At 34.1% G+C, this 142940-nt stretch overlaps 1 protein-coding gene, 1 long non-coding RNA gene and 1 pseudogene across 2 annotated transcripts; 1 reads left to right on the top strand and 2 right to left on the bottom strand.

The window, feature by feature from the left end:
- Window positions 1-24346: 24346 nt before the first annotated feature.
- Window positions 24347-65748, top strand: LOC120117006 (annotated as a pseudogene).
- A 21071-nt stretch (window positions 65749-86819) lies between these two features.
- On the bottom strand, window positions 86820-112729 carry LOC120117100 (coniferyl alcohol acyltransferase-like). Its single transcript, XM_039137437.1, has 3 exons — window positions 112307-112729; window positions 99685-99935; window positions 86820-87597 (listed from the first exon to the last, which is right to left on the bottom strand). The coding sequence occupies exons 1-3, from the start codon at window positions 112727-112729 to the stop codon at window positions 86892-86894; spliced, it is 1380 nt and encodes a 459-aa protein (XP_038993368.1). The 3' UTR covers window positions 86820-86891.
- LOC120117102 lies at window positions 87605-89047 on the bottom strand. The gene is made up of 3 exons (XR_005515602.1): window positions 88641-89047; window positions 88290-88486; window positions 87605-87815 (listed from the first exon to the last, which is right to left on the bottom strand). It is a non-coding gene; the product is annotated as an uncharacterized LOC120117102 (long non-coding RNA).
- Window positions 112730-142940: the final 30211 nt, after the last annotated feature.

Here is a 142940-nt window from a genome sequence, read left to right on the forward strand (position 1 = left end):
GATGCCCCAAGTTGTGTCTTAGAAGAAGGCTCATATTCAAATGAACAACTCAATGCCTTGGGTTTTAATGGCATAAAAATGTCAATTTTGAGTCTAAAAAGACAATGGTGTGACTTTATTTGACTCAAAGAAAGGTATGAGTGTATCAAAAGATAAAGGCAATGTTCAAAAGTTTCAAAGGGAGGTAATGTCAAAATTTGGTCTTTTTGGTAATGACCATGAGTTATTTTGGGTAAAGAATCAAGGTATTTTATTTTGGGGTTTGAGACAGGATAAGAAAGGTCTAATCTTACCATATGTCAAAAATCTATAATTCTTGAAGAGTTAAAAGAATCCTTAATTCATTTAATATTCGAAGAACTAAAGATTAAAATTTGTTCAATTGCTCCACCTTAGAAAGTAACATTTCAATCGTTTAAAATATTAAGCAAACATGAAAGATCAAAGACGTGTTCAAACAAAACAATCCTCTAAGTGCAAATGATATATGCAATGTCCCCTTTTTCGGCTGTCCATGCCCCTGAATCCATTAGGTTTTGGATCTCGCGCTTCAGAGGAATGTATGGATCATCCTATGTGGCAACTGCAAACATCTTCAACATCGTAGCCCTTAGGATATGTGGACTCTTTTTCTCAGATCATCATGGCAAGCTTAGTCGTACAACTAGCTGATCGGGCTCATTTGTTGTGATTTCAGTTTTTTTCTTTTGATGTTACAATCTTGCTTTCATGTGGTGTCATGTGGTTAAAACCACTTCATCGAATTCTCCATGAAGAAATTTCATGTTTATGAAAATGCTTAAAAAATGAAATGTAGATGCAAAATGAAAAAATGTATGAAATGTTCGAGGCATTGATCCAAAAACATGTATGTTATTATAAATAATCTTTATTGGGACAAAAGTGTTTTATCTTTTAAGAGACATAAAAAAAAATCAAATGTACGTGCGGACTAAATCATCTAGACCCCGAACAGCTTCTAGTAGATTGACAAGTCTTTTTGCCTTCATCTGCCACTGATTGAATTCCTCATCGAACGACTCCGGCTTCCCTTGCTAGGCCGTGAAGATGACGGGCTGCCTTCTGTACTTGATCTAGGAAATCTCGGATGACTGCGTCTCTAGGTTTTACCCTTTGTTGTGCTTGCTCCAAACGGAAACGCCACTGTAAACCCTCATCGAATGGTACTATCTGAAGCTCGACTGCTTGCTTCTTGAATCCATTCACAATAACTTCTAACTCGGCTATTGCTTTGCCATCTCTCTCATGTTGTTTTTCTAGGCCAACCATCTAGATTCTCAAGCATTGGTTTTGTTGCTGACTGTCTGCTAAGCGTCTCTGAGCAGTTTTCAACTCTTCCTTCCAAGCTCTTTCATCAGACCCCACAAACTTTCCTTTCAGGCTATGAACTTCGTCTTTTCAGTATTTAGAGGTTACTTTCAACTTGGAGTTATCCTTAACTTTATCTTTATACCCCTTTCTCAAATCTTCGAGCTCAAAACGAACTCTTTTCAGTTCTCTTTCCAGTTTGTCTGCTCTATCTTTATGAGAGTCGGTATCTAGCTTCCATTGATAACGTTCAGCTTCAAGTTCCTTAATCCTCTACTTCAGCTCGTTATTCACAGCTTCAAGTTCCTCCATGGTCCGGGTGTCTTCACAGTATGGCACCAGGATGTTATTATTCTTTCTCAATCTTTGCCACTCTATATAATCCGGAGTAAGCATATCTCTAGTAGCCACGACATCCATCCGGGATACTTTCTTCCATGACTCGGCTGCTTCTTTGATCATCTTCTTATAACTGTCACCGCTATACATAAACTCTGATTTAATTATTCCGTATGTTACGGGGACAAACTGACGTGCCCCATACTGTCTCAGTGCCAATAACGGAGCATACCCAACTGCACCCCAAAGTCCAAGCAAGGTTATAGTAACAGAATCCCCACACCGGAAAATAACATCACCGAGGAACAACCAGGGGGCTCTCCAAGTAATATCCCGATCCTGAAGATGTGTAAAAACTTTCATCCACTTTTCCTTTGAAGCACCTTCATGCCATTTCATTGTGATGAACTCTCCCAAAGGTGAATATGGGGTGCTAAATCTGCGGTAGGCAACCCCGTTAGTCTTCCAGAAGTGGCTGTGAATCCAGACTTGAAGGAGCTGAACACATCCAACGAACCTTCCTCCGCCAGATCTTCGATAATGGTTGAGAGATCGAAAGGTTTCAGCTAAGATGGCTGGTGCTGGGTTAACCCATTTCGGAAGTTGCTCGAACTATTCCACCACGGCTACGTCAATACAACCCAAAGCCTTCGGAAAGATAATCAACCCGTACAGACCTAGTGCAAAAAGGTCTATAGTCTTTCACTCATCAGGGTGGTTCTTCATTAATTTTCTTATGTGGATCCACTCAATTCCTTCCCCACTGCCTTTGCGCTTAGTCCGGTCAATTACCCATTTTTCGTCAACCCCAACAACTTTGGCTAGTGCATTCTTGAAAGGTTGGCTCTTGATGTGTTTAAGGTAGGCATTTTCTAATATGATACTTTCACAGTGCAACAGTGTAGTGTACTCTTCAATGGTGGGCACCATGTCCTCCCGATTAAAAGTGAATCAACTATATCCTGGGTTCCAGAATTGAACCAGGGCTCTGATTAAAGGCTCATCAGTCTTAACTAGAGTAAAAGCGCAATGTCACCGTACCGTTGGCTGAACTTCTATTTCCGATCATTCTTCCAACTGTCCCAGATGTCTCGAAGCTCTTGCACATTATTCTGTTTTAGGCTGATAGAGGCGTAGCTAACCAGCTCTGACACATAGCTCCCTTGAAGACTATCTCCCTTTTCCTTCTGAGTCTTGTCGGACCATAGTCGTACCTCAGGGTTTTTAATCTCTTGCATTACAACACCTTTGTCCATTTGTTCAGATTATTTTGTGTATAACAAACACCTTTTTAGGGATCAATGGAATCTTGTTATGATACAAATGCTAAGAAAACAAACACAAAGGCAAACAAGTCAGTAAAATGAAAATACATAAATAAATAAGAAATGACGAAAGAAAAATAAGAAGAGTAAGAAGGAAAAAAACATGGTTAGGGTAAAAATGTCATAGGGTTTGAAATGGGGTTTTGGGGTAGGCTCTATTTCTCCATAGTCTCCCGGTTTAAGTTCTAAAAAAGGTACCCGAGTTCTTCTTGCCGGTGCCCCCTTGGGCTTACCAGACCCTTAGTCCTAAACCATCACAGGCTTGTGTGGACTAAGTTAAACTCGAGAGGACACATTCCCTTATGCCCATACGGAGAATAAATTCACACGAAGACATAAGGTATATGAATCCCGAATGCTACTTGCTAGGCCCATACGGTGAATAAATTCACACGAAGGCGTCACTTTCACCCCCACTTAAAACGGGTTTGGAGCTCGGGTTTAGAGCCTTAGATGAAAAAATCTTTAAGGGCTGAAATCATGAGAAAACGATTAGTGCAACTATTTACCCGAAAATATAATCAAAAGTAAGTAAAAAAGGATCGAAATATTACCTTAAAATTTAAACTTACCCTTTTCGTTAAAAAGAAACCTGAAAATTACCTTAGCTTGACTCACTTATCTGTCTCTAGCGGAGTCTCCAAGCTGTCGTAACCGTCTTTCGGTTAGGCCTCGAATTGGGCTTCGACTTGAAATAATTGGGTTGAGAGTCGCCACCGACCACTTTAAAACGAATTTAGGTGGGTCAGACACCATCTTACCTGATCTGCGTTTTTACCAGAAATGTATCGAGTTCGAGAGTCGATTACGGTCAAGGAAGGATTAGCACCCTTGAACCACCCTTTCGGTACCAATTAATTTGCCGGTTGTCTTAAATTAAGAAAATTGTAATTTAAAATTAAAAGGTAAAAATACGATCACAATTACTTACCTTAGATAGTTTTAAAGGTGTGGTCTTAAGAAGGTCAAAAAATCATGTTAGATAAAATGGTAAGAAATAAATAAATAAATTAAATTAAAATGAAGAAAAAACAAATTAAATAAAAGATAAGATAAAGAAAATAAAGATAAAATAGTAAGTAAAAAAAATAAAAAATAAAGAAAAAGAAGAAAAATATATATAAATAAAACAAATAAATAAAATAATAATAAAAAAGTAAAAATAATATATATATATATATAATAAATAAAAAAATAAAAAATAGTAAATATATATATATATATATATATAAATAAATTAATAAAACTGATAATAAAAATAATATATATATATATATATATATAATCTAAAAAAATAAAAATATATACTAAAGTAAAAAAGAAAATGCATAAAATGTAAAAAACTATTACATGAAAAAAAAGAAAAGAAAAATAACAAAACAATTAAATAAAATGAGTAACAAGGGAAATGTGCGTATAAATAAAGTTAAATAAATAAAATAATAATAATTAAAACGTAAATGTAAGAGACCGAATCAAAAGTAATAAAGATGTTACCTTTTATTTCTTTTTAGAATCGTTTACGATAGCTTTGCCTTTATATTTTCCGTGCTTTCCTCTGTATTTTGTATGCAAATTATGTGTTACAAATGGGGAGGATTACATGTATTTATAGTGAAAAAAACTAACTATTTTTAGAATACTATTAACAATATAATCCTATTAACAATAGAATCCTTATGCAACTAGACTCCTTGCTCGATTGTTGCACGTTTATTGGTGTGGTTGTTGCTTTAAAAGATATGGTGGTGGAAGAGTCCTCCTAGGAGAGAAACTCTTGCTAGTTCTATCTTTTAAGAAAATAACTGTCTACATGTTGTTGATAAAATTATAAGATTAAATATTAAATAGTCATAATTAGAAAATTATGAAAACAAATGAATCTATTTATAAATAATGTAGATTAACTTTTAAAAAAATTAGACTTATTTTTTATGATGAATTGTATTTGAATAATCAGGTATGATATTTATTTTATACATGATTGATGTGAATACACATGACTCCTCTAACATCAAGAATTGAAGATAAGGCCGTCAATAATTGACTTGTGGAAAACGTTTTTGTTGATCGGATAAAGGGATATTTTTAAGCCACAAATTCAGAGAAAGTGTAGCTCCAACTGGATCAGATATATTACAAAAGGAAAAAGTTCCTTTGTGTGCTTGTCTGCTCCAAACATCTTCGGGAAAGGAGTTTCCTGCAAGTAAAGTTCCTTGTGAAGAATAACGTTGTCATATGAGATTATATTAATAGTGGTGAATCGTGATAGTAATTTCAATAGCGGTAATAACAAACTGTTATTCCCTTTGTTCTTTCATTTCGACAAGATTAAAATAAAATCTAACGGTTCGTTGCGATAATTGAAATTAGACAACAAGCTATATGAAGCTTTTGTATTTTTCATTCAATGTAACTCCTAAACTTAGAAAAAATCAATATGATCTTTTGACTAATATTTCCATCGTTGACCGTCATGATGCAGATATGACACTACGTGGTGGTCCAAGGTGGTTTGTGACGTGATTGATGGGTTAAATTGATTTTTATTGAGTTTAAGGGTCAAATTGATTTTTTTTTTTAAAGTTTAGAGGCTTATTTGATTTTTTTAAAATATTTTAAATTTAAAATAGAAAAATATTAAAAAAAGTTAGTTATTATAAAATATAAAAATTAAAAATTAAACCTGATTTTTAATTCTATAAATCTATACTTTTTAATCCTACATAAATTTTATTTTATATATATTTATCTTAAATTATCTTAAATTCTAAGTGTCTTTCTAATTTTATTTTACTAAAATTTTATAAAATTAAATGAAATAAATGTTATAAAGTCTTATAAAAAAAACTTTAAACCTACGAAATTAAAATTTATTTACCAATTATCATAAAATTGTATAATTTAAAATCATATAAAAAAAATAATAATTATACATTTAAGAAGAGCATTTTAGTGAATATAAAATGGCATGTATACTTTGCCTAAAAAAATTTGACCTACCAGCCAATTTTTCTTAGATTTAACTCTATAAAGTAAAGGTGGATATAGACTCCATGTGTTGGAGGTTTTTTGTCACCCTCAATTTTTCTTTTTTTAAATTTTTTTAAGGAATAACAAATTTATCTCTACAAAATAAAAATAAAACTCACAGTAAAATTGACACGTGCGAATATAACAATATAATTATACTACTAAATAAAATAAAACTCAAATTAAAATTTGTCTTTAAATTCAATAAATCATTTAATAATAACATTTTCAATCACTCTATTTAATGTATGTATATTTTTTTAAATTTTCTAGTAATTTAATTTTTATTTTTAATAGTTTATATTTAATTTTTTGTTTGTATATTTGTATGTTTTAAATTTTAAAATATTTTTAAAAAATTAAATTAACCCCTAAACTTTGAAAAAAATCAATTTGGCCCTTACACTCAATAAAAAATCAATTTAATCCATTTATTACGTCATCAATCATGTCACGAGCCACTGTAGACTGCAACATTAGCATCGTAAATTACTATATCTGCATTGCAGCGGTTAACGATGATAACTATTAGTCAAAGGACCACATTAAGTTATTTTTTTAACGTCTGCAAGCTCCCATAATTTGTCCGCTAGAGTTACGAATAATGATCCCTGACCATGAAATTTTTTCTGATTGTATGAAGTGAGCGTCAAAATTAACTTTAATCCTCGCTTCCTCCGGAGGATGCCACCGTGTTGTTCCTGCCCTAGGTGGAGGCTGGATCCGGAGCTGAGCCAGCTCAAATTCTTTACATTGGGCTCGAATGCAGGTAACAGTTTCGTAGACATTAAGGTGGTACCCCTCATGGTAGTGTTTGTTTCTAGCATACCAAATCGCCCATATCGTTACTAATATTTCTCCATGTTTCGCAGAGTAGTAGTTTGCAAACATCCATTGCATCCAATCATAACATGCCCATTGCACGTTTAAAATTGGTAATTGATACTGTAATAGCTTCCAAACTTCAAACGCATAAGCACATTCATATGCAAGATGTAATGTAGATTCTGGCAGTACACGACACACAGGGCAAATAGGGTCCGGGCTTTGTCGTTTCAAGTAGAGATTCTGACGAGTAGGTACGAAGTTATTAGCAAATTTCCAACCTCGAATTCTTATCTTCGGCTGGCATGGACTAGCCCATAATCTTTTGTAAAATCGCATATCAACATGTTATAGTTTAGACATTAGAAGAGGATACCCACTTCTAAAGCTGTAAAGCCCCGATTTTTCTCCATTCCATTCCAGTCTATCAACTCCATCAAATCTTGAAATAGGTATGTTCAAAATTTTAGATGCATCATCCTCAATAAAGTGATTGCGCACCATTGAGTCCTTCCACCGAAATGTTTCGTTATCAATCAAGTCTGAAACCCATAAAATCGACTTAATTGATGTACTCATAACTCGATGGGGGATATATTAGTAGCCAAAAATCGTTCCACAGAGAGATGGAACTACCCGAGCCTACCTTCCACCGTAGACCTTTTTTTTAGGAGACCACATGCACTCCATATGCTGCGCCACATATATGAAGGTTTAGATCCAAGAGATGCATGTAAGAAATCAGTAGAGGGATAATACGTAGATCGCAACAATTGACTAACCAGAGACGATGGATGCATCAGTGATCTTCAACCTTGTTTTGCCAAAAGTGCAACATTGAATTTTGCCAAATCTGGAAAGCCTAGGCCGCCATAATCCTTCAAGTTAATGCTTCCCAAGAGCACCAATGTATGCCCCTCTTATGATCTAATTTTTACCACCAAAATTAAGCCTGATTCCTTCAAGTTCGGAACAGAGACTCTTTGGAAGTAGGAAGCAATTCATGACAAATAAGGGTAAAGCTTGCAAGACAGACTTGATAAACACCTATTTTCCTCGCTGAGATAAGAACCGATTGCTTCAGGAATGTACGCGTGCCAAGAACTTTTCTTTTAGATACATGAACTCTTTCTTTTTGTCACGACTAGTGAGCACGGGGAGCCCCCTGTACTTTTCTGGGCACAAGGTATGACGACTTCCAGAATGAGACGTACATCATCTCTATACTCATCAATAATATTAGAACTAAAGAATAGTCCATATTTGTCGAAGTTCACTACTTGGCCCGAACTCTTTCCATATTTGAAAAGAATATTCTTCAACACCATTGCAACTCTAGGATTTGCTTCTCCAAAAATAAGACAATCATCAACAAATAAGAGATGAGTGATAATTGGGGCATACCTATTAATTTTGACTCCCTTCAGCCAACCTCTTTCTGACTCTCACCGAATAAGAGAGGAGAGCCCCTCGATGGAAAGAAGAAAAAGATAGGGGCTTAATGGATCCCTTTGCCTTAGACCCCTTTGCGGGTAAAAGGTTTCACCGGCTTTTCCATTTATAATGATCGCATAAGATACCGATCATACACATGATTTCAACAAATCAATCCATTGTGAGGCAAAGCCTATGCGCTCCATGACAGCCCAAATAGATGACCATTCCACACGGTCATATGCCTTACTCATGTCTAGTTTCAAGGAAAAGTAACATTATCTTCGTCAACGCTTATATAAAAGAGTGAAATATTTCATAGGCCGTTATAATATTATCGGTGATAAGTCTCCCTGGAACAAAAGCACTTTGAGTTTCCTCCACACAGTCACTTAGTAAGCTTTGCATGCGATTGACAAGCATCTTTGAAACAATCTTGAATAATACATTACAAAGGCTGATTGGACTTTAGTTAGTCATTCTAGTCGGAGATTGATTTTTCAGGATTAACACAATGTGAGTTTTATTGATGGCAGACATTTGATATTGGCCCTTAAGTAGGCCAAGACAAAACTCTAAAATGGATGAGCCAATAATGTGCGAAAATTTCTGATAAAAGACAACGCCCAACCCATCTACTCCCGATGCCTTCAATGGCCCCATCGCTTTAACCGCATTAGAGATTTCCTCAAAGGTGAAATCCTTCATCAACCCCTCATTCATCTCACGTGATATATATGGATTAATTCCTTCCAAGATTTCATTCTCAATCATATTACCGTTTGATGAAAAAAAGGTCCTAAAAGTAATTTCTTACACATTCCTCAAGGGCAACATCACCCTCAAAGTTATCTCTCATATCGGATTCCAAAGTCATCATTTTTTTTTTTGCGTGCAGACACAAATCGGTGGCAAAAAGATGTGTTCTTATTACCATTTCGAAGTTAATTAGATCGAGCATGTTGTTACAATTATTATTATCACTAATATTATTTTTATCCACTACTATATTTGTTGACACTCGTTTTCGGCTGAGTTGTTATTATTATTTTTATCATCATCATTATTATTATCACTAATATTATTTTTATTATTTTCAGGTTACAAAAGAAGCCCAAATACATTACAAGAGATTTGCTTTACAAATGTCCCATTACAAGAGTTAACCACCCAAAAAAGGATCCAAGCCCGCTGCAATTACCCACCCGGTTCAAGCCCAAAATAAGACAAGGCCCTCTTGCGAGCCCAGACCTTCTAGGATTTTTCGCTCAAGCTTGACGCCGCTCAGCATCAACTGTTGGATCTATGAAGGATCCAACGGTCCACACGCATCTGCATCTAGGGTTTTGTAACCCTTCCCAGTTCCTTCTCCTCTAAGCCACACGATATAGACCCATACAACGGTCCAGATCATCGATGTGAATTTAGGGTTTCCCAAACCCTCAACAACAACCGCCATCGCCAGTAAAATGAACTGTCCGATGTGTGCGTGACATGCACGCGCCGACCCTTCAACATCCCCATCGCGTGAGCCGTCGTTGATGAACCCTACAATCGTCGTTGTCATCAAATCCGACCATACAATTTACCAAATCCAACCAAATCAATCAACACCAAATCAAATAAAAACACATTAAAATATGGGTCAAATACAAAAAAATCCGGGATTTCACCTACTCAAATATAGGAAAATCATCCCCCTACAAAAAAAGACTTATGATTTCACCCAGAAAACACCCATAAATCGGGCATGCAATAAAAGGAGAAGGGGGATTTGAACCAAAAAGAGAAAAAAAGAAGCTTTCGAAAAAACCCCACCACTTTCAAACAAAGGACCCTTTAAAAATAAGAAAAATAACAGATAAAAGAGACTACCCTTATTCTTGGCCGAAACCGTGATCTCCATTGAGCCAAAGACTTCAACCTTCGAACATAACCACTAGAACTATTTTAGATCTAGGGTGGAGGGCTGTGCTTTAGTGGATTTAGGCTTAATTTTCTGTTTGAGGGAAATGAGGGGTTTCGTTTAGGGCTAACTTGTGTCCCTCGATTGGCACTGACCCACGATGGCCATAGTGGGTTGCCATGGAAACGGGGAGGAAGTTTGGGAGAACTCTCTCCTTTTTATTTCTTTATGAAATGGTTGAAGGAATAAAATGAAATAGGGTTGTAAAGAAACCTTTAAAAAGGGTTATATATCAGCATCCATGCGATGTTGTTTTGGCCAAGGGGAGACCGAGCACTTGGTTTAGGGGATAATGGCGTGTCTGGTCCTCATGTTTTGTAATCTCACTGATTGATCATTGGATGAAATTTTATGAGATTTTGTTTCGGGCATTAATTCTTCTACATTTATATTTAAGTCACAAATCCTATATGTTATGATATTTTTGTTGATGTTTGACTTTGACCATAATGTTTACGACTCTTTTATTTTGGTCACTGTTTTGTATTGATACCTTTAGGTAGAATTATCGTTTATCCTCCCAAATTTATGGTTTATCTTATTTTAGTCCTTAATATTATTTATGGTTTTTTTTATTTCTAGTACCTTTATTAATTAATATCTTCTGTTTTTACCCTGATTATTGTTGGTATTACTGTTTGGTCTTTTGAGTCACTGTTAATATCATTTTGGTCCTTTGAATTTCCATGTATGCTTAGTTTCCTTTGTTTGTTTTCTGATCTGTGATGACTCCTTGTTTTTTTTATTTCCGTCCTTTATATATACATATTCGTACATGTGGATAACATTATATGTATATTATGGTTGTATATTTTATGTGGAATAAATGTATTTTATATACTGTATTACACGCATGTATTTCACCATGTTACATTTATTAATTATTTTTATGTAGCCTTTTTATGTACCTAATAAGCATATATATATATATATATATATATATATATATACATATGTAAATTAAATAGATGATATTAGCCACAATATTACTAAAAATATATTGTATTCTTTATATTTTTTATTATGTGTATACCTACATTTTTTACATATCTAATTTTTTTTATACTTCTTTATTTATTAATATTTTATTCGAACATTTTCAAGAACAATCGACGTAGAATGGGTGTGAAAAGCACCACCTTACGAACGTAGTGCGACTCGATACGATATTCAAATGAAATGTGAACTTGAAATAATTCGAGTTTTTTTATAAAGATGATAATTAATTAATTTTCATTTTAATTTAAAGGGTGCAATATATATTTCTTTAAATAGTAATTTATTTTATACAATTATCAACATTCCATTTATATTCGATTGTTCTTTTTTTCTTGACATTGGAGAGGGGAACATTTCTCGTGTAAAGGAGAAATAAATGGGATAGCCTCCCATTAGAGGATGTGCAAACCCCATGATTTCTTTTCAAACTAAAGAATATTCCCTAATTAAAAACAAATTATTCAATGTTCAATAAAAGGATCACAGTTTAAATATTTATTTGTATTTACGACGTCCACCATTTACGACAATGTGTAAGTGGCTAGGTACCAATTTTGGGCGCTGTGGGGGTGCTAATCCTTCCCCACGCGTAATCGACTCAAAAATCCTAAAAAATAAATTTTTGGTAAACGCATACCAACTTTTGTTTTTTAAATGATTTTACTTCATATATTATTTTAAAAGACGTTTTTAAGTACTCGACCTACCTAACCTAAAGGTCGATGGAGACTCCTAATCAATTTAATCAAATTAATTCAAAAATACAATTTCTTAATAAAGTCATAATTATTTTTTAAAATATAAAAAAATTTCAAAAAATGGTTATGATAACTTGGCGACTCCGCTGGGAAGCACTTTAGAGAGTCAAGCTGTAAGTCGCTTATATATTATTGTAGTGGTAGAAATTATAAGTTTGAGTCTATAGTTAGCTTATGATTCATTTATTGAAGTTTTGTCTAATTTCTTTATTGTTTAAATTGTCATACTAATGTTTTAATTTTTGTTTTCAGATGTGTCAAAGTTTATATTGAGAGTTTCTCTTTTCCATTTTTTTAGTCAAATGTTTGTATGTTTCTCTTTTCACACACATCACGTGCATTTACATGACTTAAGCTCTATACCCAAGCTATTTCCTAAGTAAGTAGGGTGAAAGCTATATTCTCGTAAGAATTTATTCATCGTATGAGTCTTAGCAAATAACCCCTGGGGCACACATGCCTTGTATCCTCGTAGGAATTTATTCCTCGTATGAGTATAAGGAAGTGAACCCCTTGAATTGAACTCGATCTATTTATTCCTGTAATGGGTTTGAATTGAGGGTTTGGTAGCCAAAGGGGGCACCAACAACATTTTAGGTCCACTCATGAAGGCACCGACGAGGTAAAAGAATCTAAAATTAGTCTTCTAACTCATAGCTATGAAAATTTCAGGATGAAACCGAATGAAGATATCAAAGATATGACGGATAGATTTTCCACGATTGTCAATGGTCTCAAATCATATGGAGAGATCATTCCAAATGAAAAGCTTGTGAGGAAGTTGGTTTACTCATTTTCAAAATCGTGGCAATCAAAGAAGATGACAATCATCGAGGCTAAGAACTTAAAGTCCTTAACCCTTGAAGAACTAATCGGTTCACTCCTCACTCATGAAATGATGCTTCAAGATGAGGTAGACCTCGATAAGATTGATGAGACACCAAAGAAGAATGAGAAGAAGAAGAAGAACATTGGAGTTTCTCTCAAATCCATAAAAGATGAGAGTGATTCGAATGAAGATGACGATGACGAGGAAATGACATTATTTGCCAAACAGTTCAGAAAATTAATGAGGCCCAACCGAGGAAGAAAATTCAAACGAAATGAAGGCTTCAAAACTGAACCAAAGGAGAATGACACGATCATTTGCTACGAATGCAAAAAGCCGGGGCATGTCAAATACGATTGTCCTCAATTGAAGAAAAAGGGTCATCCAAGAAGAAGCACAAGGCTCATGTGGCTACATGGAGCGATGAAGAAGGCTCCGATGAAGAGGAACAAGAAGTAGCAAACTTGTGCTTGATGGCATTCGGGAAAAATTCTAAGGCAACCTCTAACTCATTCGATTCGGATGAATTATCTTATGAAGAGTTATTAGAGGATTATAATGGGTTGGCTTCGGATTATAAGACTTTATTTTCAAAATACAAAAATGATATTTCAAAATTAAAGAGTGAAAATAGTCTTATGTCCAAAACCAACAATGATCTTGAAAGTAAAATAAAATATTTGCAAATTAAACTAGAAGAGTTTGAAAAGAAAAATTTTGATTTGCAAAATTTAGTTTCAAAGGTCAATGATGATCATCAAAAGAAAATTGATGATGTTAAAGCTTCTTTTGATAAAGTTGGAACAAAACGTTTTGAAAATGAAGAAAATTCAAAATCCAACTTTGTTAGAAAAAAATTTAAAAACTACAATCATAGAGGCCCCCAAAGAACCTCTAATGAAAAAATCGTTAGAAGTATATGGGTTCCTAAAGAACTCATTACTAATAAAGATAAGGATATCCTACACAAATGGAGAACCTTGAAATATTGAGGACTCATTTGAGTTTTGGGATTGATATTTGTTGCATACATGTGTTTTAAAATTGCAGATTACTCTTTTCATTCTGATTATCTTGCGTCACTTGTCACAAACGTTCTAGACCTTCCTCTAGTCGATCTAGCCAACCACCAAACCAACCTCAAAATCCACCTCCTGTCCAACAAATTCCTAATCCCAATCCCGATGATCCTAATATGACCATTCATAATTCATGCTTCAATGACCCCAGTCGTAGAAAAAATATTTTCTTTAGGTATTCTCAATACTTTGAGTCTTACAAAATCTGGGAAAAACAAATTCCATCTCTTCAAGCCATGTTAGACATCAATTTTTGACATCTTCCTACCCTACGAGAGTGGAAATTTGATAAACTATTTTAATTTGAATCAATAGTTTATCATCAACTCGTTCATATATTCTACTCTAATGCTGTTTTCATTCAAAACCAAGCTAAAATCGCAACCATAGGAATTCAATCCTATCTTCTAGGACAATTCTTTTATATTGACCCGGAATACATAGCCAACGCATTAGGATTAGATAATACATGCTTAGACAATGAAAAACAAATGGTAGGTTCTCAGTATAAACGAAGGGATAATGCGAGTGTTTTAGATCTCCATGATCGTTTTGTTAGAGTATGCCCAAAGACCAATCATATGATGATTGTAATAATACTTTTATTTACCGATTTTATTGAATAAAGGCATTACCGCTATTATTTTCAGTTATATATATGTGTTTAATATAAACTGGAAGATAATAAAGTCCATATAATGACATAATTGTTATTATTAAAAGATCCCTAGTCAAGTATTATTATGGGCATGGACAATAATAATACGCTTAAGACTAATATGTTATTGATTGATGACAACGAGTTGTCATTGACATAGAGATGTCAGAATTGATACATGATTATATTGTTAGAGAACAATGTATTGGATTGACCCACCATGAGCATATGTCTTGGATTATTATGTGACAGTCATAACATTGCTCATGGTGATGACTATATGTATGATCCTCAGACTTGAGATCAATACTATCCCAACATATATTGTTGTATGTTTTGATGCAGCTAAACAATCTCTGTAACTGGTTGCTCTATAAAGACTGTTATTGAATATATCTCAATATATGTAGTGGGTGTGTATGATTAAGATAGGATATGTCCTTCCTACATAATAGGAAATATATCACAGGCCACTTGATTGAGTAAGACTAGAAATGCATGGCCATGCTCGAATAAGTTGATATGAGAAATCATAAACTATTCGTTAATTAAAGTCTACTCTAGAAATCAAGAAACAATAGATGGGTTATACAAGTGTGACTATTCCAAGACTTGTGCCTATTCTAGATATAAAGGACATAAGGATATAATACATAAAAGAGTTAATCACCAAGATGATATATCGAATCATATTTTCTTGTAACTTAGGTGACAATGATATATTTCTAGATGTCACTCATTGCATTTTATCTAAATTTTTAATTTTCTGACTGCCGGAGGTCTTCCACGGAAGTTACTCTCAACCTGGCGTTGGGGGTAGCCTACTACCCTACCTCCCCCTTACCCCATACATATGGGAATTGGGTTTTGTTGTTGTTGTTGTTGTTGTTGTACTCATTGTATGTAATATTAGAATTGTTCTAATAATTACTTCTAATGCTACAAGAACCTACAAGGTCATACCCTAAGATTGAAACGAGCAAAGATGTACAATTTGTTGTACGTTACTAAAATATATCTAGAGTTAATTAAGTATATATTTTAATAATCCCGAATATTTAATTTCAATTAATTAAATATAGATTTAATTAATTTGAAATAATAAAATCCTTGATATGATTAGGGTAACTTGGATATAAAAGGATTATTAAATTCTAATTAATTAAATATAGATTTAACTAATTTGAAATAATAAAACCCTAATATGACTAGGGTAACTTGGCTATAAAAGGGTGTGTTAGGTCTATCAGCCGTTTTGAGCAAGAACACACACGAAACTTTCAGCCACTTTCTCTCAAAACTGTTTTGGGAGAAAACAAAATTGCTCTTAATCGGGTGAACTGAGTAGAGGCCAAGACGTGATTTCGTGGAGGCTTACGATTCGAACCGATCTACACCACCAGAATTCACTGTTTTCCTTGCTGTTTTTCAAGGAACCCGCTGTAAGTATTCGCATCTTTTCTTCCTGATTTTAGTTTTTCGTACTTGGATCGCTGGTGAGACCGTCGAGTTTTGTTTCCGCTGTGCCATGGGGTGCACCAACGGTCCCAACAGTGGTATCAGAGCCACTTGTACGATCTGGATTTGGGTTAAATTTTTTTTTGATGCGATATGTATGAGATGCATGTTCTAGATCTATCGATTTTGGTAAATATATTGATATTATTGTTCGAATCGATAATCACAACGATTTATATATTAATTTATTAAAATGTTTTTCAATCGATTTGTTGATGGATTATCTATGGGAGTGCGATAGCAGATCGCGTTTGAAAGTGGAACAATGGTTGTTCCGATGCAGAAAACCTTCGGGATTGAAAATTCCAAAAGCACGATTCTGTTGATAATTGTTATCAAATCGTGAAGTTTTTCCATGGAAACAGAAGTACTGTTTTTCAAAAAAATCCCACCGCCCCTTGACCCCGCAAAGGGCTTCGCCCATTGACCCTCATTAGCAGTACAAATTGAAGGCCCATATTAATATTTTTAACAATCAAATATATATGATATGTTTGTTTTGCACGGTGTTTGATATGCATGGTTATAGCCCTTGTTCAATTTACAATGGTTATTTTGAAATACGGTCTGCGAGCCGTGCCTTTCTATATCTCTGTTATATTTATCTTCTCATCTTACTCATTCGTATGTAAAACGAGTTTCTTTTAAAATTGTAATCCTATGAAAAATCACAAGGAGCAGAAGAATGGCGAGAAGATGCATAGAGAGCAGTCTTAGGCTTTAGAGTTCTTGGTTCTCCCATTGGCTTGGGATGGGCCACCTTAGTCATTGTTTTGGGCTATAACCATTGCATCTTATTTATTGCTATATTTGTTATGTATGCAATGCATCAAATGATAAAATAAGAATAAATATTGACGAGATCAATAAGGGCCTAATATGAAAACGAACAATGATGATATAATTACGCAAATCCCTCTTTATAATCTAAGTTAACTTAACCGTCCAATATTTACCCTCGTTAAGGCTTTGATCGATATTTTGTCGGCTTTGCCAAAGCAATGGCACATAAATATATCTTGGTTAAACGCGAAGAATAAGTAAGTGATATTCACCAGTTGAAATATTGGTAATAACTTAGCTAGGTTATTCTAATAGGATTAGAAACCTAGAGGTTAAATATTTGGATAAGTCATGAGATGACTTGAACAAAAGTTGTTCACCAAAATGAGGAGTTACATAAAATATAAGTAGTAATGTGTTACTTACCTAAATAATCACTATCCTAAAAGAAAAGCCAAAGCTGATTTAGGAAATTGATGTAATATGGATCCTCACCCACTAGAAAAATTTTCGTTGATTTTTTTCGAAATTAAAACAGAGAGGGTTTTTAATTTTGAATAAAATAGTGGGAGTAATTTGTAAATAAAGTCCTATTTATCAATTTTAATTCAGTAAATTTACTTACTTTAATATTTCCATTGTTGTAGATTTAATGGCAAACAACACTTTATCACTGCGATCACTCCTTGAGAAGGATAAACTTAATGGCATAAACTTCCTTGACTGTCATAATTTGAGAATTGTTCTCAAAAAGGAAAGGAAGGAATATGTCATTGAGGAACCTGTTCCTGATGAACCGGCAGCTAATGCTTCCAAAGCTGACAAAGACAAATTCAAGAAACATATGGATGATATGTTAGATGTTGGATGTCTAATGCTTGACACCATGACTCCTGAGCTTCAGAAGCAACATGAGGACATGGTTGCATATGAGATGATTCAAAATCAAAGAAATATATGAAGGGCAAGCATGTCAAGAGAGGTATGAGACCTCTAAAGCTCTATTTCAATGCAAAATGGCAGAGGGAACTCCTGTAGGAGCTCATGTCATCAAGATGATGGGCTACATCCAAACGTTGGAAAAATTGGGATTTCCTCTCAAAGATGAATTGGCTACTGATGTTATCATGCAATCGTTGCCATATAGCTTTAGCCAATTTGTCCTTAATTTCAACATGAATGAAATTAACAAGACTTTGCCACAGTTACTTGGCATGTTACGAACTGCTGAAAGTAACATGAAAAAGGTTGGACCTAAGCCCATTCTGATGGTCCACAAGGACAAAGTAAAGGGAAAGAAAAAGATAGTGGCAAAGTCTAAGGGCAATGGTAAGACCAAACCAAAAGGGAAAAATGCATTGAAACCCAAAGGGGGAGTTAGCAAAGAATGAAAATGTTTCCATTACGATAAGGTCGGACACTGGAAGAGAAACTGCCCTGTTTACCTTGAAGAGGTCAAGAAGGCAAAGGCAAACGGAACATTTGTTTCAGGTATTTATGTTATTGATGTTAATTTGTCAACATCTACTTCTTGAGTACTGGATACCGGTTGTGGTTCTCATATTTGTACTTCTGTACAGGGACTGCAAAAGAGAAAGAATCTGGCTAAAGGAGATGTGGACCTACGAGTGGGAAATGGAGCAAGAGTTGCTGCATTAGCTATAGGGACATATGTTTTATCGTTGCCTAGTGGACTTGATTTAAATTTAGGGGATTGTTATTATGTGCCTAGTTTAACTAAGAACATTATTTCTATTTCTTGTTTGGATAAGATTGGTTTTAAGATTATTATTAAGAATAATTGTTGTTCTTTTTATCTCGATAGTGTTTTTTATGGTTTGGCACAATTGGTTAATGGTCTCTATATTTTGGATCAAGAAAACACCATTTATAACATAAATACTAAGAGATCAAAAACAAATGACTTAAATCAAACTTATCTTTGGCATTGTCGTTTAGGCCATATAAGTGAGAAACGCATATCAAAACTCTATAAAGATGGATTCTTAGATTCATTTGTTTTCGAACAATATGATGTATGCGAATCTTGCTTGTTGGGAAAAATGACTAAAGCTCCTTTTAATAGTAAAGGTGAGCGAGCAAGTGATTTATTGGGGTTAATAAATAGTGATGTATGTGGACCAATGAATACATAAGCCAGAGGTGGATTCCATTATTTCATTACTTTTACCGATGACTTCAGTCGGTATGGGTATATTTATCTTATGTGCCATAAATCTGAAGCCCTTGAAAAGTTTATGGAATTTAAAAATGAAGTACAAAATCAACTAGGCAAGAGTATTAAGGCACTTCGATCAGATCGAGGTGGAGAATACTTAAGCATAGAGTTTGATGAACTCCTAAATGAATGTGGGATTGTCTCACAGCTTACACCACCTGGTACACCACAATGGAATGGAGTTTCTGAAAGAAGGAATCGAACACTGTTAGACATGGTTCGATCGATGATGAGTCATAGTGATCTTTCGACTTTTTTTGGGGACATGCACTTGGCTTTCACACTAAATCGTGTTCCATCTAAATCGGTTCAAAAGACACCATACGAGATATGGACCGGGAAACGTCCTAGTATGTCTTTCATGAAGATTTGGGGTTGTGAAGCTTATATAAAACATCAGATGTCTACAAATCTTGAACCTAAATCTCATAAGTGTATATTTGTTGGATATCCTAAAGAAACTAAGGGATATTATTTCTTCAACCCTAACGAGAACAAAGTATTTTTTGCTCGAACAGGAGTTTTTCTCGAAAGAGAATTTTTCTCAAAGAAAGGGAAGGGTAGAAATATTGAACTTGGAGAAGTTCAAGAGCAACAGATAAATGAACCTGAAGTTGAGCATGTTTCACAAGTTGTTGAGGAGCATTCAACAGATTTAGAAACACAATCACTGCGTAGATCCATAAGAGAACATCGTGCACCTGAGAGATTTGGATTTCTCGTTATGACAAATGGAGATGTTCTTCTTATGGATCAAGATGAGCCCAGGACTTATCAAGAGGCAGTGTCTAGCCCAGACTCTGAGAAATGGCTTGAAGCCATGAGATCTGAGATGGATTCCATGTCAGTAAACCAAGTATGGACTTTGGTTGAACCACCTGAAGGGGTCAAACCTATAGGGTGTAAATGGGGTTTCAAGAAGAAAACTGACATAGATGGTAATGTACAAACATACAAGGGGCGATTAGTCGCTAAAGGTTTTTGACAAATTCATGGTGTAGACTATGACGAAACATTCTCCCCTGTAGCTATGTTTATGTCTATCCGGATCTTTCTCGCAATAGCTGCATTCCATGATTATGAAATTTGGCAAATGGACGTCAAAACCGCTTTCCTTAATGGAAAACTTGAAGAGGATGTGTATATGACACAACCAGAAGGTTTTGTCTTTCAAGGAAATACAAGGAAGGTTTGTAAGCTACAGAGGTCTATTTATGGACTAAAGCAAGCTTCTCGAAGCTGCAAATCTTCGTTTCAATGATGCAATCAAAGAGTTTGGTTTTATCAGAAATGAGGATGAGCCTTGTGTTTATAAGAAGGCTAGTGGGAGCATTGTTTCTTTCCTAATCTTGTATGTAGACGACATACTCATCATAGGAAATGATATACCTACTTTACAGTCTGTTAAGACTTGGTTAAGTTATTGTTTTTCTATGAAAGATTTAGGTGATGCAGCGTATATCTTAGGAGTTAAGATCTATAGAGATAGATCAAGACGACTTCTAGGTCTAAGTCAAAGTACATATATAGACAAAGTGCTGAAAAGGTTCAGTATGGAAGAATCCAAGAAATGATTTTTGCCTATGAGACATGGCATTTCTCTTTCGAAGGAAATGTGTCATTCAACCCCACAAGAAAGAGAACAGATGAATACGATTCCATATGCTTCGGCTATTGGTTCTATCATGTATGCCATGATATGTACTCGACTAGATGTATCGTATACGTTAAGCATGACAAGTCGGTATCAAGTGAACCCTGGTGAAAATCATTGGGTTGCAGTTAAAAATATCCTTAAGTACTTAAGAAGAACTAAGGATAAAATTCTTGTCTATGGAGGAGAGGAAGAGCTCTGTATAAAAGGTTATACTGATGCCAGCTTCCAAACTGATAAGGATGACTCACGATCGCAATCAGGTTTTGTGTTTTGTCTTAATGGAGGTGCTGTGAGCTGGAAAAGTTCAAAGCAAGACACAGTAGCTGATTCTACAACAGAGGCTGAATACATTGCAGCTAGTGAAGCAGCAAAAGATGCTGTTTGGATCAAGAAATTTATAATGGAATTAGGGGTTGTTCCCAACATATCAGATGCTGTAGAACTCTGTTGTGACAATAATGGAGCCATTGCACAAGAAAAGGAACCCAGATCTCATCAACGATCCAAACATATTCTTAGGTGCTTTCATCTCATTCGAGAGATCATTGATCGAGGAGATGTGGAAATATGTAGAGTACACACGGATGACAACATTGCTGATCCCTTGACGAAGCCTCTTACACAGCAGAGGCATGATCGTCACACTGAGTCACTCGGTATTAGATATGTGAGTGATTGGTCTTAGTGCTAGTGGGAGATTATTAGAGTATGCCCAAAGACCAATCATATGATGATTGTAATAATACTTTTATTTACCGATTTTATTGAATAAAGGCATTGCCGCTATTATTTTCAGTTATATATATGTGTTTAACATAAACTGGAAGATAATAAAGTCCATATAATGACATAATTGTTATTATTAAAAGATCTCTAGTCAAGAATTATTATGGGCATGGACAATAATAATACGCTTAAGACTAACATGTTATTGATTGATGACAACGAGTTGTCATTGACATAGAGATGTCAGAATTGATACATGATTATATTGTTAGAGAACAATGTATTGGATTGACCCACCATGAGCATATGTCTTGGATTATTATGTGATAGTCATAACATTGCTCATGGTGATGAATATATGTATGGTCCTCAGACTTGAGATCAATACTATCCCAACATATATTGTTGTATGTTTTGATGCAGCTAAACAAGCTCCGTAACTGGTTACTCTATAAAGACTGTTATTGAATATATCTAAATATATGTAGTGGGTGTGTATGATTAAGATAAGATATGTCCTTCCTACATAATAGGAAATATATCACATGCCACTTGATTGAGTAAGACTAGAAATGCATGGCCATGCTTGAATAAGTTGATATGAGATATCATAAACTATTCGTTAATTAAAGTCTACTCTAGAAATCAAGAAACAATAGATGGGTTATACAAGTATGACTATTCCAAGACTTGTGCCGATTCTAGATAAAAATGACATAAGGATATAATACATAAAAGAGTTAATCACCAAGATGATATGTCGAATCATATTTTCTTGTAACTTAGGTGACAATGATATATTGCTAGATGTCACTCATTGTATGTAATATTAGAATTGTTCTAATAATTACTTATAATGTTACAAGAACCTACAGGGTCACACCCTAAGATTGAAACGAGTAAAGATGTACAATTTGTTGTACGTTACTAAAATTTATCTAGAGTTAATTAAGTATATATTTTAATAATCCTGAATATTTAATTTCAATTAATTAAATATAGATTTAATTAATTTGAAATAATAAAATCTATGATATGATTAGGGTAACTTGGATATAAAAGGATTATTAAATTCTAATTAATTAAATATAGATTTAATTAATTTGAAATAATAAAACCCTAATATGACTAGGGTAACTTGGCTATAAAAGGGTGTGTTAGGTCTAGCAGCCGTTTTGAGTAAGAACACACACAAAACTTTCAGCCACTTTCTCTCAAAACTGTTTTGGGGGAAAACAAAATTGCTCTCAATCGGGTGAACTGAGTAGAGGCCAAGACGTGATTTCGTGGAGGCTTACGATTCGAAACGATCTACACCATCATAATTCAATGCTTTCCTTGCTGTTTTTCAAGGAACCCGCTGTAAGTATTCGCATCTTTTCTTTCCGATTTCAGTTTTTCGTACTTGGATCGCTGGTGAGACCGTCGAGTTTTGTTTCCGTTGCACCATGGGGTACACCGATGGTCCCAACACGTTTCCTTCATCTAATGATCTCTTGGTGATTTTGACCATACGGAGGCAGATACTTCACTCTTCGAGCCTTATATCTCTTTTGGTTACATTGTATCCAAAATAATCTTAAAATAAACATACTTCAGATTATCTTTGCTGAAATTATCGAAACCGTAAATCTTGCTCATAATAAGAAACTCTGTTCATCTCTAGTTTACTGTTGTATTCTGAGAAATGTTTTTTCTAAAGCTGAGCTTAGAGTTGGTCTTGATGCCACTTTTCCACTCAAAAATCAAATCAATCACTTTTCTTTAACAAAATCAGGATGGAAATTAAATGAAGAAACTGGTATATGGGTTCGTACCACTGAGCAATCTCCGGAAGCTGACGAAGCCGAAGATGAGTCGGAGGAGCATGAGGAACAAGCACAACAAGAAGATCAAGTGCCTCCATACATCCGATCATTTATGGAGAATCTTGATATGAGGTTTGCATCCATCGAATCACATCTGACTGCTACCAACGAAACAATGAATCATCGTTTCGACACTTTGGACTAGAGGGTCGATGTACTTTCACGTGATGTGGCCAACATTTGGACACACTTATCTCCTCCTATTCCACCGATGAACGATTAGGCCCTATTTTTTTCTTAGCTTTGACCTTATTGTGCTCAATTGTATTATTCTTGAGTATTTTTCTTTGTTCCAGAATTGTACAAACACATTTGCCTTGTGACGTTTTTCATTAAGTTTGCAAATTTGTAATCTTCTCTTTGAGAAAGAGTGTTCTCAAGAATTGGGGTATATTCTTGAGGGAGTTGTAAGGTTATCTCTTTGGCCTAAAAAAAAGAACAAATTAGTGAATTTATTGAAAAATCCTTAGTGTAGATAGCTAAGGTAGTGGACGTAGACTTTATTTGAGAAAATCGAACCACTCTAAATCGTTGTGCAATTACTTTTAATTTTCTACAAAAGCTTCCACCAAATTTTTGATTGCCAATTCACCCCCCTCTTGGTCAATTCCATAGATCGATTAACTCAACACCACTGATGCCCTTACATTGATGTGGACGGGGAAACCCTGGAATGTTTATTTCGTTCACTAGAGTTTGTCAATGCCACCTTTATGGCTGAAAGGGGTAAGATTTCCAAGCCTACACTCTCAGAATACACCAAGATGGCAATCAAGCAGACTTTGGGGAGAGATGTAAGGATATAAAGAGGGTTTAAGAGCTATGTACAAGAAAAAATCAACCCTATTTTACATGTTTCCAAGATAGATCAATTTTGGTATGGATATCAGCCCAGTCATAAACAAAGAATGTAAGAAATTCAGAAGTACCAAGAAAGAATAAAGGTAAGATTGACTGGGGGAAGAAATTCAATAGGAACCAATGGTTTTTCCACCTCTTTACAATACATTTAGGTATGGTGCTTATGTGTTTGAGGGAGAAGCAATGATGGCCTTACCTGATTTGCAGAAAGTTCTTAAAGACTTGAGTATCAATGACATAACAACGGATAACGCTGAGGATATTGATAGATCTGGAATCCGTCCATTATTGTCGATGTTCGTGCTTAAGAACTGGGCTGCTGAAGAACTACCTATGGTTTTCAAATCTCTTTCAGAGTAATACTCAAACTTTCCCTATTTGACTATACCCGGGGCAATAGGTGATTTTTTGTAAGGGTTGAAGAACTGTTTTTATTTATATTTTAATGAAAAATGCAATTTTCCTTTCTGGCAAACATTTCTTCCTTTCACTTCTTTCATTTATATATAATATATTTGTTTCTACGTTCTATGTCAGATATTTTTCCTCTCGTATATATATATTTTCCCTCTTTTCCTTTCAGGTATTTGGATGTTAATGATATGGATAATGATGATTATGACCCAGAGATCGATTTTGAGCAGCTCAAATGTTTAGGGGAAAACGATGAATATGACAACGAAAAAGAGTGCAACTTACCTTTCGAGTTATTAGGAATGGTGGAAAAAGACAAGCAAATATTACCCCACGAAGAGAAAATTGAAGTTTTGAACTTGGGTACAAAAGAAGAAAAAAATGAAGTTAAAATTTACATAACACTTTCTTCTGAAGTAAGACAAAGTTTGATAAACTTACTTTAGGAATACATAGACGTGTTTGCACTGTAATACCAAGACATGCCTGGACTAGACACGAATATGGTAGTCCATAAATTACTAATCAAGCCAGAATGAAAACTCGTACAATAAAAACTATGGAGGATGAGGCATGAAATGCTCTTTAAGATAAAATAATAAGTCAATAAGCAATTTGATGCTGGTTTTCTTCAAGTAGCCAAGTATCCAAAGTGGGTAGCTAACATAGTGCCAATGTTTAAGAAAGATGGAAAAGTACGCATGTGTGTTGACTATAGAGACCTCAACAAAGCAAGCCCTAAAGACAATTTCCCATTGCCACACATAAGTAATCTGGTGGATAATACAACCGAGAATTCTTTTTTCTCATTCATGGATAGTTTCTCAGGGTACAACCAGATCAAGATACATCCAAATGACATGGAGAAGACCATATTCATCACAATGTGGGGAACATTTTATTACAGGGTGATGCCCTTCGTATTAAAAAAATGTTGGGGCAACATATCAAAGAGCTATGGCGATCTTGTTTCATGACATGATGCATAAGGAGGTTGAAGTTTATGTCGATGACATGATTGTCAAAGCATGAACTGAAGGTGAACATATCAAGAATCCAAGGAAACTGTTCCAATGACTGAGAAAGTTTCAATAGAAACTGAATCCAAACAAGTGCACATTCGGTGTGACATCTGGAAAGCTGTTGGGCTTTGTTGTTAGTAGAAAAAATATTGAAGTTGATCAATACAAAGTCAAAGCCATCCAGAATTTACCTCCCCTATGTACACAAAAGGAAGTCTAAATGTTTATGGGTAGATTAAATTACATCACTTGGTTTATATATCAATTAATAGATAAATGTGATATGATTTTCCATCTTCTTCGAAAGAATAATTTTGTGGCATGGGATGATGATTGTCAACTCGCATTCGAGAAAATAAAGTAGTATTTATCTAACACTATTATTTTAATGTCTCTCATCTCAGGAAAACCTATGTTTCTCTATATGTCCATCTTTGAGAATGCGATGGGATATGTCTTGGGACAACATGATGAGACTGGAAGGAATGAAAGAGTTATTTACTACCTTAGTAAAAAGTTTACTGATTGCGAGGCTATATATCGACCAATTGAAAAAGTTTGTTGCGCTCTAGTCTGGGCTACACGAAGACTCATGGAATACATGCTATACTATACCACTTGGTTAATTTCCAAGTTGGATCCACTAAAATTCATGATGGGTGTACACGCTCTCTAGAAGGTTAGCCCGATGAAATATGATATTATCAGAATTTGATATTGAGTATTTGAGTCAAAATACTATAAAGGGAAAATTCATATATGACTTCCTAGCAAGTAGAGTTTATGAAAACTATGAACCATTGGACTTCGATTTCCTAGATCAAGACTTGATGACCATATCCTTAGAAGAAGCAAGTACTTCTACATGTGATTCCTAGAAAATACACTTCGATGGTGCATCAAATACGTTAGGGCACGATATTGGGGCTATTTTGGTCTCACCCAAAGGAAACCATTACTCGTTCACTAGCATATTGAACTTTGATTGCACTAACAACATGACAGAATATAAAGCTTGTATTTTAGGGATTTGAGCTGCAATTGGACAAAACATAAAAACTTAGAGGGTGTATGGGGATTCTACCTTAGTGTTTTATTAGCTCCGAGGAGAATGGGAAACAAAAGATATCAAATCAGTGGGGTACAAAAAGCTCTTTTGGATCTACTTAAAGAGTTTGATGAAGTCACTTTTCATTATGTACCCAAAGAAGAGAATCAGATGGCAGATGCCTTAGCCACCTTGGTAGCATCATTCAAGGCTGGTGGAGAATCCGACATGATGCCAATCGACATGTAATCATAGGAGTACCCAGCTCATTACTATCATATCGAAGAATGAAAAGACGAAAACCCATGGTATCACAAAATTCTGTAATACAATAAAATTCAAAGCTATCCAGAAGAAGCTACTAAAAATAATAAAATAAAAAATAAAAAAATGGCAACAAGATATGTTTTTGATGGAGAAATCCTATACAAGAAGAGTCATGATCAAGTCTTGTTAAGGTGTGTGTGGATGCAGAAGAGATAAAATTCATCTTGGAATAGGTACATACGGAGTGTGTGGAACTCATGCAAATGGACATATGATGGCAAGACAAATCATGAGGTCCAGATATTTCTGGTCCACATTGGAGAGTGACTACATCAACTATGCCAAACAATGTCATAAGTGCTAAGTCTGTGGAGATAAAATAAATGTCTCGCCTCATCATCTTCATTTGATTATGGCTCCATGGCATTTCTCTATGTGGGGCATGGATGTTAAAGTCATCGCACAAGGAAATCAAGCGAATGGTGGCAACGCGCATAAAAGCCACGCACTAACCAAGTTTGAAAACCAGCCAAGCAAATCGGTATTGAACCTTCCCAAGATTTTCGGTCAACACGAACAACAAACTGACCCGAGTAAATCACTGACAAAGGAAACAACCCCTTAATGATAGAAAAAGCCCTATCGAGAGGCTATATAAATACCATGATGGAACAACACAAGGACACCACGAAAATTGATCGAGCAACAAAGAAAAACCCAATAATATACATAGAAATATAAACAAGAGAAACCAAAAAGCGTCGAAGCATCAACAAACATCAAAACACAAAAAAATGAAACATTGAATCCAAAAACCATTCAGTATAACACAAAAAAATCATTAAAAAAATCAAGCTTCAGTCTCGATTTTGCTAGGAATAAAGACCGCAGGGAAACCAAAAATTCATCGTCGAACAAAGGTAAAATCGAAACTTTGTTTAAGATCTACGCCGTTTGGGGCTTATTTTGGGAGTTTGGGGTCTGGTTTCGACCTTGGAGTGTTGAGAGCTTTCGAAAGAGGTAGGTTTTTAGGTTTTCAGCCATCGAAGGCGGTGGTCAGAGCAATGGTGTCTCACCAAGGATGGTGGCCGGCCATAGGTCGGTTGTGTTAAGTTGAGAGCATTTGAGAGTGTTTTTTTTAGAGAAATGGATTAAAATGTTTTTTTTGTATTTTAGGTTATTTATAAGGAGTGCTATTGTGTAATTATGAAATATTTCAATTATTTCCACAGTCCCAACAGTTTTTATATGTAATTCATTTTGGTTACCTTTTTAATTTTTCCCTTGAATTTTTAATTAATTCAATTTAATCCCTATTTATATTTTTTATATATTACAAATTAACCCATAACTTTTTATTTTTCCTTGCAGCTTTTAATTAGCATCAATTTGGCCCTTAATTTTTAATTTTTTCCAATTTAATCCTCATTTTTTTTATTGTTTAACATTAATTTGATTTTTGAGTGTCAATTTTAAATTCGTAAAAGGTAAGTAATTTGGATCGAACCATTAAATATTAATTTAACATCTAATTTTCATAATTAAGATAACCAAGAAATCAAATTGGTACCGAAAGGGCAGTACAAGGGTATTAATCCTTCCTTGGCTATAATCAACTCCCAAATTCGATTAATTCCTTATAAAACGTAGATAAAAAAATGGTAAGTTAAGGTGTTCAATCAACCTAATTCATACTGATAGGTGGCGGCTCCAACACATCAATTTAAGTCAGAACCTAATTCTAGGACCACCCGAATGACGGTTACGACAACTACCATGCCCTGTCATCCGCGTCTGCTCAATGCAATCCCTGCATCACACTACGAAAACATCTTCTGCCACCAAATCCCAGCAGCTCCCATCCTCAGCAGGTCACCAAACAAAACAAAAAAAATGAATTTTGCTTTAATGTAACATGGGTTATAAAAAACCTAAAATAGTGAATTGTAAGGGGGTTTTACCTCCCATATTTTTTGAGATATATACAATGAAAAAAAGGTATCATTTTTCCTTTTTTTAATAGAAAAACATTAGCAAGATAAGAAAAATAGGGGGTTAAACCTTACTTTAGGGGGTTTGGCCTTATCGTCAGGTTTAGTTGGTGTTATTGTCGGCATCAAGAGACCATAGAGGTTGAGAAGTTGGAGTGTTCGAGGACCTTTTTGATTTTTTGAGTCTTGCATGTCGGTTTTTTTTTGTTTAGGAAATTAGAAAAAGAAAGATGAGGGGTTTGGTTCCAATGACCACCATTTGTGGTGGTCGACGATGTCCTTGTGGGTTTGTAGTTTCGGCCATGGGAGAATATAGTGATAAGAGGAAGTTGGTTTAGGTCTTTAGGTGGTCTTTTGGTTTCTTGGTAGAACCTATTGGTGGTTGGGGTGTGAAATGGCCACCAAATCGGCGATTGATGTTGGTGGCTTTCCCTTTGAGGAATAGCCGCCGCTCGTGCGAAATAGAGAGGGAGAGAGTTGAGAGAAATGAGGTTTTGGGGGTTTAGTTTAGGTTTAGTTTTCTTGATTAATAAACTAGGTTAGATATAAATTTAGGGTTTATTTCCCTTTTAGCCCTTCCAGTTTAGGCTTGTATTTGCATATTGGTCACTGTTTTAAGCCATTTTGGTTTTATTTCAAATTTGCAAGTCCTGTTTGTGTTGTTGCTCCATTCTTATCCTGTTAGGTGATTATTACAGTTTTAAAATGATAAAATCTTGTTTTAGTCCCCCAAGTGTTACTGTATTTTTCCATTTTAGTCACTGAATTTTATTTATTTTGATTTTCATATATTAATTTCATTATTTTACATTTTGGTCACCTATTTACATTTATTTATTTTAATTTTGATGTAATGCCTTTGTTTATTTATATTTTGACTCTTTTATTTACATTTTGTTTATTTTAATTTTGATACACTGTTCTGCTTATTTACAATATGGTAACTTGTTATGCTTCTTTCATTATTTCAAATGAACTACTAACTTTTATTTTATTTCATATTAACCACTTTTATATTTCTTTATTCATTACTATTATTCGAATCTACCTTGTGGTAACCCGATTCGGGGTATGCTCTATATTACTATGGTTCAGACTTTATTAACTTTTAACCACTGACAGCTAATTTGTTATTTATTTATTTTATTTGGTAAAATATACGTTTGTCAATATTTTCTTTATGTCTCTGTCTCGAATTTTTTTCATGTCTTGAATATTTTTAAGAACACTGGTCGTAGAATGGCTTGAAAAGCACTACTTGATCGGAGTAGTGCTATCCGACATGACATTCTAACAAAAAAGTGAACTCAAAATAAGTCGAGTTTATTTTAATAAAAATGATAATTAATAAAAATGATAATTAATTCATTTCTATTTTAATTCAAATGATGGAATGCATGTTTCCTTATGTAGTAAGTTATTTTATGCAATTATTGATATTCAGTTTATATTCAATTTGTGCGTTGTTGACAATGTTGGGGAGGGGGATATTTCTCATAGAAATGAGAAATATATGAGATAGTATTCCCATTGGAGGATGTACAAATCCCGTGATTTCTTCTCAATATAAGGAATGTTCCCTAATAATTAATTCGAAATAAATTAATTAATGTTCAATAAAGGGATCACACCTTAAATATTGATTTGATTTTTTTTTAATTTCCACTATTACGAAAACGTATAAGTGACTATGTACCAATTTTGGTCGCGGTGGGAGTGGCTACCCTTCCTTACTTGTAATCAACTCCTGAACCTAAAAGGAATCTTTGACAAGCGCAAATAAGCTTTTTGTCTTAAAAATGATTTTTCTTAAAATTGTTCAAAATACATTTTTAGGTGTTTGAACTACCTAACCCAAAGGTCGATGGTGACTCCAAATCAATTTAATCAAAATAAACCCAAAAATTCAATTTTTCCAAATAAGTCGTAAATTCAAGGTTTTTATCAAAAACTTATTCGTTCGTCAAAAAAGACATTACGACAGCTTGGCGACTCAGCTGGGGACACTTTAGAAAGTCATGTTGTAAGTCGCTTATACATTATCATAGTGGTGACGATTACAAGTTTGAGTCTATAGTTAGCTTATGATTCTTTTATTGAATTTTACATTACTTTTTTTATGTAAATAGTTATACTAATGTTCAAATTTATGTTTTCAGCTTCACCAAAATTTCTCTAGAAAGTACTCATTTTATTTTTTGTTATTTTGTTTGGCGGAAGGTTTGTATGTTCCTCCTCACACACTTCATAAGTATTTACATGACATAAGCTCTACACCTAAGCTCTGTCCCAATTAAGTAAGGGTGAACGCTTTGCTCTCGTAAGAATTTATTTTTCGTATGAGCCTTAGCAAATAACCTCTGGGGTACACGTGCCTTATACATTCGTAGGGATTTATTCCTCGTATGGTTATAAGGAAGTGAATCCCCTTGAATTGAACTCGATCCGTTTAAGCCTATAATGTGTGTGGATTGAGGGATTGGCAGCCCAATGGGTTACTGACAACAAGGACAATTCTAGTACATTTCCTTGTTAGAGCTGAAACTATACATATAATGAACCATAGAATGGTCACCTTAGGTAAAACCGTATTGAACCTCTTTCTGTCAATAGGTACCAAAATAAATGTACATAAGGGAAGAACGACCTTGAACCTCCACCTTTTACTTTAAATTCAAAGAATAATTTTTTTGAATGAAAGCATGCGAACTAGATACCATGCGGTTAAGATAAATTTCTTAAAAATAAAGCATGTTAGGTAGAAAGCATGTATGGGTAGGATTGTTATTTAATAAAAGCATGCTCGGGTAGATACCATGATGGGGTAGGTGTTATATTGTTGAGTTAATCGATTGACAGAATAGACCAAGAGGGGGTGAATTGGCAATAAAAATTTTGGTGGAAGCTTTTGCAGAAAATTGAAAATATTTGCACAGCAATTTAGAGTGGTTCGACTTTCTCAACAAAAGTTTACGTCCACTACCTTAGCTATCCACACTAAGGATTTTCCACAAATTCACTAATTTTCTTTCTTTTGAGGGCAAAGAGTAACCTTACAACTCCCTCAAGAATTATACCACAAATTCTTGAGAACACTCTCTCCCAAAGAGAACAATACAAATTTTGCAAACTTACATGAAAATCCTCACAAGGAAAGATGTTTGCACAATTCTAAAACAAAGAAAGAACACTCAAGAATAATAAAATTGAGCACAACAAGTTTTCTTGAAAGAAAAAATGAATATTGAATGAAATAGGTTTGAAAATGCTCAAACTTGAGGTTTGATGCTTTCTCTTTGATTCTCTCTTGATTCTTGTTTCTTGTTATTGATCAATGGCTCCAAAGCTTGTTTAAATACTCATTCAATTGATTCTGAATGTTGGGGATGATTAGTGGAGTCAATAGAGTCGTTTATGTGTGAAAACAATTAATAAAACAACTTGGAGCGTGGGGGGAATCGGTACCCCTTCATAGGGAATCGATTCCTGCAGTGTAAAATTTAAATATTTCGACCGTTATGAGATGGGGGAATCAGTACCCTAAGAGTAATCTATTATTTCTTGGAGCCAAAACCATTCAGGGGGGTATCGGTTCCCCTTTGGGGGGAATCGGTTCCCTCTGGGTAATATGCCTTCTTTGTTATGAAATTTATTAAGAAAGATTTTTGGCTCTATTACGGCTCGAAATACTTTGCAAAATTGTTTAAAAGATTAAAACATACTTTTACACTTGAGTAAGGATTGAAATTGTTATTTGAAAAACTTAGAGTAATATTTTGATATTCGAATAGTTAAATCGAATATACTTAGAAAATCATTTGTAAAATCTTAAAATTTATTTAACTTAATTTGATATATCGAAACATCAAAAATGTTTTCAACAATCTCCCCCTTTTTGATATAACAAAACATTTTAGTAATTTTAAGATTTTCTAATTAAAAATCATTTTTGAAATCAAGTTTGAAAATTTACTCTCCCTTACTCTAACACTTCTTCCCCTTTTTGTTAAATAAAAAAGAAGACCTTAAAACAATGTTTATAAAAACTTAGCCAATTGATTTTTTAAAAAAAATATAGCTTAAGCTGCTAAGAACACAAGCAAGAGAAACATTAGCCATTAGTTTTATTAAGAATATTCATAATCAAATGTGAAATGGTAAAATTGGTCATATATCTAAAATGATGTAAATGATGCGCAAAATGAAATTTAAGCCAAACCAAATAAATATAAATAAGTTCAAATATCTAAAAAAAAATTTAAACATCCACAAATTCAAACATCCATAAGCATCAAAATGTTAAAGCAATAAGTTCGAAGTTATATCTAATAAAGCTAAGCAAGAAACAAGGTCTAATCGTCCATCGGTGGATCAGGAGGAGATAAACGTGTCCAAATGTTGGCCACATCATGTGAAAGTGCGTTGACTATCTCGTCCAAAGTGTCGAAGCGACGATTCATCATTTCGTTGTTAGCAGACAAATGTGATTCGATGGATGCAAACCTCATATCAAGATTCTCCATAAATGATTGGAAGTATGTAGGCACTTGATCTTCTTGATTTGCTTGTTCCTCGTGCTGTTCCGGCTCATCGTCGGCTTCGTCAATATCGCGTGACGAACTAGCTCCGAGAGTGTGCTCACTGGTACGAACCCATTGACCAGTTTCTTCACTTATCTTCTTTCCCGATTTTGTTAAGGAAAAAAGATTGATTTGATTTTTGAGTGGAAAAGAGGCATCAAGGCCAACCCTAAGCTCAGCTTTAGAAAACAGATTACTCAGAATACAATCGTAAACTAGAGATGAACAGAGTTTCTTATTAGGAACTAGGTTTACGGTTTCAACAATTTTGGCAAAGATAATCTGAGGTAGGTTTATTTTAAGATTATTTTGGATACAATGTAGCCAAAAAAGATCCAAGGCTCGAAGAGTGGAGTATCTACCTCCGGATGGTCGAAACCACCAAGAGATCATTAGATGAAGGAAACGATCATGGAGATCTAATACACTCGCACTATCCATTCTTTTATAAAGAGAACCTACCGTTTGTTTTTCGTTTTCTAAGACGTAATTATCTAATCCTAACACGTTGGCTATGTATTTCGGGTCAATATAAAAGAATTTTCCAAGAAGATAGGATCGAATTCCTATGGTTGCGGTTTTAGCCTGGTTTTGAATGCAAACAGAATTAGAATAGAAGATTCGAACTAGTTGATGATAAACTATTGGTTTAAGTTCAAATAGTTTATCAAATTTCCACTCTCGTAGGGTAGAAAGATATTGAAAATTTATGTCTAACATAGCTTGAAGAGATGGGATTATTTCTTCCTGAATTTTGTAGGATTCAAAATATTGAGAATACCTAAAGAATAGATTTTGTCTACAACATGGTTCATTGAATCACGAATTACGAATGGTCATATTTGGATAATCAGGATTAGGATTAGGAAACTGTTGGATATGAGGTGGATTTGGATGTGGGTTTGGTGGTTGGTTTGATTGACTAGAGGATGACCTAGGGCGGTTTTTAGACATGACTTAAGGGAATCGGAATAGAAAGAGTAACATGCAATTTTAAACACATGTATGCAATATAATCAATCCCAAAACTCAATTGAGTCCGCAATATTACAAGGTTCTCTAAACCAAATCCTATTGGGCAAAGTTTTGAAAACTATTTGAAAAATTATGTTTGAAGATCATAATATGAATAGTTCTTATGAAAACAACATAATTGAATAAAAAACATCAATTAAAACAACATTTTTTTCGATTTTTTATTTCAAAATTTAAAGATAATTTTGAAAAAATGAGTGTTTTTGATGAATTTGGTTGTAAAATTTAGTTTCTAAACACTAAACAATCAATGCCCGATATAATGTTCATCCTATAACTAATCAAAACTAGTCCTAAGTTCAAAAATTAATAAAATAGTGGTTTTAGAGATATTACCTTGAGAAATTTGGATTTTGTGAGAATGTGATGATTTTTGCACTAGTTTGATGATTGCAATAGGTTTAGAAGTTGAAAACTGAGTGAAATCCGACTTGAAACCATAGTTTTTAGATAATGTAGAGATAGGGTGAGAGAAGAGAGGTGGCGAGAGATAAGAGAGAAATGGTTTTTGAGAAAATAGGATATTTTGGGCGTTTAATATCCAGACATTGTGGGGGTATCGATTCCCTACAGGGAGGAATCAGTTCCAATTTAAAGGGGGAATCGGTTCCCTTTCAAGGGGGTATTGATTCCTCCTGCCATAAAAAAAATAAAAATCTGTAATTTAAACACTCAAAATGCTAAATTAATTTGTTCTAGTGGTATTGGCAACTCATATTAAGAAGGTTAACTATGTTCAAACAATTAATTCTATTCTTAAACATAATTTGAACATATAATTTTTTTTTCACAAAGAATCATAAACTCCCCCGAACTAATAGCAAAGAATGCAATCAAAATAGTTATTATTAAAAGCATTTTTCATTTATCCTTAAAAGTGCTAAAATTAATTTAAACACTAAATGAAGATAGATAAGCTAAACCTAATTCTCTCATAAGTGTCTAAAATCTTTCTTTGTCAAAAGGTTTTGTAAAAATATCTGCTAATTGATGCAAAGTATCAACAAATTCTAGAACTACATCTTCCTTAGCGACATGGTCTCTAATGAAGTGATGTCTAATTTCAATGTGTTTAGTTCTAGAGTGTTGGATGGGATTTTTAGTGAGACAAATAACACTAGTATTGTTACACTTGATAGGTATCGTACCTACTTCAATTCCATAATCAAAAAGTTGTTGTTTCATCCATAAAACTTGTGCACAACAACTACCCACTGAAATGTATTCCGCTTCAGTGGTAGATACTGCAACACAATTTTGTTTCTTTGAAAACCAAGAAATCAACATATTTCTTAGGAATTGGCAAGTACCGGATGTGCTTTTCCTACCTATTTTGCATCCTCCATAATCCGCATCAGAGAAAGCATGCAAGCTAAAAGTAGAGTATCTAGGATACCAAAGTCCTAAACTAGGAGTGTCCTTAAGGTATCTAAAGATCCTCTTAACGGCTAGTAAATGTGATTCCTTAGGGCATGATTGAAATCTAGCACATAAGAAAACACTAAACATAATGTCCGGTATACTTGCGCTTAGATAAAGAAAAGAACCAATCATTGACCTATATAATTTAATATCCACACATTTACCTCCTTCATCTATGTCAAGCTTTGTAGAAGTGCTCATTGGAGTGGAATATGGTTTCCCATTTTCCAATCCAAACATCTTAAGCATATCCTAGACGTATTTAGCTTGATTGATGAAGATGTCATCTTTTCTTTTCTTGATTTGGAATCCCAAGAAATATGAGAGCTCCCCCATCATGCTCATCTCGAATTCACTATGCATTAACTTAGAAAATTCTTGGCAAAGAACATCATTAGTAGAACCAAATATTATGTCATCAACATAAATTTGAACTACTAATAAATTTTTACATTTTCCCTTTAAAAATAATGTAGTGTCAACATTCCCTTTTAAAAAACATTTTTCAATTAAAAATTTTGACAATCTTTCATACCAAGCTCTAGGTGCTTGTTTTATACCATAAAGTGCTTTTGTCAATTTAAAAACATGGTTTGGAAATTCTAAATCTTCAAAACCAGGAGGTTATTCCACATACACTTCTTCTTTTATAAAACCCTATAAAAATGCACTTTTAACATCCATTTGATATATTTTAAATTCATTGAAACATGCAAATGCTAATAACATTCTAATTGCTTCCATCCTAGCTACAGGAGCGTATGTTTCATCATAGTATATGCCTTCTTCTTAAGTATACCCTTGAGCAACAAGTCTAGCCTTGTTTCTCACTATATTACCACTTTCATCAAGCTTATTCCTAAATACCCATCTAGTACCTACAGTAGATTTATTACTAGGCCTTTTAACTAATGTCCATACTCTACTTCTCTCAAATTGATTTAACTCTTCTTGCATAGCCATAACCCAATGTTCATCATTTAATGTTTATTTAACATTCTTAGGCTCTATGCATGAAATAAATGCAACATAATTACATATATTTCTAAGAGAATATCGAGTTGTTACCCCTTTAGATGGATCACCTATTATTTCACCATCCTTGACATAGTTGTATTCCCTTGGGTAAGAGACTTCCCTTTCTTCAATAGTCGGATTCTCGAGAGGATCTTGAGTTTCCTCATCTTTCATTTCTTCATTTGATGATGGTTCTCCAATGTCATGTGTAACATCATTTGTGTTTATAATACCTACATCATCATTCACACAAGAATCCTTCCTTGGAAGGGGATTGTCATCGAAAACAACATGTATAGACTCTTCTACAACTAAAGTTATTTTATTAAATACTCGATAAGCTTTAGAATTTAAGGAATAACCCAGAAAAATGCCTTCATCACTTTTAGCATCAAATTTGCCAATGTTTTGTTTACCGTTGTTTAAAGCAAAACATTTACATCCAAAAGGATGAAAATAGCTAATGTTAGGATTTTTATTTTTAAAAATTTCATATGGAGTTTTATTTAAAATTGGCCTAATCATTACTCGATTTACAACATAACAAGCAGTATTTGTGGCTTCCGGCCAAAAATATTTTGGCAAGTTGTTTTCACAAAGCATGGTTCTAGCAATTTATTCTAAAGTTCTATTTTTCCTCTCAACAACTCCATTTTGTTGAGGGGTCTAGGTGCTGAAAAATTATGGCTAATACCATTAGAATTACAAAATTCAGTAAATCCAAGATTTTCAAATTCAGTTCCATGATCACTCCTAACACTAGTTATAGAGTAACCTTTTTCGTTTTGGATTACTTTTGAAAATGTGATGAATTTTTCTAATGCTTCATCTTTAGCAACTAGGCATAAATTAGTCATATCTATAGAATCTAATTGCACCATGTATATGTTTCCTATTCTATGACCAACAAGCATAATCCGATTTGATGCAATGTCAATAACTTTTCAACCAATATTTTCAAACATGACATTAAATCCCTTATCCCATAATTGACTAATACTCAAAAGATTATGCTTTAATCCATTCACATATAAAACATTTTTAATTTGTATGAAAGAGGTATTACCTATTGTACCTATACCTTCAATGCGACCTTTTGAATTATCACCAAAAGTCATCTCTCCTCCATTTTTGGCGTTAAGCTCTATAAACCGGCTCTTGTCTCCGATCATGTGTCTTGAGCATCCACTATCAAGGTACCATGAATTTGAATTTGTTTCTCTTGCCTTGTAGTAATGCTCATTTTCCTACAAATATAGATTAATTTTTTTATTTTTGGTACCCAAATCCTTTTGGGTCCATACTCATTAGTTTCTAAAATCCTAGTACCCTTAGGTATCCATTTGTGTAAGATATCCTTATCTTTAATAGTAATGAGTTCTTTAGGAACCCATATACTTCTAACGATTTTTCCATTTAAGGCTCATTGAGGACTTCTATGATTGTAGTTTCTAAAACGTTTTCTATAAAAGTTGGATTTTGAATTTTCTCCTTTTTCAAAACGTTTTGATCCAACTTTATCAAAAGAAACTTTAAGATCATCAATTTTCTTTTCATGATCATCATTGACTCTTGAAAGTAAATTATGCAAATCAATATTTTTCTTTTCAAATTCATTTAATTTGATTTACAATTCTTTGATCTTACTTTCAAGATCATTGTTGGTCTTGGACATAAGACTATTTTCGTTTTTCAATTTTGAAATATCATTTTTGAATTTTGAAAATAAAGTCTTATAATCCGAAGCCAAACCATTATAATCCTTTAATAACTCATCATATGATAAATCATCTGAATCAAATGAGTTAGAGGTTACCTTAGAGCTATCCCCGATGGCCATCAAGCACAAGTTTGCAACTTCTTGTTCCTTTTCATCAGAACCTTCCTCATCGCTCCATGTAGCCACATGAGCCTTGTGCTTCTTCTTGGATGGACCCTTTTTCTTCAATTGAGGGCAATCATATTTAACATGCCCCAGTTTTTTGTATTCATAGCAAATAATGGGGTCCTTCTCATTTGGTTCAATTTTGAAGCCTTCATTTCGTTTGAATTTTCTTCCTCGGTTGGGCCTCATTAATTTTCTGAACCGTTTGGAAAATAATGCCATTTACTCGTCATCATCATCTTCATCCGAATCACTCTCATCTTTTGTGGATTTGAGAGTAACTCCAACGTTCTTCTTCTTCCCCTTCTTCTTTGGTGTCTTATCAATCTTATCGAGGTCTATCTCATCTTGAAGCATCATTTCATGAGTGAGGAGTGAACCGATTAGTTCTTCAAGGGTTAAGGACTTTAAGTTCTTAGCCTCGATGATTGTCGTCTTCTTTTATTGCCACGATTTTAGAAGTGAGTAAACCAACTTCCTCACAAGCTTTTCATTTGGAATGATTTCTCCATATGATTTGAGACCATTGAAAATCGTGGAAAATCTATCCGTCATAGCTTTGATATCTTCATCCGGTTTCATCATGAAATTTTCATAGCTATGGGTTAGAAGACTAATTTTAGATTCTTTTTCCTTGTCGGTGCCTTCATGAGTGACTTGTAGTTTATACCATATTTTTTTGGCGGTTGTACAAGATGAAAATCTTCCATATTCATATGGTCCAAGAGCACAAAAAATAATATGGATGGCTTTGGAGTTGAGCTGGAACATTCTTGTCTCTCCTTCACTCCACAAGCTCGGGTGAGTGGAAGGTTTGATGTATCCATCTTCTATGGCATTCCATACTCCCATGTCACTTTCTTGAATGAATTAAATCATTATATTCTTTCAATAAGCATAGTTAGCTCCATTGAAGAAAGGAGGCTTGTTGACGGGCATTGAATCAAGAACGAAATCAAAATTTGATGCGTCGGCCATTGATGACTTGAATATCGATGTAACTCTTCCCGAATCGACTCAAGAGGCGATTAAACCTTCAAATGAGCGAGGCTCTGATACCAATTGTTGAGTTAATCGATTAACAAAATAGGTCAAGAGGGGTGAATTGGCAATAAAATTTTTGGTGGAAGCTTTTGCAGAAAATTGAAAATATTTGCACAACAATTTAGAGTGGTTCAACTTTCTCAACCAAAGTCTACGTCCACTACCTTAGCTATCCACACTAAGGATTTTCCACAAATTCACTAATTTTTCTTTCTTTTGAGGACAAAGAGTAACCTTAAGCTCCCTCAATAATTATACCCCAAATTCTTGATAACACTCTCTCCCAAAGAGAATAATACAAATTTTGCAAACTTACAAGAAAAGCCTCACAAGGAAAGATGTTTGCACAATTCTATAACAAAGAAAGAACACTTAAGAATAATACAATTGAGCACAACAAGTTTTCTTGAAAGTAAAAATGAATATTGAATAAAATAGGCTTGAAAATGCTCAAACTTGAGGTTTGATGCTTTCTCTTTGATTCTCTCTTGATTCTTGTTTCTTGTTGTTGATCAATGGCTCCAAAGCTTGTTTAAATACTCCTTCAATTGATTTTGAAAGTTAAGGATGATTAGTGGAGTCAATAGAACCGTTTAAGTGTGAAAACAATTAATAAAACAACTTGGAGCGTGGGGAAAACGGTACCCCTTCATAGGGAATTGATTCCTGCAGTGTAAAATTTAAATATTTCGACCGTTATGAGATGGGGGGAATCGGTACCCTAAGAGTAATCTGTTATTTCTCGGAGCTAAAACCATTTAGGGGGTATCAGTTCCCCTTTGGGGGGAATCGGTTCCCTCTGGGCAATCTGCCTTCTTTGTTCTGAAATTTATTAAGAAAGATTTTTGGCTCGATTACGGCTCGAAATACTTTGCAAAATTGTTTAAAAGATTAAAACACACTTTTTACACTTGAGTTAGGATTGAAATTGTAATTTTAAAAACTTAGAGTAATATTTTGATATTCGAATAGTTGTATCGAATATACTTAGAAAATCATTTGTAAAATGTTAAAATTCATTTAACTTAATTTGTTATCGGAACATCAAAATGTTTTCAACATATATTCATCTTTAAATATCATTTTTTTATCTTTATCGATTATCTCACATATACTAACTCATTTCTTCTTATTTTTGTCTCATTTATCACCTTTTTGCATTGCATAATCATGACATAATGGAAAGGTGTTGATCCGCAATTGACTACCAAATAGAAATGTTTCATAAAGGAAAAAAATTTCAATCAAATAGTCGTATATACAGACGTGCGTTGATGGCTAAAGGAAGTCCAGAGAGAAAAATATAAAACATCAATATACTTTAGACCAAGAAAGAGCATGTTTGTAAAGATGGGCTATATTGTAATAGTGAAGACTTTTGTCTCTAATGAAACTTGTTTTATGATATTCATCTTTGGGATCAACACTTTTTGCATTTACATTCGCATCTTTGCATTCTGCATGGCATTTATTTAGACATTTTTTACATGCATTAATCATGGATACATGGATTTATTTCGTGGAGGACTCTGAGGAGTTGTTTCTAACTGTGCAACTTTATTCCCACAGTGCTAATAATGGAAGAAAATTTTGAGAAACTAAAGAATAAAATTAGAAGAGAATTTGCAAAAGGATGCAAATAGATTGAGAAGTTAAAATGCAGCAAGCGCAAAAGGCCACTATGGATCGCATCTTGTAAAATCAAGACAACCTGGTTGACCAAATTGTAGCTAAATTAAATGGGATCAACCAAGAAACAGACAAATAGAAGATTTCTTGACCATGGAAACCTCTAACTGTGTGATGGGACAGATTAATCCACAACTACTCATTTCACCCGAGAGGCTTCCAAGCCACCAAGTTGGCTTCTCCACCATTAAGACTCAAACAACTGTGTTAGATCCTCAGGATAACCCTACTGATCACAACATGTCTTATCCTGATGAGATGGAAAAAACCAAGAATGAGATCCCTAAGAACTTAAAAAATTGGTGCAAAGAGACATTCAAAAGAACGAGAGGATAAAGCTCTTATAATGAAATGGATGCAAGCGAACTAGTCTTGGTTCCTGACTTGGTGCTCCAGGCCAAATTCAAAATGCCTGATTTTGAAAAATACAATGGAACTAGTTTCCTCACTACCCATATCACGATGTTTATTCGAATGATAATTGGATACACCAACAATAACCAGATGATGGTTCATTGCTTTCAAGATAATTTGAATGGACCTACTTTTAAGTGGTATAATCAACTGAGTCGTATTCAAATCCGTTCCAAGAACGATTTGGCTCATGCTCTTTTGGGTTAATACATGTACATGACTGATATGGCCCCTGATTTAACAACGTTGTAAAATATAGAAATTAAGCGTAATGAGGGCTTTCCACAATATGCACAATGATGGAGGGATGTTGCATCTCAAGTGCATCCACTATTAGTTGAAAGTGAGTTCATCACTTTATTCATCAATACATTAAAACCTCTATATATTAACAACATGTTAGGGGTTACCACTAAGAGTTTCTCTGACATCATCATGTGTGGAGAAATGATTGAAAGAGCTGTCAAGAATGCCAAGATAAAAGGCACTAGCAGTACAGAAATTGAGAAAAGAGTTAAGATTAACACAGTGGGATATTATCTAGCTAATAAGGGGACCAAACCTCATAAGGTATTCCGTGAAATGACTCCCATCAATCCAATTCCAATGACATATGAGGAATTACTCCCAACGCTAGTTGAAAAGAACCTTGTGACTCCAGTTCAATCCAAACCAAAAGAGGCCTCATATCCTGAAGGCCATGATGTTAACGCCGTATGTAGCTACCATATTGGGAGCTCGGGGCACACCCCTAAGAATTGTGAGGCATTGAAGTACAAGGTCCAAAATCTGATTGATTCAGGGGCATGGACATTCGATGTGTAATGGGCATTCTGATCAGGAGTGCGCTACGACATCCATCAGAAATTTTTGTTGCACTCACATCAAAAGCATTTCATCTTGTTTGAACTTGTATTTCTTTCTTCCTTCCTATGATTAAATGTTTGTAAGTCATTTGAAATTTGAATATTTTAAATAAAATATTACCTTATGAGGTTTTGGGCAATGAGAAAATTTTAATCTTGAAATTCTTTGAATATCAACATAATTAAAAGCTCTTTAATAATTGAGGTTATAAATATTTGACAAATCACAAGTTTGAACCTTTACAAAACAATGACAATTAATCCTAATCTAAAAGCTACACCCGAATATCACACCCTTCTTTTACTACGACCAAGATAACCATATACTACTACAAAGAGACAATAAAAGGGCTTGGCATTCAGATATGTGTTAGGAGCAGAAAAAATGGGGCATCTCATGTGTATTATCTTGCAAAGCTGATTAGATTATACTTTTGTGAATGATGTTAGATGATGATCATGATCTTCACAGATTGAATAGTTGGGTAGATGAATTTGGAATAGTTGGGTAGATGAATTTAGTTTAGGGTAGTTGCATGGAAATTGAAATCTAAAGATGAAATTCTCTGAGTTTTAACGACATTTAGACTATAACAGATTCTTCTCAACGAGTTTAAGAAATCTTGAATCTTGATACCCAGAAAATTAATAAAATATTTTTTAAGGTAAATGCAATAAAGCTAGAGCTATTTTGCTAAAGCAATTGCTTAAAGAGGTAACTCAAAAGCCCTTGCTTTATGAATATATTATATTCAAAATTGTGACATTCATCATATACCTGGCAGTTCAGTGTTTCCTGCAATTTGGCTGTCCAGTCAAAGACTTTGTGACAAGATGAATCCCTCAGCTATGCAAAAATAATGGCAAACTAAATCATAGTTAAAAAAAATTCAAGGAAACAAAAAAAGTTCAAGGTTTGAATTAATAAGGAGTATTGGTGGATGATGGACTAAGGAAGTTGAGAAACATCTATTATAGTCAACTTCACACAAGCACGCATGAATTATGTTTTTATACTGATATTTTTGCATCGCCTTTACTAAAGGAGTCTATGAAACTTGAACAAATGAAAGATTTTAGAGAAATAGAAATATTCTAAAACGTCTAGTAATTAACTATGCTAGTTGTGTCATTTTGTCCGCATCTGATCAAAATTCCAAGAAAAGAAAGAAGAGTGTGTCATAATGTTCACAATGACCACCGAGAAAAGAAAAAGGATGAATCGATGTAACAACCTCAAATTTTAGGTAGCTAACCTCAAAACCAACCTATCAATCCTAACATTTTTCAAAGTTTTGTAACTATGAAAGATTAAAAGAGCAGTTGATTCTTTTGATATTCAATGAACTCATGTTTTGTGATTTACTTCAATTGTGAGCCCAAAGATGGGACATTATTTTAGTTTCTTCAATAATAAAAAATCAAATATTTTTTTAAAAATTCTTCATCAATTTTTCTTCAAAGAAAGAAAAACATTTTCTAACAAGATAATCTCTTTGGAAATATATCTTGGAATTCAACAAATATCTCTCAGACAAAGGAGTTCATGATCGAAGTTGGGGCAAGGAAAGCCGAAATATTTGGGGGCAAAACTTTGATAGGGCAAGATGAACAAATTGTCACAGGTGAAAGATTTCAAGAGTACACTCTGGTAGAAAATGAAGACAATTGAATCAGGAAAAGAATGAAAATTGTTGCGTCCATTCCTGACTATTGATCAAGAAAATATGTATCAACATAAACATACACGTTATATGAATTTGCACATTTGCATCATACATTCATCATCGCATGCAATAAAAATTTGTTTCCCCCCTCACGAGGATGCCTTTATAATATTTTTTGAGAAACTAATTTTGTCTTTCTCAAGATTTTTCATTTAATAACATCAATCTAGTGTTTCTTAAGACTGTTTTTCTTGAAATCCTTATTTCATTTTTCTTAGAGGCCATTTTTCTAACAAGGACATCATCTAATTTTCCTTTCTCGTGATCATTTTCTCCTCTCATGAGGACAAATTCAAAAAGCCATTTTTATTAAAATAAAAAAATCAAATCAAATACATGAAATAAACTTCATCTTGTAATCCATAAAAATATCCAAGATAGTCATTCATAAATGCATCATTTTTATAGATCTTTCTAGAAAGAAAATTTTAGTGATGACTAGACGTCCTCAAGATGAAGGAACAATGATGTTCACATATTTGATGTGCTAAAGTGAACGATCAAATATTTTAAAGGCAACTAGATCTTCTCAACATGAAGGAGAAGATTGTATGTCTCCCTTGAGACGGTTTCCCTTAAAACATAAACCTTTGAGATTATTTCTCTTGAAAAAAATTTATCTCACTTGAGACAGTTTCTCTTGAATCATAAACCTTTGAGATTGTTTCTCTCGAAACAAAGTTTCGACTCGTTTAAGACAATTTCTCTTGAAACATAAACCTTTGAGATTGTTTCTCTCGAAACAAAGTTTCGTCTCGCTTGAGACAGTTTCCCTTGAAGCCCAAATTTTGGAGTTGTTTCACTTGAAACAAAATTGATCTCTCTTGAGATTGTTTTCCTAAAAAAATATTGTCTCGCTTGAAATAGTTTTCACTTAAAATGCAAATTTTGAAAGTGATTCACTCGAAACAAAAGTTTATCTTACCTAAGAGGGCTTCTCTTGAAACAAATTTCTTTCAACTCATTTATTTTCACTCAAATGTCGAATATTTGACATGAATTCAAAGTCAGAAAAGGCTTCGTTTCACAATGTTGTGTCAAAGAAGAAGATTTCAACAAAAAATTAATCCACATCTTTATTTTTGAAATTCAATTCCATCACAGAAGGAGGTAGATCAACATTGTCATTCTTGCTAGACTTCATCACAGAATGAGTTGAATCATCATAATCGAAGGAAGAAGAAGTTTGTTGAGTTAATCGATCGATGGAATGGCCAAGAGGGGGGTGAATCGGTAATTAAAAATTTAGTGGAAGCTTTTGCAGAAAATTGAAAGTAATTGCACAGCGATTTAGAGTGGTTCGACTTTCTCAAACAAAGTCTACGTCCACTACCTTAGCTATCCACACTAAGGATTTTCCAACAAATTCACTAATTTTTCTTTTTTTTTGAGGCCAAAGAGATAACCTTACAACTCCCTCAAGAATATAACCCAATTCTTGAGAACACTCTTTCTCAAAGAGAAGGTTACAAATTTGCAAAACTTAATGAAAAACCTCACAAGGCAAATATGTTTGCACAATTCTAGAACAAAGAAAGAACACTCAAGAATACAATTGAGCACAATGAGTGTTCTTGAAAGCAAAAATGAATATTGAATGAAATAGGCTTGAAAGTGCTCAAACTTGAGATTTGATGCTTTCTCTTTGATTCTCTCTTGATTCTTGTCGATTGTTGTTTATTGTTGTTGATCAATGGCTTCTAAGCTTGTTTAAATACTCCTTCAATTGATTCTGAATGTTGGGGATGATTAGTGGAGTCAATGGAGCCGTTTAAGTGTGAAAATAATTAATAAAATCAGTTGGGAGCGTGTGTGCATCGATGCATAATCAAGGTATATCGATGCATCAAGTGTAAAATTAAAATATTTCGACTATTGGAACACTTAGTGCATCGGTGCACTAAGGGTGCATCGATGTGTGAAATGCATTCGATGTTTCAAACAAGCCTGAGTGCATCGATGCATGGTTTGTGCATCAGTGCATAAAATTAATTCGATGTTTTAATAATACATTGAGTTCATCGATGCATGGTATGTGCATCGATACATAAAAGCTATTCGATGTTCAATTAAAACAAGGGTGCATCGATGCATTGATTTATGCATCGGTACACTTACCTGAAAAATTGATTTTAGGCTCGTTTTTTGTTCGAAATACTTTGTGAAAATTGTTTCAAAAATATTTTAAGTATAAAACACAACTTTACACTTTTGTAAGGATTGAAATTTAACTTTGAAAGACTTGGAGTAATATTTTGATATTCGAATAATTATATCGAATATACTTGAAAAATCTTAAAATTTGTTTGTCTTAATTTATTATATCGAAACATCAAAATGTTTTCAACAATCTCCCCCTTTTTGATATAACAAAATACTTGAGTAATTTTAAGATAAAAAATCTTTTGAAATCAAATTTCGAAAATACTCCCCCTTACTATATTCTCCCCCTTTTTGTTAAATCAAAAAGACTCTAAAACGTTTTTAAACAAGGTTTTGAAAACTTTAGCCAATTGAATTAGAAAAATTAAAGCTCTAAGCTGCTAAGATCACGATCAAGAGAAAGATTAGCCATTAGTTTCATAAAACAATATTCATAATAAAAAATGTGAAATGGTAAAAATTGGTCATATGCTAAATGATGCAACAATCTAATAAACCAAAATAAGTCCAAAACCAGATATTTATAAATGTAAGTACAAGCATTCAAGAAACCAAAACATAAATCCAAACAAATAATCATCCAAAATAAAAACAATCCATGAACAACAAAATGTTTATCAATCCAAGTTCTAAAACCAAGAAGGCATGGCAAGTAAAGCTCTACTCCATTGGAGGGTTGGGAGGAGGAGGATAATGTGCTCGCACTTCAAGAGTGAAAGCATCCATACGTTCACGCATCTCCCGTTGAAACTCAGTCAGTTGAGATTCCATGGAGGCAAACCTGAGATCAAATGACTCCGTAAATGTTCAAAAATATAGAGGCATTTGTCCCTTATACTGTGCCGGTTCCGGTGCTGGAGGATCATCGTCGGGTATTTCTTCGTTAATATCTTGCATAAGCTGTTGAAGTTCGAGATCATCGTCAGTAGCCGGTGCTGGAGGAGGAGGAGGAGCACGTGAAGAACTGGCTCCCTGAGTTTGCTTATTGGGTCGATAAACCCATTGGCCAGTTTCCTCATCCTGTTTCCAGACAGTTTTCTTTAAGGAAGTGAGATTGATTTGGTTTTGAAAAGGGATGAGATTGTCAATAGAAACTCTAAGACCGAGTTTGATAAAAAGATTACTAAGTAGACACCCATAAATCTCTGACAAGAAGAGTGGAGTGCCTACCTCCGGATGGTCTAAACCACCAAGAGATAATCAAATGAAGGAATCGATCGTGATGAGACCATAAAGTACTAACACTAGCATTGGGAAGATAGGGATATGCCACAATCTCTTTCTCATTATATAAACCATCATCATCTAGCCCAAAGTGAGTAGCGATCGTTTCAGAATCAATATAAATGTATTGTCCTAAAAGATATGATCTAATTCCTATGGTACCACTTTGACGTGCATTTTGAACACAAACTGCATTAGAGTAGAAAATGTGGACTAACTGATGATAGACAATTGGTTTAAGGTGAAAAAATTTATCAAACTTCCAAGACCTAAGAGTTGGTAGGTATTCAAAGTTGATATCTACCATGGCTTGAACAGAGGGAATACGTTCTTCTCAGATTTTGTATGTTCGGAAGGAATCCATGTACCTATGGTAGAGTTCTTCTCTATGACGACCAGGCATATTAAAACAGGAGTTTAGAATGGTCATATTGGGATCGTTTGGATTTGGAGGTTGAGGAGGAATAGGATTAGGAGATCGGTTAGAATGACTCGAAGAGGACCTAGGTCGTTTTGGATTAGACATGGTTTAAGGAATAGAATGGGATAGGTAACCTGCAATTTGAAAGACATGTATGAAATATAATCAATCCCAAAACACAATTGAGTCTGTAATAATTCAAGGTTCTCTAAACCGAATCCTAATGGGCAAGATTTTGAAAACTATTTGAAAATAATATCATAATACATATAGTTTTCATAAAAAACAACACAATTAAATAAAAAACATTAATATTTTTCGAAACTAATATTTTTTTTAATTTCAAATTTTAAAGAACATTTTTGAAAAATTGTTTGTTTTTGACTAAATTGATTGTAAAAAAAATAGTTTAGTATCATAATATAATCAATGCCCGATATAATATTCATTCTAGAACTAATCTAAACTAGTTCTAAAATCAAAATTTGATAAAATAGGGGTTTTTAGAAAAATACCTTGAAAATCTCGGATTGAGAGGAATATGATGATGTTTTGCACGATTTAATGATGTTAGCAGGATTGGAGTTGAAATGTGAAGAATTCTAATAAAAAAACGTTGGTTTTGGAACAATTTTGAGAGTGAGTTGAGGGAGAGGAGCGGTGGCAGAGAGTTTAAGAGGTTAAGGGTTTGAGAAAATGAATAAGATTAGGCATTTAAACCCAAAACCCAACGGATGCATCGATGCATGGCATTGTGCACCGATGTACATTCAAGGAGTGCATCGGTGCATCTTCATGATGTATCGATGCACATTCATAGGGATGCATCGATGCACCTTCATAGTGTATCGATGCATTATGCACGAAAATGTCAAAAATCCGTTTTAAACACTTAAAATGCTGAATAATTTAGCTCTAGTGGTATTGACAACTCATATATTGAAAATTAATCATGTTCAATCAATCAATTTTATTCTTAAATACATTTGAACATATAATTAATTTTCACCAAAGATCATAAACTCTCCCTAACTATTAGCATGGAATGCATTAAAAAATGTTTATTTTATAAGCATTTTCAAGTCTAATTTAAAAGTGCTAAAATTATTTTAAACACTAAGTAAAGATAGGTCAGTTAAATCTAATTCTCTCCTAAGTGTCCAAAATCTTTCTTTGTCTAAAGGTTTTGTAAAGATATCTGCTAATTGGTGCAAAGTATCAACAAATTCTAGAACTACATCTTTCTTAGTGACATGGTCTCTAATGAAGTGATGTCTAATTTCAATGTGCTTAGTTCAAGAGTGTTGGATGAGATTTTTAGTGAGACAAATAGCACTAGTATTGTCACACTTGATAGGAATGGTACCTACTTCAATTCCATAATCAAAAAGTTGTTGTTTCATCCATAAAACTTGTGCACAACAACTACCGGCTGAAATGTATTCCGCTTTAGTGGTAGATAATGCAACATAATTTTGTTTCTTTGAAAACCAAGAAATCAACATATTTCCAATGAATTGGCAAGTACCGGAGGTGCTTTTCCTATCTAATTTTCATCCTCCATAATCCACATCAGAAAAGGCATGCAAGCTAAAGCTAGAGTCTCTAGGATACCAAAGTCCTAAACTAGGAGTGTCCTTAAGGTATCTAAAGATTCTCTTAATGGCTAGTAAATGTGATTCCTTAGGGCATGATTGAAATCTAGCACATAAGCAAACACTAAACATAATGTCTGATCTAATTGCAATTAGATAAAGCAAAGAGCCAATCATTGACCTATACAATTTAACATCCACACATTTACCTCATTCATCTTTGTCAAGCTTTGTTGATGAGCTCATTGGAGTGGCATGAGGCTTCCTGTTTTCCAGTCCAAACTTCTTGAGCATATCTTTGACGTACTTAGCTTGATTGATGAAGATGCCATCTTTTCTTTGCTTGATTTGGAGTCCCAAGAAAAATGAGAGCTCCCCCATCATGCTCATCTCAAATTCACTTTGCATTAGCTTAGAAAACTCTTAGCAAAGAACATCATTAGTATAACCAAATATTATATCATCAACATAAATTTGAACTACTAAAAAATCTTTACCTTTGTGCTTTAAAAACAATGTAGTGTCAACCTTCCCTTTTGAAAAACCTTTTTCAATTAAAAAATTTGACAATCTTTCATACCAAGCTCTAGGAGCTTGTTTTAAACCATAAAGCACTTTTTTCAATTTAAGAACATGATTTGGAAATTTTGAATCTTCAAAACCAAGAGGTTGTTCCACATACACTTCTTTTATAAAACCATTTAAAAAATCCACTTTTAACATCCATTTGAAATAATTTGAATTCATTGAAACATGCAAATGCTAATAACATTCTAATTACTTCCATCTTAGCTATGGGAGCATATGTTGCATCATAGTATATGCCTTCTTCTTGAGTATAGCCTTGAGCAACAAGTTTAGCCTTGTTTCTCACTATATTACCACTTTCATCAAGCTTATTCCTAAATACACATCTAGTACCTATAGTAGATTTATTACTAGGCCTTTCAACTAATGTCCATACTTTAATTCTCTCAAATTGATTTAACTCTTCTTGCATAGCCATAATCCAATATTCATCATTTAATGATTCTTTAATATTCTTAGGCTCTATGCATGAGATAAATGCAACATAATTACAAATATTTCTAAGAGAAGATCGAGTTGTTACCCTTTTGGATGGATCACCTATTATTTCACCATTCTTGACATAGTTGTATTCCCTTGGGTAAGAGACTTCCCTTTCTTCAATGGTTGGATTCTCAAGAGGATCTTGAGTTTCCTCAATTTTTGTTTCTTCCTTTGATGATGGTTCTGCAACGTCATGTCCAACGTCATTTATGTTTATAATCCCTACATCATCATTCACATAAGAATCCTTCCTCGGAAGGGGATTATCATCGAAAACAACATGTATAGACTCTTCTACAACTAAATTTCTTTTATTAAATACTCGATAAGCTTTAGAATTTAAGGAATAACCCAGAAAAATTCTTCATTACTTTTAGCATCAAATTTTCCAAGATTGTCTTTACCGTTGTTTAAAACAAAACATTTACATCCAAAAGGATGAAAGTAGATAATGTTAGGCTTTTTATTTTTAAAAATTTCATATGGAGTTTTCTTCAAAATAGGCCTAATCATTACTCGATTAATAACATAACAAGTGGTATTTGTGGCTTCCGCCCAAAAATATTTTGGCAAATTATTTTCACAAAGCATGGTTCTAGCCATTTCTTCTAAAGTTCAAATTTTCCTCTCAACAACTCCATTTTGTTGAGGGGTTCTAGGTGCTGAAAAATTATGGCTAATACCATTAGAATTACAAAATTCAGTAAATCCAAGATTTTCAAATTCAGTTCCATGATCACTCCTAACACTAGTAATAGAGTAACCTTTTTCTTTTTTGATTACTTTTGAAAACGTGATGAATTTTTCTAATGCTTCATCTTTAGTACTTAAAAATAGAACCCAAGTATATCTAGAATAGTCATATACTAATACAAATTCATATTTTTTCCACCCAAGCTAGTAGTCCTAGATGGCCCAAAAAGATCTAAATAGATCAATTGTAATACTCTACTAGTGGTTACGTCATTAATGGATTTAAAAGAACCTTGTTTTTTTTCCTTTAGCACAAGCATCACTGATTTTATCATTATCAAATTTCAGTTTAGGCAGCCCTCTTACTAAGTGTCCTTGAATTAACCATTGCAAAACACTCATGCTAGTATGTTTTAGTCTCCTATGTCATAACCAACTATCATGCTCATCCTTAACAACTAGGCATAAATTAGTCATATCTATAGAATCTAAATGCCCCATGTAAATGTTTATTATTCTATGACCAACAAGCATAACCTGATTAGATGCAATGTCAATGACTTTACAACCATTAATATTAAACATGACATTAAATCTCTTATCGCATAATTGACTAATACTCAATAGATTATGCTTTAATCCATTCACATATAAAACATTCTTAATTTGTATGGAAGAGGTATTACCTATAATGTCTATATCTTCAATTTGACCTTTTGAGTTATCACCAAAGGTTACCTCTCTTCCATTTTTGGTGTTGAGCTCTCTATGAACCGACTTTTGTCTCCGGTAATGTGTCTTGAGCATTCACTATCAAGGTACTATGAGTTTTAATTTGTTTCCTGTGCCTTGTAGCAATGCTCCTTTTCCTACAAACATAGATTAATTTTTGATTTTTGGTACCCAAATTATTTTGGGTTCATATTCATTAGTTTCCAAAATCCTAGTCCCCTTAGGTATACATTTGTGTAGGATATCCTTATCTTTAGTAGTAATGAGTTCTTTAGGAACCCATATACTTCTAACGAATTTTCCATTAGAGATTCTTCGGGGACCTCTATGACTGTAGTTTTTAAAACTTTTTCTAACAAAGTTGGATTTTGAATTTTCTCCATTTTCAAAACATTTTGTTCCAACTTTATCAAAAGAAGATTTAAGATCATCAATTTTCTTTTGATGATCATTATTGACCTTTGAAAGTAAATTTTGCAAATCAAAATTTTTCTTTTCAAACTCTTCTAGTTTGATTTGCAAATTTTTTATTTTACTTCCAAGATCATTGTTGGTCTTGGATATGAGATTATTTTCATTTTTTAATTTCGAAATATCATTTTTATACTTTAAAATAATTTCTCATAATCCGAAGCCAACCCAATATATTCCTCTAATAGCTCATCAAACGAATAATCTTCAAAATTAAATGAGCTAGAGGTTACCTGAGAATCTTCCCCGAATGCCATCAAGCACAAGTTTGCTACTTCTTGTTCCTCTTCATCGGAACCTTCTTCATCGCTCCATGTAGCCACATGAGCCTTGTGTTTCTTCTTGGATTAACCCTTTTTCTTTAATTGAGGGCAATCGTATTTAACATGCCCCGGCTTTTTACATTGGTAGCAAATGATCGGGTCCTTCTCCTTTGGTTCAATTTTGAAGCCTTCATTTCATTTGAATTTTCTTCCTCGGTTGGGTCTCATTAAATTTCTGAACCGTTTGGAAAATAATGCCATTTCCTCGTCGTCGTCATCTTCATCCGAATCACTCTCATCTTTTGTGGATTTGAGAGCAACTCCAATGTTCTTCTTCCTCTCCTTCTCCTTTGGTGTCTCATCAGTCTTATCAAGGTCTACCTCATCTTGAAGCATCATTTCATGAGTGAGGAGTGAACCGATTAGTTCTTCAAGGGTTAAGGACTTTAAGTTCTTAGCCTCGATGATAGTTGTATTCTTTGATTGCCACGATTTTGGAAGTGAGTAAACCAACTTCATATGATTTGAGGCCATTGACAATCGTGGAAAATCTATCTGTCATAGCTTTGATGTCTTCATCCGGTTTCATCCTGAAATTTTCATAGCTATGAGTTAGAAGACTAATTTTAGATTCTTTTACCTCGTCAATGCTTTCATGAGTGACTTGTAGTTTTTCCCATATTTCTTTGGCGGTTGTAAAAGATGAAACTCTTTCATATTCATCTGGTCCAAGAGCACAAAAAATAATATGGATGGCTTTGGAGTTGAGCTGGAACATTCTTGTTTTTCCTTCACTCCACAATCTTGGATTAGTGGAAGGTTTGATGTATCCGTCTTCTATAATATTCCATGCTCCCATGTCACTTGCTTTAATGAAATACATCATCATATTCTTCCAATAAGCATAATTAGCTCCATTGAAGAAATGAGCTTGTTAACGGGCAATGAATCAAGACCGAAGTCAGAGTTTGAAGTGGAGGCCATTGATGCTTGATTATCAATGTAACTCTTCCCGGATCTACTCAAGAGGCGATTAAATCTTCAAATGAGTCAAGCTCTGATACCAATTATTGAGTTAATCGATCGATGGAATTGGCCAAGAGGGGGTGAATTGGTAATTAAAAATTTGGTGGAAGCTTTTGCAGAAAATTGAAAGTAATTGCACGGCGATTTAGAGTGGTTTGACTTTCTCAAAAAAAGTCTACGTCCACTACCTTAGCTATCCACACTAAGGATTTTCCAACAAATTCACTAATTTGTTCTTTTTTTAGGCCAAAGAGATAACCTTACAACTCCCTCAAGAATATACCCCAATTCTTGAGAACACTATTTCTCAAAGAGAAGATTACAAATTTGCAAACTTAATGAAAAACCTCACAAGGAAAATGTGTTTGTACAGTTCTAGAACAAAGAAAGAACACTCAAGAATAATACAATTTAGCACAATGAGTGTTCTTGAAAGCAAAAATGAATATTGAATGAAATAGGCTTGAAAGTGCTCAAACTTGAGGTTTGATGCTTTCTCTTTGATTCTCTCTTGATTCTTGTTTATTGTTATTTCTTGTTGTTGATCAATGGCTTCTAAGCTTGTTTAAATACTCCTTCAATTGATTCTGAACGTTGGGGATGATTAGTGGAGTTAATGGAGTAGTTTAAGTGTGAAAACAATTAATAAAATCAGTTGGGAGCGTGTCTGCATTGATGCATAGTCAAGATGTATCGATGCATCAAGTGTAAAATTCAAATATTTCGACCGTTGGAACACTTAGTGCATTGGTGCACTAAGGGTGCATCGATGCGTGAAATGCATTCGATGTTTCAAACAATCCTGAGTGCATCGATGCATGGTTTGTGCATCGGTGCATAAAATCAATTCGATGTTTTAATAATACATGGAGTGCATCGATGCATGGTATGTGCATCGGTACATAAAAGTTATTCGATGTTCAATTAAAACAATGGTGCATCGATGCATTGATTTATGCATCGGTAAACTTACCTAAAAAATTGATTTTAGGCTCGTTTTTGGTTCGAAATACTTTATGAAAATTGTTTCAAAAATATTTTAAGTATAAAACACAACTTTACTCTTTAGTAAAGATTGAAATTGAACTTTGAAAGGCTTGGAGTAATATTTTGATATTTGAATAATTATATCGAATATACTTGAAAAATATTTTGTAAAATCTTAAAATTTATTTGTCTTAATTTGTTATATCGAAACATCAAAATGTTTTCAACCAAGTTCATAATGAGAAGAACTTGGAGCTCAAAGATATTAGATAACCAAGCTGAATAAATTTGGTTTTTTTTGTCTTTGCCCTATTCTGTTTCACAGTAATGAGCAAAGACAGACAGTTGTAATCACCAATTTTTACCCAAAAATAAATATATTAGTTAGTATTATTAAAATACAAAAAGTAAGAAAGAAGTCAAAAACCACCATGCCCTGTCATCCACGTCAGCTCCACGCTATCCCTCCATCACACCACTCCAACAGTTGCTGCCACCAAATCCCAGCAGCTCCCATCCTCAACATGTCACCAAACAAAAAAACAAAGAAAATGAATTTTGCTTTCATGTATTATGGATTATAAAAATCCCAAAAAGATAATTGTAAGAAGGTTCTTCCCTCTTATATTTTTTGATTTTTTTAACAACAAAGCAGTAGCAAGATAAGAAAAATAGGGGTTAAATGTTACCTTAGAGCCTTGCATGTCATTTTTTGGGGCTTTGTTTAGGAATTTAGAAAAAAAAGATGAGGGTTTGATTCCAACAACCATCATTCGTGGTGGTCGACAATGTCCTTATGGGTTTGTAGTTTCGACCATGGAAGAATATAATGGTAAAAGAAAGTTGGTTTAGGTCTTTAGGTGGTCTTTTGGTTTCTTGGTAGAGCTTAGTGGTGGTTGGGGTGGGAAATTGCCATCAAATTGACGACCGACAATTATGGCTTTCTCTTTGAGGAATAACAACCCCTCGTACAAAATGAAGAGGGAGAGAGTTGAGAAAAATAGGGTGTTAGGGGTTTAGTTTAGATTTAGTTTTTTTAGATTAATAAATCAGGTTAGATATGAATTTAAGATTTATTTCCCTTTTTTCGTCTCCAATTTATGCGTGTACACTACAGCAAAAGTGTTCTGTAATGGCATTTTCAGCAGCGTTTGGAGAGTAAACGCCATAATATTTTAGGATATAGCGGCGTTTGTATTGCAAACGCCACAAAATAATACTTTAGCAGCATTTTTACAAAAAACGTCGCAATTGAGTTGTAATTTTGCGGCGTTTATGGCACAAACGCCGGTATAGATTTATTTATAGTCGCGTTTTCTAATAAAACGCCGCAAAAAACTGGTAATTTATCGGTGTTTTTAAATAAATGCCGCAAAAGAGTAGATATTAGTGGCATTTTTAGATAAACGCCGTAAAAGTTTTGGATATGGTGGCGTTTTTGCAACAAACGCTTCTATAAAACAACAATATAGTGGCGTGTTTTGATAAACACCGCGTATACATCTATTATAGTGGCGTTTTTATTAAAAACGATGCCACATGGTAAATATATGGTCTCCTTCCCGATCCCTAAAATCATTTCAGCACTGCTATCTTGAAAAGGGATTTCTCTGGTACAAGAACGGAACTCACACAATTCCAAGCGACATGGTATTCTGTCTTCTCCGGCGACAAAATCGGGTCTCTCATCGACGAACAATTATCTCATGGTTACATGGTTTGATCCCTTCTCTCACTACTGAATTTTTTCAGTTATTGTTTTTGGTATTCTGAAAATGGGGATAACCTTAAAAGATAACGTAATTGAAAAAATAATAGCTTTCCCATATTTATACATAGTGTTTTAATGGTTTACTGGTTGGGAGCATTGTTTTTCCGTTTTCGAATAGAAAAATAATAGCTTTTGAAAACGTGAACAAATGGTTGTGGTAAAAAGAGCAGGTTTTGCCTTGAGTAAGAGAAATTATCGTCGGAATATCCATGTGGCGTATTTGCTCTGACGATGGATCAAATTATCGTTGGGAGGCTATCAGTCCAAACTTGTCGACCAAACTCGATGATGACCCGAATGGAACTCCGAACTTGCCTTCCATGGCTGATCTCCTAATTGAAGGTAATAATCGCTTAAAGTTTATGCCGCTATATTTGTATTTTATACTCTAAAATTTCATAGAGCGCACATATGTAGGATGTTCGAAGCTTATTCAGAATGATAATAAAGGAGTGGATAAATACCCGATGTTTACAACTGAATTTGGTAGCTCTGTGGCGTTGAAAGAATCTTCAATTGCAAAAGCAAGAGCTATCCTCAATGAAGACGACGTTGGCTCTACTGTTACTCCCAGTAAACGTTTCTAGCATCTATTTAATTTTTTTCCAACAAGTCATTTAGTTCCCAAGCCACCTACAATCAAGTTTCATACTATAGGTGGAAGTTCGTTATCTGTTTCAAGTGAAGCACTGAAGCGCGCAAGGATTCTTCTTGGTGAACCGGATGTAGGGGATTTATTTGGTGAAATGGATGAAGAGTTTCTCCATATAGAGTTTACCCGGAGGAAAAACTTAGTGATGCGTCATCAAACAAGGAAAACAGCTTTCCTACGTCCTTTTCCCACGAAGGAGCAATGAAGACTAAATTATAGTGAACAATATGGTGAAGACTGTTTATGCATAACTTTAATGTTTCTAAATTTTAATGTCTTTTGTTGTTAAGTATTTTTTTGCATAACATCTGGCTTAATAAAATGTATGCTTGTTGTTAATTAGGTAAAAGTAAATGATAGTAAAGTTAGTTTATGTAGAGCATAAAAGGAATAATTAAAATGAAGCAAACTTATATAAATTAAGGTAATTAGCGGCGTTTGTTGATAAAAAACGCCGCTGAATCCATAACTTTTTGCGGCGTTTGTACAAAAATGTCACAATAGGGTAAAATTTATAGTGGCGTTTTATCAACAAACGTCGTAAAATATTTGTAATTTAGGGGCGTTTTTTAGACAAACGCCTTTACATAGTTGTACTGTAGCGTCGTTTGAGTACAAACGCCGCAGTAAAATCTAGAGTGGAGTTTTAATTGTACAAAGTGGTTGTTATAGCGGCGTTTGAATATAAACGCCGCAATAGAGTCATAAATTAGAGGCGTTTTTAAACACAAACGCTGCTATAGATTGTACTTTAGCGGCGTTTTTATAAAAACACCGCAATAGATTCGTTCATAGTGGCGTTTTTCTAACAAACGCTGCAATAGATGTAATCTTTAGTGGCATTATTTCGACAAACGCCGCAAAATACTTTTACGTTAGCACGTTTACGCCGCGACAAATATATTCTTTACGGGCGTTTTTAAACATAAACACCGCAAAATTTAACGTTTACCCCAAACGAACCGTTTTGCTCTGACTTAGTTTTGTATCAAACCAATTAGCCGATCCCTAACACCCCCAAAATCTCTCCCCATTTGTTCGACCATCCACGATACCCACCCAGAGGTTATCCTGTCGATCCCTAACTTCCCTACTGATGTGCTCCATTTTTTCTTTCATTCAAAAATAGTTGGTCTATTTTTTCACCGCAGAAGCATCTCTGAAGCCCTAAGCGCTTGAATTTCAACTTCAATCCTTCCTAGGTACCGTTGAAGCTACTCTTCTGAACTTGTATTTGTTCGGTACAGTAGAGTTTCCTGCGCGTTTTTTAGATCTTTCAGTAATTATTATATCGAGAACCCAAGAATGCTTCTCTAACTCTCTTGTTTGAATTTTAGTTTTGTAGGGGTTGGAGTTTAGAACATTCATCAATTAAGCGAATTTTCTTTTTTGATTCAGGCACCAGAGACTTCCTGGCAGCACGATATGTATTCAGATAAGGGATCTGCTTTCCAGGGACAAGCAGGTCGGGCCCCCGCTATTTAAAATAGAACGAAACTCTACATCTCAAATTTAGATTACGGTGTTTCCAACGACGACGTTAAGGTATTTTTAGTTTTAAAAAAAATTCTCTACTATTTTCTAATTGTATTCTTAGTTTAAGATTTACTGTTCTGTCTCGATCTGTTATTATTTTAACGGTGGTATTCATTCAATTTTTGTTTAATATATGCTCACGTTCATGATGATTCTCTGGCTTAGCTGTTTGAAAATTTGTTGAAATATTCATAGTAATTATAAACCTTAGCAGTGAATAGTAGAACATGTAGAAACTTTCTGATAAAGACCGATATTGTGTTTTTTTAATCATTTTTTGTCTGCATACAGGAATTATTTTCTCAGGTTGGTGACCTGAAACGGTTTACAATCCATTACGATAGGAGTGGAAGATCGAAGGTATCTAATCGAGTTTGGCATAAACTGGGCCTTCCGATGAATTTTTTTGTAACATGCAGTAGTTTAGAACAAAAAAGCTCTTTTTCTTAGGGAACAGCAGAAGTTATCTTCTCTCACCGAACGGATGATTTGGCTACAGTCAAGAGATACAACAATGTTCAGCTCGATGGGAAGCCAATGAAAATTTAGATTGTTGGAACAAATATTTCTACTCCTCCTGCACCTCCAGCTTGTAATGACACTGTTGGAAATTCAAACGGAGCCCCTAAGGTATGCCTAATCATATATTTGTTTAACTCCTTGTTTTCTTCAAAAGTTTAGGTTATGTTATTTGTCTCCTTGATGTTTTTATGTTTTACACTTGCAGAGTGCATACACGTTTTGTCTATATTTTTCAGTTAGGTTGTGTGTTGAACATTTCTAGAGTTGCATTAAATCTACATGAGATGTTAATTTTAATGTTAATTATTGGTTGAACTTTCTCCTTATTATCAATTTATTTGAAATTTAAGTATGATAGCTGGAAAAATAATTGAATGTTTGTCTGTTATGATGTATGTTCAGACATGCATCTTAGGTGATTGTGCTTTGTATTCTATATTTTTAATTAACAGTACATGCTACAATTCATATTTTCATGTGCTTGTTACCTTTCCTTTATAACAAATTGGTATAGCACTGATATGTATGTTATCATGTAAATGGATCTGTGTGGGAATGTGTTTCATGTCATTTGTTTCTCTTATTAGTCAATGAGTTTTGTAGGGGTTAGAGTTTAGAACATTCATTCATGCCCTTTGGTACTTGCTAGCATTTTTTTTGGGGGGGGGGGTTGGCATCTTGCGCATTATCTACAGGATTGTTATTCATTACGTTAAGTTTGCTTAGTGTCATTGAAACCTTTTTTTTAGAATAATTTGGTTCATATTACTTTTATGACAAAAAAACAGTCGGTGTTAAGGTAACGATTCTTTCCCTGAAAACATTGGAAGGGTTCTCTAAGCCGCGCAAAATGTGGTTAGGATCCTATCTTTTTTCAGTATATTCATCATTACAAGTTCATTTTAGTGTTTCAGAATCAAATGTCACGATATACCATTGGTTACTTGGATGATTAGATAGAAAATTATCGTAAGCCAGTTTCATGTGCACGAAACAGCTAGGATGTTAAAAAAACCCACCTTATTTAGTCCATGTTAATTGCAACAATAGCCCAGGAGCCAAAATTAACCTACGCAAATATCCATATATCGGTGTGCGACATTGTTTCCCCCAACTTATGTTTCAATGGGTGTTCAATTGTTCTTCGACCATCATAGAGTAATCAACTATGGTTCCACTCTGGTTAAGGTGCTGGTTGATGAGGTGTTCATAGTTTGTTCTATGAACCATGGTTTTGGCGGTTGGTCCTCCTCATAGAGTAATCAAGTTTGTTTTCATTGTAAAGGGCTATAAGTATTGTGTTTGTTTGTTATTTTATTACCATTATTATTTTAATGTTTAATCTGATGACTAAGGGAGAGATATGTTTGGTTTGATAAGATTTTTTGAACCTTCCATGATAATTTGATTCGATTCATTTTTGTAAATTAAATCAAGTGTAGTTTACCTTAATTTTGTTTATCTAATCAGTTTTAATTTTAATAAACTGGTCTCCTCGTCAACTTCAATCTCGATCAGTAAATGTATAAGAATCAATGTGACAATATTTTTTTAATGTTTGGAGTTAATGATATGTTCCTAGTTTTTTAACTAACACTTTTGTCTCTTCGTAGGTGCTAATTGATTTGAGCATCTCGAATTTTATTCGTTTATGAGGAACTCATTTGTTAAGAAACAAAGGTAATCTTCTATCCGTTATACTTTTGGGTTACTATTTTTCTATTTTTCTTGAACCTTTCTGACATGGAACAAAGGTAATGAACTACGTTGTAAGTTCTTCATGACTCTATCTTTACCATTGAAACATGGGTTTGTTTAGATATAAATGCTTGATTTCGATGAAACATCTGTGAAAATGATTAGTTCTATACTATGCAGTTTTATATATTCACCCTTATATTTTTTATAAAATAACATAGATACACTTGTTCCCATACAATTTTAGCAATTTAAAATTTCATAATGTAGGAGTGATTATTTCTATATTCATCTTAATATTATTATGCACTAAATAGGAAGTTCAAAGCTTATGTTTAGGTTCTATTGGTTCTGTATAATATTAGCATTTAACATTTGTAATTGAAACTCCAGAAAGACGAAATGGAGTCGAAAACTTGGATGGATTTCTCAAGGGTTAGCGTCGAATATCGAAATGGAGTCAAAAACTTTCTAAATTTTGCTTTTTTTGAATGCAAGCCAAGAGAATATGATTCTTTGCCCTTGTATGCAGTGTGTTAACATTAATTGGCACACTCTTAAAGTTGTGTACGAGCATCTAGTTGTTTTTGGATTTGTTCGGGGTATAGAAAATGGATCTTTCATGGAGAGTTTGTTTCAGATAGATTTGTTTCCACGAGTTATTCAATTTATCCTGCTCCTTCTCACCATCCAACTTTTAGAGAAGATGACATGAAAGGGATGTTACGAGATGCATTTAATATGCACAATTATCAGCCGTATATTACAGAAAATGTTTGTCAGAATGATGTTAATGATTTCGTTGAGATGGGAAGAATTGGATGTGATGAAGAGCCAAATGGAGAAGCGGCAAAGTTTAACAAGTTGCTGAATGAAATGAATGAACAACTTTATGACGGATCAAAATTTTCAAAGCTTTCTTTCTGCATTCGTCTTTTCCACTTAAAATGCCTGGGAGGGTGGACTGGTAACTCCTTTACGCAATTGTTGGAGTTACTAGGAGAAGTGTTTCCTTTCGCAAAAATCCCTCAATCATGCAAAGATATGAAGAAAATGATAAAAGATTTGGGTCTTGGATATGACAAAATTCATAGTTGTCCTAATGATTGTATGTTGTATTGGGGTGATCGAAAAAATCAGGAGTCTTGTCATGTATGCAGAAAATCTCGATGGATGACAAGGGAGGCAGAAAATGTTTCTGATGATGAAGGTGAAGCACGATCAAGAAATAAACCGATCAAGATTCTGCGATATTTTCCTCTCATACCTAGGCTACAAAGATTGTTTATGTCCTCCAAGACTGCTGAGTCTATGAGGTGGCATCATGATGGCAGAACCGATGATGGATTATTATGACATCCTGCGGATTCTTTAGCTTGGAAGTCATTTAACAACATGTATCTAAGTTTTGCGAGAGATCCTCGAAATGTCAGGCTCGGTCTTACAACTGGTGGGTTTAATCCATTCAAAATCATGAGTACTTCGTATAGTACTTGGCCTGTTGTACTTGTTCCATACAATTTGCCTCCTTGGATTTGCATGAAACAATCATCTTTCATCTTATCCATGATAATCCCCGGCGATAAAGGCCCCGGAAATGATATTGATATTTACATGCAGCCGCTAATTGCATAGTTGAAACAATTATGGGAAGGGGTCGAAACGTACGATGTGTTGAGAAAAGAGAACTTTAATTTACGCGCGTCTTTATTATGGACAATTAATGATTTTCCTGCGTATGCAAATTTATCTGGTTGGAATACCAAAGGTCGTTATGCTTGTCCTTGTTGTGCTGCACAAATATGTTCGAAGTGGTTGGTTAATGGAAAGAAGTTTTCTTATATGGGACATCGTCGGTGGTTACCTGGTAATCATAGATTTAGAACTCAAAAGAATATGTTTGATGGCGATGAAGAGTTTCAAAATGCTCCTGACCAAACAACCGTCTCTGAAATATTCAGAATGTTGAAGAATATCAATTTTACTTATGGAAAGATGAATCAACCAAGTAGTACACGATCAAAGAAAAAGGCAAAGCAGGTCAATGAACAGGTTGAAGTTGACGAACAAACTGATGATGAGTCTGATGAAGAGGATGATCCAAATGAGGTAGACTTGTGGAAAAAGAGGAGTATATTCTTCGAGTTGAATTATTAGAAAAAGCAGATTTTGAGACATAATCTTGATGTAATGCATATTGAGAAGAATGTTTGTGAGAATATTATCGGGACCATTCTGAATGATGGCAGAAAATCTAAAGATAATCTTAAGAGTCGACTTGACTTAGTGAAGATGGGAATTCAGCATGATCTTCATCCGCAATTACATCCAAATGGAAGAAATTTCTTGCCGCCTTCTATTTTTTCTCTTTCAAAGAAAGAAAAAGAAGTGTTTTGCACGGTGTTAAAGGATATAAAGGTACCATATGGGTATGCATCAAACATTTCTCGATGTGTCAGTGTTAAAGATCGAAGACTTTATGGTTTCAAGTCACATGATTATCACTTATTAATGCAAGATTTACTGCCAGTAGTTGTTCGCGGTTGCATGTCTAGTAAGGTGACGTCTTGTATCATTGAACTTTCTAATATAATGAAATCCATCTGTGGGAAAGCTCTAATGGTTGAAGAACTTGATAAACTACAAGATCGAGTCGCCTTGACTTTATGTAACTTGGAGAAGATATTTCCGCCTTCATTCTTCACAATTATGGTGCATCTGCTAATTCATCTTCCTCACCAAGCAAGAGTTGGTGGACCAGTTTTCTATCGATGGATGTACCCTATAGAGAGGTGTTAATTGAATTACACGTTTCAAATTACTACTGATTATACCTTTAAATAAAATGTATTTACGTAGTATGTTGTTTTTTGTATAGGTTCTTGGGCAAGTTGAAGTCTTATTGTCGTAATAAATGTTATTCGGAAGGATCAATTGCTGAAGGGTATTTGGCAGAGGAATGTTTGACATTTTGCTCTAGATATTTGGAAGATGTTGAAACAAGATGGAATAGACCAAATAGAAATGATGTGTTAAGTACTGATGACTTACCTCAACATTATTTGTTTAGAAGTTACGGTCAACCATTAGGGAAAGTTGAAATTGCACACTTAGATGACACGTCTTGGGTACAAGCACACATATATGTTTTTTTCCATCATGATTCAATAGATCCCTTTCACACGTAAGTCTTTCGGACCCAATCCTAATGAAATCTCTTAATCTTTTCTATTTATCAATTTTTAATGATATAATATACTTTATAGTGAGTTTAAAGAAGTCTTGAGATCTCGTGCACGCTCCCGAAGATTAAATCAACGAGACCTACATAAGTTATTCACAGAAACTTTTCGTGAATGGTTAGGCCAGACGGTAAGCAACTAAATCTTACGGAATACTTATAAATAATATATATCTTGTTTTTTCAATGCAAATTGATTCACCATTAATGTGTAATAGGTTTGGAGTGGGAGAGAAGTTAGTGAAGATGTTAAATGGCTTTCTCAAGGTCCGAATAGAATAGTTAAAAGATATAATGCCTTCCTCATTAATGGGTTCAGGTTCCACACGAAATCTCATGAAAGATTAAGGAGGACACAAAATTGTGGAGTCGTAGTTACTTCGTCAACTACAAGTTATGCTACTGTAAGGGACAATAATCCGCAGGACGGAGAGGACGATTATTATGGAAATCTTACGGACATTATTGAGTTAGATTATTATGGAAAACGAAAGGTTGTGTTGTTTCGGTGTGACTGGGTTGATGTAAACATATGCATAAAAACAGATAAATTCGGGTTTACAATGGTGAATTTCTCTCGATTAATTCACACGGGTCAACGTTTGATGGATGAACCATATGTATTTTCTTCTCAAGTGAAACAAGTATTTTATTGTCACGATCCAATGGATGACGGTTCGTATGTTGTGCTCTGAAATACTCCTAGAGACTTGATAGACATCGGGGATGGAAGTAGAGATGACATTGAAACAAGATCAGAATGTTTACCTCTACTACCACAAAACTTAGATGAAACTATCACTAATACAACACAATTTCAATGGGTTCGAGAGGATGTTGATGAAGATATTTATGACACCTGACATTACATAAGAATATCGTATGATTTTATATCTTCATTTATTTATTTATAATGTTATAACCTTTAACATGTTGTCTTTCAATATTTTCATTAATTATTTCATTTTTTTAATACACATGTTTGTTTATTACAGATATCATGCCGAGGAGAAAAATAACTGATTTGCGGGTCGTTCGAGCTTCTGAAGACCATGAAGAAAGAAATAACGAGGAATCAAATGCACCTGAGTCTTTCAAAGTTCTTGAAACTGTTGAAGAAGAAGTAGAAATTCAAGGTAATCTTCGAAACTTTATTTACTACTTTGTTCATTTTCAAAACTGACATTTAATAATTTCTTATATAGTTGAAAATGCTGGAACGCGCAAGACTCGAGGACGTACAACTTTAAAGGAATTATATCAACTTCCTCCTGGGCATCGTGTCAAAGTTTCAAGAAACGATGTCGGTCAACCTATTGGCCCAAAATCACGTCTTCTAGCAGGTTACTTAGGCATAGTTGGACGTAATGCGAATATGTTACCGATCAATTATGAGTCGTGGCGTGAAATGCCTAATAGTAACAAAAATCAGGCGTTGAATTTTGTTAAGGTAATAATGTCATTATTATTATATACTCTATAGAAATTCAATACTAATGTATGCTTACGGTGCACACTTATTGTCTGTATAGGAGAAATTTTCTTTAGAGGTCTCTGACGATTATGTTAAGCAAGCGTTAGGGAAGAGATTGAGGGACCACAAGAGCTCCTTAAAGAAGAAATGCTTGAAGAATGATCTCAGCCTTGAAGAGAAGTTGCAAACAGTCCCACCAGGAATGCTCAGGTACCAAGATGCAGTCAGATTTTGGAGTTCACAAAAAGGACAAGTATAATGTATTTTTCAGAAATAATTGTAACGAATTGTAAATCATCATTAAAAGTGGTTGTTTGACATTGTAGGACCGAGAGCATGTTGGTGTTGCTAGCAGGCAATAACAAAAGTTTACGCATACGGCTGGATCGAAGAGGTTTGCTTGTCTAGCTCATGAGGAGGTATTATAGATTATTGAAACAGTTTTTTGTATTCCATGTACATACTAACTCATAGTAATTATATTATGGTACATTGTACGAAAATACATCTGGTTCTAAAGTTTGTCGAATCCAACTATTCGACATGACACATACGAAGAAGGATGGCACTCCTATGACTGCTGACGCTGCAGAAATTATGGTACGTTTATTGGGTAGATGTTTTAAATTTACCTGACTTTATTTATATTTGTACAATGACATTTTTTATTTTAATTAATTATTCACTTTATTATTAGGAAAAATTGAGGGAGAAAAAGGCGGATTATCATGCTACTGCTTCGAGTCCAGGTATAGTTAATGACGATGACATTGAAAAACAAGCTATTAATGACGTTTTGGGTCCTGAAATATATGGTTGGGTGCGCTTTCAAGGATCATTCGTTACTCCCACCAAATATTTTGGATCCAGTTCATCACAGTACATGTCATCACAGTCTCGATCTTCCCAATTAGAAGTTAGTCGTTTAAAAGAAAAGTTGGCTGAGATGGATCAACAAATGGCTAACATGAAAGCAGAAAATGAAGCAAGGGAAGTAGAGAGAGCAGTAGCGGAAGCACAGAGAGAGGCAGCAGCAGCATAGAGAGAAACAGTATATCAGTAGAGATGTGAAGAATTTGAAAAATGACTCAATGATATGGTGCTGATGATACAAAAAATGCAACCTCACAATCCACCATCGTAGTCTCATTTATGTTATGAGCATTCTGTTAATGTTATTGAACCGTGTTTAACTGTACTTATATTACGTTAATGAAAACTTTTATTTATTATATTGGATTAGATGTTGCTTGTTATGGATATATAGTTTAATGTTATTGCTGTTTTTGTTTGTTGGATAATGGAACAGGTTGAAATAACAGATTTGGGGTAATCGAACATAATTTTTAAATTGGTTAAATTCTGTGTTATTTAGCGGCGTTTGTATCCTAAAAACACCGCTATATACCGGTCTTTTAGCGGTGTTTGTATACTAAAAACACCGCTATATAGGATACTTTAGCGGCGTTTGTATGAAAAAACGCCGGGAAATCTCAACACATATTGCGGCGTGTGTGGAAAAAACGCCGCTAAATCTCAACAATTATTACGGCGTTTGCGATAAAAACGCTGCTAAATATAAACAACTACTGCGGCGTTTGTGGGAAAAACGCCGCTAAACATCAACACCTATTACAGCATTTGTAAGAAAAACGCCGCTAAAAATCAACACCCTATGGCGGCGTTTTTCTTACAAACGCCGCAATAGGTGTTGATGTTTAGCGGCATTTTGTGAACAAACGCCGCTATATATCGTCACCTATTGCGGCGTTTTTTGTGCATAAACGCCGCGAACTTTAGCGGCGCTATTTTCACCGGCACTTTTTGCGGCGTTTGTTATAACGCCACATGTGTTTTTAGCGGCGCTTATAAACGCCGCTATAGGTAAAAAACATTGCAAAAAGCCATTTTTGTTGTAATGGTATTTGCATATTGGTCACTATTTTAGGCCATTCTTGTTTTATTTCAAATTAGCATGTCCTTTTGTGTTGTTGTTCCATTCTTATTATGTTAGGTGATTATTATGGTTTTAAAAATGATAAATCATGTTTTATTCCCCCAAGTGTTGTCATGTTTTTCCATATTAGTCACTAAATTTTCTTTTTTTTTATTATTTTGATTTTCACATATTAAGTTCATTATTTTACATTTTGGTCACCTGTTTACATTTTATTTATTTTAATTTTGATGTGATGTTTTTGTTTATTTATATTTTGACCCTTTTATTTACATTTTTTATTTTAATTTTTATACATTGTTATGCGTATTTACAATATGGTCACTTGTTATGCTTCTTTCATTATTTCGAATGAATTACTAACTTTTATTTTATTGCATATGAACCACTATTATATTTGCTTATTCATTACTATTATTTGAATCTACCTTGTGGTGACCCGATCCGAGGTACGATCTAAATTATTATGTTTCAGACTTTATTAACTTTTAACCACTATCCGCTAATTTATTATTTATTTATTTTATTTAGTAAAATATCCATTTGTCAATATTTTCTTTATGTCCCTGTCTTGAATAATTTCATGTCTCGAATATTTTTTAAGAACATTGGTCGTAGAATAGGCGTGAAAAGCACTACTTGATTGAAGTAGTGCGATCCGACACGACATTCTAACAAAAAGTGAACTCGAAATAAGTCGAGTTTATTTTTATAAAAATGATAATTAATTCATTTATATTTTAATTCAAATAATGCAATGCATGTCTCTTTAAGTAATAAGTTATTTTATGCCATCACTAATATTCAATTTATATTCAATTTGTGCTTTGTTAACAATGTTGGGGGAGGGGATATTTCTCATATAAATGAGAAATAGATGAGATAGTCTTCCCATTGGATGATGTGCAAATCCGTTATTTCTTCTCAAATATAAAGAATGTTCCCTAATAATTAATTCGAAATAAATTACATAGTGTTCAATAAAGGGATCACACCTTAAATATTGATTTGAATTTTTAGTTTCCATTATTACGACAACGTATAAGCGACTAGGTACTAATTTTGGTCGCGGTAGGGGTCTTACCGTTCCCCACACGTAATCGACTCTCGAACCTAAAAGGAAAATTTGACAAGCGCAAAATCAGTTTTTTGTCTTAAAAAATGATTTTTCTTAAAATTGTTTAAAAGACGTTTTTAGGTGTTCGACCTACCTAACCTAAAGGTCGATGGCGACTTCAAATCAATTTAATCAAAATAAACACAAAAAATCAAAAAAATTTCAAATAAATCGTAAATTTGAGGTTTTCATTGAAAACTTATTCATTCGTCAAAAAATACGTTATGACAGAAATATTTAAAATATATAGGAATTTAAAAATTTTAGGGCGGACGACATCTTCATCTACCTCTCAAGGTCCATCCCGGATTCAATCCATTAATTATAAAGGGAATAAACACCAGATGTTTTATTAATCAAAAGAAACAATTTAGCTTTGGATTATACCAATTATAGTATATATTAGTACTATCCCAATGAAGCTTATTTAATTTCCATCTATGCACCTTTAATAATAATAAATAAATTAAAACCTACCATCTATGCACCTATTCAAACTTTCTTGTGAACATCATCAAATTTAGTAATTTATTACTTTTAAAAAAAGGATAAACTACACGGGTAACCACTCAACTATTGTCCATTTTCATTTTTATCTACCAATGTTTCGGTTTCATCAATAAGACCATTCAATTATTTAAATACTTCAATCAAACCACTAGTCGTTAATATTTAACGGAAATGATGATGTGACAATTAATAAAATTGACATAATTATATATTTGGTCTTTAATATTTATATATTCTATTAATTTAATCTTAATTTTAATTTAATTCAAAAACTTAACCAGTTCAATAAAAAGGTATTATTTCATCACCTGTCTAAAGGGAAAACAAATCATAAAAATATACTATAGATTGAACCTATGACCAATACTTATTTTAGGCACACTTTAATCACTAGGCTACAACCCATATTTGTTATAAGTTGGCAAAATTATTTATATATCTTGGCCAATAAGGAGATATGGAAACAACTAAATCATTGAAACAAATCTAATAAATAAATTATATTTTTACATATATTTAGTTGTATTTAATAAAATATTTAAAATAAAAATGATTTTAAATTTTTTTAATTTTTATATAAATTTAATTTTTTTTTTCTTTTCATAATTATTTTTCAATAAATGATATATGAATTATATTAAAAAATAAATTTTTTAGTCATTTAAAGAATCCAAAGTCATAATGTGAATTCTTAGGGTTTTGCTCTGTATTATTCTCTCCGCCGTTTTGTAGTTTCTAGGGTTTTGCCCTTTGTCCTTTTTTAATCATACAAAAGCGATTTTCCCTGCAAATTTACCATTCGTTTTATTAATATGGGTGATTTGAATTAGCACTTGGAGGAGGATGAGGAGGATACGATTATCACATTGGAGAGCGGTGAAAGGACTCTTCTATCTAGTTTGATTTATGCTTAGTTGGAACGTTCTTAACTGCCAGCAATATTAATTTTCAAGCGATCCACACAATGATGGCGAATGTTTGGCACCCGGTTAGAGGCATCTCAATAACAGAACTGGAGGGAGGGCGATATTTGTTTCGGCTTTACCATACCAGGTTTCAAATAGAAGACCAAAAATGTGATAGTGGCTGTGATTTTGTGGTAGCACCGCCGTTCGAAACCAGTATTGATGATTTTTATGATGGGTAACGGATTCACAACAATAACGGTATGTCGCGACCGTAATTTAGCGTTTAACGGTAAATAGCATCGATAACAGGACGTTATTCCCGTTATTCAACCATGACTTCAAAAAAAAAGAACGTCAAAAATAAGGGAGGAGACAAGGAATCAACAATCGGAGAAAAATGAAACCCCTTCCTGAGAAGAGGAAGAAACCCTTGAGAAGAGTAAGAATGAAAATGAGACAAAAATTGGGAGTTGAGAACGAAGAATATGAACTTGTGAAAGTGAGAAGAACCAGAAGAGAGGTAAAGAGAAGAAGAGGCAGCCATAAATGATATAATCTTTCTTTCTCGTTATAAATGCAGAGCTCTCTTACTCTTCTCAAGGGTTTCTTTTTAATTAGGGTAAACTACATAAATCATCACTTAGCTTTCTACTCTCTACTATTTTACTCAATGAACTTTAAAATTTTTCAATTTACTTATTAAACTTTCAGATTGCTACAATTTTGGTCACTCCTTAACATTATAATTCTAATTATTATGTTTTAGGGTAAATTATACGAAATTTAAAAAAATTCACGATCGCAAAACCTACAGTGATCGCAATGGTATCTGCTATATCTACAACCACGATAAACGCGACGCGACCAAAAACATGACCGCGAACGCTATTTAAATCCCTGTACCATACAATAGATATTGACTGAATAGTAAACGATGGTCCCTGGTACTTCAATTCACTTACTGGTGATGCACAGGTTGGTGGAAGGTGAGAGCCCATTAAACGTTCTGCTACACTCAGTAGACTTTTGGATTCGAATAATTGATCTACCAATTGGCTTTGTTTCAGTGGTAGTTGTAAAACAGTTGGGCAACTTCATTGGAAAATTCCTTATCTACGACATCACGATTGTTTCGCTGGGATACAGATGTTGTGCGAGAGCTTAAGTCAGGGTTGATGTTTGTTACCCATAGAAGCGTAGGAAACCCTAATGGCGCTCATGTGTATGTGTCGTTTGAATATGAGAAACTGTGGTTATTTTGTTTTATATGCGGAAAGCTTGAGCATGGTGAAGGGTTTTGTCCCCTTCAAATATTACATGACAAGAAAGAATGGACTTTCCAATAGGATGTTTCCTTACGAGCACCACCACGTCAACTGGGATAACCCAATGACTAAAGCAGATGGGGTGAAGTGTCCTCGGTATGCTTCTGCTGGCATGTTGGAGATTGGTAAGGCATCAGTGAGCGGAGCAATTACAACTTTATCTTTATCAATAGGTTTGAAAAATCAGACCAGCCGATCGCAATAAAACTCTTAAGTTGGAATGTCTGGGGTTTAGAGAGACATCGGGCAGTTCGTCCCCGTGGTGGTTTTTCTGATGGAAACAAAATTATCGAGTTCTAAAATGGTAAGAGTTCATAGACACTGTGGGTTCTGAAATAGGATTGAAGTTGATTCTGTTGGAAGCTGTGGAGGTCTCAGTTTGGCTTGGAAGGATTGTTATACAGTGAGTTTACGCTCATATTCCCAGTCTCATATTGATGTCCTTATTTCCAATGATTCAGAAGGACTATGCTGGAGGTGCACTGGTTTCTATAGGGTTCCAGAGGAAGCTGGAATATTGTAGTTTTGAAATTTATTACGACAATTGGATGATTGTCCTGATGTCCCTTAGTTTTTTTTTTTTTTTTTTTGGAGATTTTAAAGATTATGTTTTCGTATGAAAAGTCGGCTGGGAGAACCCAAAATAAGCACCAGATGATGGAATTTCGTTCGGCTTTGAGTGAGTGTAGACTGGAGGATGTGGGTTACACGGGTACGTGGTATACTTGGGAAAGGGGAGGAGGTCTGAAACTAATATTCGTGAACGCCTAGACCGGGGTGTCACAAATTCTGCTTGCAGGAATCCATTTCCACACTTTGACCTATAGCATCTTATCCACTAGATATACAAAATAAACCATAAATAATATTCGGGACTAAAAATAAGATAAACCATAAATTTTGAAGGATAAACGATAATTCTACCTAAAGGTATCCACACAAAACAGTGACCAAAATAAAATAGTCATAAACATTATGGCTAGAGTCAAACATCAATGAAAATATCATAACATATAGGATTTGTGACTTAAATATAAATATAGAGGAATTGATGCCCAAAAAAAAAATCTCATAAAATTTCATTCAATGACAAATCAGTTAGATTACAAAACACGAGGACCAAACACACCATTTTCCCCTAAACCAGGAACTCAGTCTCCCCTTAGCTAAAATGACACCGCATGGATGATGATATATATAACCCATTTTAAGGGTTTCTTTGAAACCCTATTTCATTTTATCCCTTCAACCATTTCTTAAAGAAATAAAAGGGAGAAAGTTCTCCCAAACTTCCTCCCCACTGCCACGGCGACCCACTCCAGCCATCGTGGATCGGCGCCAATAGAGGGACAAGTTAGCCCCAAACAAAACCCCTTCTCGCCCTCAAACTGAAAATTAAGCCTAAATCCACTAAAACACATTCCTCCACCCTAGATCTAATATAGTTCGACTGGTTACCTTCGAAGGTTGAAGTCTTTGGCTCGATGGAGATCATGATTTCGGCTAAGAACAAGTGTAGTCTCTTTCCTCTGTTCTTTTTCTTATTTTCGAAAAGGTCCTTTATTCGAAAGTGGTGGATTTTTCTTCGAAAGCTTTTTTTCTGTTTTTGGTTCCAATCCTCATTCTCCTTTTTTTACATGCCCGATTTATGAGTGTTTTCGGGTGAAATCATAAGTCCTTTTTGTAGAGGATGATTTTCCTATATTCAAGTAGGTGAAATCCCCGATTTTTTGGGATTTAACCCATATTTTAATGGGTTTTTTATTTGATTTGGTGTTGACTGATTTGGTTGCATTTAGTTTACCGTTTAGCTAGATTTGATGACAACAATAACTATGGAGGCTCATACGACGGGGATGTTGAAGGGTCAGTGCGTGCATCTCACGCACCTATTGGACGGTTCATCTTGTTGGTTGCGGTGACTGTTGTTGAGGGTTTAGGAAACCCTAAATTTATATCACTGATCTAAACCATTGGATGGGTCCAGATCATGTGGCTTAGAAGAGGCGGTGTTGGAATGGGTTACAAAACCCTAGATGCAAATGCGTATGGACCATTGGATCCTTCACAGATCCAACGGCTGATGCTGAGTGGCATCAAGCTTGAGCGAAAAAACCCTAGCAGGTCTGGGCTCGCAAGAGGGCTTGTTTTTGTCTTATTTTGGGCTTGAACCAGGTGGGTAGTTGCAGCGGCTTAGATCATTTTTTGGGCTATTGGTTAACCCTTGTAATGGGCCATTTGTGAAGCAAAGCTCTTGTAATGTATTTCGGCTTCTTTTTGTAACCTAAAATTAATAAAAAATAATATTAGTAATAATAATAATGATGATGATGATAATAATAATAAAAAAAGCGGGTGTCAACAACTATCCCTCTTTTCCCATTCTTTGTATTAACAAGAATAGGGCAAAGATAAAAAGACAACACATTTTCGTTCGAATTTATCTTTCATTCTAAAATTCGATGATGATTCTTATCTCAATGAGACATTTTCAACATTTTGTTTCAAGAGAAACAATTTCAAACGATACAATTGTTGTTTGTTGACGACATTGTTCCTTCATGATGAGGATGGCTAGCCCATTTGAATGACTGCTTCTTTGATTGTAGAAGTCAAATTTGAAGACCATGTTTGTAACACTCCAACTCATATCCAACCTGGATACAAGTCCTAGATGTCACATTGACATTTCAAAACCTTTATTCTTGCAAAATAATAGAACATTTGAACTCTTTCTAAGAAAATACGATAATATATTATTGAATCATGTTTGTTATAACCAATTTAAGAAAATATATGTTTTTATGAACAGTAAAATATGGTATGAACAGTCAACAGTACCGTATGAACAGTAATGAATAGTACCATGAACAGCGAAAATTTCAAATATCAATTGTGAATCGATGCACTGCTACAGTAACTTCGGCAAAATACGTATAAATTCATAAAAATTTGAGTTTTCATTCGTATAAAAATTCCATTTACATATACACATTTAAAACATTGCAAAACTCTATCATATGATTTTACAAACCGATTAGAATATATAGGATTTAAACCGTTACTTACATGCCAACCACTATCCTTATTACAAAATACACACTATACGTTTATTTTTGATCTGATCTTTGGAAAGGAGAACTGACCTGTCTTACATGCCTTTTATCAATCTTCCTTTTCTCAGAACCTATGTGTAAACCAATCACACGTTAAGTCGTTGACTTAATAAGGCATGAAAACATATGATATTACTCTACTCATATTAATGCATAAATAATTAATATTATCATATCATATAAAAGCATATACCATTTACAATACTTATCAGTACTCATATTATTGTCACTAATTCATTTATATCATGTAAGCATATACTGAACCTTTATATACTCACCATCGGGCATCCATGTTATTTTACAACAGAGCACACATAGTATCGTATCAAGTTATTTATTGTCTTTAAGGTATGTGAGTGCATTGAGGTTGTGAACCACTATGATGTTACCACAGCTCGTATAAATGTCCCAATGACCTATCCAGAGGTCATAAAGAACCTCGACAACTGTCCATAGGTCCCGAAGAACCTAGGTAAAGTGTCCATATGTTCCTTAGAACATAGGTATATTGTCCATATGTCCCGAAAGACATAGGTAATTCTGTCCATATGTTTCATAGAACATAGGTATACTGTCCATATGTCTCGAAAGACATAGGTAATTCTGTCCATATGTTACGTAGAACATAGGTATACTGTCCATATGTCTCGAAAGACATAGGTAATTCTGTCCATATGTTACGTAGAACATAGGTATACTGTCCATATGTCCCGAAAGACATAGGTAATTCTATCCATATATTCCGTAGAACATAGGTATAATGTCCATATGTCCCGAAAGACATAGGTAATTCTGTCCATATGTTCCGTAGAACATAGGTATACTGTCCATATGTCCCGAAAGACATAGGTAATTATGTCCATATGTTCCATAGAACATAGGTAATTCTTCGACTCTTGGCATGCCAACTATACCACTAGCTCTCATATTACATAACATGGGCATTATCATTTATAACATTTCATATCACTTGTTATTTCTCTTGTCACATACCACATGTATGTGTAAGCATATATTTCATATTACATGTAATCACGTAAATCATTTCATATGGCTTATATCATTTCTCATTTGTTCATGTACATATGTCATTTCTTATTCACATATGTTCATATATATACATCACATAGCACGTAGAATGACATCTAAACTTATACATGTACTCATATACATACTTTCATATAGTCCATATATCACTGCCATATAACTTCTCTCACAATTTTACATAATCACTTATATAACATTAAATATATATTATTTTCATGTATTTACTTTCACATAACTCATCACATAGGGATGTATTCTCATATTTTATTCTCATATATTCACATATTCATATCATTTCATTATTCTTATTATTATTCTTATCACATAGCTTATTTTATTTCTCATGTTCTCATGTAAGCACATATATCATGTCTTATTTACTTATATTCACATATTCATATCATCTATCTTTTAATCCCATATTTCTCCTTTTCTGTCACATATCATATGCGCATATAATCACATAGTTTACTTTCATGTAATTCATGTCACTTATGTTCACATAGCTTATATCACTTTGAATGGTTTCACATAAACATATATATAAATCACATAGCACCTATAAGCTCATATATTTCATAGTTCTTTCACGTAGCTCACTATCATATTTTCATATTATATATCTTATAATAGATTCTTATATCATCTCTTGTTTCCTTTCTACCTATTCACAATCACACTATCATATACTCATGCAAATCATGTCACACCTACAATAACATAAGTATAATTTAAATTGCACTCACCTTAGCCTTGCTTTGATTTAATCCTAATTCTTTGATTATTCCGGAACTTGCTTAGGCTCAAAATCTACATAAACATAATTTCTGAGACAATTATCAAATGCCTAAACCTTATAACTTGGTATTAAAAATTTAGGCTAATTTAATGAATCAAATTCCATTTTTCCTTTAGGGGTGTATCGATGCACTATAGGTGCATCGGTACAAAAAATAGCTTCGAAATTTCCATGCATCGATGCCTACCTATGTGCATCGATACACATTGAATAATTTCTGGAAATTTACCCTTGATGCATCGGTACATGTTAAATGTGTACCGATGCACACTAGTCCATAATTCCCATTTATGCACGTAAATTACTTCCTTCTAATTTATTTGTGCCATATTTTAACCCCTTTCATATTCTTAACTCACATACACATGCTTAAACTCATTTATATCCATTTGTCTCATCTTTAATCTCAAAATTCCATCTTTCCTATGGAAATCAATAATCATACCAAATTTTCAAGATACTCTAAATCCAATTCTATCACTTCATATCTCTTAATTAAGTTGATGACAAGTCAAATTTAGTTTCAAATTCAACTTATCAACTTTTTTCCAAGAATTCACTTAAAAGCCCATTTTCTTTAATCTTTCATAACTTCTTCATCTTTTGATTTTAAGACAACTTAAGCTTTCCTTAAGCTTAGTTATCATCTAATAATCAAAACTCAACCATAAAATCAACAAATAATTAACTAACAAAGGAACTCACCTTTGCCTTGGAGCCTCACGTTGGAGAAAGAAGAAGATAAGTTTAGAAACTTATCTCTTCAAACATGCATCACATGGGTATTATAATACCCACTAATTATTATTTAATTATTTTCCTTGTTAAATGACTCATTTGCCCTTTGACTCCTTTAATATTTACTAATAATTTTCAGGAAATATCTCTACATAAATCATTGAATTATTCAACTATTATACTTTTATCCCCAATTTCTTAAATTTTATAATTTAGTCACTAACCCGTAGTTTGGGATGTTACAGTGTTGCTCTCCTTCTTCTAAAGGATGCTAAATCTAGTGACGATCTCACTCTTTCCTCTGAATGACATTGCTTTTTCTTGTTGAGTAAATTTGATTGTCTGTAGATAATTTAATGTTGGAAACAATAATGCTCATCCACATTAAAAAGATCTAGCCGCTTTCAGGTAAAATGTTTGTTGAAGATGATGTTGTTCCTTCTCACTGAGGAAGTCAGGTCAATTTGGAAATAATGAGGTGTCGAAGACAACACTGCTCATCCATGTTGAAGAGTTCTAGTTGTTTTCATATGACGATATTCCTTTTCGTTGAGAAAGTTGAGTCAATATGGAAAATTTAAAGATAACATGGTTCCTTTGCGTTGAGGAAGTCTGATTGTTTGAGGATAACACTGCTCCATCGCGTTGAGGAGATCTGGTCTATGGATGACATTGTTCATTCATATTGAGGACGTCTAGCTGTATTTGGAGATTTGGAGATAACACGATTCATTCGTGGTGAAGAAATCTGATTGTCTGAGGATGACACTGCTTCTTTGCATTGAGAATATCTAGTCGGTGGATAACATTGTTCCTTCGTGTTGAGGACATCTAGCCTTATTTGGAGATTTAGAGACAACATTGTTCCTTCGTGTTGATGAAATCTGATTGTCTGATGATGACACTACTCCTTTTCATTGAGGGGATCTAGTCTTAGTTGCCAATGATTTACTTGAAATGAAATTTTCTTCTTCAACATGGAATTGTGAAACGAACTCTTTGCTAAATTTGAATTCCTATCAAATATTCTACATTTGAGTGAAAATAAATGAGTGGAAATAAATTTGTTTCAAGAGAAGCTATCTCAAGTGAGATAAAATTTTGTTTCGAGGGAAACAATTTCAAAATTTACATTTCAAGGGAAAATTGTCTCAAGTGAGACGATACATGTTTTTAAGAAAACGATCTCAATTGATATCAATTTTGTTTCAATAAAAATTATCTCAAACGAGACAAAACTTTGTTTTGAAAGAACCAATCTCAAAGCTGACAAACAGTCTGTTCTTGCATGTTGAGGAGATCTAGTTACCTTTAGAAGATATGATAGTTTACTTTCAGTCAAATTTGTGAATGACATGACTCTTTCATGTTGAGGATGTCTAGTCATCACCAAACTTTTCTTTCCTGAAAGATCTATATAAAAAATGATGCATTTATGGATGACTATCTTGGATGCTTTTATGGATTCCAAGATAAAGTTTATTTCATGTATTGGATTTGATTTTTATTTTAATAAAAATGACTTTTTAAATTTGTCCTCATGAGAGGAGAAAATAATCTTGAGAAAAGAAAATTAGATAATGTCCTCGTGAGAGGAGAAAAATGGCCATTTTAAAAAAAAATGAAATAAGGATTTCAGGGAAAACAATCTTAAGAAAGACTAGATTGTTGTTCTTAGACGAACCATCTTGAGAAATACGAATTAGTTTCTCAAAATAGATTATAAAAGCATCCTTACGAGAAGGAGAAAACCTTTTTTATTGCAATGTGATGATAAATGTATGATGCAAAGGTGCAAATTCATGTGACGTATATGTTTATTTTGATGTATGTTTTCTTGATCTGTGATAGAAATGATTACATGAGCAATCTTCATTCTATCCTTTATTCGGTTATCTTATCTCTTTGTTTGCATCACCATGCATCCCTGGAATTCTTAACTCGTGTCAATTTTTTATTGCCCCAACAAATTTTTTCCCCTAATAAAATTTGGTTTACTATGTCCGAACTTGTGCAGAAATCCAACAGAGCTTTCATCATTGCTTTTAAAAAGAGAGTCCATCATTTCAAAATTTGGAGATTATGTACATGTTGTTATCTTATGACGAAGAATCAATAGCCACTGTCTAGATCTATCCACTGCAGTAATTGATGGGACATCCACGTCCCTGACAAGCCCCACGATACAACCATGCAAACTCTGCAGGGTTCTTAACTCTTTCATTGACCAAAAAAATCACAATTTTGTCAGGAAAAAGGCAAAGAATGAACTATGGAGCTCCAAGAAGTTCAAGTTGGGCTTCCTTGATTATTTCTTCAAAGTCTTACAATAGGATAGTAGTGTTTTCTCTGATTAGGCTCTTAACTCACCTTGAATAGAGGATCTATCTTAATTGAATCCCGAATGAGGATATTTGTATCAAATCGTGTTGAGAAGTTAACGAAAACTCATTGTTTAATTGGCTCCACCAGTTTCTTGCTGTTAAAATTTCATTCCCCATTATGTGGAAAGAAAACTTCATCGATTATAATCTTGGCATGGGCATAGCATGGTCGTCCACTTGGGTGAAATTGAAATTTAGAAGCCCCACAAGATTGAGTCATTGGTTCAGTATCATAATTACTGATACACAAAACATTCATCATTTCTCGTGGCTTCTGCCAACATTAATGCATGACAAATCATCAACATGATATGATTGTATGTTGTGATGGTTGAAAAAAAGTCATATATAGTAAGCTCCACTATCTCAATCTTCACACATTTCTATCTTATTGAAAATAAATATCTGCTCAATTCAATGATCTTGTACTCCTGAATTATATGAGGCTTCAAAAATTCTCAACATTTATCATTTCTTTCTCCAACACTGATTCTAAGCATGAGCTCTGTGTCTAAGAGACACGTGTCAACTACCAAGATCTACTCTAGAGAGATTGTCTTGTTTGAAAATATTTTTCTTCTTCTTTTATTTTCAAAATTTGAAAAAGATCAACTAAAAGAATTTTGAAAAATGTTTAATCAAAAATTTTGAAAAAAAAATATTGCCCTTTTCTAGGTTTCACAATTGAGACAAATCAGAAAAACAAGAGTTCATTGGATATCAAAGAATTAATTACTCTCTTAATCCTTAAAACTTATAGCTCTTTGACAGTGTCAAGATTAGGGATTGGTTTCAAGCTAGCTTCCTATTTTCTAGGGTTTCAACCATCAAGTCCTTTTTATTGTCCCTACTCTTTTAAACGTTGTGCATGCCCCTCATTTTTGGCTTGGCATTTAATTGGGTGCAAACAAAATGTCGCAACTAGCATAATCAATTGGTAAACCTTTTAGAACACTTCTATTTCAGTTCTCTGAAATCTTCCCTTTGTTCAAGCTTCGTAAACTCCTCTAACAAATGTAGTACAAAAATATCGGTCTAAAAATGAAATTTCTGGGTGCTCATGTAAAATTGACTATAACAGGTGTTTCTCAACTCTCTTAGTCCATTTTCACTGAAACTCCTTATTTAGTAAATTCGATTTAATTTTTCATTGTTTGGCTAGCTGAATTCAGTTTTTTATACATATATATTTTATAATTGTCTTTATTTGGCTAGCTAAATTTATTCATAAAGTCTGGGCGTTTAACTAATTGCTCTAAAGGGATAGCTCAAGCTTTATTGTATACATATATAATTACATTCTGGATATACGGATTTAATTTCTTAAGCTTTTCAAGAAGAACCTGTTATAGTCAAGGTGTTGTTAAAAGTCAAAATATCTCATCCTTAGAGTTCAATTTCCCAACAACTGACCTAAACTACATTCACCTACTCAAATATTCCATCTGTGAAGATCATGATCATCATTGAACGTCATCAACAAAAGTAGAAACCAATCAACTTTGTAATCTCATTTTTCCCTATTTTGTCCACATCCATACATACCTGAATGTTAAGCCCTTAATTGTCTCTTCATGCGAGGAAAAGGCTAGCTTGGTCTCTGCAAGAGAATAATATATATTCTGGTGTATCTTCTGGAGTAAGATTAAGTTTTCTTGTTTTACGAGGGTTCAAATCTTCTCACTTGCCCAAAAGTCATAATATTAATTCTCAAGAGAGCTTTTAATTCATATGATATTAAAAGAACTACAAGATTAAAACTCGTTCAATTATTCATAACCTTAGTAGGTAACATAAGTTCCATCATCAAATGGCTTAACAAAATTTGTATGCAAATATTAAAGACATAACAAAAACGAGTTCAAACAAAACAATGTTCTTAATGCAAGTGCAAGAAAGCTTCATGGTAGATGCAATGACTTCTCGATCCATATCAGAATACCCATCATTCTTTGAATTTCCATGCCCTGGAATCAATCAGATTTTGAACCTTTCGCTTCAATGCCCCACAATTCTTAGTGGAATGCCCTGAACTTCCTATATGATAGCTACATACGACATTGACATCGTAGCCCTGAAGACATGGGGACTCTTTTGGCTTGGACTGAATGTGAGTCACAAGATTCTTCTCAACCAGCATTGGAAGTAATTCCTCATAGGTCATTATAATTGGATCAAATTGAATCTTTTCTCGGATCATCCTATAAGGCTCAACCCTACGACCAGCTGAATAGGCTCCCACCGTACAGGTTTCAGTTTCTTCATCTAATTGTTCAAATCTTGCTTCTATTCTTAATATGGTATCACATTATTAGGACTATTGTTATTGAATCCTCCACGAATTAATTTCATGTTTTTATGAATGATGCATGTGAAAACGCTTAAATAAATGCAGTGTAGAATGTAAATATACAAGATAGTATTCATATCACAAGATAGTCCATTTTACAGACATGTTTTCACTTAGACGCTGGGTCTGAAATAGGTCGATGCTTCATCATTGAAAATTATGTCCCTCAATTAATGCCCCTACCGTGTTGAAGTCATGAGTCACTCCTTGGTGATTAGAGATGGAACGATCATAGATAAGACTCTACTACTGGATTACTTCTCGGATTAATGAATCATCTTTCCAGTATCAAATGTTGCATGATCTTCAAGCAAGTTTCTTATTTATACTCTCTGAACTTCTTTTAGCCCTCGGTGCATTTCTATGTTAGCGAATACTTGATTGAAAACTTTTATCTCTCCTTGTGAAAATTTTCACTTAAATATCCCCTTGCGGATCAACACTTTCGCATTATGTCATGTCGACGAAATGCAAAAAAATGTGAAAATGACACAAAAAATAAGAGAAATGAGTTAGTACATGAAAGATAATCAATACAGATAAAAGTGTTATTCAGAGATGAATATAACACCTACCTTATCCTGCTATCTACCCAAGCATGCTTTTATTAAACAACAATCCTATCTAGACATGCTTTCTACCCAAAATGATTTATTTCAAGAAATTAATCATATTCGTATGGTATCTAGTTCACATGCTTTTAAAAGAGTAAATCTATTCTACAAATTCGAAAATAAATAAATAAAAAAGGTTAGAGTAGGTTTCTCTTTCATGTACATTTATTTTGGCACCTACTAACGGACAGAGGTTTAGTATAGCTAGGGTGATCGTATGAGTCTTAGCAAATGTTACCCGGTTGGGCTCTGTTTCTGGACTGGATTTGGTTGGACTTGGACCTAAAATTGGATCTGAAATAATTAATTAAATAATATAATATAATAATACTATAATAAATAATATATAAAAATAATATTATATACTATATATATTGTAATATAAATATATATTTACTATAATATAACTAATATAATATATACATAAAATATATAATATATATTAATATATATATATATATATATATATAAATATATATATTACATACCATATAATATATATACCATATAATATACTATATATAATAATATTCCATATAATATAATATATATAATATACTATTATATAATAATATACCATAATATACTATATAATATATTATATAATATATATAACATATAATATATTATATAATAATATACTAAATATACTATATAATAATATACTAAATGTGTTCGGACTAAAATATGTGTATACAGTGGTGTTAGACTTTTTTTCTTGCTTTTTGTATTTTAATAATACTAAAATAATATATGTATTTTGGGTAAAAATTGGTGATTACAATTTTTTTGTATTTCTATGAAAAATATGTTTTCGTCCTTCTTAACTTTTATAAACTTGTCCCTACCTAAAATTTTATAAGTTAACCCTTAACATGAAATTATGTGCATAATGAAATTCAACTCTAATTTCAAAGAAATAAAAATAAAACAAAATAAACTCTAAATCGTTAGTTACATTGCAAACCTATTTATATAAAATAACCCAACAATTTGAGCAAAAACTGATGTTTTGAGTAGCTGATGATTGACAAATACCAAAATGACAATTATTCTTTTCAAGGAGTTACAAATTTAATTATAGATGCAATCATAAGCAATATTTTTCGTAATTATAATTTGAATAAAATATAACGAGTTGAATTAAAAGAAATTTGAATAGAATCTATATATAAAACGAAATAACAAATATGAATAATATACAACAACCAACATATATAAAACAATTCAAAGTGTATAATGATATTAAATAAGTAGAAATTTAAGATGTGAGAGAAAGTTTTATAACATCAATTACTAGTTGTGAAAAAGGAAGTGGCAGGTAGCTAAATTTCTTGAACTATAGGATTTCTTGTTGAAATTATTTATTTCACTAGATAGTAATGCGTATGGTACATCATGAAAACTGACCCTCCACTAATTAACAAACCCTGGTTTTGTTTATATGTAATGTACACATTTGGTGAACTAATTCGTAGTAAAAATATTAATACCTTCGTATTGCATTTTCCGGTTTGGTGAAGCTAACGCATGAAGGTTGATGAAGTCAATGTGTACACTTTTCCAAAAGTCGGGTGCCCTAGTTTTTATATTTTATTTTTAAATCGCTTAGAGGAAAAAGAAGGGGTAAATACTGTATTATATATGTTCACATCAAACTACTTTTAATGGTTTAGTTTTGAATTTTGATGGATACATGTCATACGTATAAATCAATATTTAATATAGTGTTGAGTGTATATAATTTGCCGATAAATTATATATTAAATATAAATGAATAAACGGTTGATGAAGTCAAAAAAATTATATATTTAAAACAATATTTGATTAATTCAGTTTAATTTATTGTTATAAAATTAGTTTTGTTGATTAATTTGGTCGTTGGTAAATTTTTGAATTTTAAAATTGGTATATATATATATATATATATCATATTTTAAATATAAAAATCATATATTAAACTCAATTGATTAATTTTTTAAATTGATCAGTTTTTTTTAAGATAGAGATTTATTGATTAAGAATAGGGGGTCGAACACGACACAAACGTTAACAATAATCTCGTTAAAAAATCTCCTTAATCCTAATAGGAGAAAAATGGCTTTATGTTAATTTCATTATGTCAGTTTAGGATAAAAAAACAATTTATTTAATTTTATAGGTTATAATATATTCAATTAAATAAATATGAAAATGAAAAAAAAAAACCCTATTTTTCTCCCCATATGTGAGTGGCATATATAGAGAGGTTAAGATTCATTTACACTTACTACGAAACTTTTAGTTTTATACATTTTTAGGATCGTTAGATGAGTTAAAATAGACTATCGAGATTATCTCATTATTTTTTTCAATGAATATCTTTTAATTCCTTACCTTTGAACTCAACCATCTATTTCACTCATCTAACTATTCTAAAAAAAATATAAAATTAAAAGTTTTGCATTAGATGTATAGGGATCATGTTCCTATATATATTGAAAATGAATATATAACCGCGTGATTGGAACATAGGGTAAGCCTTGAACAGAGGACAATTTTTTATAGGATGATACCTTATCTAATGAGCCAGCCAATTTGTAACGTCTAATTGTTTAAGACAATTGTTTTGTTGGCCAACAACTCCATTGTCATCCCTAATCAAACCTTAGTAAGCATCATGGTTAGGTTTATTCAATTATGGAAACTAATTAATTATATTTCTTTTATGCAATTTTGAATGTTTTCATTTTCATTCTTCTTTAATTTTCTTGTCCTCTTACATTTTACTTGTTTTTTTTAGTCAAATTAGTCTTCGGTTAATAATTAAATTAGCCAGTATTATTCAATTTGAATCATCAGGAAAAATAACTACATTATCTTTGTTTCTTTTTAAAAATATATATTACAATTTCTCAAAATGGAAAAAAAATATGTTACGTATTTTTTAAAAATATAAATCATGTATGAATTAATTATTTCTGAAAACATGACTTTTTCATAAAACAAATTGTAGTATAAATTATTAAACTTGCTTAACATAAAATTTCAGGTTTTATTATCATCGTTTTAAAATGATTAAAACATGTTACCTGATTTATAAAACAAACAAATATGCACTCGCGCCAATTTCATTTGTTTTTTAATAATAAATAAATAAATATGCAACACAATTGGGCTAAACCCAATTAAAGAATCCAAAGCAAACCCCTGCAATTCTAATCTCTAAGTATTCAATCCACTATTTCCAAGAGAAATTTGAACTCTTTTAAAAGCCCGACTTTTTAATGGACTTGGATAAGTAGTCCAAATGATTTTAGTCAAATTAATTTCATGTCAGTTATGATGATTAAAATTTTTAATTAATTAAGAATTTATTGAGTGATGTTATTGGTAAAAGAAAATTTATTTTCTTAGAAGATCTGAATTCAAACAATTACGTCGGTAGAGTGCATACGCTGTTAATGATTAAAAAAATTAAACCTCAATTGAAGAGGTGACGTCAAATCCAAAAAAGAAAATCACATTACAAAAGTAGAGAAAAACATCCTAAATGAGAGAAAAAAATCAATTATTCACGATCAATTTAAAACTAATAACCTTTTTTAAAAACCGACACAATAGAGAGAAAAATTTGAAAAAGTATTAAACTCAAAAGATTCACTATTACATTTTTATTGTATAAAAATAATAACCTCATATATTCACAAAACTGAATACAACTTGTATCAAGACTAAGTCACTCCTTGTCACACACTTATACAGGACAAGCAAACAAATAGGAGCACATGAGGTATTGGAATATATAATTAGCTCCATTGGATTGACTTTTCTTCTTCTTTGCTTACCCAACAGGAAACCTAGAGATGAAGGTAATCAAACGTTGAGGGACTGAACACATGTGCAGCCTCTTTTTCTATTTGCTCCAATTGGCCTTTCAATAGCAGCATGTACACCACCCAATCACCATCTCTCACTGTACTAGGCATCGGCATAACGTACCCACAAAGACCACCCCATGGGAAATTGTATGACCCAAAAGCAGGGCAACACCATCCGAAATCCACCTTTGAAACCGGGAACCGCAGCCCCGACGACACAACCAATGCCGGTCCATCATCCTTTACAACATTGTATACCCTTGTCATCGCTGGCTCGGGGCGGTGAGCTTCGACCCAATCGATCACTCCTAGAAAATGTTCCTTTTTCGTCGCGGGTTTTAGAAACTCGTGAACTTGTTTTGCCACCGAACATAAAGGTTTTTCAGTTAGTTCACCGATTGTTTGGGATCCGTACGGGATGGATAGCACATTTCCAAAGTGGGATCTCATGATATTGGCCTTGTCTGGATCTCCTTCGCCTAACCTTGTTCTTCCATCCACAACAATCCCCAATTTTGATATCTTTCTTCTATCTTTATCGGCGGTGTAAGTTGCCACCGTCTTCCATAAATACGCACTAAATGACTTGAGTCTGCTCCTTTTGTCGCCGTTGGAGGAGGCAAGTGATTGAAGCTCATTGAGTTGGTCGGCATTAACGTAATAGATCCGACTTATGAGATGATCAATGTTCACACTCGTTTTTTCGTCCTAAATATTATTAATATTATTATTATTATTATTATTATTATATATTATTATTATTAATATAATTGTTTTTGTTACAGGTTACAAGACCCGGATCCAGACCCGGTTACAAGACCCGACCCGATAGCAGCAACTTCACCACAGTCACCCATGCCACCCACGAGCGTCTATGCTGACCCAACTTGTGCCAACCAAGACCTGCAAACAAGAAATCAAAATATCATCAGCATAACCAAATTCAAAAGAAAAAGAAAGCAATTTAATCCTGAAAATTTTGGGATTTCACTTTACCTGCTCCCATCAAAACTTCACCAAACACAAGGAAATTAACAGAAGATGACAAGAAGATTCGGTGAAGAAGAGGAGATAAAATTGGGGTCTCTCGACCAGAAAAAGAGGAGGGGAGACCAAAAACAAAAAGAACAAGGGGGTCTGGTTTTTTTTAAAAAGTTGTAATACAAAGTGAGGGCCTCTCTTTTCTTTCGAATTGACACAGGAAATCAATGTAAAAAAGAAAAGTGTAATCCTATCATTCGAACGAAAAAGAGAAGACAATACAAGAAAGGTTCATTTGAAATTTCTACTTTCATTTTTTTCATGTGTATTTGTGTGTTCATGTTTGTATTCATTTCGAAACTAAAAAAAACAATTTTAAAAAGAGGATCAAGTTACCTTAGGAGATACGCGCGCCGAGGGAGCCTCGTCGACTCCATATCGTAGTCATTAGCGTTGGGGATCTCTTGGAGGGCTTGCATGTGTCATTGGGCTCGGTCATTAAAAACAGTAACAAGGAGGGGAATGTAACGGGGTGATGAGTAAAGGGAGAGCTCTCGTATTTCTTTTCGAAATCAACAGCACCAATCTGTTTCCTTTCATTTTTACACCAACAATACAAGCAACACATCATTCCCTAGTTTTTTTTATTAACAACCCAACTGTACAAAACGAATCATTTTCCAAGTAAAGAATCTTTTTAAGGTTTCGAAATTAAAAGAGTAAATAGGTTAGGGATTTTCGGGTTACCTTGTTCATGTGTATCAACGACGGAGTCTTCGTCGGAGGAAGACCTTGGCAGCGTCGATTGAAGGATAGGTGGTCAGATCGTGGGTTGAGGCTTGTATTTTCCGATTGGTGGTCGTTTAGGCAGTGATGTTGAAGCTTTGTGGTTCTCGGTTGTGAGATAGGTAGAAGATGAGGGAGCTTTGTTTGAGAGGGTCACTGGTTAAACTGTGGTCGACCATGGGGGCCTTTTAGAGTTATCTACGCTGTAGGTGGCGGCCTTGGATACTCTGGTTTAGATGGCAGCTTCCGGCGTAGGTTCGATGGTTGAGCGATTGGGGCTGTTTGGGAAAAGGTCTCTCTTTTCCCTTTTGTTTTATGAGCGTGAAAAAGAAGATAGGGAGAGAATAGAGAGGGGTTGAGCGGCAGAGGAGTTTAGCTTAGGTTAAGTGTTAGTTTAGGTTTTATATTAAGATTTCTGGGTAAATTAACTTTCAGTCATTGAAACTTTAGGGTAATTTGTTTTCGTGCCCTTGTTCCTTTGTCGTTTATTTGCATATTAGTCACTGGTAAGGACTGATTTTTAATTTAACATTTTGTGTTTGTCTTGGTTTAATTATTTTCCAAATTTATATTTTAGGTATAATGTTTTGAGTTATTTAGTTTCAGGTCATCGTGTTTTTATTATAATTCATCTTAGTCCCTAATTTAATTTGCATGTTTACTAGAGTGAGTTGTATTTCCATGTTTGAATATATATTATATTAGGTACTTTTATTTTATTTTTATTATATTAGGTATGATTGTTTTTAATGATCCCTATATTTTTGCTTAAAATATTAATTTTGTATTAGGTAAATGTCTATAGTAATCCTTTAATATATTATATTTATATTGGGTTAATAATTGGTTGTTAAATACGTGGCATATTCATATATATAATACATATGTTTTTTTATCAAGATATGGCATATATATATATATATATCCTTTTGTAAACAAATATAGTATGAATGCTTTCTTTATTAAAGAATTTACCCTATAATGTTGTTCAATGTTTTGTTTTCTTTCCATGTTAATATAATATATATATATATATATATATATATATATATATATATATTGTAACACCCCAACCCGTACCCGACTCGAATACGAGTCCGAGGTGTCACTTTGACTTTTCAAACTTTGACTCTTAAAGAAAAACCCCGGGAATTTAAAACTTTGTTTAAAACAAAATACGTTAATTTACATAAAAGATACCATAAAATACAAACTCGATCAGAGTGCTCATAATTAACGACTTATTGCATGCCAACACTCTATACACAATAAAATAACTATTTTGTTGATTACTTCTGATCTGATCTTCTAGTAATAATACTGTCCTTGCTACTTCTATTCTTGCTCTTCTTGTTTCTTGGTACATACGTGTAAATCACTTACATGCTAAGTCATAAACTTAGTGAGGCAATAAATAAACATGTAACAGTAGATTCATGAATACACATTCTTACCATTTGATCATGATATTTCAATATGCATGTATATATTTCATATGGCATATATAACCAAGTCATGCACACATGAAACTTACCTTTTTGCATCACTTTCACTTTAATTTATATTTCAATTGCCCATATATATTGCTATTGAGAACAAAGGTATGTGAGTACATTGAGGTTGTGCACTAATGCTGTCACCACAGCTCGTATAAATTCCCTCATGGGCACCAAACATTTGTTCAGTATTCGTCCCAAAGGCCTGCTATATATGTCCTGTAGGACCACTACGTCCTGAAGGACTACAATACCCTCGACTCTTGCCATGCCAACTATACATATAGCTCTCGTATCATATACTATGGGCATTTATGATGAATACATTTCTAATCACTTGTTTTTTCTTTTCTGTCACATACCACATGTATGTGGAACCATGTATTTCATATCATATCACATAGCTTATCTCATTTCACATTGGTCATGTCTAATAGCATATATCACATATGCATATAATCATGTATATCATATTATATATCTTATGTTTTATGCTCTTATGTCTATGCATATCATGTAACATATATAATAACCTATACCCATTTCATGTATTCATGCACATATAAGAATCACAAATCAAATAATATTTTAGGAGTCACTTCTTACCATAGTAACTCCATCACTAGCTCATCGCAAGCCAATGTCCGTTCAATAATATAAGTACAATTAAAATTGCACTCACCTTAGCCTTATTTGCTTTGATTTGATCCTAATCCTTTGATTATTCCGGAACTTGTTTAGACTCAATATCTACATAAATATAACATTTCAAAACAACTATCAGAAGCCTAAACCTTAAACTTGATATTAACAACTTAAACCAAATTAAAAAACCAAATTCCATTTTTCATTTAGGGGGAATCGATACCCCCTAAACATACTGGAATTTTTCGTTCAAGAGGGGGAATCGATTCTCATTCATAGGGTATCAGTTCCCTCTACCCAGAAATTGTATTTTAAGCCCGAAAATCATCAATTCTTCATTCAATTCTTCTATTTTAAACCCCTACCATGTCATTAAACTCAACTACCATTACTTAAACCAACTTATATCCATGAAAATCATCTATAACTTAAAAATCCTATCCTTCATATGTAATTCAAGAATCATACTCAAATTTCAATATGTTCTAAATACAATTCTAACACTTCATATTCCTTAATTAACATGATGACAAGTCAAATTTAACTTCAAATTCAACTTATCAGCTCTTTTCCATAATTTCATATAAAATCCTGTTTCCTTTAATCTTTTATAACTTCTTCATCTTTTGATCATAAGACAACTTAAGCTTTCCTTAAGCTTAGTTATCATCTAATGATCAAAACCTAACCTTTAATTTAACAAACAACTAACAAATCAGAAAACTATTACCTTTGCCGTGGCTCTCTCGTATGAAGGAAGAAGAAGAAGAATTCTCTGGATATTACTTCTTTCTTCTTATCCTTTTACCCACGTATATATCCCCAACATATCACATTTTAATTCATTTAATGGTTAAATGATCATTTTGCCCTTTAATTCCTTTAATAATTACTAATAACTTTCAGGAAATATTTCCAAACAAATCATTGGACTATATAAATTCCTACTTAAATCACCAAACTCTGAAGTTTTACGATTTAGTCACTAACCCGTATTTTGGGATGTTGCAAATCTCTCCCCCTTAAAAAAATTCGTCATCAAATTTTCATTGTACAAAGAGATGGGGATATTGAATCTTCATGTCCTCTTCATGTTCCCACGTCGCTTCTTCCACCTTGTGATTTCTCCACAACACTTTGACTAATGGAATAGTCTTGTTCCTTAATTGTTTAACTTCATAGGCTAAAATTCGGATCGATTCTTCCTTATATGTCAAATCCGATTGCACTTCTATTTCTTCTGGTGATATAATATGGGAGGGATCATATCGATACTTACGAAGCATTGAAACATGGAAAACATTGTGAATTTTCTCCATATCAGGTGGCAAAGCTAATTGATATGCCACTGGTCCCACTCTCTTAACGATTTCATATGGTCCAATAAACCGAGGACTCAATTTTCCTTTACGTCCAAATCTCAATACTTTCTTCCACAGAGACACTTTCAAGAACACTTTATCTCCGATTTGAAACTCAATTTCTTTCCTTTTTAAATCAGTATATGATTTATGTATATCAGATGAAGCTTTCAGATTATTCTGAATTACTTGAACTTTCTCTTCCATTTATTGAATCAACTTAGGACCAATAACTTCTCGATCCTTAAGTTCATACCAATTCAAGGGTGTACGACATATTCTCCCATATAAAGCTTCATAAGGAGCCATTTTGATGCTTGACTGATAACTATTGTTGTACGCAAATTCAGCAAGTGGCATATATTTTTCCCATGATCCTTTAAATTCGATAACACAAGCTCTTAACATATCCTCCAGAATTTGAATAGTTCGTTCAGACTGACCATCTGTCTGAGGATGAAACGTTGTGCTAAAGTTCAGTTGTGTGCCCAATGCTCCATATAAAAACTTCCAAAATCGTGACGTGAATCTAGGATCCCGATCAGAAACTATGGAAACAGGTACACCATGTAACCGTATAATCTCTCTAATATACAACTCAGCATATTTATCCATAGAGAAATCAGCTCGTATCGGAATGAAATAAGCTGACTTAGTCAACCTGTCTACAATCACCCATATTGAATCTCTTTTGTTCGAAGTTAAAGGCAACCCCATCACAAAATCCATAGTTACATTCTCCCATTTCCATTGAGGAATTGAAATTGATTGTAACAGTCCCGACAGAACCTGATGCTCAGCCTTAACTTGCTGACAAGTCAAACACTTAGATACGAATTTTGTAATGTCTTTCTTCATTCCCCGCCACCAATATCGACTCTTGAGGTCCATATACATTTTGTTTCCTCCTGGATGCATCGTTAATGGACTACAATGAGCTTCCATTAATAAATCATTCTTTAATTCATTAACATCTGGAATCACTAGCCTCCCTTGATAATATAGGTTCTCATCAGTTTTCATCTCATAATCTGTACACTCTCCATTCTTTATTTGCTGCAACTTCTTTGAACACTTTTCATCTTTAGCTTGCAATTCTTTAATTCGATCTAACCATGATGGTTTAATAGTCAATTTCGCACAAATTTCACCATCTCCGCCTAATGATAGTTTAGCATCCATAGCTCGTAAGGCTGCAAACGTCTTTCGGCTTAAGGCATCTGCTACCACATTTGCCTTTCCGGGATGAAAATCAATCACAACATCATAATCCTTGAGAAATTCCACCCATCTTCTCTGTCTTAAATTTAACTCTTTCTGAGTCATCAAGTACTTTAAACTTTTGTGATTCGTATACAAGTAGCATTTTTCACCATACATGTAATGACGCAAGATCTTTAAAGCGAACACTACTGCAACCATCTTCAGATCGTGTGTCGGATAATTCTTCTCATGCGGTTTTAATTGTCTCGAAGCATAGGCCGCCACCTTGCTTTCTTGCATTAATACACATCCCAAGCCATTATGAGACGCATCACTATACACTACAAAGTCCTTGCCAGACTCAGGTTAGACTAACACTGGAGCTTCTGTCAAAATCTTCTTTAACTTTTCAAAACTCTCTTGGCATTCTTGAGTCCAAGTAAATTTTACTTCCTTTCTCAACAGCTTAGTTAGGGGTAATGCTATTATTGAAAAGTTTTTAATGAACCTTCGATAATAACCAGCTAACCCCAGAAAACTTCAAACTTCTCACACATTCTTTGGAACTTCCCACTCCATAATAGCTTTAATCTTTTGAGGATCCACTTGAACTCCTTCTGCAGAAATTACATGTCCAAGAAATGCCACATCATTCAACCAGAATTCACATTTAGAGAATTTAGCATAAAGCTTATTGTCTCGTAAATTCTGCAAGACAATCCTCAAATGAGAACTATGCTCTTCCTCTGATTTTGAATATATTAAAATATCATCAATGAAAACACCACGAACTAATCCAAACAGGGTTGAAAAATTCTGTTCATTAAATCCATGAAAGCAGTTGGTGCATTCATAACTCCAAACAGCATTACGATAAACTCATAGTGACCATATCTTGTTCTAAACGCCGTCTTCGGAACATCTTTCTCTTGAATCTTTAATTGATGATAACCCGAATGTAGATCAATTTTTGAGAACACTGAAACTCCATTTAATTGATCAAATAAGTCATTGATTCGAGGAAGTGAATATTTATTCTTGATAGTCACTTTATTGAGTTGTCTGTAGTCGATACAGAGTCGTATCGATTCATCTTTCTTCTTAACAAACAAAACTGGAGTTCCCCAAGGTGATACACTTGGTCTAATAAAACCTTTGTCCAGTAATTCCTGTAATTGAATCTTTAATTCTTGCAACTCTTTTGGAGCCATTATGTATGGTGCCATTGCAATGGGCGCTGTTCCCGGCATTATCTCAATCTGAAATTCTACCTCTCTGTCCGGAGGTAAACCTGACAATTCTGCAAGAAATACATAAGAGAACTCTCTCACGATAGGAATTTCTTCAATCTCTTTGTCTTTGGCTCTTACATCCACCACACTAGCAATGAGCCCTTGACATCCTTGTAATAATAACTTCATTTTCGTCATCACTGAGATTACATTTGCCAATGGATTCCACCCTTCACTAAACACCACGATTTCTACCTCTTCCGAACTTCTCAACGTTACTCTTTTCAGTCTACAGTCAACATTAGCATAATAAAGATATAACCAATCCATTCCCAATATCACTTTCAAATTCTTCAAAAGGTAATTCCATCAAATTAGAAGGGAATTCAATTCCCTGAATTCGTATGGGACACCCTCGACTCACCATATTTACCCGAGCACTGTGCCCTAACGGATTCGTCACTATCACCTCATTGTTAGTAGCTTCTAATTGAATGTTCAATTCTCTCACTAACTTACTAGTAATGTATGAATATGTAGACCACGTATCAATCAATACCATAACATGTTTATCAAACAACAGAAAGGTACCTGTTATAATCTCTGGATCATCCCGATCTTCATTAGTCCTGAGATTATACACTCGAGCAGTGGAACGTATCTCTTGTTGAGCAGAGGACTCTGACTGACTTCTTCCTCTACCTCTACCTCTACCTCTACATCTTCCCCTTTGGCCTGTAGAAATAGACCTCTCTGGCTATGCAGATTCATCGACTACCCTAGGACAATCCCGAACAAAATGTCCGGTGTCCCCACATCTAAAGCAAGCTCCAGAAATCATTCTACATATCCCGGAATGATTTCTTCCATAATGTGGGCATTGTCGGACTTGGCTCTGGTTAAATCTTCCAGCTCCAGATCCCACTGATTGAGTTTGTCTGCCTCTCATCGGATTTGATCCTCTAGCTGAGGATACCACTGACTTCGATCTAGCTTGAGGTCGAGAACCAGCATCTCTACCTCTTTTTTACGGTGCGGAAGTCGAAGAAGCATCCGTTCTCTTGACTGTTTGAGTCCTTGAATTTTCAAATCTCTCGTTCTGAGCTCTTTCCAGAGCTTTAGCACGGTTGACTACTTCTTGAAATGAAGATAAATTCAAGACAATCAACATTTCCTTCAACCAAGGACGTAACCCCTCTACGAACCACTCACAAGCATCATTCTCAGTAGGAACAAGCTCGGCAGCAAAGCGGCTCAACTTATTGAATTCACACTCGTACTCATATACAGTGTGATTCCATTGTTTCAGATTCATGAACTCTTGCTTCATTTGTCGAACTAATTGATCTCTGATGTACTTATGTTTGAATTCTTCTAAAAACAATGACCAAGTAACTTGATTGTTAGACATCCTCAATGTAACATTCTTCCACTAGATCCTTGCTTGTCCTCTCAACAAGGAAATCACTCCATCTAGCTTTTCAGCATCGGAACAATGAAGTCCATCAAGCATGACTTTCACGTCATTAAGCCAAAGGTCCGCAGTAACAGGACCTTCATCAGCTTCCCCTTTAAACTCTAGAGCTCCTAAACCCTTCAACTCTTTTGCAACGTTCATTTTTGGAGTTGAAGTAACAGGAGGTTGAAAATACGTCAATACTGCGTCTAAAGTTCTAAAGAATACATCTTGATCATTCACATGCACTCCAGAGGGTGTATGTTCTTCACTCTGCCTGGCCAGGGCAGGTGAATTACTACTTTCAGCGGGTATATCATCTCCCACTTCATTTCTAGAACTAACTTGTCGGGACATCTATAAAAATACAATCATATAGTTCTATTAGCATAACAGTATACTTACTATTCCATCAGATCAGAAGTTTTCACTATTTTGTTGGCATGTATAACTTATAAAACACTCTAGACTCTGGTTTATGCCGAGAATTTAAAACTTTGTTTAAAACAAAATACGTTAATTTACATAAAAGAGACCACAAAATACAAACTCGATCAGAGTGTTTATAATTAACGACTTATTACATGCCAACACTCTATACACAACAAAATACCTACTTTGTCGATTACTTCTGATCTGATCTTCTAGTAATAATACTGTCCTTGCTACTTCTATTCTTGCTCTTTTCGTTTCTTGGTACATACGTGTAAATCACTTACACGCTAAGTCATAGACTTAGTGAGGCAATAAATAAACATGTAACAGTAGATTCATGAATATGCATTCTTACCATTTGATCATGATATTTCAATATGCATGTATATATTTCATATGACATATATAACCAAGTCATGCACACATGAAACTTACCTTTTTGCATCACTTTCACTTTAATTTATATTTCAATTGCCCATGTATATTGCTGTTGAGAACAAAGGTATGTGAGTACATTGAGGTTGTGCACTAATGCTGTCACCACAACTCGTATAAACTCCCTCATGGGCACCGAACATTTGTTCAGTATTCGTCCCGAAGGACTGCTATATATGTCCCGTAGGACCACTACGTCCCGAAGGACTACAATACCCTCGACTCTTGGCATGCCAACTATACATATAGCTCTCGTATCATATACTATGGGCATTTACGATGAATACATTTCTCATCACTTGTTCTTTATTTTCTGTCACATACCACATGTATGTGTAACCATGTATTTCATATCATAACACATAGCTTATCTCATTTCACATTGGTTATGTCTAATAGCATATATCACATATACATATAATCATGTATATCATATCATATATCTTATGTTTTATGCTCTTATGTCTATGCATATCATGTAACATATATAATAACCTATACCCATTTCATGTATTCATGCACATATAAGAATCACAAATCAAATAAATTTTAGGAGTCACTTCTTACCATAGTAACTCCATCACTAGCTCATCGCAAGCCAATGTTCGTTCAATAATATAAGTACAATTAAAATTGCACTCACCTTAGCCTTATTTGCTTTGATACGATCCTAATCCTTTGATTATTCCGGAACTTGTTTAGACTCAATATCTACATAAATATAACATTTCAAAACAACTATCAGAAGCCTAAACCTTAAACTTGATGTTAACAACTTAAACCAAATTAAAGAACCAAATTCCATTTTTCATTTAGGGGGAATCGATACCCCCCAGGGGAATCGATACCCCCTAAACATACTGGAATTTTTCGTTCAAGAGGGGGAATCGATTCCCATTCATAGGGTATCAGTTCCCTCTACCCAGAAATTGTATTTTAAGCCCGAAAATCATCAATTCTTCATTCAATTCTTCTATTTTAAACCCCTACCATGTCATTAAACTCAACTACCATTACTTAAACCAACTTATATCCATGAAAATCATCTATAACTTCAAAATCCTATCCTTCATATATAATTCAAGAATCATACTCAAATTTCAATATGTTATAAATACAATTCTAACACTTCATATTCCTTAATTAACATGATGACGAGTCAAATTTAACTTCAAATTCAACTTATCAGCTCTTTTCCATAATTTCATATAAAATCCTGTTTCCTTTAATCTTTTATAACTTCTTCATCTTTTGATCATAATACAACTTAAGCTTTCCTTAAGCTTAGTTATCATCTAATGATCAAAACCTAACCTTTAATTTAACAAATAACTAACAAATCAGAAAACTCTTACCTTTGTCGTGGCTCTCTCGTATGAAGGAAGAAGAAGAAGAATTCTCTGGATATTACTTCTTTCTTCTTATCCTTTTACCTACGTATATATCCCCAACATATCACATTTTAATTCATTTAATGGTTAAATGACCATTTTGCCCTTTAATTCCTTTAATAATTACTAATAACTTTCAGGAAATATTTCTGAACAAATCATTGGACTATACAAATATCCTACTTAAATCACCAAACTCTGAAGTTTTACGATTTAGTCACTAACACGTATTTTGGGATGTTACATATATATTCCTTTATTAATGAAATGCGTTAATAATGTTTTCCTTTACTTTTTATTAAGGAATTTAATATATATATATATATATATATATATATATATGTGATCATGAAATTGACATTTCTTTTCTTTTCTTTCCATGTTAACGTAATATATATGTTTATATATTAATATGTATTTTTTAAATAAAAACAATTGGTTGATAACTTAGTATATATACAAAGTTGCTACTTTTGTATATTTTTTTTCAAGTATAGATATATTTTATTTAATTTATATGTTAACCTCATATGCATAACTTGACCAAAACATAATTGCATATTCGATCATTTTAAAATTATCAAAAAGAAATTTTCTAATATGTGAATATTTACTTCATTTTAATATATAACATTAAGCTTTAATACTAGAACCTACATTTTAGATTTGAGCCCCTATGTTCCTTAATTTGACACTTTAAGTTAGAAAATACCTTAATTTACTTTTAGTTTAATTAAGACAATTAAAATGTTGTTTGATTGCATTGTTTTTACAAATCTAAGACAATGTTCACTTATTAAGGAATTAATAGTATATCTCACGCGATCATGCTCAGGGAGTGACTACTGGTAATTCCCTGAATAAGTCAACATCCTTTTCAAAACTACATCATGTTTTCTAAAAATGAGGCAATATTTGGTTATTAAGCATAATAGCTGATCTCTCGCATTTACACTTGGGGGCGAATGCTATCGGTCTCGATAAACGAATACCCTTTTTAACTTTGCATACTTAATGATTTTTAAATTAAATAAAGATCGAACTCCAAATTTCTGATTTTAACTATAGGGTAATCAATTAGGTACCAATTTTTGGGCGCTTGTGGGGGTGCTAATCCTTCCCCACACATATCCGACTCCCGAACCTGATTTCTGGATTTTCGCAGACCTCAAAACTCGGTATTTTAATAAAAATAAAATGTTTTATTAAAATCATCCAGTTTTTACGGTGTTCCAATCGCACCTCAAATGATTGGTGGCGACTCATCACATTTTTAAATGATTTTCAAAGTGAAAAGTCCAAGTCGGTATCGGTCTTTTCCCGCTCGGGCGAAAAATGGTTACGACAATCAGTAGGTTCATTGTTTTCTTCAGGAGGTGGCAAGGAGGGTATCGGCACATAAAAGTCATCTAGGGAAGGGTCGACGCACCCTGGTCGTCTCGGATTCAACAATGATCGACGAAAGCTTGGCAACATTGAAATCAGTTTCGACTGAGCTAGTTCGGCCCATGACACAAGGAACATGTTGGCTTTGTATGTATCGGATACTCGATGATCAAATGAGCATCCCACCACTATACCACCACATTTAAGTTCAGTTGCCTGTAAACATCAAAAGTAAACCAATTTCAGCCATTCAATATGTAACTCTCGATTAACAATTTGAATTAATTCAATCAAGTTGGATTAAGTTAAGTTTGAAATTGTCAAAACTTAAATAAATCCAAAACTATATTGATATCTTTTGAAAAACTCATGTCAAACTTAAAGAAAAAACAATTATAATATAAAAAAAATAAAAAATCCAGTCAATATAATTATCAACTTTCAAAAATATTATTCCTTTCCACCTACCCCAGGTTATGACTTAAGAGGCGTATTTGTATTGGATAAACATTTGAAAATAGTGAGTAAAGTATACATTAATTAAATAAATCGATATTTCTTCTAAATCACGAAAGTTAAAAATTGATTATATTACTAGAAATTCACATAAATGAACCTGCCACAAGCAAAACTCTTTCATATACACCACGTTAATTAGCTTAATATTGATTGGGACTTTAAAGATTGAAAATGATAATAATAGTATAAATTATAATATGGATGCTTGTGAGATGTGCATGCATAAAAGTAATGGGTCCACGTTGGGGGAATAAATCAAATAAGCTTAGGCTAGGCTTGTCAACATACCTTTTCGTCCTACTAGGATTCAAACTCCTAAAAATATGATAGAATTTTGCTAGGATTCAAACTCCTATAAATAAGATAGAGTTCTACTATTATTTAAACTCCTAAAGATAGGATCCACAAGCATTATAAATAGTCATTGTAACTCACTATTGTAACACATTCGGAGGAGGATATACGAAATACCAAGCAAAAAATTATAAGCAACTCGTAGCCATTTTTCGAAGCATTTATATTTTGAAAGGTAAAGTTTATACCTTTGCATGTTATTTTTCCTTACCCTTGCTGTGTTTTTATTTCGAAAGAAAACTGAGAGAAGTGTTTTTGGCCGATGAACGGGGGCGTTTTCGAGATCTATTTTTGTAGATCTAGTCCCCGAGGCTTGTGTTTTTGAAAAACTATTCGGATTTTTATAAACTGGTCGTGTGGATCCACGTTATATATATATATATTCTTACTTTATTTTATATATATTCTTACTTTATTTATATATATATATATTCTTACTTTATTTTATTTTATATTTCTATGATTACTAACGTTATATATATATATATTCTTACTTTATTTTATTTTATATTTCTATGATTACTATTTTTTTAGTTAATATTATATGTATATTTATTTTTCATTTATTTATTATTATTATTACTATTTAGTATTTTATTATATTATACATACATTTTTATATTTTTATATATATTTTTTTATTATTTTATTTATATTATTTATTTATTTTCATTATATTTTTAGTTTCTTTGCTCTTATTATTATTATTTTTTTTAAAAAAACACTTTACCTTTTTTATTCTTTTTGTATATATATTTTATCTTCATTTATTTTATTTTATTCAATTTCATTTTTTTTTCATCCAATTATTTTATGTTTATTATTATTAGTTTCATTTATTTCCTTGGTTTACTCTTTAGTTTTGTTACTTTCTTTTATTATTATTATTTTCTTTTAAAATCTTATTTTTTTTAAGGGTATTTCCGTAAACTCATTAAGGGTAAGTAATTCGGATCAAATTTTACCTTTTAATTTAACTTGCAATTTTCTTAATCAAAGACAACTGAAAATTACGTAGTACCGAAAGGACGGTTCAAGGGTGCTAATCCTTCCTTGACCATAACCGACTCCCGAACCCGACACATCTTTGGAAAGACGCAATCAAGTAAGAAATAGAGTATTCGATCAACCCATTTGTTTTAAATAAATGATCGGTGGCGACTCTAATTCACATTTTTCAAGTCGAAGCCCAATTCCCGGGCCCAACCGAAAGACGGTTGCGACAGCTTGGCGACTCCGCTGGGGAGACAGGTAAGTGAGTCAGGCTAAGGTAATTTCCAGTTGTCTTTTTAATGAAAAGGGTAAGTTTAAATTTTAAGAAAATATTTCGATCCTTATTACTTACTTTTGATTATATTTTCGAGTAAATAGTTGTACTGACTGTTTTTTAATGATTTTAGCCCTTAAAGATTTTTCATCTAAGGCTCTAAACCCGAGCTCCAAACCTTGCTTTAAGTGGGGGTGAAAGCGACGCCTTCGTGTGAATTTATTCACCGTGCGGGCCTAGCAAGTAGCCTTCGGGATTCATATACCTTATGTCTTCGTGTGAATTTATTCACCGTGCAGGCATAAGGGAATGTGTCCCCTCGAGTTTAACTTAGTCCACACAAGCCTGTGATGGGTTTAGGACTAAGGGTCTGGCAAGCCCAAGGGGGCACCGGTAAGCCCAAGGGGGCACTGGCAAGGAGAACTCGGGTACCGTTTTTAGAAGTTAAACTGGGAGATCATGGAGAATTAGAGCCTACCCCAAAACCACATTTCCGAAACCTAGGATATTTTTACCTTAATCATGTCTTTTTTTCCTTTCGTCATTTATTTATTTATTTTTTATTTTACTAACATTTCTGCCTTTGTGTTTGTTTTTTTAGCATTTGCATCATAACAAGAGGCTATTGATCCTTAAAAAGCGTTTGTTACACAAAAAATAATCTGAATTAATGGACAAAGGTGTTGTAATACAATAGATTAAGAACGTCGAGGCACGACTATGGTCCGAGATGACTCAGAAAGAGAAGGGAGACAGCCTTCAGGGGAACTACGTGTCAGAGCTAGTTAGCTATGCCTCTGTCAGCCTGAAACAGAATGATGTCCAAGAGTTGCGAAACATTTGGGACAGTTGGAAGAATGACAGAAAGCAGAAGTTCAGCCAACGATATGGTGATATTGCCCTCTTACTTCATGTCAAGACTGATGAGCCCCTACTCCGAGCACTGATTCAATTCTGGAACCCAGGATATAGTTGCTTCACCTTTAACCGGGAGGACATGGTGCCCACTATCGAAGAGTATACCACACTACTGCACTGCGAAAGCATCAGACTAGAGAAGGCATATATCAAACATATCAAGGGTCAGCCTTTTAAGAACGGACTGGACAAGATTGCAGGGGTTGATGAAAAGTGGGTGACTGATCGACTCCGACACAAAGGTAGCGGGGAATGAATCGAGTGGATCCATATAAAGCAACTAATGAAGAACCACCCTGATGAATGGAAGACTATAGATCTCTTTGCATTGGGTCTGCGGTTTGATTATCTTTTCGAAGACCTTGGGGTGCATCGACGCAACCGTACTAGAACTATTTGAAAAACTTCCAAGGCGAGTCAACCCAGGGCCGACCATCTTAGCCGAGACCTTTCGGTCTCTTAATCATTGCAGAAGAATTGGTGGAGGAAGGTTCATTGGATGTGTTCAGCTCCTTCAAGTCTGGATTTACAGCCACTTCTGGAAGACTAACGGGGTTGCCTACCGCCGATTCAGCACTACCTATTCACCATTGGGAGAGTTTATCACTATGAAATGGCATGAAGGAGCTTCGAATGAAGAATGGATGAAGGTCTTCACTCATCTTCAGGACCGAGATATTACTTGGAGAGCCCCCTGGTTGTTCCTCAGTGACGTTCTTTTCTGATTTGGGGATTTTGACACTATGACCTTACTTGGACTTTGGGGTACAGTTGGGTATGCTCTGTTGTTGGCACTTAGATAATATGGGGCACGTCAGTTTATCCTAGCAACATACGGATTATCTACATAAGAGTTTGTGTATCACGGTGACAGTTATAAGAAGAGGATCAAAGAGGTAGCCGAGTCATGGAAGAAAGTATCCCCGATGGATGTCGTGGTTGCCAGAGATATGCTTACTCCGGATTATATGGAGTGGCGAAGATTGAGAAAGAATGATAGTATCCCGATGCCAGACTGTGGAGACACCCGGACCATGGAGGAACATCTCAGGCCTGTCCCTTCTGAACTTGAGATAGTCAAGGCAGAGTTTGAAGCTGTGAATAATGAGCTGAAATAGAGAGTTAAGGAACTTGAAGCTGAACGTTATCAATAGAAACTAGATGTCGATTTTCAGAAATATAGATCAGACAAACTGGAAAGGGAGCAGAAAAGAGTTTATTTTGAGCTTGAAGACTTGAGAAAGGGGTACCAAGATAAAGTCAAGGATAACTCCTAAGAATCCAACGCTTGAGAATCCAAATGGCTGATCTGGAGAAATAACATGAGAAAGATGGTAAAATAATAGCTTCAAAAAGCAAGCTAGTGAGCTTCAGATAGTGCCCTTCGACGGGGGTTTGCAGTGGCGTTTCCGTTTGGAGCAAGCACAACAAAGGGTGAAGGTCAGAGACGCATTCATCCGAGATTTCCTGGATCAAGTACAGAAGGTAGCTCTCCATCTACACGGCCTGGCAAGGGAAGCTGGAGTGGTCCAACAAGGCATACAACCAGTGACAGATGAAAACAGAAGACTTGTCAACCTGCTGGAAGCTGTTCGGGGTCTAGAGGATTTAGTCCGAATGTACCTTTGATTATTTTTATGTCTATTACAAGATAAAATATTTTTGTTGAAATAAGGATTATTTGTAATAATGGGCACTTTTCTGGATCAATGCCTCGAACATTTCATGCATTTTTTTTATTTTGCGTTGTGCATCTACATTTCATTTTTAAGCATTTTCATAAACATGAAATTTCTTCATGGAGGATTCGATTAAGTGGTTTTAACCACATGACACCACATGGAAGCAAGATTGTAACATCAAAAGAAAAAAACTGAAAACAATACAGTGTGAGCCTGATCAACTGATTGTAGGACAAAGCCTGCCAGGATGATTTAAGAAAAGAATCTCCATATCCTAAGGGCTACAATGTTGAAGCTGTTAGCTGTTACCACATAAGAAGCCCCAAACATTCATCTGAAAACTATAAGGCTCTTGCCGAAGAAGGGGGCATGGCATATACCATTTGCACTTAGAGGATTGTTTTGTTTGAACACGTCTTTGATCTTTCATGTTTGCTTAATCTTTTAAATAATTGAATTTATGCTGCTTTCTAAGGTGGAGCAATTGAACAAATTTTAATATTTAGTTCTTCGAATATTAAATGAATTAATGATTCTTTTAATTCTTCAAGAATTATAGATTTTTGACATATGGAAAGATTAGACCTTTCTTACCCTATCTCAAACCCCAGAATAAAATACCTTGATTCTTTGCCCAAAACAACTCGTGGTAATTACCAAAAGACGAAATTTTGACATTACCTCCTTTTGAAATTCTTGAACATTACCTTTATCTTTTTGATACACTCATACCTTTCTTTGAGTCAATAAGATCATGCCACTGTCTTTTTTAGACTCAAAAATAACCTTTCTTACCATTAAAACCCAAGGCATTGAGTTGTTCATTTTAACATTAGCATTCTTCTAAAGAACCAACTTGGGGCATCTCGCGGGGAGCCTGAACATTGAGACATCTGGGAAAAAAGAAGAAGAACTCATTCGAAATAATTTTATCATACATTAATTACACTGTTTTCATGTGAATAGAATTAATCTTGAAAATCTATCCCCCTAGGGATACCTCTTCTGTGAAGATTTACATGTATGAAATGATGAACGGCTTTCTTTCTTTATCCCTTCACAACAGGAGAAAAAATATATCTCTTGTATCCCCTTTTGAGCCTGTAATATTTTTCTTCTGATTCAACCCTAACCAAGGATCACCCTCTACACTAAGGGGCAAGGTGGAAGAAATATGCTCACATGACGAAGACATTGATTCAGATGAGATACCAAAAGGTGAACCAAATGCCAAGTGCGAAGATTCAATCAGAATAAAAAGGGCAAAAACAAAAAAGAAAAGAAGAAAAAAAAAAGAAAGAACAAAAATCAAAAAGAAAAAGGGACAAAAAAGCACATACAAAGATTCCCTAAAGACAAATGATACATCAAGCTTCAAACTATGATATTGATCAAGCACAATCATTCCCGAATCACTGAATCACTTTACTCGAAGATCATAGAGCATCAAGAGAGAGAAACATTTTGAGCAAGATTGAAGGCATCAGAATGAATTGATCCTTGGTTCAACACTCTGAAACACTTATTTGGGCTTATTTATCTTTTTCTTTCATAACCATGAACCCTGGCCTACATTACGTGCCTTAAAAGTCCCTTCTAATCATACATGGATTTCTAAACAAAAGAGAATGTCTTCAGATTTCATCCCGCCCATCAGGATTAATCTTTGTTTGCAAAAAAATAATGTATTTAATGCATTGTAGAGAAAAATAACAAAGGGGGTTCAAGACGTAAATCATGAATAACGTCTTGAAACCAAAGGAGGATTCGAGTTGAAAACCTGAAAAGGCAGCTCGAATATAAAAATTGTGCAACTGAGGCGATCACACAAATTCCTTGATAAGGCATCGCACAATCCAAATGTGACTATGAAAGCTGGGAGTCGGAGAACACTTCCAATAGAGGAGCATGCAAGCTACCCCATCAAACCTTTGAGCATCAAATGTCAAACCTTTGACCAAACACAATAACCTGAGACCGTTTTATCCTCTCCTTACTTAACCATTTTCCAAAGATAGCTTTGATATTGGCACGTGTCAAATAGCTATAATTTATTGAAGGATTAACATTGTAATTAAACATTTGATATCCAATGAACTCTAGTTTTATGATTCTTCTCAATTATAAAACCGTGAAAGAGACAATATTTTCAAAACTTTTGATTAAACATTTTTCGAAACTCTTTATTGATATTTTCAGAACTTTGAAAATAAAAGAGAAAGAAAAACATTTTTTTTCAAACAAGACAGTCTCTCTAGAGTGGATCTTGGTAAATGACATGTGACTCTTAGACACAAAACTCATGCTCAGAATCAATGCTGAAGCAAGAAATGAGGAACATTTGGGGCATCTTTGGAGATTCAACATCAAATATTGGGTCATTTTTTGGATATTGGGGCATCATTTGGGGATTCAACATCCTAATGCAAATTGTCAGACCTTTTTCAGGAGATAAAATATAACCAATTCATGTTACATGCATCTTATGTATACATTTTAGAGCATCATATTTATCATTTTCCACATACATAATTTTTTGCAGCTTTTAGAGTCAAGTTTCAACTTCAAGACGAATGATACTCGATTCAAAAGCACCTTTAAAGATTCATGTTGGTTGCTTAACTCAGCAGCAAGAAGCTACACTTCGACCAACTCGACAGATTGAAAGTTTCTCTCGAAACAACACAATTTACTCGAGAGTGGATTTCAACTTCACGACGAAGGATATCTAGCTCGAAGCCAAACTTCACAATAAAGGGGTCTCCACGGTTTCAACTTCATGGCGAAGGGAATTGTGTCCACCCGCAACATACAATACTTGGATTTCAACTTCACGACGAAGGATATTCAAACTTTACAACGAAGTGGCTATCCACGATTTCAACTCCACGACGGAAGATATCGTGCCACTCGAGACAACACAAGTTCAACTTCACAACGAAGGGACGGCTGGTTGTCAACAAATAACTTCCCAAATTCAGAGCCAATTTCAACTTCACAGCGAAGGATATTGGACTCCAGACAACACAAGTTCAACTTCACGACGAAGGGACCGCTGGTTGTCAACAAACAACTTCTCAATTTCAGAGCCAATTTCAACTTCACAACGAAGGATATTGGACTCCAGACAACGCAAGTTCAACTTCATGACGAAGGGACCGCTGGTTGTCAATAAACAATTTCCCAATTTCAGAGCCAATTTCAACTTCACAGTGAAAGATATTGGACTCAAGACAACGCAAGTTCAACTTCATGACGAAGGGACCGCTGGTTGTCAATAAACAACTTCCCAATTTCAGAGCCAATTTTAACTTCACAGCGAAGGATATTGGACTCCAGACAAAGCAAGTTCAACTTCACGACGAAGGGCCCGCAGGTTGTCAACAAACAACTTCTCAATTTCAGAGCCAATTTCAACTTCACAACGAAGGATATTGGACTCCAGACAACGCAAGTTCAACTTCACGACGAAAGGACTGCTGGTTGTCAACAAACAACTTCCCAATTTCAGAGCCAATTTCAACTTCACAGCGAATGATATTGGACTCGAGACAACGCAAGTTCAACTTCACGACGAAGGGACCGCTGGTTGTCAACAAACAATTTCCCAATTTCAACTTCACAACAAAGGATATTGGACTCGATACAACACAAGTTCAACTTCACAACGAAGGGACGGCTGGTTGTCAACAAACAATTTTTTGATTCCACAGCCAATTTCAACTTCACGACGGAGGATATTGGACTCGAAACAATGCTACTTACTTGGATTTCAACTTCACGACGAATGATATCCAATTCCAAGCTCAATTTCACGATGAAGGGGTCACCCGCAGTTTCAACTTCACGACGAAGGGAATCATGCACACAAGCATCATCCATCTTTAGATTGGATTTCAACTTCACGACGAGGGATATCCAACTCAAAGAAGGATTATCTGTCAACAAATACCTTCGAGTTCGACTACGCTCAGCTCCAAGGCACATCATTTACAACATAACTCAAGGCTAGAAGGGTTATCTGCCATCAAAATTATCGAGTTCGATTCCATTCAGCTCGATGACACATCAATCGCACTACTTTTCGGTTGCAGTTGAGGTTTTCAAGTCGAGAAGAGGAACTGGGTTAGCCGTGCCTGAGTGACAAGCAACCATTTTCAAGCAGCATAGCTTAAGTCAAGAAAAAGCTATCTGTCAATGAAGATTTTTGAGTTCGATTCCGATCCAAGGTCTTTAAACCGAGAAGAAGACCGAAGGGCAACAGGAACCCACGTGCTGATTCAAATTCCGAACTACGGCTTCAATTTCATATCATTTCAAGATGAACTCGACTTCACGATGGAGGAGTCATCCGTAACTCAATTCGACAGGGAGTTATTGAAACATCAGAGTCAATTTTCAACTCCACTGAACGAAAAATGTGTCTTTTAATCTTTACCCTATCCCCGTTACACGACTATGGGCAAAGAGGGGCAGCTGTCAACACACATTTTCGTCCTACTAGGATTCAAACTCCTAAAAATAGGATAGAATTTTGCTAGGATTTAAACTCCTATAAATAGGATAGAGTTCTACTATTATTTAAACTCCTAAAGATAGGATCCACAAGCATTATAAATAGTCATTGTAACTCACTATTGTAACACATTCGGAGGAGGATATACGAAATACCAAGCAAAAAATTACAAGCAACTCGTAGCCATTTTTCGAAGCATTTATATTTTGAAAGGTAAAGTTTATACCTTTGCATGTTATTTTTCCTTACCCTTGCTGTGTTTTTATTTCGAAAGAAAACTGAGAGAAGTGTTTTTGGCCGATGAACGAGGGCGTTTTCGAGATCTATTTTTGTAGATCTAGTCCCCGAGGCTTGTGTTTTTGAAAAACTATTCGGATTTTTATAAATGGGTCGTGTGGATCCACGTGTTTTGTCGTTTTTTCTTCGATTGGCTTTTAATTTTGACCCCTAATTCATTTTTTATTTTAATTTAACCCTTATTATTTATATGTATATATATATATATATATTTAATTATATTTTATTTATTTATTATAATTTTTTTCATTTTTCTTTGCGTTATATTATATTATTTTCCTATTATTATATATATATATTATACTATTATTTTTTTATCTATGTTTACTTATTTCCTATATTTTTTTAATATATTTTCCTAACGTTATATATATATATTCTTACTTTATTTTATTTTATATTTCTATGATTACTATTTTTTTAGTTAATATTATATGTATATTTTTTTCATTTATTTATTATTATTATTACTATTTAGTATTTTATTATATTATACATACATTTTTATATTTTTATATATATATTTTTTATTATTTTATTTATATTATTTATTTATTTATATTATATTTTTAGTTTCTTTGCTCTTATTATTATTTTTCTTTTTTTAAAAAAAAACACTTTACCTTTTTTATTTTTTTTTTGTATATATATTTTATCTTCATTTATTTTATTTTATTCAATTTCATTTTTTTTCATCCAATTATTTTATGTTTATTATTATTGGTTTCATTTATTTCCTTGGTTTACTCTTTAGTTTTGTTACTTTCTTTTATTATTATTATTTTCTTTTAAAATCTTATTTTTTAAGGGTATTTCCGTAAACTCATTAAGGGTAAGTAATTCGGATCAAATTTTACCTTTTAATTTAACTTGCAATTTTCTTAATCAAAGACAACTGAAAATTACGTAGTACCGAAAGGACGGTTCAAGGGTGCTAATCCTTCCTTGACCGTAACCGACTCCCGAACCCGATACATCTTTGGAAAGACGCAGATCAGGTAAGAAATAAGGTATCCGATCAACCCATTTGTTTTAAATAAATGATCGGTGGCGACTCTAATTCACATTTTTCAAGTCGAAGCCCAATTTCGGGGCCAACCGAAAGACGATTGCGACAAGGCTATTGCTACTTGATACCTAATCTTTGATGTTTGTTTTTCCTTGTATTAGATACGTGAGGCTTAACTGCCAATATTTCTCATAAAAATATTCCACTATTTTTAGTAATCTATACTACTCGTTAGGTGATACCAAGTACATACTACAACACTCCATATTGTTTTGGCACTCTATCTTTAACCAACGACATGAGGAAGTTATTTGAACTTTAGGTAATAGCTATAATATATTATAATATTTTTTATATTTCATACACAGATAAAAATATAAATTTATATATTGTATCATTAAATTTGTTATTATCTTTTTATCAATATCTCTCTGAGGATGCAAGATATGTTCCTACTATATTCAATCATTGTTAATAATTTTTTACTAAATGATATATAAATTACCTATACCCTTTCAAACTCTTAAATGAAATAATAGTATGCATTTAAATACATTTGGGTTCATATTCTCTTATATATTATAATAATTATATTAATCTGGTGTAAATTATGATCTATTTTATTAAATATAATGTGGAAATAAATGGTACTCGTGAGTCATGCCCAAATGAAGTTTGAGGAAAGTGAAAGAAAACGTATGTGATGCAAAGATTATATAAAGAGATAATATTGTGTGCGCTTTCCTCTGATTTCATCACATCGGTTTTGGTTTTGTGTATATTAAAAAATTGTACAGAGGGTAAATTATAATTGTATGTGCTGTGATATCAAGCATGGTTTCTTCCCTAACAGTAAAATAGATTATTGAATATAAGCAGTTATAATTATCAACATTAATCATAGTCAATCATTGTGACAAAGAAAGGAAATAATTAGATTTAAAATCATTCTGACAAACCATTTACAAAAAAACTATTGTTTGTGTTTGTAGCTGAGTTAAAATATTCACAAATTTTTGTGAACTTGTAAATGGATCGATCGTAGTTTAGTTTAAAAAAAATCAAACTCTTTTATCATTTAAATATTAACGAAATATTTAAAAATGTAATGCTACGTTAAGATTTTATATTTTATAATTAAATTTAAAATAAAAAACAGTTTTATAATTTAAATTAAGTTTTGATTAATCCAATTTAACATGAGATAAAAAATATATTTATTCATACTCAGGTTTAATGGGCCAAACATATTACCTAAGTCGTGGACAAATTTAGTGAATTTCATCAATTATAAATACATATTAATTTAGGTAAATTTTATAACTCATATTCTAAATCAGATTTAATTCATGTATACAATATTAATACCCCATATAAATCTAATTGAACTTGACTCATCATATTTAAACACAACATAAAAAATAATTAAAATATTCCAAAAAAAATAAATTCAATATGAATAGTTACAAGGGCCGAACTAGGATGAAATTATGGGAGGGACTAAGTTGCTTATCTTTGAAACCAACAAGGTTCTAAAAGGTAATTAAAGCATAAAAAATAGAGGATTGAGGCTTAATTTCACTAATTTCAAAATTTTCCTAAAAAGTAATAAAACCAAAAAAGTTAAAGGCAAGTCTTAATTCAAGAGACTTTAAAAGTGATAATGTCTTAAAAATTAATTAAACTAGAAATTTCCTTCCATCAATGTGATTCCGCCATTGAATAGTTATACTTATCATTTAAAAAAAAAGTATTCATGTGTTAGAAATATATAAAGACATATATCTTTGATTTTGATTATCAATTATGATATATATATATAATTAACAAACAAAAATATATCAATGGTTATCATTAGTACTCTCAACATTTTTTATTTATTTAACATTTATGTTGGGCATATTTATGTCGAATGATCTTGATATTCTATTAGTAACATATAGCGTATATTTTTAGATATTTTGAATAATAAAACAACGATTTGTCCACTCCAACTAATATTCACGACAACGTATACGTACGTACCTGAACGGCCATCACACCATGTTTCTTCTTAGGTACGAATTTACCCTCAACGCTCTCGTCAGGGTTATGAAAGTTAAGATTTCGAAGCTCAATATCTGCATAAGCCTCCACGAAATCCAAGCCTCTATTGTTACACTGAAGCTCAGGCTCCCCCAGTGCGTTGGGGACAACCTCGCAGGACAAAGCATAGTAAGGGAGAAGAGCTTCGGCCAAGGCCTTCTTCAGAACACTAACCATGCCGCTGCTGGCGGACACTGGTTTCTTGTAACAGAAGAAAACGCAGAAATCGAGCGGTGGCGTGAGCAAGTCTAGGTTGGTGAATGGCAACCAGTGCTCTTGGAACGGCACCAGAGGCGCCACCATGTCGGTTTTGGTCACCGTCACCGTCACCGTCACCGTGAATTCTCCTTTTTCCGATCCCATTTTTTGATGACTATAATATGGGAATTGGATAGAGATGGTGATTGGGGCTATTGGTGAATATTAAAGATTAATTAGAGGGGGGATTTATAGAAAACAATGGGGAAGGAAACAATAGTCGTCTCAAGTATTATAATGGGTAAATGTTACAGACAATTTGTTCTGTTAGAATGTTGTCAGAACGGTCTTTTAAGTTTTTTGGAGTTATGGCGGGAGCGATCCAACTTAATATTGGAAAAGGTCAAGTTTTAAAATAAATGTATAAATAAATAAATTTGGAATCGTCATCGACCTTTGGATTAGATAGGTCGAATACTTAAAAATACCTTTTAAAATAATTTTGAGAAAAATAATTTTAAAAGATAAAAAAATGATTTGCGTTGACCAGAAATTCGTTTTGAAAAATAGTTCGGGGGTCGATTACGCATGAGGAAGGATTAACACCCCCACAGTGTCTGAAATCACAACGTCTGAAATCACAGCGTCCGAAATCAGTACTTAAGCGATTATAAGTCATCTAAATATTGAAATTGACAAATTTGAATATACATTTAAATTATGATCATTTTTAGAAAAAATATAAGGGGTGTTATTTTGCACGAACAATTCTCAAAATATCTTTCTTGTCAGTTAAGGTAACAATTTCATGGATTACCCATACAAAATAATATTGTCCTAATTTTTAATAAATTATATATATATATATATATATATATATATACATATAAACTCGAATATAAAAAGATGTTACTTTATATGGACAATTATTGGGGACATGATTCTCGTTAGTTAAGGCACGTTTCCATGGATTCCCCATACAAAGTAACATTGTTTTAGCTTTTAAATAAAATACATATATTAAATATATTTAGAAAAAAATCATTCGAATATAAAACACATTTCAAAGTATCATAATAGTATTAACAAATATTCGAAAGACCAAACGACAGTACCAATAACGACAAGAGTCATAATCAGATATACTAAACAATGCAAGTATTGGAAATAAAATATACCATAAATAATATTAAAGACTAAAATGAATAAAAGGCTAATATAAAATCCAAAGCATAAATCTCAAATTCATATGTTGGTACATATAAAGGACCAAAGCAAAAATCATGTAAAATTAACAAGCAAAAGTATAAACATCTAAGCAAACATAATGAAAAATTTACAGGGACTAAAATAAATATGAAGCAAAAAATAGTGCTCAAAACAGAAAGATAAAACTTTCATTAAATGACTAAAGAACGAAATTACAAAGCTCAAGGGACCTAAGACACAATTAATCCACATGCGAAAAAATGCTCCTCGGTCCCTTCCTAAACGACGACGTTTAATGTAGGGTATAAATACCCAAAAAAAACGACCTAAATGGCCCCAAAGAGACATTTTTTCCTCTACCTTCTCTCTTCTCTTACCTGCCGAGGGAGGCCAACGACCATCGTTCGCCAGAGCTCTCGCCCCCGCACACGTCGGTCGGGGCTCCAAAGGAAACGCCTAAAACGATGCTCTCCACACCCTAAACCCAAAAATGAGCCTCACCCCCTAAAACTATCCCTATCGTCCTAGATCTAAGAAATGAAGGAGTTACCTTCAATTTTTAAAGGCTCCTCTTCTATCTCCAATGATGAGAAGTGTGGTTTCAGTGGTAAGTTTCCCTTTTCTTCTCTTTTTGCTTTCGAAAGTCTCGGTTCTTTCTTTGGTAAGTTTCCTCTCCTTTTTTTCCAGACCGACTCCTCTTTATCAGGTTTTCTTTCTACTTTTTATCTACATCCATTGTGTGTTGATTTGAGATCGATTTGATGGTAGCAGAGAAGAGGAATGATTTCTCTGATTTTGGTGGGTGAAATATCGGTTTTCGAGATTTATTTTATTTTTAAAATGGGTTTAGGATATGGGTTAGATATATGACTGACAGTGTTGTTTTCTCACTGTTTGGTATGGATTGTTGACGGCGGCGGCGTGGGAGTCTCCAGAGGCGGTTCGTGGGATGCTAAAGGATAAGCGTGTGCCTCTCACGCGCGACAGATCGAACGATCCACATTCATTGACAACGGTGGCTGGATCTTTGTTTAGGGTTGAAACCATTAATGGTGAACGATCTGGACCGTCAGACTACTCCTAGATCTAACGGTGGAGAGTTATGCTGCACTAGGTCAACAAGAAGAAACCCTAGCTATTGGGTTGTTCATATGGGCCTGCAGTTGGGCTTTAGGTTGATGGGCTCGATTCTGGGCCTAGTGATGTAATTTGGGCTCAGGTCTGTTGAGCCGGTTGAGCTTTGTAGCCTGTAAATAAAATGTAATTATTTAATAATAATAATAATAATAATAAATATCGGGACAAAAATCACTGTTGACAAATGTTACATCCATCCCTTGTATGAATTATTCAGTCTGACTTGCGTATCATCACCAGCTTATTCCCTTTTCAAAATTTATTCTACTCAACTATTTTCTTTTATTTTTTTTCTATCAATAAAAATCAAATATTTTCTTTTTATAACGGAAATGCTATGGTAGGAATTATTCAGAAATCTACAACAGAAATTAATATATGAAGACTAAATAATAATAATAAAATTTTCATTTCACTCATGATTTAGTCCACTTAAATTAATTATGGGATACTATTATTTAAAAGCATAAAGGAGAAAACCTACCTCAGTCAATCAATATGCAAATTAGGGTTTCCACCCCTCGAAAAGCAGCTTGATTATTTTAATTAATTGGGTCAAAAGTTTCACTTGGATGATGAATGCCTTAGTTTCTTAATTTACTCAGGCCCTTGAAAATCGTTTCCCCCACTCCTTTCACACGATACGTTCTAGTATACAACTTTGAATTAATATTAAATACATTAACTTCATATTAATTTTAAAATGTTAATACATGCATCTGCATTGTTGAGGGAGTATGGTTTTCCTAAATATTTCAGGTTTGAACATCTATGTCTGTGTGGTGTGCGGTGTGTGGTGTCAATGAGTAAAAACAATTTAAACAAATATTATCATATAATCACCTATACTACTAGAAAAAATGATAATACATTCTTATTTCTTTTATGAGTAAAATATAAAAAAAATACAACTCTAAATAATTACAATCATAAAAATTTTAATCGAATTGAAATTTAATTATTATCTTAATATATATCATTTAAGCGTTGTGAATGTTACGAAAAAAGGGGGAAACAAAAATGAAAAACTCAACCCACCAGTTTTGTTCAATTAAATTAAGACTGATGTTTCAACTTTTGGAGGGTATAACTTTGGGGTATTATGAACTTTTCAAAAGTGACCAAAAAAGGTACGTTACTTAATTTTCTTCGTTCAAACGTCAGTGAATGTCATTACACTACAACTTCTTCATCAATTACTGCAATAAATACTAGGGTTGAGAAAAAGAATACTATAACAATAAAAAAATCGATCCGAATCATAATATTTGAACGATTTTTATTTTTTTATATATATTTAAGATGATGAAAATTCAGTATAAAGTTCAAAACTACTATAAAAAATATAAAACTAATCAAATCATAAAAATGATTTGAAATTTTTAAAAAACTCATATCAAATTAAACCTTAAAAGTAAAATATTGTATAAACTTGGAATCATATTTTTGTCGTTTATTGATGATTAATTTGCACTCTATATATAGAGAGAGATTAATTTATACAATTCAAGGACTGTTTGCTGATGAAATTTACGGAGTTATAGTAGACGAAAGTGACTAGGGAATTAAATAATAATTAAGTACCTTGCCAAACCTAAACTCATATATATTATTGCTTTATTAGGGTTTTTCTTCTTCTTCTGAGCTGTGATTTTCAACCAAACACTAAATTTAGGAGATGGTTTGTTAATCATATTATTTAATAAATTCAAATTAATTATTGTTATTAGATATGCTTCTCTCGTTAATGTAGGTTTTTTTAAGGCTAAGGTCAGTCGATGTTACCGTTTAACATTTTTTTAATATAATTGCTAGTAGTAGAAAAGAATGACCAAAGAATAAAAAGAACAAAGAGGACCGCAAAGCAATAACGAGTATGAAGAGACAGCACTAAATAAGAAAGTATCCTTGGAAGGCTCATTTGTCAGATACGTCATGCTGAATGATTAGAGCATGATTACCAAATGCACATATTTGATCATCTCATATAAAATCGGGCATGATTGACACTACCGTATGGTTTCAGATTTTTTTTTTAAAAAATATCATTTCTTTGGGCGATAAAACTCATTTTTAGAAGAGAAAATAATTTTAGTGACCGAAATTGTCTTATAATATATGATTTTAATTAAATTTTTTTTGATTTGTCAAAATGACCAATAAAATCGCAATGCGATCTCTAAATCACAACGCGATCTCCAGTATCGCAAATCAGTTTCCAGTATCGCAAATCAGTTTCCAGATTCGCAACGGGATTTTAACTATCGTATTGCGATTTTTCAAATTCGCGTTGCAATTTTAGAAAATCGCAATGAGAATATGTAAATCGCAACGCGATTATGACTATCGCAACGCGATCTCCAGTATCACAAATCAGTTTCCAGATTCGCAGCGCGATTTTGACTATCGCATTGCGATTTTCCAAATTCCCGTTGCGATTTTAAATAATCGCAATGTGAATATGTAAATCGCAACGCGATTCTGACTATCGCAACGCGATAATACAAAATCGCAACGCGATAATACAAAATCACAACGCGATTCTGACTATCGCAACGCGATAATACAAAATCGCAACGCGATTCTGACTATCGCAATGTGATAATACAAAATCGCAATGCGATTTTCCAAGTTCACATTGCGATTTCTTAAGAATTTTCTCTAAAAATATAGTATCCGCGCGGACGTGTCGAAGACAAGTATTACCACGACCACGAGACGGGACGGCGGCGGCGGCGGTGCGCGAGAGTTCCTCTTGTTCTCTTCCACTCAACAAGGAAGTGGGAAATCCAAGCCTTAAATACTCATTCCCAATAGTATTTTCAATACTATGTGGGATTGAGCATTGCAAACACTTGGGAATCTTTTATACTATCGCAACACATTCTTTATTGTTTCAAACTAAGATCTTACAAATGGCTTGGGAATCTTTTACATTATCGCAACACATTCTTTATTGTTTCAAACTCCACATGAATTTGGAATAGTTAAAACGTAAACTTATTTTGGATTTTTCACTATCACAACACTTTTTCACTATCGCAACAACACGTTTTTCAAACTCTCGCAACACATTTTAACTATCGCAACACATTTTAACTATCGCGTTGCGAATCTTACAATCGCGTTGCGAATCTGGATATTCGTGTTGCGAATTTGGAAACTGAGTTGAAAAATTAGAGTTCGCGTTGCGATTTTATTGGTCATTTTGGCAAATCGAAAAAAATTGGTTAAAATCGTATATTATAAGGCATTTTCGGTCACTGAGGTTATTTTTTTTTTTTAAACATAAAAAGGGTTGATGTTAGTTTAGGTGGAATCAAATCTATTTATTGAGATTATTATGGGCTGCTTTGGTGACTGAGTCTACTAAGTAATTGTTGTTGTTTTTTATTTCGAGACCAATAATACAACTCTGACAACTATTGAACTTATCTAGAGATATCAGTAATTAAAGGAAATATTATTTTTTTAGAATTTTTGAGTTCGAGCAGGTGCTTTTATAAAGTGATTATTTGTGTAAATATTGGAGGGTAATTTTGTCATTATGCCAAAAAACTCTAATAATTATTGTGTTTATAATTTTATTAATATCTGGTCTACTGTGATTAGTTCTGCAGTATAACTTATAATTTAAGGCTAAAAGATTACACTTTCACATTTATACCAAGTATTGTAATCGTGGAGACTCGAAATTCTTATACAAGTCCAACAAACTTTATCATTACTTGTTATCCGAACGAGCAGATGGAGTTTGTATCGAATGACCTTTTTGCTCTTCTTTGTAAAATACAAGGACTGTATTGTTCATTTTTTAAGTAAATGGACTGAAATGCAATCTGGAGTATAGTATTGGTATTGTTCTTTTACCACAATCAGCAAAGAAAATTATTCGAGTTTATGGGCTCCTTCCTTTCTTTTGCTAAACAAGCTTTCGGCCTCATTTTCAGTCTCTTTTATTTTAATTTAAAGACAAAATCAATACCGCTTTACTCAAATGTTTATATCACAAATAAGTATCTAAAATATATAATTTTTTGTTTAAGTATTTAATTTTTTTTAGTCAAAATAAGTATTTAAAGTTATCATTTTGGTCAAAATATGTATATAAAGTATTTTTTTTGGTTAAAACAGTTACATAAAATATACTATCTTTTTTTTTTCATTTAAGTACCTAAGTTATTCTTTTTTAACTAATATCATATGTCAAGTTTTTTAGAACTTAGATGAAAATGATTCAATACTTTAGGTACCTATTTTGACCAAAATGATAATTTTAGGTACTCACTTTGACATAAAAATGCTGTAGAAATTTAAATGAAAAAAAAAGATATACTTTAGATATTTATTTGTAATATATTATTAAATTATCAAATTTTAATACATTATTAAATTAACATTGAAAAACAATAATTTAGAACCAATCAAGCGACTTCAGTAATAAAAGGAAGTGTTGTTCTCCTTTGAGATTTCGGGTTCGAGCAGCTATATCAGTAGATGGATGACTAGAAAAGATTATGAACAAATACTATATATTACAATCACCTCAAGTAGATAAAAATATTTTATTAATATTTTATAATAATAAAATTAATATTACTTAAAATTAATTTAATTGGATCAGACATGCGAATATTACACTTTATTGCTATTATTTTATGGCATCCAACCCCTTTTTTGATTAAATTCTATTATAAGTTTACGAACAAGTTAACAACACCACTCTTTTTATATTAAATTGATAAAAAAATACAAGATTTTTAAATTTTCATGAAGGATTAGATCTAATAACTGCGGAGGAGACGGATACAAAAATAATTTTAAAAAAATGGTTTCCTTTATTTTTAGATATGTATTTATCTTGTGAATGGTAGGTGTGGAGGTTAATGTGGGTGAGTTGATATATGGTTTTCCAAACTGGTAGCAATCAGTAGGATGCAAACGTAGCTGAATTCGAGGTTTATGAAATCATGGTGCCGGGGGAACACATACAACACCAATTTAGATTCGGTAGCAGCTTTCCTCTGTATCTGTGGGTTGTTTTGTTGACATTTTAGGACTGTAAGTAATTGTTTTTCCGTTTCAAAGAGTTGAAGTTGGTGGCGGGTTCAACGCTCCTAACAGCCACTTGCGTAGAATAAGAAACTCTCATAACCAGTTGTACAATATAGTGTTGCCTCTGCCATTTCTGTTTGTGAAGTTAACCTGTTCCTCTTGAAAGTTATAATAATACCCAACCAATATTGAGCTAGTAACGCATAAATACTTCTAAAAACAAAGCATGGTGTCACCGCAGCAATCAGATAGTTCCAATGTGAAGATGAACATATTCCCTACTAAAAATAGGCTCTCTTTTTTAACATATAATTCGAGGGATTCTAGAAGATGCTATCCGAGTAAAGAAGTTGCTTTAAATAACAATGCAAAAATGGGAAAGTAGTTAAGGAGAGTGGGTGGGTAAAGAACATGCATTTCTCATTAGTTGTTGTGTTAATTTCTATTTGGTATTTTACCAAATACTAAAGGAGCTATTTTCCTTGCAAAACTGCTCACTCCAATTAATACCCCTAATTTATCCAATTATCAACATCCTAATGTATTTATACTTGTTACGTAAACAATCACCTCATCACTACTCAATATTGCCAAATTCTAAATGTTTATTAGAATGTAAAAAAATATTTAAAAGATATTTTGATAATTTTATACTATGAGTATGAGCCAAAAGTCAAAGATTTTTTTTTTAATTTTTAAAATTGATTTGAAAAGTATTTTTAATTTTTAAAAAAGATTAATTTTAATTGTATTTAGTACTAAAAGTGATTTTAAATTCGAAAATTAATTTAACAAGCAACGGAAATAGAATTTCAAAATAAAAATATATAAAAAATTATAATAAAATAAATTTAAGTATAAGGACTAAAATAAAATTTACTTACAGTATAGGGACTGGAAGAAGATATTGACCTTCAAAAACTTCAAATAAAAACCCTCTCACAGAGTGAAAAGAATAAACTTACTAAAGCTTTAGATTTTGCAGCCCACAAACAAAAGAAATGACTTCGGAGATTATGGGCTCATTCCTTTCTTTTGCTAAACAAGAATTTGGGCTGATTTAACTCTCTTTTGTTTTAATTTAAAGTCCAAATCAATATTGCTTTGTTCAACCCATTTACAAAAATCATGTATCTCCTTACTAATGTCTATACCGCATTTCTATAATTTTATTGGATTTTTATTTAATGTTGAATTTAATTTTGTTTGATGTAAATAGTTACATCTGGAAAACTTGACCCGAACCCAATTACCCGAATCGATTTACCCGACCCAATACCCTGTCCGAACGGTTCTTAAGCTTTTTGGAGCTATGACGGGGAGCGATCCAACTTAATCTTAGAAAATGTTGGGTTTTAAAATAAATGCATAAATAAAAAAAATTGGAGTCGCCATCGACCTTTGGGTTAGGTAAGTCGAATACCTAAAAAATATCTTTTAAAATAATTTTAAGAAGATAATTTTAAAAGATAAAAAGTGATATGTGTTTAACCAGAAATTCGTTTTGAAAAAGAGTTCGGGAGTCTATTACGCGTGGGGAAGAATTAGCATCCCCACGCGCCCAAAATTAGTGCATAAGCGATTACACGTCATCTAAATATTGAAATTTGTAAGATTTCGCCTATCAAGAAAATGGAGAGTAAGGTGAGGTGTTCGCTTGAGAGAAACTGCGTTACTGTGATTGTTTTCAATATTCCATACCTTCTTCATCATCAAGGTCTTTGGCTAATATTTGATGTATATGGCGAGGTGGTTGATTCTTTTATCCATAACAAAAGAAGTAAGGGAGGAAGTAGGTTTGGTTTTGTTCGTTTTTCTATATTGGAGGATGGGAGGAAGGCTATCAAATGTGTTGATAGAGATAGGATTCAAGGTAATGAAGTTAGAGTTTTCATGGCGAGATTTAAACCTCGTGATGCTTTCTGGAGAAAGAAGATCTCGGGTCCAAATATAGTTGAGGCCAAGAGTAGAGTGGAGGATGATAGTCGGTCTGAGGCTCCCATTGTTGGTTGTGTTGATGAGGATAAGCTGCTAACTCTTAGAGACAGTCTGGTAGGATGGCGTAGAAAATTTATGAGAATGAAAGAGTTGGAGGCTATTATGCACAATGAAGGAATTTTAGGTCCGAAAATTATGAGGTTAAGTGGTTTAGCAATTCTAATCATATTTGAAGATGAAGAGAGTATGAATTATACCCTAAATCATCATACTGGAGCGTTATTGAACTATTTTGACAAAGTAGAAGTGTGGTCGGAGAATTTCCAGTGCAGCAGCCGTCGGACATGGTTATCGTGCAAAGAGATTCCACCTTTTGTGTGGAGTCAATCTACTTTCAGAAACATTGCAGGAAAATGGGCAGAACTCATCTCCATTGAGGAATGGACTTTAAATCCCGACTCGTTTGATAGGGCTTTGTTTCAGATTAATACGAATTGCCAAGCTCGAGTGGATGATTCCTTTGATTTGAAAGTCGGAGAAAGGATTTTTACAGTTTATGTTTCTGAGTTTGAACCTTGTTTTAGTCCATACTCCATTTGGGAAGACTCGTCTTTGATGGATTTGGCAGTTGAATCTTGGCATCCACGGTGGGGAAGGTTGTTGGTGTCTCGTCAGAAAAGTCTCCTGAGAATGAGGTTCGTGCTGGAATAACTTCTCACTTAGTCCGCACGAATGGAGGGAGGACAAAGGGAGGACAAGAAGAAGTTCAAGCTCTCCTCGTTAGCTCGATGATTTACGGGCTCATGCAAATGTGTCCCAGACAAGGCGTAATGGGGTAGCTGCGCGTGACTTTATTTTTCAGAAGAGTGGATCTTTTAATGCTTTGGAGGAAGGTAGTGGCAGGGTTTCAAATCGCGGTCGCGATCGCGTTTTTGGTTATTTCGGATTTACCGTGATTGCGGTCGTCGCGGGCGCTATTGCGGTCGTCGCGGACGCTATTACGGCCGTCGTAGGTAACTCGGATAGGGGCAAGATCGTTATATCGTAGACGAAATCGCGGTCGCGGACTATTTTTTGAAACCCTGGGTAGTGGGGCGCTCGTGGGATCTGAGGCGGATTTGTGCGCGGTCGTAGAAGGTAATTTGCAAAAAGTGTCCCAGTTAATGCGTAATGGGGAAGCTGAGCGTGACCTCCTTTGTCAGAGGAATGGATCTTCTAGTGCTTTGGAGGCAGGTTGTAGGGTGCACGTGGGCTATGAGGTGTATTCACAATTTGATGGGCTTTCAAAATTCGAAATTGGCGATAGAATGGGGCGTTTTGGAAATTGATTCCCAGACATTGCGCAATGGGAACCAGTACATGGGTTATTGTGTCAGATTGATTCTGTTCCACCAAAGATTAATGATAGTGGTGGGATTATGGCACTAAATAGAGAATTGGTAATGGCTCAATCCCAAAAGTTTAAACACGTTACTTCCAATTCTCAAGATAATATTTTTTTTATCTAAAGGTGTCAAAGGTTTGAACGTGAAAGTAAACAAATGGGTATGCACTAGAAACGCTTTGAATAAAAAAATGAAGCTTATGAGGAGGCAAAAGTTGTCAAAAGCTGTCAGTAGAGGTGCGGCTGATTGAGGTAGCTCTGCGAGGGAGAACTCAGCTCATCGGATGGAGCTTGAAGATGACTGATCAGATTTTCAAATCAGCTTTGGTTCTGATAGGTGTTAGGGGTACTTGATTTGGTCCTCGTTTGCAGCTGTGTGTTTCAAGTTTTTAGTTCGTAGCCCCGGTATTTTAACTGTTTGGATGGTGCTGAAAGGGTTTTGTTCTAACCGTGTACATTGTTTTACTCCTTTGATGCCGTCTGTTATTTATTTTTATTCAATGCGGGTGGTCTAGCTTGAACCTTCTGGTTCCTTGTATGGTATCTGTTTAACAGTAGCTCAAGTGGTTGCAAACGCTTCGGTCCTTGGAAGATTATGTTGGCAGCTAGTGTAAGTTGGGTCAGCTGGGTAGTCTTTGTTCTCTCGTAATATGCTCTGGTCCTTGGTCGAATCTGTCGGCATCTAGTGTAATTTGGGAGATGTGTCCCAAAGCAATTCTACTTGTTATTTTTGCATTGGATTAGTTTCAGCCTATGTTGCACGGGGACGGCAAAAGAGTCCCGTTTCAAGTACCCGATACGTTTCGGGTACGGGAACGGTACGGGGACGGCCGGGATACGTACCGGGACGTGCCACGGTGGCAGGTACAGCTGACTGAATTCAGGGACGGTCAAAGCTTACCTGGGGACGTCCCGGAGTAATTACCAACGACAAGAATTGCTCGGGCGGAGAAGAGGAAGAGGAAAAGTAAGAGGAGGAGGAGGAAGAAGAAGATGCAGAGAATCAGGTGGTACCGTGGCCAGGAGGTTCTTCTTTCTCGATGAAGAAACCGGTGGCTAGCTCGGATTCTTTGAGTAGTACTGAAAGCGAAGGCGGTGGCGGCGCTGGTTTTGGATTGAAGAGGAAGAGAAGAAGTCTTAGTTTCTGCTCTGAAGTATGTTGATTTGTTTCCCTTGCTCTGTTTTTTGACCTTTAATTATATTCATCTTTAAAATGAGCAGAGATCAGAGCCGTTAGATTCCACCTCCCTCCAAATCTCTTATTATATAATAACCTACACCATTCAAATTTTCTTTTTCCCTTTTCTGGAAAATGTTTCAGATTTCTTGACATAAAAAGCCATTGTTGTCTTTTTTTTAATTCCTTTTATTGTTATATTTTAATACTACAATTATTTAAATAAAAAATGATCAACTTGTGTTTATAGATATATAATAAATTGATATTTAAAAAATGTATGTAATAAACAGATTGTTTCTTAAAAATTAATTAATTGAATTTTTAATTAAACTCTATGTCCACTTGCTGTTCTACAAACAAATAAAAAATAACAAAGAAAATAAATCTTGGGCGATGGATATATATGGGTACAAATTGACATTTTATGACTTCTTTTATGTCAAAATGAAGGCATATATGTTTTATTTCCACACATGTTTCTTCACATATAAAGGCTTAATAGGGATTTTGGCTCTTCACATATTTTTATTTTCACACCAATTTTTCTATAAAGTATTATTGTCATAGAATTTACTATTCTAAACTTAATAATGTAGTTTGATTCTTGATATTTGACTTTATTTATGATTTTTTATATATATTTATAATTTTAAAATTATTTTATATGACGTACCCTCGCCGTTCCCGTACCCTGTAATTTTAAAAATTGTCGTTTCTCGTCCCCGTTCCCGTATCTGTATCAGTGCAACATAGGTTTCAGCAAGTGTGGTTCTCTATGACTCAGGGCTAGTTTTCATTCAAGCTCTGATTGCGGGTGATGTGGTGTTTGATGATTTGGCTCGTTACTTAGGTTGTTGTCTGTTAACGATCTATTTTTAGTTTTAAGTTTATTTCAATAGTTTGTTTGTGTTGTATTTCTTGTTATGGTTTTGGGTGTGTTGTAGGGCTAGAGTATGGTTTGTATGTTTGTGATATTTTAGCTTTGTGTGTGCTCTTTCTTACCACCTCAAGGCATACTTTTTTTCCTCTATTTAGGATTAGAAAGTTTTTTAATGAGGTACTCGAGGTGGTGTACTTTGTAATAATTCTAAATACAAAATACCCTCTTTCAAAAAAATATTGAAATTTACAAATTCGAATATACATTTAAATTATGATCTTTTAAAAAAAATAAAAGGGTATTATATTGTGTACGAACAATTCTCGAAAATACATTCCTTATCAGTTAGAGGATATTTCTATAGATTCTCCATACAAAAGATCATTATCATGTTTTTCTTAAATTGTATATTTAATATATATAAAAAATAGATAAAAAAAATCGCTTAAGTATATATATATATATATATATATAAAAGCAGATGATTACCATGTTATTTTGCATGGTTAATTCTTGAAAACACATTCCTTGTTAGTCAATGCATGTTTACATAAATTTCTCGTACAAAATAATATTCGTTTGTTTTTTTCTAGAAAGAATACACATATTTATATATAAAAATCATTCGAATGTAAAAAAGTTGTATTACTCTATACAAACAATTCTCGAAAACACACTCATTGTCAGTTAAGGCGCGCTTCCATAAATTCCTCATATAAAATAATATTACTTTAATAAATGGTTCATATGTATTAAAAAACGTTTAATACATGAAATAAATGTTTATTAAAATTGTAAGACATATACAAACATGCAACTATATATTATGCGTGTGTATATTATGCATCATAAAAGAAAAGATCTTACCATTCATAAATATAATATAATATACTACCTAGTATATAATAAAAATACACTAAGCATTATATACATAGCAAGAACCTAATGTAAAACAGCAGGTATGTTCACACGAAAGGAATAAAAGAGGTATCAATGTATCAAAATGCAAATATTACATAATTGGAGCACTAGAAATGACAATAAACCATAAACGACATTTAGGATTAAAGTGAAATACTATTAAAATAAAGAGCCTGATGTAAAAATAACATAAACAAAAGCAAGTAAACATAAAGGGATTGAAATAAAGCAATGAGAAATTAAAGACTCGAAACAAGAGGAACTAATTTTCATTGGGTGATCAAGATAAAAAGATTACAAAGAATGAACCATTCTTTAGAAAATAACCCATTCAAGAAAAAGAAAAAAACAAATCTTAGCTCTTAATAGCTCAAAACGGCACAGAGCTTTAATGTTTCCTAAAGCCTTATTTAGGCTGAAGTTTAACTAAAAAATATTTATCATTAACCAGCCCTTCACCTTGGGCCGTTCCCTCCTCCTTTTAACCCCCTCTCTCTTGCTTTCATTCTCTTCCCCCTAAATCAAACGATCACCATGGCCACAGCCCTTGGAGGGCTCCAATGAGAAGTCAAAACGACTCAAGGCTCTCCTTCTCTCAAAAGCCGAGACCAAAGCTACCCGGAAATGTCCAAACCTCGAAAAAAAATCTCTCAAATTTCAAACAAACTCAAAAGAAACGTTACCTCCGGCGGTTCAACGGCGTTCGGGCTTCGGGGGGACGGCCACGCAGATTCAATGGTAAAGGCAAGACTCTCTTTTTTTTCGATGTTCGGTTTTCACCAAATAATCAGTTTTTTTCTCTATCTTTTCTGCTTTTTTTTTTCTACTGTGTTGTGTTTTTTTCCTTTTAAGCTTGATCCTTTCTTGGTTGATGTATATGGATGAGGATCGGAAAGATGATCTCTTTGTTGTCCTCTTTTTCCTTTTGCTCTCTGTTCTGCCCCCTAAAAGGAACCTCCTTTTTTTGCTTTTTGTTGCTGCCCATTGATAATGGAAACAAAAATGGATCCCCCCTCTTTGACTTTGCTTGTTACATTAATCCTCATTTTTGTTTTTTCTGATGCCGTATTAGCTGCTGATGGGAGAAAATCTTCCCATTTTTCTGATATTTTCTTTGGTTTCTGATTTGCATATGAGAAAACGATGAAGATGTTGCACGTTTTAGGCATTTCGGGGTAACCAACATCTCTGCTCCCTGCAAATGTCACGGCAGAGGGAGCAGCAATGGTGGCAACAATTGTTTAATTTTGTAATTTGGACATGTACGAAAATTCGTGTCTACATACCTGATATTAACCCGAACATAATCAAATTTAATACTATATCCAATTCATATCCGATTCAAATCATATCTTATACAAAATTTAGCGAAATCGAAATCAATCAGAATCGAAATTAACCCTAATCAAAATCGAAATTAACCTGAATCAAAAGCAACACGAACCGAAAGTAACCCATATCGAAAGAAATCCATACTGAAAGAAACTCTAACCAAATTTTGATCTAATCCGAAAGCAACCCGAATTAAATTTAACCCGATACGAAATCAATCCGAATAGATTGAAATTGATAAAAGTTATTAATCGATAAAAGTTATTTTTAATAATAAATTATTTTAATTAAAATTGATAATTTATTAAAAATATGAGATTTATAATAAAATAATAGAAAGTTTAAGAGAAATATAAAAGTAATAATCTAATTATAAGATTGAAAATAATAATAAATAAAGTTTACTTATCTTACTTGTTATAAAAATATTAGATTTATAATAAAAATAATAGAAAACAATTAAAACAAATGAAATAATATTAGATTTATAATAAAAATAATATAAAATTTACTTATGTTACGACTAAAATTTAACAAATAGAGTTATGTATTATTTTTAAAACTTAATAAAAAAAATTAAATTTATAATTGGAAATAAAATATTTAATAAAAAAATTATTTCTTTATCAAATATTTCTCAATATAAACTTTTCGCACGAGCTCAATATAAAATTTTGATAACAAATTCTAACACGTATTTTATAATCGTATTTGTATAAAATTATCGATTTATCATCTTTAAATGATGATTCATTTCAAAATATTGAACGATTGAGAATTGAAATTAAACTTAAATGATAAAATTAACAAATAAGAATACATATTTTTACAAGTATATATAAATTATGCTATATATACTTGATTTTGATTAGACACAACAAATTCAACCTGAATTGATCTAATCTAAAGGTTGATCTAAATAGAAAATTAACCGATACGATATTGACTCGACCCGAATTCTAATTGATATGGTATTAACCTGCCCCAAAAATCAACTAATCCAGTATTGATCCGATCCAATTCACAGTACACCTGAACTAGATCCAATCCAATCCGACTAAAATTAAATCGAATTTAATATAGACCTGAAATTACCCGACCTGAAATGACAGACTCAAACCCGATTCGAATGACCCGTTTGCCACCTCTATAAATAGTTCCGTTAAATTTATAACGAAGTTAAAAAATTAAACACATAATTAGAATATATTTGATGAGTGTTCTGAATCGATAATATTTGCTTGTTAATTCTTCGATCTTATAGATTTATTGATGTTGATTTGGTTGTGTTATGTTTATTTTCGTGCATGATCTTATTTCTAGAATTAGTAGTAAAAGGGTGCATTCTGCATTTTATTATTATTTGGTTACAGTTGGAGACATGGGCACAACTTTGGGCATAATACGGTCTGACGTGACAGTTTCTAGAATGTCCAGTCGGCAGCAGTTTTCTAGAAGATTTAGTCAACGCCTTCTGGAAGGTGGACGACCAGAGATATTTTAGGATACTTATTTTTAAATTTTAAAGTTTGAATTTAGAAAACATTTGGAATTATCTTTAAAATTATTTTTATTTTAATTTCTATGTTTATGTCTAGGTTTTTAGAAGCTATAAATACCCTCTTGGGGTAAGCCTAAATACACAACTCATAATTTACTATTCTTATTCTCTCTAGTTTTATTCTTTTCTTTTCTTTTCAAGTTCTTGTTTTTACTTTACTTTAAGTTTTATTTTTAAACATGTTAAATATGACTTTTGTCATGCTTAGCTAATTTTCTCATAAGGCAAGAGCTGAAGCGATTACTCAATTCCAACGTGAGAATTGAAAAGCACCTTGATAACTTCGAAATATCTCTTTGAGAGGAACGATCAACTTATTGAAAGAACATTCGACTTCCTGAGAACACACTTGGTGAGATTGCGTTGCCAAGAGGGAATTGAGATCAGAATTAGTAGTTATTGAAACAACAATCCGAGTCGATCTTCACGAACTTAAAAGGTTATTGATCTATGACAATTGATGTTAATCAGATCAATTTCCGAAGCCGGAATCAAAGATTGCCTTGGGTATTCGGTATACAAAATAGAGTCACGAGGATTGTCCTTGTAGACAAAGTAACCGACGTGAATCTCGAAAGAGAAAATCTAATTCGATGATCCGAAGGAAATTGAGTCAAAGAGAGGCTTAAGGATATTTTTACCTTATTCATTTTTCAACCTTTAATTTTTATTTTCTTATTTTTACTTTAAATCACTTTTTATTAGTTATTCAATTTTACCAAACCCCATTTTTTACTACTTATCGTCTGGTTTAAGCAATTCAAAGATAAATTCAGAATTTTCTAAGTCCCTGAGAATTGACTATTACTTCTCTTTACTACGTATTTCCTTTATTTATTAATAGAGAAGAAGGAATTTATTTTGACATCAAAACAACAGTTGTCAAATTAGAGCCATTGCCGGGGACTTCGCCAAAATTACTAATTTTTGTTTGCTTTTGATTTATGACAAGGACAAACTCAGGTGAATTAGTGGAGTACAACCCGAAAATCGAAGCCAAAACTAGGAGACTTCATGCACAAACACTTCGGGAAAGAATGAGACAACAATCAGATCTAGAATCGAATTCAAAATCAAATTCAGGCGAAGCCGTTAATACTGAACCAAATCTGATGGTCGATCTTACTATCAGAGAGTTAGTCGCATCTCCTACTGAGCAAGAGCCTTTGTGCATTGATTTTCCCCAAGGCGAAACTCCATACCAGTTAAAAACTGGCCTTATTCATCTTATCCCTACTTTCTGCGGATTACCAAACGAAAATCCATATAAACATCTCATGTAATTTCACATGGTCTGCTCCAACATGAGACCACAATGAGTAACTGAGGATCAAATCAAACTTAGAGATTTTCTTTTTTTCTTTAGCCGATTCGGCTAAGGAGTGGTTATTTTATTTATCCTCAAATTCTATTACTACATGGGCTCAAATGACTCGCCTTTTTCTTGACAGGTTCTTTACTGCGGTGAAAGCAAGTGAGTTACGAAGAACAATACTTGGAATCAAGCAACTTGATGGGGAGTCACTCTATGACTACTGGGAGAGATTTAAAAAATTATGTGCTACTAGCCCACAACATGGGTTAACCGAACAAACACTCATTCAATATTTTTATGAAGTATTAAATCCCTTGGAAATGAAAATGATCGATGCTGCCAGCGGAGGAGCTTTGGTTAACATGACTCCTGCTGAGGCTAGGGAATTAATTTCCACAATGGCCGCAAATTCCCAACAGTTTCGCCTAACTAATGAGCCTCCTCGAAGGGTTCATGAGATAAGTTCATATTTCTTAGAAAGAAAGATAAATTAACTGAAGTAGTCAACTCTATTGTTGCAGGAAAGATAGGACCCAACATATTAAGTGGAATATGTGCATTACTTGATCATCCAATAGACGGTTGTCCACTGATTCAAGATGACACAACAGCTCAAGTTAATGCAATAAAAAACTTTCTAAGACCTCCCCAGAGGGCTTATAATCCCTACAATAACACTTACAACCCAGGATTAAGGGATCATCCAAATTTCAGTTATGCTCAAAACTCGAGGCCAAATCAAGCTTATCAACCAAGGCCACCTCCACCACCCCCACAGCCGCAGAAGACATCGTTAGAGTCAATTGTTGAAAGATTAGATATTTCATAGGAAAAGTTCCAGATTCGTACTGAAGCACACTTACAAGAGTTAGACAAGTAGATAAGCCAACTGGCTCAAACCGTAGGACACTTGGAATCACAAGGTAAACTTTCGTCTCAAACCGAGGTAAATTCAAGGGAGAATGTCAGTGTCATCACTCTTCGAAGTGGTACAGTGATCGCTTTACTTGTTCCAAAAGATGAAGTAATCCAAAATGGAAAGAAGACTGTTGAATCAGGATCCCAAAAGAAGAGTAACAAAGTACAAACGTATCCAACACCATCTCCCTATGATGTGCCACCACTTTTTCCATCAAGGTTAGTAAAAAGGGATAATCAAGCTGAGGAAAATGAAATACTAGACGTATTTCGGAAGGTGGAAATCAATTTACCTCTCCTTGAGTTTATTTGAAAGGTTCCAAGATATGCCCGGTTTTTGAAGGACTTTTGTACAACAAAGAGGAAGCTTACAGGAAACGAGAAGCTAAATCTAGGAGAACATGTCTTAGTTGTATTCCAAAAAAAAGTTACCACCAAAACTAAAAGACCAAGGTATGTTCACAATACCCTGTAAAATTGGTAAAGTTGGGATAAAGCGAGCCATGTGTGATCTTGGCATCTCTATTAATGTAATGCCTCTATTTGTTTATAATATGATCACTAACAAGCCCTTGAAGGATACAAAAATATCAATTCATCTTGTCGACAGATCTGTCATTTACCCGGAAGGACTCTTGTAAAATGTGATGTGGAAGTAAACGACTTAATATTTCCCGTTAACTTTTATGTAATTGACATGGAGAATGATCGGACCATCACTTCTTCCAATATTATATTGGGTCGTCCCTTCCTAAGTACAGTGCACACAAAAATTGACGTAAAAAGCAGGATTTTAACCATAGAGTTTGATGGTGAGATCGTTAAATTTGATGTGTATAAGAAAACGAAACACCCAAACAAAGTGGCGAACATAAATTATATTGGTATTATTGATGTTTTGGAAAATGAGTTTGTAGAAACTAATTTTTTTGTTGATATATGCAAGGAGTTAGAAGATCATGATGAGGAAATTAGGAAGTTGAAAAAAAAATTCAGATTGTGCCGATTTAAAATTGATTCTTTCTAAGTCTAAAGTTTTGTATTCTGTTTTGCAAGCACTTGAGATAGAACTGAAACAAATGCAGAAAAACTTTAAGAGTGCATTTCTAGGAGAAAATGCTACTTCACTGGTTATTTCAGATAAGCTTTCAAAGCTAAAAAAGATCCGAAGAATAACCTATGAGAATGCCAAATTCTACAAGGAGAAAATAAAAGAATGATACGATCGTGAAATTTCTCATAAGGAAATTCTTAGTTGCAAAAAGCGTATGAAGTATTTCTCTTAGAATCTATAGTTTGAACCAGGTCCTCAAGCTAACGAAGTTAAACAAAAGCGCTTGATGAGAGGCAACCCATTTTTAATTTCGTTGTATTTTTTTATTTCGATTGAGCAAATTTCATTTAAATTTTTATTTTATTTTCAGGAACCAAATGTTTTCAATCGAGCTTAAACGAGTAAGATATTCGAAATTTTCATTCGAACAATGATAAATTCGGTCTCCATAGCATCACTTGTCGCGCAACACAATGGAACAATCTGCTCCAGTTTCATGTGCACGTTAGCGTTACCCTTAAGCTGGTTGGTTCACATTAGCAAAACCAAAATCACATTTGCCACTTATCTGAGGACAAGTACTTACATCCACCCATTTTATCCTCTTTCTATCATTCTTTCTTTGACCGAGGGCCCATCTCTATCCTTAACACTCCCTTTTTAAATTTTAAACATTTTTTTTCTTATTTTAATTTATCAAACCCAACCAATTTCAGCCCAATTAAAACACCATTTTCCTTTAAAATTCAACCCCCACGTGCCCTTCAGTTTAAACCAAACTCATTCATCCTCCCCACACAAACTCTCCATCCTCGTCGTATCACTCGACGTTCGCACCCACCACCTTCCTCCACCCCGAACTGAGTATTATACGTCGTTCATCTCTGTCGTGCTCTCTATCACCTTCCTTACAGTCCATGCCAACTGTGGCATCCTCTTCCTCCCGACCACGCTCATCGAATCTCCTATCGTATTCAATGCATTTGGTGGCATCAGATAATACTCCGGAGGTAAATTCTGATCCTATTTCCGTTCAACCGTTACTAATGTACCATCCAACTTGTGGTTTTACTAAGGATTTCGATGTCGGTTTTCTGCCTATGACACCATCTCCTGACGCCTCTAGTTCACGGCATCAACCCGAGCAGCCCACTTCATCGTCCCAGCGCCTCTCACCGTGGCTGTGGTCGACAATAAATCCGGGAAGTACTATATTCTTTCTTTTGCACTTTAATTTTATGTTTTGGGGGCAAAACGCTTTAAGTGAGGGAGAGTAGAGTCTAGGTTGAATTTTCTTTTGCTTCTCTATGTTTTGATGCTAGTATGTGTTGGTTGGATTTGCAGAAAGTTCCATTTAATTTCTTTGTCCTGTTGAATGTTTTTGGAATGTCATGATTGTTTAGGAACACTTAATTGTTTAGGTTAGGATATTCTTGATAACATATAGCATTAATTGTGATCAAGTTAGATTTTTTGTGATATTCCATGATTTTGTTCATTTAAATGTGCTTAGCTCAATGCATGAAAACAATTTGGTGAGATTTGAGCCTTTAAGAGCATATCATTTTTATCTCATTTTTTTATTGAGTGTGTCGAATTTGACATTGGTATTCTAGAACCTGTATTTTAAATACTGTCGAGATTACACACGAACATGATGCTTAAAAATGATTTGGGCACCTTAGGATTAATCACTCCGTTTTCCCACTAAAATTGCCTACCCATACATTTTCCCATAGTTAACCACTCTTAAGCCTATTTTCATTTTTTGTTTTCACCACATTTATAAGCCCGAGCCTTTTTATTTTATCCCTCTTTTCTATCCTTTTAAGGACAAATGAACAATTTATCGGTGTATAATCATGCTCCATAAATAGGATAATTTTTTATATGTTAGAAAGAATGTCATGTGAAAAAAAATTCTTCTTTGTTTCGAAAAAAATACAGCAACAATTTGAAAAAAAGAAAAGAAGTTGTTCAAAGACAAAAATAGAAAAAACAACAAAAAAAAAGTACGGAACAATTAAATTCAATTCGAAAGGAAAGGTGGTGTTTGATATTGATGTACTTAGTCGATTGATGGAGTTGTATTTTTTGTAGTTCATTGTCTTGAATTTTTAGTCAAATTATTAGCCTTTTCCCCACCTTTACCTAGCTCCATTACAACTAATAAAAGACCATTTGATTTATGCATCTTGTTCTTATTAGTAGTGGATATTTAATTTACTTGCAGACCTATGGTAATATCGTGTCGGTTCTGATAGTGATCGTTTCTATACCCCAAACACATTGAGTGATTTGAGTGAACCCCGGTAAGGTGTTGAGTTATGAGCATTGAGATTGATGAATGAATGGATGTTACAATTGCATTTAACTTGATCCAATTGGTAATGTTCAATTGATTAGTGTCTCGACTTGAATAATTATTGTGATCTCTACCTTGCTTCCTTGAATGTAAGACTTGACAAAGAAAGGTAAATGTAATTTTTAGCTAATTTGATTATATCATACTTGAGGAAAAGCATGAAATAATTGAGGAGGAATTTGATGAGTGTTTTGAATCGATAATATTTGCTCGTTAATTCTTTGATCTTATGGATTTATTGCTGCTGATTTGGTTTATTATGCTTATTGTCGTGCAAGATCTTATTTCCAAAATTAGCGGTAAAAATGACACATTCTGAATTTTTTATTATTTGGTCACGACTAGAGACATGGGCATGACTCTGGACATGACACGGTCTGACGCGACAGTTTCTAGAAGGTCCAATCAGCAGCAGTTTTCTAGAAGATCTAGTGATGCAGGGGGATCTGAGACAGATGATGCTGAGCTGTCAGATTGCACCTTGATGGCGCTGAGATACCATGAATTGGTAGATCAGCGCAAAGGCGGGAATTGATTGTGACAGTTCCTCATTGGGGTCGTTTTGAGTATGTTTCAGTCTTTTGGCCATAACTTTGGCTACAGGTGTCAGAATCGCGCATAAGACCCCAATCCGGAAAGCTCTTTTCGACGCGCACGCTCTCCATATCTAGCTACGCTCCATGTGGCCTTTTTTCAACCTCAAATTCTGCCGTTTTCCCCTCCGAATCACTAGAATTAGATATTTTTTACTATTTATGGTAATATTTCGATTGTCAATTAGGAAGTCAGTATAAATCCGATTTAGGCCGAATATTTTGGAGATTGCTTATTTTATTTCGAATTTCAATTTAGAGTGATTTTCGAGATTTTGCTATTTTTGGTAAAATTCGAATAAAGACGATTTTTGGCTATAACAGTCCGGCTTGTGGACTGATTTTGGGACCGTTTTTATTTGATAATATTTTATTAAACCCTAGAGACTTTTTCTCTGAATTTTTTGGGCGAATTTTCTCTTGTGAATCATCTGTTGGAGCGCTTGTAGGATAATCACTATTCTGTATGGCGTCAGTTGGTGTCAGAGCTTCAACATCTTCCTGGGAAATTTCACCAGTTTCAATGGCTGGAGGTCGTGGTCGTGGTCGTCGTGAGCAGGTTCCGAATGAGGAAGCCCAACACCGTGATCGCAACGTTCAGGATGTGATGATTGCGGATTTACAGAGGCAAGTCGCTGAATTAACCCAGCGCCTGGCGGCGCAGGATTTCGAGGATCGTGAGGCCTCTGATCACGATACCAATTCCGCTTTAGAAAACCCATATCACAATCGTGCTCTATTCCAGGAACACCGTGGTCGGGAAGAGCGTCATGGAGACCTCGGTTTTTGGGTTGATCTCCCTGAGTTTTCTGGTACGTTACAGGCTGAGGGATTCGTGGATTGGATTAATGAAGTAGAGCGTATTTTTGAATATAAGGAAGTCCCTGATCGTGTGAAAGTGAAACTGATCGCCATCAAACTCAAGGGCAGAGCATCTGCGTGGTGGGAACAGTTGCGACGTTCACGAGAAAGACAGGGCAAGGCCAAGATCATTGATTGGGAGAAGATGAAGAAGAAGATGAAGGGTCACTTCCTTCCCTTTGGCTACACACAAACCTTGTTTCAGCGACTTCATGCGTTGAGGCAGGGCGCACGATCAGTCGATGATTACACGGAGGAGTTTTACCAATTGGTCGCCCTGAACGATTTATCTGAGACGGAGGAGCAAATGGTGGCGCGGTATTTGGGGGGTTTACGCCAGCCCTTATAAGATGTCCTCAGCCTTCATTCACTGTGGAGTGTTTCGGAAGCTTACCATCGTGCACTTGCTGTTGAAAAACAGTAAAATAGGAGACCAGTGATCAGGAACGATCACAACAGTCGACCAGTTCGTCCTCAGGATTCCCGTCCTGCTCAACAGCCACCGCAGGGTAATTCTAACCATACTATTAGATGTTTTCTTTGTGGTGAACAAGGGCATAGGGCGACTGATTGCAGGAAGCCTGCTAGTCAAAAGGGCAAAAATTTGTTGATTGAGGAAAACGCGGAAGACGAGACTTAGGAGATTGGCGAACCCGTGTATGACGATGATGAGATTGATGATGTGCTGTATGGAGATGGTCATGAGACTCTGGTCGTTCGTAAGAGTCTACTTACTCCCAAGGGTGATTCAGGGGACGATTGGTTGAGAACCAATATTTTCCACACGACCTGCATAGTTGCAGATAAAGTCTGCAAAATGATCATTGACTACGGCAGTTGTGAGAATGTACTGTCCGAGGAGGTTGTCCAGAAATTGCAGTTGAAGACGGACCGTCATCCTAAGCCATACAAGCTGTCATGGCTAAATAAAGGCAGTGAGGTAACAGTTGATAGGCGATGCCTCGTGTCTTTTTCAATTGGTAGAAAATATTTTGATAATGCCTGGTGTGATGTTGTGTCTATGGATGCGTGTCATATATTGTTGGGTCGACCTTGGCAGTATGATCGCAGTGTCATTCATGATGGACGAAAGAATACATATTCCCTTAGCATCAAGGGAAAAAAGATTGTGTTGGCACCCCGGCAGGAAGGACTCACTCTTACCCCAGTAACCCATAATACTACTCTGCTTTCTATGTCCAGGTTTTTAGATGAGATTGAGCATGGCGACGTGGTCTATGCCTTACTACCTTGCGAGAACAATGCAGTACACGTGGATGCAGATTTACCAGTAGAAGTGCAGCGGCTGCTAGCAGAATTCTCTAACTTGATGCCAGAGGATTTCCTCCTGGGCTACCACCTATGAGGGATATTCAGCATCAAATTGACCTTGTTCCTGGGTCAAGTTTGCCAAATCGACCAGCATATCGCCTCAGTCCCAAGGAGGCTGAAGAGTTACAGCGACAGGTGGAAGAGTTGTTGGAGAGGGGCTATATCCGAGAGAGTATGAGCCCATGTACAGTCCCTGCTTTGCTAGTGCCAAAGAAAGATGGTTCTTGGCGTATGTGTGTTGACAGCAGAGCGATCAACAGAATTACAGTTAAGTACCGGTTTCCAATTCCCCATCTAGATGATATGTTGGATCAACTATCTGGTTCTAAGGTCTTCTCAAAAATTGACCTTAAGAGCGGTTACCACCAAATCAGAATAAGACATGGAGATGAGTGGAAGACGGCGTTTAAAATGCCACAAGGGTTATATGAGTGGATGGTCATGCCTTTCGGGCTATCCAATGCGCCCAGTACGTTCATGAGATTTATGCATCAGGTCTTGCGGCCTTTTATGGGGAAATTTGTTGTAGTTTACTTCGATGATATCCTCGTTTATAGTCCGACATGGACTTCACACTTCGATCACCTCCGTGCTGTTTTTGAGATGCTGAAAATGGAGTGCTTGTTTGTCAATCAAAAGAAGTGTTCTTTCTTCACTACTTCTGTGACTTTTCTTGGTTTTGTTGTGTCTACTGATGGTGTTCATGCAGATCAGTCAAAGGTAGATGCAGTCTTGGAGTGGCCCAGACCAAAGACCTTACATGACATCCGAAGTTTCCATGGTTTGGCGTCTTTTTACCGTCGATTCATTAGAAATTTCAGTACTCTGATCGCCCCTATCACAGAGTGCCTCAAGGGGCATGATTTTCAGTGGTCTGAGGAGGCAGAGGCCAGTTTTCAACTGGCCAAGAAGAAGATGACTGAGGCTCCAGTTTTGGAACTTCCATATTTTGACAAAGTGTTCGAGGTAAATTGTGATGCATCTGGCGTTGGCATTGGTGGTGTTCTGAGTCAGGCAGGTCGTCCGGTTGCTTTTTTCAGTGAAAAACTATCGGGATCAAAGAAAAATTATTCCACTTATGATATGGAGTTCTATGCCATAGTTCAGTCCCTGAAGCATTAGCGTCACTACCTAGTACAGAAGGAGTTTATTCTGTTTACCGATCATGAGGCCTTGAAGTATATCAATGGACAACACAAGCTGAGTAGACGTCATGCCAAGTGGGTGGCATACTTGCAAGAATTCACTTTTACGCTGAGGCACCAAGTAGGGAGTTTGAACCGCGTCACAGATGCCCTGAGCCGTCGTACCTTACTTCTCACCACCATGAGTACTAAAGTTGCAGGCTTTGAGACGTTCACAGATATGTATGCAGCTGATCCTTCCTTTGGAAGGATATTTCAGGAGGTAACTGAGGGTCACTGTCATGATTTTGTTTTGCATAATGAGTATCTGTTTCGTGGATTACAATTGTGCATTCCAGATTGTTCATTGAGGCAACAAATTATAAGTGAACTCCATAATGAGGGACACTTTGGCCGAGATATGACCTTGGCCCTTATCTCTTCTGACTTTTATTGGCCCAAGTTGACTAGTAATATGGCCCATTATGTGGACCGTTGTTATGTGTGCCAGCGGTCTAAGGGAGTTCTCACCAATGCGGGCTTGTACACTCCCTTACCTGTTCCTGAAGCTCATTGGTTCGATGCCAGCATGGATTTTGTACACCCAAAGGGCCTCGGATTCTATCTTTGTTGTGGTTGACAGGTTTTCCAAGATGGCTCATTTTGTAGCTTGCAGAAAGACTATGGATGCTAACTGGATTGCCCATCTCTATTTCAAGGAGATTGTGCGTTTACATGGTGTTCCTCGATCCATCACTTCAGATCGTAATACTAAGTTCATCAATCATTTCTGGAAGAGCCTGTGGGGGAAACTGGGAACGCAGTTGAATTTCAGTAGCGCCTACCACCCCCAGACGGATGGCCAGACTGAGGTGGTGAACCGAAGTTTGGGAAACCTCTTGAGGTGTTTGGCAGGAACGAAGCCGAAGCAGTGGGATTTGGCATTGCCTCAGGCAGAATTTGGCTACAACAGATCAAAAAATAGAACCACATGTTTAAGCCCATTTGAGATTGTCTATGGTCAGAACCCATCCGGGGTGCTGGACTTAGCCCCTATTCCACGTATAGGTCGTTTCAGTCCTAAAGCAGATGAGATGGCAAAGTATCTTCGGGGTATCCATGAGCAGGTGAAACAAACCATTCATGAGAGCAATACCAAGTACAAGACTCGGGTCGACAATCATCGTCGTCGGGTACTTTTTGATGTTGGTGATTTTGTTTGGGTTGTATTAACTCGTGATCGTTTTCCTGTTGGTGAGTATAATAAACTTAAGGATCGGAAGATTGGACCTTGTGAGGTCGTGCAGAAGATCAATGATAACGCTTACAGGTTGCGCCTTCCCAGCCACTTGAAGACTTCTGATGTCTTTAATGTGAAGCACCTGAGTCATTGTTTTGTGGATTCTGATGACACTACTCTGAACTCGAGGACGAGTTCTTTCCAACCCGGGGTGACTGATGCAGGGGGATCCGAAACAGATGATGTTGAGCTGTCAGATTGTACCTTGATGGCGTTGAGATACCATGAATTGGCAGATCAGCGCAAAGGCGGGAATTGATTGTGACAGTTCCTCATTGGGGTCGTTTTGAGTATGTTTCAGTCTTTTGGCCATAACTTTGGCTACAGGTGTCAGAATCGCGCATAAGACCCCAATCCGGAAAGCTCTTTTTAACGCGCACGCTTTCCACATCGAGCTATGCTCCATGTGGCCTTTTTTCAACCTCAAATTCTGCCGTTTTCCCCTCCGAATCACTAGAATTAGATAGTTTTTACTATTTATGGTAATATTTCGATTGTCAATTAGGAAGTCAATATAAATCCGATTTAGGCCGGATTTTTTGGAGATTGCTTATTTTATTTTGAATTTCAATTTAGAGTGATTTTCGGGATTTTTCTATTTTTGGCAAAATTCGAATAAAGACAATTTTTTGCTATAACAGTCCGGCTTGTGGACTGATTTTGGGACCGTTTTTATTTGATAATATTTTATTAAACCCTAGAGACTTTTTCTCTGGATTTTTTTGGGAGAATTTTCTCTTGTGAATCATCTGTTGGAGTGCTTGCAGGATAATCACTATTTTGTCTGGCGTCATCTAGTCAACGACTTCTGGAAGGTGAACATGCATAAATATCTCAGGAGACTTTTTTTTAAATTTTAAAGTTTGAATTTAAAAAGCATTTGAAATTATCTTTAGGATTGTTTTTATTTTTATTTTTATGTTTATCTCTAGGTTTTTAGAGGCTATAAATACCCTCTTGGGGTAAGCCTAAACACACATCTCAGAATTTACTCTTCTTTTTCTCTCTAGTTTTATTCTTTTCTCTTCTTTTTAAGTTCTCGTTTTTACTTTATTTTAAGTTTTATTTTTAAACATGCTAAGTATGATTTTTGTCATGCTTAGCTAATTTTCTCATAAGCCGAGAGCTGAAGCGATGACTCAATTCCAATGTGAGAATTGAAAATCACCATGATAACTTCGGAATATCTCTCTCAATCTCTGTGCTTATTTTTAAAGTCAAAATAGTTTTCAAAATCAAATATTGACTTTGGTCAAGATGTTGCGATTAAATGTGTGGGAGGTATGATCGACTTATTGAAAGCACATTTGGCGAGATTGCCTTGCAAAGAGGGAATTGATATTGGAATTAGTAGTTATTGAAACAAAAATTCGAGTCGGTCTTCACGAACTTAAACGGTTATTGATCTACGACAATTGATGTTGATCAGATCAATTTCCGAAGCCGGAATCAAAGATTGCCTTGGGTATTCGGTATACAAAATAGAGTCACGAGGATTGCCCTTGTAGACAAAGTAATCGACGTGAATCCCGAAAGGAAAAATCTAATTCGATGATCTGAAGGAAATTGAGTCAAGCGAGGTTTAAGATTATTTTTACCATATTCATTTTTCAACCTTTATTTTTTATTTTCTTATTTTTACTTTACATCACTTTTTATTATTTAATCATTTTTATCAAAACACCCCTTTTTACTACTTATCGCATGGTTTAAGCAATTCAAACAAAAATTCGTAATTTTCTAAGTCCCTCATGATCTATCATTGCTTCTCTTTACTACGTATTTCCTAAAGATAATTCCAAATGTTTTCTAAATTCAAACTTTAAAATTTAAAAATAAGTCTCCTAAGATCTTCTAGAAGGAGCTGAGTAGATCTTCTAGAAAACTGCTACTGACTGGACCTTCTAGAAACTGCCACGTCAGACCGTGTCATGCCCAGAGTCGTGCCCATGTCTCCAGCTGTGACCAAATAATAAAAAATGCGGAATGCACCCTTTTTACTGCTAATTCTGAAAATAAGATCCTGCACAAAAATAAGCATAACAAATAAAATGACACGGTTGGAGACATTCAATTTAGAATACTCATCAATATTTTTTTAATCATTGATACAATAAACTAGTCGCTTGAGATCATTCAATAACCAGACAAGAAAAAAGTTGAAATTCATCCAAAAAAATTTGAACAAAAGATAAATTCATACAAATTTGACAGAATAGGTAAACAAATCACAACAGAGAGTTAAACTAATGAAAGACCACCAACAATCACAAATCAAAATCGAGCACCATGAAAAAATGATCTAAGAACGCAAACCGTGTATCCATGTCCAATCAGAGGGTCAAAGTAGGGAAGATCAATGAAATAACAAATAAGTGTCATCTTGATTAATTGAGGCGACGTCAAATTTAGCCTTGAAAAAAATGATCAATCGACCGAAAACGTTTCATAAAGACAAAGAAAAATGTGTCATAAAGACATAAATATTATAAATTAAAATAACACAAAAAACATAAACATGCATATGAAAAAGTAAATAAGAAACGAGGAATATAGACGGTTGACAACCAACACTAAGGTTGATGTTGTTGTTTGTCAAACCAAAATGAAAAAAAAAATGCGGCTATAAGGGAGGGAAGAAAATACACTAGGATTTTATAACATTAATGAGAATATTGAATTTAATTTTTTTTAAATATTTATGATTTTGAAATTCATATTTTTATACTTTATATATGTAATGTAAGTACATTCATCTTAATTAAATGTATACATGATTTATGTATTTTTACCATAATTTACATTACAAATGAAATTTTGATGTTATCTAAAAGGTCTAAAGGCATGTCAAGAATCATACACGAAACATATGAAATTACTTTTAAGACGGTAACCAAAGAATAGACGTTGATGATTA

This window comes from Hibiscus syriacus, unplaced genomic scaffold (genome assembly GCF_006381635.1).
Source record: "Hibiscus syriacus cultivar Baekdansim isolate YM2019G1 unplaced genomic scaffold, ASM638163v2 tig00110318_pilon, whole genome shotgun sequence".
Taxonomy (NCBI): Eukaryota; Viridiplantae; Streptophyta; class Magnoliopsida; order Malvales; family Malvaceae; genus Hibiscus; species Hibiscus syriacus.

Excerpts from the sequence above, each read along its gene's own strand:
- LOC120117100 (XM_039137437.1), bottom strand. The coding sequence starts at position 112,729 with ATGGGATCGGAAAAAGGAGAATTCACGGTGACGGTGACGGTGACGGTG. Across the intron at positions 99,936-112,306 it reads ATGGTGTGATGGCCGTTCAG|GCAACTGAACTTAAATGTGG; the intron begins GTACGTACGTAT and ends TGATGTTTACAG. Across the intron at positions 87,598-99,684 it reads GAAGAAAACAATGAACCTAC|TGATCATCTCATAAGTCGGA; the intron begins TGATTGTCGTAA and ends GAGTGTGAACAT.